The sequence below is a fragment of the Furipterus horrens genome, unplaced genomic scaffold (assembly GCF_987537825.1).
Source record: "Furipterus horrens unplaced genomic scaffold, mFurHor1.1.pri manual_scaffold_11, whole genome shotgun sequence".
In the NCBI taxonomy this organism is placed as follows: domain Eukaryota; kingdom Metazoa; phylum Chordata; class Mammalia; order Chiroptera; family Furipteridae; genus Furipterus; species Furipterus horrens.
The window spans coordinates 87,165,947-87,310,125 of NW_028327181.1; the positions used below are offsets into that span (position 1 = coordinate 87,165,947).

The 144,179-nt window shown below is 38.0% G+C and overlaps 1 protein-coding gene and 1 long non-coding RNA gene across 6 annotated transcripts in view; both read left to right on the forward strand.

Annotated features, from left to right (window-relative positions):
• Positions 1 to 29,951: 29,951 nt before the first annotated feature.
• LOC149998737 (microtubule-associated serine/threonine-protein kinase 4-like) lies at positions 29,952 to 114,860 on the forward strand. Of its 5 annotated transcripts, none has more exons than XR_016514195.1 (8): positions 29,971 to 30,085; positions 31,125 to 31,172; positions 93,827 to 93,928; positions 96,156 to 96,290; positions 97,293 to 97,383; positions 100,575 to 100,713; positions 102,309 to 102,492; positions 114,424 to 114,860. XR_016514195.1 is itself a non-coding variant. In XM_090292206.1 (3 exons), exons 2-3 carry the CDS (start codon positions 31,636 to 31,638, stop codon positions 35,153 to 35,155), a joined length of 621 nt encoding a protein of 206 aa, XP_090148332.1. In that variant the 5' UTR covers positions 29,952 to 30,085; positions 31,425 to 31,635; the 3' UTR covers positions 35,156 to 35,293. The 5 variants fall into 5 exon arrangements, 2 of the variants coding, with proteins under 2 accessions (XP_090148332.1, XP_090148333.1); XR_016514196.1 differs by lacking the exon at positions 31,125 to 31,172 and adding an exon at positions 89,610 to 89,677; XR_016514194.1 differs by lacking the exon at positions 31,125 to 31,172 and having other exon boundaries at positions 29,972 to 30,085.
• Positions 114,861 to 141,005: 26,145 nt separating this feature from the next.
• LOC149998738 (uncharacterized) overlaps positions 141,006 to 144,179 on the forward strand; it is an 8,577-nt gene continuing 5,403 nt past the window's right edge. The window contains exon 1 of the long non-coding RNA XR_016514376.1: positions 141,006 to 141,030. This is a non-coding gene — a long non-coding RNA (uncharacterized LOC149998738). The remainder of the gene's footprint in view (positions 141,031 to 144,179) is intronic.

Here is a 144,179-nt window from a genome sequence, read left to right on the forward strand (position 1 = left end):
AGGGAGCCTGAGGACTGACGGTGGCTGGGGAAACAGACGAGCTGACTCGGCGGCCACTCAGTGGTTGCCTGCGGTTCCCAAAGGGCAGTACTTTCAATGGGAGAAGGAAGTCTGGATGCTGCCTTTGCTTTTGGTCTGGCTGAGGTCTGCTGTATTTTCCTCTGGGTTTCCTGGAGTGAATGGGCTTTGAGAAAAGTCTACCATTCTCCCAGATCGTGCAACATTGACTAAAAACCTTGTTCCTTTCTCACCACCCTGTCCCTAGAATTTGTCTATTGGTGGTGGCAGGCAGCAGAACCCCCGCTTTGGTTCGGAAACAATAGCTGCAACTGGAACATAGTTATGTCTTGGGGCCTGCAGGCCTGCCAGTAAAGCGAGCTTCAAAAAGTATACCCTGCTTAAGATAACAGAAGAATATAGCCCGTTAAGCATGACATGTATAGCTCTGTTCTGTTGGCTGTCAAGACTATGTCACTGACTCACAATCCCAAGATGTCTTACAGACCTCTCTTTCTGTTCAAGACCACCTGGCCATAGTCACACATACCCAAGAGTGGATAAATCAGATTGCTAAAGCTTGCATAAAATATGATCAATCAACACAGCCCATGACCCTGAACACCTTACTCATAGTCAGGCACAATTTTTGCTCTGTGAAACCTCTTGTCTGTAAACCATTGGAGAACTCAAGCTTCTGAGCAGTAGCTTTCCATTCTCCTGGACGGCACCATTTATAATAAAATAGCTTGTCTTTCCCCACTGCAAAGCCAGGTATCAGTTCTCATTGACTCACTGGGCACACAGTTGGCCATGGGCTCTCCTCTGAGTTGCTTGGTTTCAAGAGCAAAAACTGTTTCTAAGTTGGGAGAGGCAAAACACATCTTTTCCATGTCCAGTGAAGTTTATAACTATGGAGCAGAATGCAGGATTAGTATATGATTAGAATTCAGATAAGTAACCAAAAGGAGTGTGTATGTTTGGATCAAAGTAATCAATGTCACATCAATTAAAAACTTCTCTTGTTTTCAGACTAACCCTGTTTACAGAGATTTGCATGTTTGGATACTGGAAGTAGGAGCGTTGTTATAAATTTTATATCAAAATATGATACATTACCATTGAAAATAATGTGACTCTGCAAGCAGCTAAGAACAAAAGAAATTATTGGCCATAGTTTTCTCTTGGAAGTTAAGTTCCTTTGCTCTCTATTTTCTTTTGCTTTCCACTAGTACAATATCTCACACTGCCTGGAGGGCAGCTTGCATTAGAACCCCGGGAACCTGAAACTGAATTTCCAGAAACCCTAGATCACAAAGACAAGGGACATTCTTTAGATAGGGTTCCCCACCGTGAACCTTTATTAACTCAGACATGATGCTGGCTTTGACTGGCTCCCTTTCACCAAAGGATCCCTGTAACTTGACTTCCAATGCATTTCGCTTACAAACCCTGCCCTTTCGGCTGCCCTGCTACTGACAAACGAAGCAGTTCAGGAAGTGCAGACATTCTCTGTGTCTTTGCCTGGATGCCTCTGAGCTGGCAGCAGATGTCAGCCGAGCAAACAAGTCTTGAGGATATCCTGGCCATTCCTAAATCTTTCCAAACGATGTGGAGGTCTGGTTCCTCTCCGGGAAATCAGGCTTCTATCATGAGCCAGGCAGGGTCTTAAGAACCTCAGAATTCAATGGATTCTGCATGGGAAGGCCATTTCTGTCTTAAAATATTCTGTAATATGTGTTACACAATTAACTTTTTAGAAATGATGGTGCTCTTGAAGTAAGACCATGCATAATTCTACCAAACTAACTCATCCACTTTTTCTTTTTCCCATTTACTTTCAATGTTCCATAAGTTTACTCCATTTTAAGGGACCATTATAATGTAGACACAGTGGTTTATCTAGCTCATTTTATCTCAACTTATATCTTAATTATATAGCATATACTTTACTAAAACAATCTTCCATGAAATGGAATTTAGGTTGTTTCTAATCTTTTATTACTAATAAAGAATTTTGCATATGAGTATCTTTCTGGCTATAAATCTCTACTTACTTCCTTAAATTAAATCTAAAGGACCACATAACCTTGATAAAATTGAGAAATTGCTTTCTAAAAAAATGTACCTGGTTGCTAGTAATATATGATCTTATCAATTTCAAGACAAAGACATATTTCTTATACCCTTCTCATAGATTCCTCCCAACAATATTATTTTCTGATAATTAACTATTCTGCTATCAAGTGACTATGTTATGTTATAGTTTATTAGGAAAGTATACAATATATCTGGTACACGGTAGGAACTCAACAATTTTTAAGTAAAATTAATTTGAGTCCCACTGGTAGTATATAAAATTCTGCCTAAAATAATAAGTTTATCAAAGTGTTTAACTTAAAAGAATAAAATAAATTACTTTTTATCGTTGGAGTTAATATTTATATATGTCAAACCCCCGGAACAAATGCTTCTGCTCTCTATCCCCTGGTCTAAGGAAAATAGTAACTATACTACAACCTTTGTTATTATTAAGGAAGACCTCTCATGTAGCAGTCGGGATAGACCTGGTCCTAGAAAGAGCACTCAGAAAATGGCAAGGGAACAATACTAGGTCCACCTGCTCATTATCAATAAACAGCATGGGCTATAGCAGAGGAAACTAAAATTAATCAAAGTTACAGAGAGATTCAGACCCATTTATAGAGGCAATATAGTTTACATAACTCTGTCCATCGAAACTTTCAAATTAACTGCAGCACAAGCTACTCAGGTATCAATATATGAAAGAAGTCCTTGTGTTTTCCAGGCAATATCTACAAAATAAAAACAGCAGAACAACTCCTGAGGCTGTGGGAGGGTGATGGAGGTGGAAACAAGCCCATCAAATCAGATCGTAGCTGGGTAAACAAACCTTTGGTTTAATGGTCAGCTCTGTGCCTTGTTTTTCACCTGTTTTGGCAACAGGTTAAGGTAGTCTGGGTTGTTTCACCTGCTTCTGATACTCTGCATACATGATCACCCTCTGAAGTCAAGCGGGTACGCTTTCAAATGCCATAATTAAAGGTCTAATTTATCAAGAAATGGCAAAGATAGAATTTGTTTCTGCTTACTTTTCATTATAGCATTCCTAAGTTACCTTTCTAACACCATTGCTTTTATTATGCACATATAAATATGAGTGTAGAGATAGATAGGTATTTAGATGTAGAGATGTAATATTTGTGGCTCTGGATTTTATTACCTGTTACTATTTCATTAGGTAACTCCACCCACCCCAACCACCAAGGGAAGTGGATGTGTTCTCCATTGACCAAGAGGCTGAAGGATTAATTTTCCAGCACCTGAAGGTCTTCAAAGCCAATAGGCAACATTTCCAGTCGGGTAGTTAATTGTAACCCGCTCTAACTAGACTCTCCTAACTGAAGGTTGCTGATTTTGCAGTGCAAAAAAATACTTTCAGCTGTGGACAATTAACAAGCTCAGTAGACCAAGCAAAAGTGCAGCCCTCTTCTGCACAATTCTGCTGCCAGCAGTACTTTGACAGCTATATAATTACATGGACCATAAATTATGCTCAGTAATCACCTTGTTTATAATTCCATTCCCTGTAAATTAGTAGTGTAATGAAATGAGATTTCATAACCACCAGATGCATAGTGAGCTGCTCACCAGAGACTCTGGCAATAGCTAGGAGGCAACCCCTTCCCAAGGAGTGAGATTTTGGTGGGCTGCTATTTGCTGGTCATGCCATTGGCAAGTGACCCAGTGCAACAGGCTTGGGGCTGCCGATGACATTCAGGCAGTTCCAGGATGGAACCTGTATGAAACACCAGTAAGTATCAGGTACATGGTACCCTGTCTGAAAGAAAACCTTTGCTTGCTTTTACCAGCTCCATTTACCCATGTTGCATGTTATGTAATATGTGCACGTAGAGATTCCTCAAGAGTCCATCTTAAAACTAATGATAATGGGCAAATGTTCCATAAAGAAACTATTTGTTTCACTGGGTAAATGAGTGGTCTGTTTTTATAACATGGGAATATGGTAAATGAGCAAGAAATATAACCACATTCCCCAAGGTTATTTTTCCCTCTATGTGGAAATTATTTTTTTCAAAATCCTTTGTATCATTCTCAGTTACTGTGAAAAAGAAATAAGAATGGAAGTAATAAAAATGCTGATTGTCTTTGTTCTAGGTTTTCACAAGTAACCCAACTTTTGAGACATGACTCCCTACTATTTCATAATAAAACAATGACAAATTATAATTTTTAGAGTCGATAGCATGCGACTGGGAATTATACATTTTTATAGAAAAGAAGAACAAATGAACACCTGATAATTTCTCTCTTATATTCCAAAGCCCAGACAAGTTATTTGCAAGAGATTTATTAGAATTTGAGCCATTACTGCTACAAGAATTGTGCTGCAAGGAAAAATACAAATTATCTGCCACTGCTTCTAACAGAACTGGGAGGGGAAAAGGCATGAATCTAGAAGCTTTAATTACTTGCAGAAATGTAAGTTGGTTATGCAGTACCTATTTTAATTACCATCTGATTAAAATTAATCCTAGGTAGAAAAGGAGAAAGTAGAATAAGGACACTGTAGTCTAAAGGTTAATGTTCCAAATGCAGACATGAAATGGACAAAATATCTGCTTGAAGGACATGTACTGCAAGTGACTATCTGAATTGTGAAATAGGTTTTTAGATATTTGTTGTTTTGACACATACTTTTGTATTTTCTGAATTTCTAGGAAAGTTGCATCCTTCATCCCTCTACCAGAGGTATCTAAACAAGGCAACATTTCCCCCAGGTAGAAGCATTTCAGGTGAAATAAAATTATTCCAATGTTATTAGAGACATGGCTGGGACTTCCACACCAGTTCTCAAAGGTTATTTCCTTGAATGACAAACCTAGGATGTAAGTCAACAGCAGCTAATTTATTTTATAACATTTCTATAGTGTGGCATGTGTAATGACTTTTTCAGAGATGGAGGACCCTACTGAGATCATTAGATATTATAGAAATTGACTATTAGTGACTTCTTAGAAAGTCATGTCCGAAAAAGCTGAGGTTTATGTGTAGGGGTGTGTGTGTGTGTGTGTGTGTGTGTGTGTGTGTGTGTGTGTGTGTGTGTGTGTGTGTGTGTGTGTGTGTGTGTGTGTGTGTGTGTGTGTTTTCACACACATCACCTGCCTTGATGGCAGGGATCAGGCAAACCTGGTAATATCATCAACACAACAGATTAAGTACTTCCTGGTCAACAAAGAGAGCTTAGAAACTATCTATCCTTTATGTAGACAGATAATTTATAATTGGTGTGCCATTATAAGATGTTGAACTTTGAGTTGGTTTTCCATTTGAAATAATGCATTTACTCTCAAACAATAGGGTATTAGCTAAGAAATAGAATAAATAAACTTGTTGATACATATTTTGAAATTGCATCTTTGGTTGCCATTGTTGCCATTAGACCTAAATGAGAGATATCTTAATATGATTTCTAACACTACCATAATAAGTAGCCTAAATCATAAGTTGTTAATTATATTTGGTGGCTGAAAAGATTGAATATTGAATAAAAATTCACAGAACCCACCTCAGCATACAGTTAAAGGAAATAAACACAAAAATTAAAATAGCAAATATAAACTAGCAGTATTCAATCTTGTGAAAGGGCTAAATTTTATATCACAAATAAAGGTACAGTATACTATAATAGCAAAAGAACAAGCAGATAAAAATTAAAAGCAGGCAGTAAGAATCCACAGAGACGTCTTCCTCCATCAGTCCAGCACCATGTACCCACCCCATGAACACCCCCACCAATCACCACTAGATATTGGCATTGTGGGGCAGAAGGAAAGTGAGGAATTAAGAGGAATTTTACTAACTTGGGACGTGCCTTTAATAAGTGATCTAAGAAGAAAGGGTGGTTAGGTGGTGGTGGGCCAGATGGGGAGTAAAGTTGGAAAAGAAGGGAAAAAAATCGAATGTACTCCTTTGTTAAAGTGACTTGCTAGAAACTAACATCATTAATAGAATGTGTCATTCAGTTCTCTTCTGACAGGAAGAAGGGTAACAATACTAATTATCCCCAACAATTAAATAATTAATAATTAAATAAATATTTAAAAATTTCAAAAAAATAATAAAATAATAAAATGAAAACCAATGTGAATCCCTAGAGGTATCTGTTGCTAAGGGGCAAGCTCAGTATCTCAAGTGAAGTCCATCTACTCAGTATGCAAAAGGAAAGATGTAGCAAGAGATGACATAGGTCATCTTTTATTCCCCATTGCACTGCTTGAAAAAAGGTAGGATTGGATGCTAGGTGAGCTCAAATATTAGAATTCTGTTAAACCAAGGAAATCATACAAACTGAAGCTCTTCCACTTGCAAAGCCCACAGTATTTTATATGACTCAAACAAGGTAATTTAAAATTTAAAAGATGAGAGAGCAGTATAAAACCCTTTACTGCCCCACCTCCACCATTAAGAGGTGATATAAAATCAGAACATAGAATACTAAACAGGATCTATAACCTTCAATCTTCTATCTGAAGCTCTGAAAGGAAAACACAAACAGACCATCTAATGTTTCAAGGGAGCCAAAAAATAATACTCTCAGGACATTCTGCCAAATGCAATGTCCAGATGAAACAGCCTGCTTACTTAGCAAATATTCTAGAAGGATATGATGGGACAACAATAAAAAATTACTAGAGCAAATAATAATAGGATGGAAATGGTAAAATGAAAAGAAGAGAAAGAGAAAAAAGGAGAATCCTTTCTGGGGAAAATTTATTCTAGAAAATAGAAGAAAAATTTCAACCATAACTTTATACTTTTCAAGGAATTAGGAAAACCACAAAATATGTGGAACTATATATAACAATAAATGTTAAGTTTTTAGTGTGATATTAGAATGCTAAGAAAACAATTTTTTCACAATAAAATATACCAGAGAAAATTGAAACATCAGAAACAGAAATCATGTGGTAGAAGGCCACATCAGTAACACAGGGTACAGGTATTAAAATATCGCTGCAGGTGAAGGTATAAGTCTGCGTTACCTACTAGGCCTCCATTGACACTTGATAGTCCTTGTTGGACAGAAGTGGGAGTTCTGATTCCTTTTATGGTCCCATGGATGCCATGGTGGTGATGCCTCCATGACACCAGCTTTCTGGGAAGGTGAGGGATTCTACATAATTATCAAGTGGAGTCTAGGCTCCCCAAGTGATTTCCACTGATACCAATTGATCAATGACTTGTTACTGGTCAGTAAGGTTGAAAGTGTCAGCTCCCTATGTGGTTTTCTGGAACCATCCTAGTGGGGATATGGAAGACTCTCATTATATCCCAGTACTGGTAAAGATCTAAGCTCCCCCACTTGGCCTTTGCTCACATGAGTGGGGTGGGTCCATAGTTTTTTTGAGGTGATTGCTTGGAGTGGAAAAGTTACTGTCGAAAGTTTTCTGGTTTTGCAAGGCTTCTCCTTTCCTGGTCCTCTTTTTGTCTCTACCTGTGCATGTTTCCAGCCATATGACTTCTTCAGCTGTAAGTCGGGGGTACAGGAGACAAAAATCACACTGTGTTGTTCCTTGGGCCCATGGTCCCTAGATAGTTTGCCTCCTCTCTCCAAATTTTGGAGTCTTCTTATGTTTGTTTTGTATATAATGTTGATAGTTTTTAGCTGGTTTTAGTACAAGGGATAAGAAAAAATAGATTTTCCCCATCTTTCTGGAAGAACTATGAACACATTTTTGAAAGATTGAAAGTGGATGGAAGAGTGGTAATTGACTTAGATTAGTAGGGAAAGCCAAAACTCAAGTGCTTGCAGAGGTTTCTAACAAAAAAATGAAATATCAAATCCTGGAAAGGGTGCAGACAAGAGCCCTTGTAAATCTCTTACATTGCAGGTGGGAATACAAAATGATGCAGGTGTTTGGACAAGCTTTGAAAGTTTCTTAAAAGTTAAACATGTACTTATGTCATATGACCCAACAATACTATTGCTACAGCATTTGCTCAAGAGTAATGGAAATACATTTTCATACAAAAAAACCTCTATTGAATGTGGAGGTCCCCTTACTGATTATAATAAAAGAAAACTCAAATATTCATCAAATAATAAATAGATTATAAAATTATAGTACATCCAGAAATAGCTGTTATTCACTGGTAAGAAGGGGTGAACATCTAATAAATTCAACAGCATGGGTGAATCTAAGAAGTATTATGCTATTGAAAAATGCAATACACAAAGATGGCCTACAAGTTGATTCTATTTGTGTAGCATTCTAGAAAAGGTAAAAATAAAGAAAGTAAAATCAGGTCAGTATGTGAGAATAAAAAGATTGACAAAAAAAGGGGGCACAAGAGAACTTCCTGCAATGATGGTAAAATACCCTATATTTTAATTGTGGTAGTAGAACTCCACATCTAAAAATGTAAATTTTAATGAATTTAATTTATAACTCAATGAATTTGACTTCAGTGAAGTTATAAATGGAGAATAAAATCCTTAATAAAAGATTTGACATAAAAAATAAATAAAAAGTTAACAAAAATTGATGTGATGGGCCTAGTAGAGAAAAAAATAATTAATGAGGTTCAAGCCACTACAATTAATTTCAGAAAGGTATAATAGGTTAAAGAAAAAGGAAGAAGAAATTAAGAAAGATAATAGAAGCATATTTTCAGAACGAAAGGAACTAACTTTTCATATTGAAAGATCTCACTGCAAAATGCATGCATACATACATACATACATACATACATGAAAAAAGAACCACAGGAAGGCAGACCATAGTAAAATTTTAGAACAAAAGAAATAAAGAGAATATCTAAGTTGTCTTGAAGAAAATTAAAATTTTAACATCTCCAATATATAACCTGTATCAAAACTGCACTGGTTTGCCAATATTTTGTTGAGGATTTTAGCATCTATGTTCATCAGCGATATTGGCCTGTAGTTTTCTTTCTTTGTTGTGTCCTGACCTTTTTTTGGAATTAGGATAATATTGGCCTCACAGAAAGAGTTTGGAAGTCTTCCTTCCTCTTGAATTTTTTGGAATAGTTTGAGAAGGATAAGAGTTAATTCTTCCCTAAATGTTTGGGAAAGTTCTCTCCTGTGAAGCCATCTGTCTGGGGCTTTTCTGTGCCATGAGTTTTTTGATTACTGCTTTAATTTCACTAGTTGTTATTGGTTTATTCAGGCTTCTTGATTCAGTTTTGGAAGATTATGTTTCCAGAAATTTGTCCATTTCATGCAGGTTGTCAAATTTCTTGTCATATAGTTGTTTGTAGTAATTTCTTACAACTCTGTATTTCCGTGGTATCGGTTGTGACTTCTCCTCTTCCATTTTTGATTTTATTTATTTGGGTATTCTCTTCTTTTTCTTGATGAGTCTGGTTAAAAGTTTATTGATTTTGTTTATTTTTCAGAGAATCAGCTCATGGTTTTATTGATTCTTTCAATTGTTCTTTTAGTCTCTATGTCATTTAATTCTTCTCTGATCTTGATTACTTCCTTCCTTCTACTCACTGGGTTTTGATACCTGGGACAAGGGTTTGATATCCAAGATATTTAAAGAACTTATATGACTGAATACCAAGAAGACAGACAATCGAATTACAATGCAGGCGAAGGACCTGAACAGACACTTCTCCAAGGAGGACATACAGAGGGCCCATAGGCATATGAAAGAATGCTCAGCATCACTATCCATCAGAGAGATGTAAATTAAAACCACAATGAGATACCACTTCACATGGGTCAGAATGGCCATCATCAACAAATCAACAAACAAGTGTTGGTGAGGATGCGGAGAAAAGGGAACACTAGTGCACTGTTGGTGGGAATGCAGACTGGTAAAGCCACTACAGAAAAGAGTATGGAATTTCCTCAAAATAACTAAAAGTGGAACTTCCTTTTGAACCAGCAATTCCACTGCTAGGATTATACCCAAAGAACCCCGAAACACCAATGTAAAAGAACCTATGCACCCCTATGTTCATAGCAGAATTATTTACAATAGCCAAGTGCTGGAAACAGTGTAAGTGCTCATCAGTGGGTGAGTGGATCAAAAAACTGGTACATTTACACAATGGAATACTACGCAGCAGAAAGAAAGAATGCCTACCTTTTGCAACAACATAAATGGAACTGGAGAGTATTTTGCTTAGTGAAATAATCCAGGCAGTGAAAGACAAAAACCATACGATCTCATCTAATGCAGAAACCTAATGAATAAAACAAACAAATGAGCAAAATAGAACCATAGGTATGGAAATAAGGAACAGACTGACAGTGACCAGAGGGGAGTGAGGAGGAGGAAAAGGAGGGGAAAGAAGGGAAATAGTCTAGTCAAGGAACTAATATAAATGATCTGTGGACACGGTCAACATTGTGGGGACTGACTGTGTGAGAGGGGGGAGGTGGGTGGGGCAGGGGAGAGCAATTGAGGAAAAATGGGACAACTATAATAGGACAACAATAAACAACAACAAGGAAAAATTTCACTGGTCCTCTAAGAATAGCAAGTGACCTCATGGAAATGAACAATGACTTGACAGTTTTGAGAAAATGCTTTTGCTAACTTATAATTCTATATCTAGCTATATCATCGATCTAGGCAGACATTTTCATGAACGTAAAACTTGAAAAGAAGTTTACCATTCATTAATAAGAAGCTAAAGCATACAAGAAACAAGAACTCTAATAACACAGTTAAAGAGAATTCCAAGGATGACGTTAAATAGTCTCATATTATATAACTCTATATCCCTAGAGAGCAACCATTTCAGTTTAAAGCAAGAAGATGCAGAATTCCAGAAGAGAAGTATACAGGTAGTCTCTGGGAAAATTACATTATCTGATATATGAGGTCTATGCAGAAGGTATCCAGCCATGTAATATGAAAAAAAAAAAAGAAAGAAAAGACATTCATTGAAGAAGATACAAAATACAAGAAACATTGTACATATGACAATGATTCCTCAGTCTCCTTCAAAGTCGGCATCTTGAGACCTCACAAAGTTCTCCCAGTTGCCATCAGCTGATCTTTCATATTGTCCTGAATCTCACCAATGGTCTAAAATCTCTTGCCTTTCAAAGGTGATTTTAGTTTCTGGGAAAAGCCAAAAATGGCAGGGCACCAAATCTGAGCTGTATGGGAGCTGAGTCACCTGGGTAACTTGATGTTTCTCCAAAACTCTCTGCACGAGATGTGATGAATGAGTGGGCACATTGTCATGATGAATCTGCTAATCACCAGTTGCCCACAATTGTGACCTTCTGAATCATATGAATAGTTTCCAAGGAAGAATGTTCAAGCTTAATGCAAAACTTGATGCAGATTCTTTGCTCTACTCACTCAGACATTTTGAATGTGACAGCCACACAGTACACAGGCTTACTAAACAGTGTCTACCACCCCACTGAAGTAGTACAGTGAAGTTGTCATTCTTCATGCAGGTACATTCCAGTCCTGGCTGCCAGGTTGCATTGATGTCATGCAAACTATTCTCATTATTATTAACAATGGCTGGACTTTTTCCAGACAAGCCTTGATTTCACCCTTTGGAAAATGGTATTGGCATTCTGTTAGAGAGGTTAGAAAGAATTACCGATAGGTACATAGAAAGATAAACAAATTAAAACTCAAACAAGCACTAACTTCAGAGGGTAAAGATTTTTATTACATGTAATTTAATCTTAGTCCTAACATAACTCAGGAAAACAATGAAAAATAGTTGCATAGTCAAAAGTAATATATAAACTACATTCTTGTTTAATACTGGAATGTATTTTAAGGATGTGGGAAACCACAGCATTTAATGCAATAGTGCTCCCTATTTCATAATAGGCATCAATAGGATATTAACAAAATCAGTATAGTAATAATGCCTACATAAATATATTAGCTAGAAACAACAGAGTTAAATTTAAATATAACAAGTAGTATTTAAAAGAATTGGAAGAGGTCGTTTTTAAAGAACAAAATAAGGCATGAAAAAGAAGGCAGCAAAATATTTTTTATTATATGCTTTATAATTCTGTTCACTAAAATGTGTGGGTTTCTAAAGTTTCTTCTACCGCACTTCTCAGATACCTAAAACCAAAGTGCAAATGATTTGGAACCAGAACCAATTTAAACTCTTTGGTTTGCTACTTCTTACTAGCTTTGGGATTTTGAGCAAGTTATTTGAGTCCCAGTTTCTACTATTTAAAGTAGAGATAATATTAACTAATTAAATCAATTAGAATGATAATTAAGTGAAGAAAGTAAGCCTTGGCCCTGGCTGCTGTGGCTCAGTGGATTGAGCATCGGCCTGCGAGCCAAGTGTCGCTGGTTCGATTCCCAGTCAGGGCACATGACTAGGTTGCACATCAGGTCCCCAGTTGGGGGTGCAAGTGAGAGGCAACCACACATTGATGTTTCTCTCCCTCTCTTTCTCCTTTCCCCTCTCTCTAAAAATATATAAACAAACAAACAAATAAATTATTAAAAAAGAAAAGAAAAGAAAGTAAGCCTTCACTAAAGGGAAAGGCATATTAGAGCTACTTGTACAAGCTACTTTTACTTTTGAAGATTCCCTTCTTCTGGTCCCAGCATAACCCACCTTTATGACTGTATTTCTCTGGGAGAGATCTGTAAACTCATTTTAATTTTAGAACTTTATGCAACTAAATTCTCAATGAAATCTTAATATAAGTAAGTTAAACTTAAATTTTTATGATTGAAATACAACAAAGACAATTAAAATTTTTATGATTGAGGTACACTATTAAAATACTATATAAAATGAATGAGATTACATAGAAACAACTATGGTATTGACTTTTGATGCAAGATATTATACATGCACACAAAAATGTACAAAGGAAAGCATCACTGAAACAATATGAAGATGGTATCCAAATGCATTTGTCCTTTAATTTGGGAGGTAAAATATAAAGTATTTTTTATCATTTTATATGCATGCAGTTCTGTAATAAACATTATTAGATTGATAATCAAAAGAAAGTAAGCTTTGTAAGGATGGTGAATGATGTATTAAAATTACTTTTTCCTAAAGCTGAATGGTATCAATGCTGATAACATTAAGTAAATATTGATTTAATAAAAAATAAAAATTAAATAAGTTACTAATAAATACTGATTTTAAAATGTTAAGTTGGTTTCTGTGCTTGTATCTTAATTTTTCTCATGCTTTCAACATTAGTTTCTGATATGCCCAGAAGAATCAAGAAAGAATGAACATTTTAAACTGGAAGGGGTTGAGCTGAGATAGTCAACTTATATACCAAGGAGGAGACTTTAGTTAGCAATTAAGCAATAATAATCAAGGCAGATTAATGGCTGTCTCAGAAAGTTCATTGCTGTGGGCCATTAACCCTAGTACAGCAATTAATTCCCAAGGAAACGTCCTATGCTCAGAGGTCATTTTTGCAGTTGGAAACTACCAGCAGTAAAACTACACCAAAATGTCCATTTTCAGAAAGTAAGCATGCCATTTCTATTCCTGTGATGGTTCATTTATGTGTCAGCTTGCCATGGGGTGCCCAGATATTTTGATCAAATGTTATTCTGGGTGTGTCTATGAGGTATTTCGGGATGAGACTGACATTTCAATCAGGAGATTGAGTAGATTGCCTTCCTTAATGTGGGTGGGCCTTATCCACTGGTGAAAGGTCTGAATAGAACAAAAAGGTGCACTCTCCCCTGAGTAAGGGGGAACTCCCCCTGACGGACTGCCTTAAGGTAGGACATTGGTCTCTTTCCTGTTTAGGACTAGAACTGAAACGTCGACTGTCCTCAGGTCCTGCCAGCGTTCAGAGTAGGATTTATACTGTTGGCTCTCCTGGTTCTCAGGCCTTCAGATTGGGACTGACTTTACATCATTGGCTCTTCTGAGTCTCTAGTTGGCTGAATGAAGATCTTGGGACTTCCCAGCCTCCTTAATTGCATAAGCCAATTCCTTATTATCTATCATCTATTGATCTATCATCTATTGATCAATCTATCTATCTATCTACATACCTACCTACCTACCTACCTATTTACCCTATTGGTACTATTTCTCTAGAGAACCCTGACTAATACATCCCCCCTTTTTTGTATATGTATAAAGGGAAATATTGAAAACATGCACACAAAATATTTAACAGTGAATAACTTCTTAAGCCCATGAGTTGCATGCATTATTTTCTTAAAGCTGTAATTCAAAACCCTTTTGAAAAAAATAAACTTATATTCAGTATTTATTATGTGACATGTGTCTTACATATATTACAAGTTAGTTCTCGAGACAAATGGTACAAATAAGGAGTATGAACCCCATTTTATTGATGAGAAAAAAATGAGATTCATAGTATTTAATCAACTTGCTCATAAGCACATATTAAGAGGAACCTAAAGAGCATTGATCCCAGGGTTTCATTGTTAAAAGTTCATAATCTTTCTACTGACTATACTGTAATCTTTCTAAAGATCCCCTCTTAGACTAACATTGGCAAAGAATTCTTGCCAGAATTATTTTTTTAAAGTTGCTTTTCTTGTTATGGGGTAAATGGATACCATGCTAATATATGGTATAGTAATTTAATATAGAAAAAGTAAATAATCAAAATACACAGTTAAGTTCAATATCAAGTAATGTGACAAGAGTATGACTAAGTATAATTTGAGGGGATATTGATATTACCACCTAAAATTTCATCTATTAAACTACATCAATCTTATAATAAAAATAAAAATGACTTTGGTATGCTTCTTAAGCTGTAAGTTCTAGTTATAGCAATACAGCATGAATATATATGAACATATATATATATATATAATTCAAAAGAAAGGAATTATAGATTCATTTTTTGTGTGTGCTTGAGCATTTTTATTTATTCCTCATTTTCACAAACAGCATACATTATTTTTATATTCTTAGAAAAAAAGTATTTAGAAAATGGTTTAAAATTAGGTATGTGTAAGGCTCATCCTATCCAAAGAATTTCATTTTATTTTATACTTTTTGATGCAATTGTAAATGGGATTGTTTTCTTAATTTAGTCTTCTGATTATTCCTTATTGGTATGTAGAAACACAAGAGATTTCTGTATATTGATTTTGTAATCCTGCAATTTTACTAAATTTACAAACAATTTTTTAAATCAAAAGTTTAGAGAAAATATAATATTTGTTAGAAGATCAACATATAGTGTATCTGTCTCTTAGGAAATGCAGTATTTAATTCGATATTTATTTACTTGTGGAAAGAGAAATGAGAGGTTAGAGGACATCACTACAGATCTGGGCTCAGTAACAGCTACGATTACCCTAGTGTGACCCTGTTAATTCTATATATTGGGCTAGGAACATCAGTAAGTAAGTAGTGTATATATTTTTATTTTTACTGCTGTGCAAGCTTTGTATTTATGTTTCAAAATTCATTTTAGAGGTCTTTTATGTCAACAAGTGTGCTTCTATCACAGTATTGTTAATGACTGTTTTCCATTGTTATCCCTATACCATGGTATATATAATCAATCCTCTTAATGGAGATTTTTTAAATATTTTATTTATTTATTTTTAGAGAAAGGGCATGGGGGAAGAAAGAGAGAGAGAGAGAGAAACACCATTGTGAGAGAGAAACATCGATCAGCTGCCTCTCATACACACCCCAACTGGGGACTGAACCCACAACCCAGGCTTGGAATCAAACTGGTGACCTTTCACTTTGTGGGAGACACCCAACCAATGGAGCCACAGTGGTCAGCACCTCTTATTGGACATTTTACAGAGTGCTGTGATAAATATCCTAATAGCTTACTTCTTACACTTTTAGATATATTGAAAACTGCTTGTCACATATTTTTAAATTTTTCTTTGCTTTTTCAGGCTCACTTCCTCTTTTAAACCATAAATGAAAAGCAGTATATTTTTGTATTTTGTAACTGAAGTCACTGGAGGGGTATTGGCGGAAATGGAAACAAAGGGAAAAAGCAATGTTCTTCATGGGGACAAGTGCTTGTCAACTGATTCTCATTTTACTGCTCAGACGTGTATGCCTCTCAAGAGAGATACTGTTTGAGAAATGAGAAATGCCTTAAGATAGGAATTTAATCCATTTAATATTTGTTTTATTTGCATATTTTCTATTTCTTTCCTTCATTCTTTAAGATATTGCAGTGTGAATGCTGAAGTTCTGTAAATTGTAGCTAGTGTCTAATAATAAGATGAATAGAAAAGAAATGGGCTTTTAAATTTACTCATCTCACATACCACATACAGATGATAACATTCATCTGCTTGTCTCAATTAGTGTAGCATCCCTTTTCCCTTGACATTGTACCATCAATACCTTAACCCACAGGCAGTCTTTAAAATGACCCACATTCTCTCCTTTTCATAATTTCATGCCTCCTAGCATCCCTCTGTCATGGACACTATCTGATCCTTATCATGATGGTTGGCGCTCCATCAAATGCCATGAAAATCTCTGAGCTGATGCACTGAGTTCTAGTTTTAATATTTATTGGGCATAAAGTTTATTCTCTCCCTTTTTCTTCTCTTTCTATTTTTTCTTTCTCTTATTTTTTGACAACATACCTTCTATTTATGAACCAATGCTTTCCCAATTTTATAATAACCCTATAAAACACCTTTATTTTGGAAGGGGCTAAAGTGATTCTTCATCTGCACCCTCCAGTACCAGCTTGGGTAATCAGGATCTTACTTCTGAAGAGAGTGACGGTTCAGGGATGGCCATAAATTAGCGTATCTCCTAGGACTTTTGTGAATAGTAGTGGAAAAATCGCTCCACTTTTGCTCAGAGTGTAAGCCATAGAAAGAATATAAACTGTAACCTACTGGCAGCACTGTTTCCCATTATTTATATAGGAAACACTCCCAGGGAATAAAGGCAAGGCAGAGAAGAGCAGAACACAGGGCTGAAATGGGACAGAGCATCGATTCTGTTTTGCCTGAAGAAAATCTGCCTCAGAACTTTGCAATCACTTCATCCAATGAAGTTCTATTTCACTAACTACGTTGAGTTAGATCTTTGTAAACTGAAATTTAATGACTCCTACTTTATTAAGTGATTACTACCTAGAAGTCATTCATTGCTTGTAATAGTTACAGAAACAAAACTGAAAACAAACAAACAAACAAAAAAAAGAACAAGCAAGAAAAGCAAACAAACAAAACTCATAGACACAGACAACAGCAGGATGGTTGGATGGTCACCAGAGGGCTGGGGTGTGTGGTGGGGGTAGGAAAGGGGGTGCACTATATAGTAATGAAAAAAGATCTGACCTTGGGTGGCAGGCACACAATGCAACATACAGCTCATGTATCATTTATTGTACACATGAAAACTATAGTCTTATTAACCAAGGTCACTTTAATAAATTTAATTTAAAAAGTGGCTAAACTGAGAAAGGGTGGTGCAGGGAGGAGTTCCCCGGACCAGATGAAGGATTTATTATTGTACTCAAGAAGCAGAGGTGAAAATGTTGCCTACTGTCTCTGTGAAAAAAAAGAGCATGTCCTCAACTAAAACAGGAGAGTTAACGGACTTAGTCAAATGTCTCAGAACACTGGCGTCTTTCTGTGATGTCCTTTTGTAAGTCCCATCAAAACAGGGAAACTTACAGTCTAAGATGAGCTGTTGGCAAGCCAAACGTAAACACACAGTGCATTGTTAGGAGAGGTCCTATGTTCCTTCAATCTGCATCAAGATCCAGTGAATCATAAAATCGTGCAGACTGCCAGAATGAAAAACAAACGAACAAAACAATAAGCTCTGCTTCTGAGCTAATGTAAATGAGAGGAAGATGTAGAAAACACAAAAAGATATTGTAACAGTGGGACCCAGGGGTTTTCAGCAACTCTCTTGCTAGGTACATCTTGCCATTTAAATTCAACCATTATCCAGACTTTAAAGAGCAATTCTGTTTGAGGCAGCCTGGGTTCAGGGAACATATGAGGCCTCCTATATTGAGTAATACATTTCAAAGGCTGAGGCCAAGATGGACCAGTTAGTTTAAAAGTCAGGAAAGCTGGGCTAAACACTGCAGCCCAATGCAAAGCAGCATAAATCATAATGGAGAAATCGATTCTCAAGATCTTTTGAAATTGGATTTGGGGCAATATTTTTCAACTTAGTTATTAGCCCACAATATTTTTAGGAGTTGGGTATAATTATGACCTATTTGCGCAACGCCTAAGATATTCTGCAGGGCCCTAAATTTATAGTAACAAGAAATAGGTTTCTGCCCTGGCCAGTGTGGCTCAGTTGGTTAGAGCATCATCCCGTGTACTGTCATAATTAAGGTCTTAGAAAAACTTGAGGAAAGACCCCAAGAAGGCATTAAGTGGCAGTTGCTCATCCTCAATTTGCTGACAATGTAACTTGTGACAAGCCTTTTTGTCCTTCTCTTAACAGATGAGGAAGTTGATGTTCAGAGAGTAGAGACTCATTGATTAATCTAACTACAACTGAAATGTGTTTTTTTTAAATCAATTTTACTCCCATGGTTGAATGAGAAAACATATATAGTGTCTGGTTCATAACAGGTGCCTACTAAATGAGAGGAGGGGATCAAGCAAAGTTAATGGAAAATTCTAGTGGTGGCAGCATGTTGTTCCAAACTAGCTGAAAATAGAACCCTACTATTGAGGTTGAATTTCAAAGGTGGACCTTAAGGTATGCGTGAGTGATTGATGTTGTAATAAAAAAGACTGATGTTGCATTAAATCCCAGGTAAGAGAGATAGATAAAAGTATGTGTGTGAATTTTTTGATGTGGACAAAGGAAAATAATGATCTCTTAGAGTCCCTAAAGTGAAGTTGTTTTACTATTCTCCCACTAAACCATTAGTTACAAATATTGTATGTTTTGGCATCATGATATTGATTCTTAGTCCAGGTATCTTCAAAATTTCAAATACAAGTAGCACACTAAAGATTTGCTTTTCCAAGTGGCATCAGTCCATCTCTTATTCATAGTTACTTTATTTATTCTTTGCCATTTTTCTGTAATAACTTTCTATATTTTTCTGTGTGTTCTGTAACTACTGTAAAGTGTTAGTAATAGAAAATACCTTGTGTAGCTACTCTCAATAAGTCTATTAATAAAAACAATAATTTATAGAAATTGCTGTTGAGAAACACCTTTCGAAAAACCTAATTTCACCTTCAGGGAAATAATATATCAGATAGAGCAGCTAACATAACATTCATACTATGATGATAGACAGGATGTCTATAAAAATGAAAACAGGTGATGGGTCTATATCAGGCATAATTTGAACATATAAAAACCAGAGAAGAAAATAAAATGTTTTAGCTCTATACTTAGTGGATAAACAACAGTAAGTTATAAGAATTTAACATCATGGAATGTTTAATGCTAAAAAAAATTAATTGAGGCAAAACACATAGCCCTGTTCCCTAGTTTTACAAATTAAAATTAAAACATTTGAAAAATTACTTGACTACTTATACTTGCTCAAATAGTTACACTCAGTGTCTGGACAATTACTCAGATCTCTTTTAATCTTAAATCATAGTTCATAAGTGATGATAACAAATATAAAAGTGTTTATATTTGTCATAAGACATAAAAGGTATTCTGGAGAAAAAAATCTTTACTATCTATGTATATTCAAAGAAAGTATTAATATAAAAGTTAACAGAAGGGCTTTTGTCTTTACACACATGGGCCAGAATTAATTATTAACTAGAGAGACCAAGGTGGTCCAGTTATTGTTTTGTCATATGTAAACTTAGGGGGATTAGATATTACTTTTAAAACTCAGAAAATTAATTTTTAAATTTGTACAATAGGAAAAACAATGCTGATTTTAATTTGTTGTGAAAAATAAACTAGATATTTTAAAGAAGTACTTCAAGGTAATATCAACATTTTACATGCAATATTTCTTTTTATTTTCTTGCTTTTATGTGGGCTAACATTAGAATGGTCTACCAATCAAATATTTAAAACTCACTTGCCAAATAGCTTTTAGGTACTTTACCTCCCTAAGATTTCTATAGGCCATTCAATGGGATGGTGACAGAGTTTTTACTTAGGTCTGAAGAAGATAAAAGCAAAGCGCCCTTTCGTGAAAAAGGTCATGCGGTGTATGGCATGTGGGATGCACCATGGGGGTGAAGCCTTTGGGGACAACTGCATCCCACCATGGCTCTTTGCCCAATGGTACAACACCAACTGCTCCACTGGGACACCTACCAGAGACTTTTAATTAAAAACCCAGACTGTTGTGCAGGAGATTGTTACAAAACTGAAGGAAGTTAAACATAAAACCCTGTAGAGAAAACACAATTAAAAAAAAAAAAATCAAACTCCTCAAGGGAGCATTTAGAGTTGTCTGGTGAATCTCACTAGGATTGCCTGTGCATTTTCATCCTATGACTTTCAGGGGTTTGAAAAGCTCTGGCACAGGGCAGCGGGGGAGGGGGCCAGTCGTTTTTTCATCTCTATCTCTGTGGCACTACATATCCTGAAGAAAAAAGCCCAAATCCAGCCAATCATGTATGTAATTTGTGTGTGCACATGTGTGTGTGTTTTCAGGGATGTACAAATATTTTCTTCTAATTTATTACTATCAAATTCCACATCATTTCCCATAGGCCTTCACTGCTAGTTTTGATGTTTGCATCAATCACTTGGTATCTTAATTAACATCCCAGAATATGCATATATATAACTGAAATCACCATTGAAAGTGAAGAGATTTCAGACAGTTGATTAGATTCAGGAAAATACAACGGGGCAGCTGATGGGGACTGGAAGAACAGTGTGAGGTCCCAAGGTGCCCACTTTGAAGGGAACTGAGGCGTCATTGTCCTGTGTACAATATGTCTTGTATCTTGTATCTTCTTCAATAAATGTCTCTATTTTTCATATTACATGACTGGATACCTTCTGGATGGAGATATACAGTTATATATACATATATATATATATATGTATATATAACTGTACTGTTTGTTCTGGAAAGATAAGTGAGAATGAACATGTGCTAAGCATATATACTCAAATACTCTGCTTGAATCTTTATGAGAATGTATCGAATCCCCTTGGCAACTCAATGACAGAGGTATTATCTTTCCTATTTTCTGGATGAGAAGGCAGAGTGAGGCTCAGTCTTTGGAGCACATATCCCAAGATAATAGAGGAAGTGTTTGACAGATCAGAGACCGTAACTCCAGTGTGTCTGGCTTCAAAGACTGTGCATTCCTTAAGTTTATTGTAGGATTGTAAGCCCCATATCTCAGCAGTGTTCAAGATCCTGTTTTCAGCCACAGAGTCTGGGAGATGGAAAGACTCATACCTAAGAAAAAAACAGGAAGGGCATTGCCCATCTTCAGGGTTCTTTCATCTGTGTATGAGATCTGCGTTTAATTTTTGTGGTTGCTGTAACACAGTACTACCAACTGTGTAGCTTAAAACAACAAAATTTGTTATCTTACGGTAGTCCTAGAGGTCAGAGGTCTGAAATAGGTCTCACCGATCAGTGTCAGCCCGGGTACATAGTTCTGAGGCTCTAGAAAAGAATCTGCATCCTTGCCTTATCCAGCTTCCAAATGCTCTCACACTCCTTGGCTTGAGGATCTGTCCCCCATCTTGAAAGCCAGCACTGGTGGCGGAGTCTTCCTCATGTCTCATTCATCCAACCTCCCGTTCTGTAGTCAGATCTTGCTCTGCCTCTCTCTTCTCCTTCCCTCTTCCACCTTGATTACCCTAAGCATGCCTGGGTAAATAATCCAGAATAATTCCAAGAGTTTTAAATTAATTAAATTTGCCAAATCTCTTTTGCTCTGTAAGATAACACATTCACAGGTTCTGGAAATTAGAGTGGATGTCTTTGGGGGAAAAGAGGAGTCTTATTCTGCCTGTCAAAAGATTTTTCTCAACCATAATTTGCCAATATATTTCCATATATTGAAAGTATCAAACATTCTTCACTAAAAAGAGAATGGAAACCCTATGCTACAAGTCTGCATGTCTCTTCTCATGCCTACCCTTTCAATTCCATTTTCTTCAATGTTTTCACTTCTCACAAAATGCCTCTATTTCAGCAAATCAATGCCTTTGACCTTTCCCCACTCTCATACTCTTTCATATACCTGTGCCTTGAAAGGCTGGTTCCACTGCCTCAATGTACTTTTGCTTCTTCTCTCTCACTGCAAAATGCCTATTTATTAGTCAATTCAGTTAGAATGGTTTTCTTTTTCATCTGCAAAGTAGCTCTAGACTCACCCAGATGAGGTCAATTCTCGGAGCAAACATATGTTAAGTATGTTCCATATCGTGTTATGATGATCAAGTTTAGTGGCTGCATTTCTTACCTCACTGTGAGCTCTAGGAAGACAGAGTCTTATTCACCTTTTTATTCCCAGTGGCAAAAATGGAAGTTTGCACTTAAAATTTTGCTTTAGAGGGACAGGAAAATGAGATAGTCCTAAACTTACTGAAATGAATTCTCTCAGACAGCAGGTTGATACAACTCACATAACATTCTTCTCCAATTGGTAAGAGTCCATTCATGAAGCCAACTTTCTGTACCATTTCATTTATCTCTGCCTGAGCTGGTATAAGCTTTCTCTGATCTTGGACTTGTTAGGGTGAAGGTACATACAAATAACCGGGTATTTAGAATAGTTAGGTTATTCAACTTTTGGTTGTCATTAATCTTTTTTTATCACTTGGAAGAAATCTTCCTGAGGACCAAAGTTATTTCATAACTTTTCATTTGCTTATTGACATTTGTATATCATTTTTTGGAAGCATCTGCTTTAAGTCTTTTGCCCTTTTTAAAAATTGAATTGGTCATCCTTTTATTTATTTTTTAAAATTTGTGTAAACTTCCTATAAGTCTTCTCCAGACATATGTGTTCAGAATATTGTTTCCCAGTCTATATCTTGCATATTCAAAATATGTATATATATATATATATATGTATATATAGAGAGATAGATAGATAGAAATACATATAAATGCAATATAACTACATCAAATTAAAATTACCAACAAAGGGATCATGTGAATATTTTACCCATGGAAAAGGAGAAAGAGATGGGATAGGCAGAGGCATGAACTATTTTTTAAAAAGAATTCTGATGTTATATTAGCAGCTAAATCAGTTTGAAGAATAGTGATTTTATAAATAACAACGAGTAGTGAGGCCTCAGTTCATTTGGTACTCGTCATCGTCGTCGGCAGCCGTCCGTCTCGAGAGACGATGGTGTAGCTTCTTAAGAGTCTATCTGCACCGCCGAGAATGGCTGTGCAGTCCGACTCGGGAATGACACGGTATCTGTCTCCTCCCATGTTGAATCGACATCTTGCGATGACACTGGAGTGTCCTCTCCAGTGAAGCTGAAGCTACAGAGCCTGGGCAGGGTGATATGGAGGGTCTGCTGTTGCCCATGCAAGGTACTTCCTTGAGCAAAAGTGGCTGCAGATGAAGGTGTTTAATATTGATATTTGGATGGAGGTGGGCAGCCTGTGTGTTCTTAATGCTCTGATGCTGCCTAGGAATTCTAAATCTAATCTTCCAAAGTCCATTCCTAGTTGTCTAGTAACACTACACATGCACTGTAATCAGGGAGAGCTCATGAAGTAAGCTGAAGTAAGCAAACAACCTAAACAAAGAACTTTGTGTCTGGTTTTCGGTGAGCATGGCCTGCTCTATACAGTAATAGAACACCGATGCCGCTGTCATATTATACAAATAATCAGAAGCAGCCATACAATTCTGTGAAAATGGCACTTGTCTCTCTTTCAGTGTCTTCTATAGGCCAAGTCTCTTAGAGGATCGCCTTCCAGTGATGTCTATGAAGAATTGTTTATGGGTTGCTAGTTTTTCTTCCCATAATACAGAAGACAATCTGCTTGTCTTTCACATAATCACCCCAAATTCTAAATAGCTCACACTTCCCTGAAGGTCTGTTTTTTATCACACTCTCCCGCATGTATTTATGTCTTAGTTAATGTTTGTTTAAAAGCACTCGAGTTTCTCTCTAGCTGAAGCAACAAAAAGGGGGAATGCATGGATATCAATGGGGCAAGACAACTGTGGTTTATCACAAGATCAAGGACAAAGAATAACAAGGGAAGGAACTAGCCCAGCTCTAAAGGTCTCAGCAGCAAGAACTAATATTCCTTCTTCCTTGAGCGTTTTCTTCTGACTTCATTCAGATCCAGTAGCTCCCAGGCTCTACGTCCTCACTTCTCTCAGTTACAGGTTTTTTAAGAGAGAGAATTTGACTCTCCCAGATCAAAGCCACAGGCCCGTCAGCTACCTCCAGGCACAATTTCAGATGGTACAGAGATGGGTGCTGGAAGATGACCTATGCGTCTTCTGAGCTGGTCTCACAGAAGAGAAATGGCTGGGGGAAGGGCCATTCAAAGAGCTGCCTGCCACTGCTCACTCCTGTTCCGAGAGCTTCCCTTATAACATTTCATCTGCACTATCAAATTATTGCACAACTTAAGAAACATGGCTACCAGCTTTACAACAACCTGTCCAGAAAGTGGCAGAGCCACCACTTAAACTTCACTCTCTTTGGCTCCAAAAGGGCTAAAGACAAGTTACAAAAACCGTTCTTAGTACACAGACATATTTTTTTAAATCACTAAAATAATATGGTTACTCAGGTGGACTGAATTACTATATATTCAGAATTGTGTAGAAAGAAAAATATTTTACCACCAGATATTTCTGAAACAGAAAACAGAAAATTTCCAAAACATAGGAAAGAGGAAATGATCAAATCAAACAATGTGTCCAAGAATTTAAAAATCTTGTTGTACTTCTAGGGAAAAAGTTGTATCATCAAAATTTTTAAAAGGGTTATTCTTGACAATCATAAATGACATAGTATTTGTTGAAATAAAAATAAAACTGTGTTTCCATGGATATCTTAGGGACAAGGGTCTCTGTGTTAGATTTGTGATTAAATATGTACTTACTGTTTCTAAAGATGCCTGAACCTTGGTATAATGTGGGGGCATTTTTGTCTTTTGCATATTTGTAATCATTTCATATTTCTGAAAGGTGAGGAATAGAGAGGCACAAGGAACAGACTGACAGTAACCAGGGAGGAGAGGGGAAGGGGGAGGGGATAAACAGGGGGGAGGGGAAGGGTCTAGTCAAGGAACTAGTATAAATGACCCATGGACGTGGACAACAGGGCGGGGACTGACTGTGGGATAAGGGGTGGGTGGGGTGTGGGGGAGTAATGGGGGAAAAAGTGGGATAACTGTAATAGAAAAACAACAAATAAATTTTTAAAAAGCATTAAAAAGAGATGCACAAGCTGATGACGGTACAAATAGTGAAAAAAGAAAGCGAAAGAGAGAGATTGAGAGAGAGAGAACAATTTTTCTTCATATTCCAATATTAGCTCTTGTTTGGTTTATTTTAAGAACTTGAATTTGGTCTCTCCTAAGTAGCTCAGCCTAACTGTTCCCAGGAGAGGACACTGAATTTCAGTTAACTTGACTCTCTCTCTCAAATTGGGATTACGGTGTGCTTGTAAGACATCTCTGAGGCCTAATTGGAATTCCATTTCTATGGAGATTAGATTGGAACCTGCAACAAGGAATAATAAAGCAAAATACTAATGCATTTCTCCTTCCAAGGACTGTTATAGGACATTTTCCTCCACTTGCTGTGAACTGTTATTTCGGGAACTTCCAAGTATATTGTGTTTTGCATGATAACACGTTGAGAACTAACTGCTTATTTGATTCACTGTCTTCATTAGTGCACCAGTAATTAAAAACTGATGTTATTTCTTCCCATTGAGTTTCTTTTTCCTTTTTTGGTGTTTCTACTATTTTTTTTTTTCTATTTCATGAATTGGTTTGGGCATTACTAGTGATTTGTGCAAATCTGAGCAAAAATCCAATTAAGAATATGAGAAGTAGACCCCAGCAATTGTAAACAATGTTTTTTGTTTGTTTGTTTTAATGACTGGCTCTCTGAGAGAAATTTCTTTTGCTGTCTATCCTCCCTTCCCTTTGAGTTTTAGAGTTAAATTGGAGTTTCAAGAAGTGGGGAAAAGATGAAGATGACATTGTTCTACAACTGTAATTATATTCTGATGTTTTGTATAGGGAGGCGGTTTTGAGTAAAGATACTTCTGGTCATTGTGATGTGGACCTTTAGAGAGAGAGTAGATAGAATTTTGCTAAATACTTTGGTTGTTGATGTTGCCCTCTGTGTCTTTCCTACCTCTCTCTTCCCAATTCCTTAATAGAAAAATTAACTTACAAATCTCCTGCATTTAGTAACTAAAGTTCCTCCCAACACTTGGAGGGGGTGTTAGTACCTTCATTTTACAGATTATGAAAATAAGCCTTAAAGAGAAAATGACTTGACCAGGATCACCTGTCTAAGGAGACAGAGAGAGAGAAAGACAACAAGCCACGTATCACCCTGAGAGGGATGGATTCTAGGGGCTATGTCCCAAATAAGGTGAAAACAAAAAAAGAAAAAGAAAAAATAAAACAATTACACATACCAGGAAATAAAACAGGTCCAGGATCCAAAAGATGAACTGGTTTAAAGTTGAAAAATAAGTCTTATTGCAGGACCAGAATGACTAAAGTCAAGCCACATTAGAAATTAGGGGAGGCTACGGATTTGCAAAATATATTGGAAATGCCTAGAAGCAACAGAATACCACTGATAGGAAGAAACAAGAGATCAGGTGCCAGAATATTTGCTCCAAATTTCCTTTTTGTTCATATTATTATGACTTTTACAATGTAAAGCACAAATTATTTATTCAAATACAAAATACCAATTAATTTATATATTCATGGCCTATATATTTTGAATTACTGAAGTGATGCATGATTGCTGTAGAAAATGCAAACAATGCAAAAAATGTAGAGTAAAATAAAGTCTCTATCAACTTTCTACATAATTGTATATATGGTTATAGAGCTAGAGCTATAATTATAGCTGAATACGCATAGACATAAATAAATACATTGTTCCATGCAAGATCACTTGACTTGTATTTAAGCATTAAAATAACTTATAAAGTCATTTGCTATTTTATGAAAATTATTAGAAGGGCTTGTTCGTCCATGTACCACATGTTCTGGCGTATTTTACTTGTATGAAAAACAAGTCATAGTCCCCCCCCAACCTTTAGCACGGTTTCACAACTACTTTCTCCTCAGAGGAAGTATTAGAGGTTCATAGCCATCATCTCTGAATTGAGAAATAAGCTAAGGTGTATGCATAGCTATTGAATGTAGGCAAATAAACATTAGCTAAAACGATCACATCTTAACTGAAAATTTTCTTTCTTTTCTCTATACTACTTCCTATATACCATGGCTCTGCATCTTCTCCTGCACTAGACACTATTAGTTTTTCACATATTAGTACTTTTCATGGATTTACAGTATAATTTCATTGGGGTTTTAATGTGGATTTTCTTGATGACTAACACTGATCATCTTTTCTACATATCTTTTACTCTTTGAGCATCTTCCTTCATGCATTGTTTATTTGATTCTTCTGCCCATTTTTATATTATGCCACCCTCTTATAAGTTGTGAGAATCTTTTATATATTCTGGTCACAAGTATTTTGTCAGATATGCATATCAAATATATGCTCCCAGTCTATGGTTTGACTTTACATTTTCTTAATTGTGTCTTTCAAAGAGAAAAGGTTGCATTTCTTATTTTTTTAATTTTTGTATTTTAATAACACATTACTTATCATGGTTTTTTTTTATGATTTGTGCTTTCTGTATCCTATTTTTTCTAGATATTTTACAGCATTAAGCTTTTACACTTTGACTTGATTTTTGTTCAGGTTCAGGATAAGAGCTGAGATTCAATCTTTGCCTATGGACATCCAACCAATGCTGCACCATTTGTTGAAAAGACTTTCATTCCTTCATTGAATTTCATTGGCAACTTTGTTGATCATCAATTGACCATGTATGTATGGAAATGGTTCTCAATTCCCAGTTCTGTTTCATCGAAAATTATTACACTCACCAAGGCCTTAGCTGCTGTAATTTTGTGGTAAATCTTAAAATCAGAAGGTGTTGCATTATCTAAGGTTACACATCTGGCTCTCTTTTCAGTCTCTACCTACATTGTCCAATATAGTGGCCATTAGACAAATGTAGTTATTTAAATTTAATTAAAATGAAATAAAAATTCAGTTCTTCAGTTGCACTTAGTCCCATTTCAAGTGCTCAATAGCTCAACGACTTAAAAGTGGCTAATGGTCGCTCTATCAGACAAAAATATAGAACATTTCCATGACCACAGAAAGTTCTATTGGGCAGTGCTGGCTTAAATACTCTCTTCCCATTCGATCAATGGTTCCTGAGGGCCTCTTGTGCACCAGGCCCTGTTCTGGACTCTGGAGCTGGAGCACTGAACAAAACAAATCCCACTCTTCATGGAACTGACATTCTAGTACAAGGAGGCGGACAATAAAGAGTTTGTCCGATGAACAGTCTCACTTCTTCCCAAATCATCACATCTGAGGATTCCTAATGCCTCTCTGGGGCTCCAGACTTCAAACCAGCTTCTGCTAGATTTCATCACTTAGAGAGATGTCTATGAAGTACTCTAAACCGGGTCCTAAATGGAACTCAGTTTTGTCCCTTTCCTCTCAGACTTCCTTTTTATGTATCATTGATTCCTGAGTAACCTTACACTTTTCCTCTTTTTGTCACCAAACTTGTTGAATTTATCTGTCTTAAACCATCTCCTTATCTCTGCTAGCAGTGCCCTAATTAACTTCACTGCCTCTAATCTTTCCACATTTGCTTCGCTAAGGCGCTCTACTCATTCCAGCCCATCTGCCATTATCATTATACTTCTATAACACAAATCTGATTCTCTCATTTCCCTGCTCAGAAATCACTGGATAAATGCCTAAAGAATAAAACATAAATCCCTTTGCACGAATTTACACAATCTGGTTACAATCTACTTCATCCTAGCCTACTCTCCTGCTACATACTGTGCCGTCCAGCCACAACAAATTAGTAGGTCCTTTCAAGCAGCCATCCTTCCCCGCAATTATTATTTTTATTTTCCTCCACTTAAACACACAACCACAAACAAGAACATCCTCTTCGCCGGCTCAGGCATAGTTCAAATGGCTGATTCTGAAATCTTGACCATCCCTGGCCTTAATTACTTATTCTTCAGAGCTGCCGTGGCACTTACACATAATCACTCTGGGTCAGAGTCTCAGGGTTTAGTACAGTGCCTGGCGTGCGGTAGTGAAGAATTTACTACTTCTCTAGGCATGACCTCGGGCAACAACTTGACACGCTGCGGGTATTCACAGTACCCGGCAGAGTGTGAGGCCTGCTCGGTGTTTTTTCACAATCGGGGCGAGCACATCGATGCTGCCTGAGCGGAGGCTTTGTCTGGGGACTGAAAACGCTGGGTCCTTGCACTCCCCAGCATCTCGGTCCCTTGTTCGAAAGGACGACTGGCAGAACAAGCAGTGGCCCCAGCGACCAGTGCGCGGAAGGCAATTTACAAAGACGAAGGGGTGGCAATGGGGGGTTTCGGAAAGAGGTGGGAAGAAACATTCCAAGTGCAGAGAGAATGGAGAACGACACCCTTCTCCGTCGCCCTGTGAGGGGCACTGGGCCTACTTACCTACAGCACCTCTCCCCACCGCACTCGCGTCTTTAGGGTCTTCACTTTCGAGGAGCGACCACGCTTCCAACGCGCTGGCTACCGCTTCCGTGGTCCCTTGACAAGTTCCGGATAAGGACTTACTAAGAGATCAGTCATTCTTCCTCTCGCCCCACCCACAGGTCCCTAGGCGAAATCCGGCGACCATCAGCGGAGGTTGCCGAAAAGAGGCGGGAACGTTTCTCTTTAGGAGGCAGGCTCCCGGGGGAACGCGGGCCGGAAGTGACGTAACGAGTTCCGGCTGGCTGGAGCCCAGAGGCGGGTGTGAGAGGCGGTCAGGTGCCGCTGCCAGGATCCGGAGATCCGGAGAAGCCGGAGTCAGAGCGGGTAGGTAAACGAGCGCGGGGGATTGCGGGCAGAAACCTGACACTGTCCTCCGAGCTTGGCTTCTTCTTGAGCTCGCCTGCTTAGACCGTGCAGATCTGGGGCACCACGATTTCGACTTCAAGCAGTGTTTTCGGGTGCTGCTGACTCTGGACGTCTCCGTCTGGCGGTAGCCAGGTTATTTGGGACACCTCGCCATGGTTGGCCACCAGGTTACTGAACACGTACACTAGACTCCCGACCTTTTGCTGTGAGCGCCACGCATATGGAACCTGTTCTGAGCTTCTGTGGAGTGCCTGTCTCCTCTTCCCTCCCGGGCGTCTAGGACTTGAGGGTAAATGGAGATCTCCCCTGCTGATGACCTAGCTGTTTCTCAGGAGCTGTCAGTTTGGGTTCTTGGCTTACCCAAGCAGTAGCGCGTGACGCTGAACACACCCGCTTCTGAACACAATTTAGATGTGTAGGTTCCTTCTAAAGCGTTGGTGTTAAAGGGAATGGGGCCTTCGCTGCGAGGATCGCTCGCAGAGGACCTTCACACATCGCCCACTACTTTCATGAAAAGTGGGGTCCTCTACCTTTTCCAAATCCCTTACCCCTCTGACCCCTGTATATTATCACAGTGGAGGTCGGCTTAATCTCTAAAATTCCAAGAAGCCATTTGTGGTCCTGTGTCACACTGCTAAGATAACTTATGACCTCTAGTAGGGTTTACCCTATTATCTTTTGTTTTCCTGCAAATTCATTGGGAAATCAAATGGTGTATAGGCTCTGGCACTGTTTATACCCATTTGGGCAACATAGATCCTTTAATCCTAACTTTAATCTACTGTACTTCAGTTCTCCTTTGGGGCTTGTCAGAAATTTTGCAGACAGAGTGCACTGATCTTTTGGAGAAGCTTGTACAAGTGTTTTTTAGTGTTGTAATGATAATTTAATGTTCTGACTGCTGTCTATTGTATCTTAGTTCTGATTTTGGTTGTATATTAACAGAAATGATGGTAGAGAAACTGTTATTTACTGTGCAACATTTTGTGCGTTCTAGATTGTTTTTATTGACCTTTGGAAGACGGGTGCTGGTATCCAGACAAATGTAGGTGTGAAATGACTCCACACTGGAAATCTTTTATGTCTTATTTGTTTTAAAACATGGGAACATTTTCTTTGAGGATATATCCTATCTGATTAATATGCTATTAATATCCTATTTGATACGTTAGTTTCTGTGGCACTCATTCCAGAAGAACCAAGTTTCTGAAGTCCTTAATAAATGCCTTTTAACAGTTAACCTATAGCTAGTTTAATCAGTGCCCAGTGCCTCAGCCCATTTTTCATTTGCACGCAGGACTGATGGACGCCGCTGGTCCCTGGCTTCCCTCCCCTCCTCTGGCTATGGGACAAACACGCCCAGCTCCACGGTGTCTTCATCCTGTTCCTCCCAGGAGAAGTTGCATCAGTTACCATACCAACCAACACCGGATGAATTACACTTCTTATCGAAACATTTTTGTACTACCGAGAGCATTGCCGCAGAGAACAGATGCAGGAACACGCCCATGCGCCCCCGTTCTCGAAGTCTGAGCCCCGGACGTGCTCCCGCCTGCTGTGACCGTGAAATAATTATGATGAACCACGTCTACAAAGAAAGGTTCCCGAAGGCTACAGCTCAGATGGAAGAACGCCTGAAGGAAATTATCACCAGCTACTCTCCTGACCACGTTCTTCCCCTCGCAGACGGAGTGCTGAGTTTCACTCACCATCAGATTATTGAACTGGCTCGAGATTGCTTGGATAAATCCCACCAGGGTCTTATCACCTCACGATACTTCCTTGAATTACAGCACAAATTAGATAAGTTGCTACAGGAGGCCCACGATCGTTCAGAAAGTGGCGAATTGGCTTTTATAAAACAGCTAGTCCGAAAGATCCTGATTGTTATTGCCCGCCCTGCTCGGTTACTAGAGTGCCTGGAATTTGATCCTGAAGAATTTTACTACCTATTAGAAGCAGCGGAGGGCCATGCAAAAGAAGGACAGGGTATTAAAACTGACATTCCCAGGTACATCATCAGCCAGCTGGGGCTCAATAAGGATCCTTTGGAAGAAATGGCTCAGTTGGGAAACTATAATAGCGGGACAGCAGAAACACCAGAACCAGATGAATCAGTGAGTTTAATCAGTTTGTTTAATTTACATATTTTTATTTAGAAAAAAATTTCACACTTGTCTGAGACGAGGTGACAAGAGTTTTGAGATGTGGAATTATATAAATTAGAGGTTATTATTATTTTTAACATCTGGTAAATTTGCTTATTGACTATAATTGCCGAACCTGACCTTATATTTTTGTTCAATTCAGTTATTCAGGAACCGATGATTCAAATTTTCTAACCACTTTTTAGGATTGCAAAAGATCATCAGACTTTAAATCAGAAAACCTAGATTGATGTACAGGTTCAGCATTTATTAAGTGAAGGCTGACAGGTTACCTGACTTTCTGAGCTGGTCTGGATTGTATTGATAAAAATACAGCTCACTTTACTTCATAGGATTGTCACAGTGATTGAGATAGTAAATGTGAAATCATGATATAAATGAAAATATTGTCATTTTACTCTGAAATATGGACATATGTAAGTGCAGAATACTGTTGCTTTGCATCGTTTCAGAATTTCATGTTTTATATTGTGTGCTCTTTATCTGAAAATATTATTATACACTTTACCGCGATGATCTTTGCCCTACTTTTGAATGCAATAAAAGCTAGCCAGGAATAGTTTGATACTGTAAAACATTGAGTTAGTCACCTTGATTGATAAGTAGATGACTGGAAAATGAGTATAGCTTTGCATTTGAGAGTTTAAGACTGGTCTTTTCTGGTCGTCATGTATTGTCACATAAGAATTTACAAGTGCAGAGGAAGCTGAAGCTTTCGGTGCTTACATATAGTTAAATAAAGGTTAGAAATAGCCTTATTTATATTAAGTAAGACACTTTATCATTTCACTGAAAACTACTGAACACAGTATTTAGAAGTAGAAGCAACCTCTCTGAACATATAGTTAGATTCTTATTTAACAGGAGAAAACTGAGGCCCAGAAACAATCAGTAATTGGCTTGCTTGAAGTCATACGGCTTAGGCAGTGCCGGTACCTGAACTGGAAATGAGATTCCCAAGTGTTCTTTCTGTTCTGCTAACTTGTCTTCAGGCATCTTTATACGGTTTGGTAATATTTACTGGTTTGCCTTAAAATGGTTTCTCTTATGTATTGCCCCGGCTGGTGTGTGGCTCAGTGGATTGAATTCCATCCAGTCTGCAAACCAAAAGGTTGCCTGTTCGATTCCCAGTCAGAGCACATGCCTGGGCTGCAGACCAGGTCCCTGGTTTGGGGTGTGCCAGAGGCACTGAACTATGTTTCTCCCCCTCTCTGCCTCCCTCCGCCCCCCCCTAAAAATAAATTAAATTTAAAAAATATTTCTCATATTTTAAAGAAATCTATATGTGTATATACATTCCTCCCCCCCCACCCCCCTTTTAGCTGATTGAGTTGTAAATTCTATGAAAACAAAAATACTGTGCTTGGCAAGATTTGCAGTGGAATGTTAGAAAGAAAGAAAATTAGTTCTATTCTTCAGAACAGTTATTCTGAGTTGATGCGTAGTTACTATCAGGTATCGAGATGTCTTCTTTCTGGCAAGTGGAAAAGACAGGATCTTTGTAACATGTCTCAGTGAGTGAAGGTTGTTGCTACTAAGCATGAGGAAGCTGTATTAATTACTTTGCTCCTGCTAAAAAAATTTCTCCAAGCTGTTTGTAATTTCATCATTGTTATATTAATTTTCTCTTAATCTGTGGAATCACTTCTGTAATTATTTCATTCTGGGTAAATAGACAATGTAGAAGAGTTAGTTCTCTGTCTTCTTGGGAACTCTTTTTGCTTCCATTGATTTTACAAAACCTGTTTAGTCTCTCTCCCCTTTCTTAGAGCCTGTAGTGCCAGGTACTTACTATCACTGCTGCTTTGCCCACACCCTCTTTGCAGCTCTCTCTCTCTCTCTCTCTCTCTCTCTCTCTGGTATGGAATAAACTCCAGATTAGAGAATCCAGACTAACCTCAGAAGCAAACTAGATGAATGGAAGTGATAATTTGTTGTTGTGTTGGTTAATACTGTGCTTTCACAAAGACTTGAAAATATTTGGTGGGGCGGGGGCTAAACTTTTAAGGAGTTCATTGCTTCAAGAAACTTAATTGTCTGGAAAGCACCTTTGTATAGAGTGAACTGATATTATGTATTGTGTAAACCCTTATTATGAAAAGCTCATTTTAAAATATGCTCTTCAAGGTTTTGGAAATTTGAATAGGTGATAATTTTCTGTATCAGATAAAAGATGTTCTTAAAGCTTAAGGCATTTTTAAATTAAGCAAGAGCAACCGATTGAGTAATCCTATCCCAGCTGATGTAACTAATTGCTGTGGAGTTTGTCAGGAGTCTTCCAAAAGTACATATATTTTTTAGTAATGCTTTGTGATGTTTTCTCTTGTTCTTGAGGTTCATTAGTAACAATAACCGGGGTCTTTACACATTTTTCTGAAAGGACTGGGTAGGTAGTGATAAGAGTCAAGAAGGCTATGAAGCAAAATTGCCTTGGTTCAAATTCCAGCTCTACTGCTGCGCAACTGTTGGGCTAATTACTTAGCCTCTTGCTGTCTCCATTTCCTCCTTGACAATGTAGTCAGTATTTTTGTTGTTAGGGTTAAGTGAATAGATTTACATAAAGCATTTAGAATAGTGCCTGGCATACAGCTAACCATGATTACCATCATTGTCGTCATCCTGTGGCCTGCTGAACAGTTGCTATGAACTCTTTCCCAACCCTGTTTTGAAAGCACATCTTTGTGTTGCTGCTTACTTGGTTATTGTTTGGTATTATTAATGAGATCTCGGTAAATAGATGTATTTATATACACAATTTTATTTTGTGGATTTTTACATGTGGGATTCTTAACAAAATGAGTCATTCTTATAGGTCATTTTCTTAACCTTTTTGTATTATTGTTAATAGTTCACATTATAGGGATCCAGAATGAGTCACCCCAAGGTGTGCCTTTGTGGTATGAAGGTTATTTTGAGCTGAAGTGAACTGAGACCCTGCAGGATAGAGAAACTCCTGCCTCTCCTCCCCCAACTACCTCTAGAAGAACTTGAATTAGAGGCCTTGCCCACAGTAAGAGATTATCAGACATAACCTCCTTTGACCTGTCTGTATGGCAGGGCAAACTACTGCTTACGGAACAACTGCTCTAATCGTCTGGCAGTGACACTCAAGCCTCAAGGTGCCCGTCTCATCCTAAGCTCACAATGACGTATATACGGCATTTTCCCTTTCTGTCTCTGGATCCCTCGTGTGCGCGGGAACTCTGTGATGTAGTTGGGCTTCCCGTGCCTGGGGAGTTAAATTTGATTTTCTCTCGTCAATCTGTCTCATTGATTTGATTCCTCAGCCAGCCAAAAGGAACCGGAGGAAGGAAGGATTTTTCCCTTTCCCCACAGCATTATCTGGGTAAGCCATAACACGGAATTTGAGAATTAAAATCGGGGGATTTGCTGTTTAGGGATGTCTTCTAGTGTTTACGTCTTTGCATGGAAAGATCCGATCCTTTTGCATTGACATCTGTTCATTCATCCAATCATTGAACAAAATACCTGTGTCCTAGGTTCTGGGGAAAACAGTGAAAACAAAGACAAACAGATACTTTTGTCGAAAGCCTGATAGAGAAAAACATAAACACAGAAGTGAAAGAATAAACACAGCATAACAAATGTTAAAAAGGAAACAACAAAGGGTCTGAGAGAGAATGAATGTGGATATCTGCCTGTTTGAGACTCTGGCATCGTCGTCGGCAGCCGTCCGTCTCGAGAGACGATGGCGTAGCTTCTTGAGAGTCTATCTGCACCGCCGAGAATGGCTGTGCAGTCCGATTCGGGAGTGACAATCCCTGCCGCACTTGGTACAGGTGAAGGCAGATGGCTGTTGTTGCTGCTGTTGACGCTGCTTCCGCCTCGATCTTTTCTGGACCGCCTCCTCGTTGCGCGCAGCCTCTGCACGTGACGTACCTTGCCTGACCGCGAGCCTCCAGGCTAGGCGGTCGTCTGCTTGAACTTCCCATGTGTTGAGATTGATGGAGCATTGTGTCATGTCCTCTTTGCAGATGTCTTTGAACCGCAGTTTTGGGCGCCCTGTCATCCTCTTGCCTTCTGCTAGCTCGCCGTAGAGGAGGTCTTTGGGGATACGGCCTGCATCCCCACTCCTACTCTAGGAGTAGTGTGATGTTTATGAGCCCCTGAAATAAGATTTAGACATCACATTTGTGGTGTTGGGAATGGTTAGTGAGTATCATGTCTCCAAGGGTTGTGAACTAATAGTTCCAAAACATGGAATTTGAAAAAGCATATTTAAAACTTATTTTAGTCCATATCATTTGTATTCTGGATTGAACAGAGGAAGATGACCAGTTGTTATAACATGTCCAGGTGGAAAGTCTTGAGTTACTTTCTTGCTTAGCTGTTGATATTATGTAAGTTTTGAATTAATCGATGTCTGTGTTTTAGTCTCAGTTATAAAAACCCAAGCTCCTTACTGAGAAATTTGACTGCCTTTATTTTAAAATCAAATTTTGCCTAGAGGAATAAAACTTCATCTCCCTGAGATGAAAATCATTGTTGGCCCATTGCCTAATGTAGAAAGAAAATATGTGGATGAGAAGGGGAGCAGAGTATATACAATTGAAATTAAGATATTCAGAGACAATATATTGAAACAGCCTGGTTATTGTTCAAAGTGGGTCAATAAAAACATGCCAATAGAAATGGCAGAATACATAGAAAAACCCTACAGACTCTTTGGTAGACTAGAAGAGTTGCCACATTACATCAAATAAGAATTTGGGAGAAGTTAAAAAACAAATGGAATAATTTTGACAGTGAAATCCAATAGGATTAAGGAAAGAGATGGAGGTGAATGCCTGTAAGAGGAATAGTGCTTTTCTTCAGAAATTCACAGAATAGATTCTCAAAAATATCTTAGAACAAAAGCTGAAGATAGAGAATAGAGGACTGTGAGCAATCAACCAGATAATCATCATCATATTTCATCAATTCTTGGCTTTAAATATTTTTATATGTTAAACTTTTATTTAATAAGTTTAAAGTATCTTACAATCATGCAATGCCATATATTAATTGGCAGCAGTTTTTCTTTGCAATTGTTCATGAAATAATGACATCCTTCACCTCTAATGATATTCTACAAAATACAGTATGTGAAGGCACTAAAGCCCAGCTCACTGGCTCTACAGCTCCGAGCAACAACTTCCAGTGTTTGCTTCCAGACTAAACACAGACATGCGGTGGTTTTTCTTGTTGTTTGATTTGTTTGTTTGTTTGTTTTTTGAACGTTAGGAAATCATGGAGATTGATTTCTAAATTGGCAATTGTGGGTGGATAACATGGTAGTGTTTGGAGGTAATTTATATCTGTAATAAAGCACAAAGAGTACTGAAAATGACAGAATATGTTGAAAAACCCTACTCCACCTGGAAAGGAACTTCTACTCTACTCTCCATTTTAGAACTACCATTTAAAAAAAAAAAGTAAAGATGTGTTTTGATATTAAAACCCTTTTAACTCTGAACAATTTATTGAAGATATTCTCTAGTGAAAACTAATTATAAAATTCTGGAAAAATTAACATGTAGATAAGAGTATAGAGTGTATTTATAGGTAAGTATAAATAATTACAATTATGATAGCTATGACATTATTGTACTTGTTAACAAAGGGTTTGTAGGAACAAGTAGGCAACTGTACAATAATTTAAAAAAAAAATTAAAGGAAGCTTTATCAAAATAAGATTTTAGAAGAAAAAATGAGCAAGTAAAAATATTTGAAGACATTTTGTTATTTGGGAAATCATTATCGATAACAATTACATATTGTTAATATGTTTTATTCTTTAATTTTTTACACTGATAAAAAATGTGTTTGTACAACACATTTTTAAAAATCTGTAAATATAACCACAAAAAGATTAGATATAGGATGCATAACCCTCACATGACTAGTAAATTCTTTGGCATATCTACCAAAAAAAGAAAAAAATATTTTAACCCAGCTTTAGGCAGAAAAGAGATACTGATAAGGCATTATAAAAGAAATAAAATGAAGTGTCCAGATAAAACAAAGTGTGTTCACAACATGAGTGTATGGACAGACAAAATGGTTCAGTGATCTGCTTTGTAGGTTCCTCACCTGTTACCAGAAAATTAATATGTTACTTTTACAATGAAAACAAGATTTTCCCAAAGAATTTCTTGGAGACCTACAGCTTCTTAATTCTCTTTCTTTCTTTCTTCACAGAACACTGTACAAATGAATTTTATTAAACTTGATATATTGTTTAGAATAATATATTTTTTGTCCATATAGTTGCCTATTAAATGTATATCCTAGTAGAAAAAGAGCACGCAGAAATCATGTGATTTCATTATCTTAACTACCCTCATTAATTAAATTAATAGGTTAGACTTTGTTGGGATTATAAAAGTCAAGGAAGGGTTAGAAGGTAAAGCATTGATGAGACTGAACATCAGCTTTAAGCAACTATTTTGTAAGTTGTGTAAGCTCTTGGAGAACTGGGGGATAGTTGACCAATGGCTCACAGCTTGTACTCCCTATATTTTTTAATTTATGAAGGGCGTAACAGAGTTTTGAGAAATCTTGTCTTCATTTCTTATACTGTGATTACTCCCAGACTAGACCATGAGCTCCTAGAAAGTGAGCATCCTATACTATCCAATAGAAATATATACATAGTAGAAATCTAGTATTCTCACTTATTGTGCCCTTAGCACGTTCATTATCACTTTGAGCTGTTTAAGTCTGTATTTCCCAAATGCCCCCATGGGGCAGCATTTTCCTATTATACTCTCTTATGCACCTCCTCCCACCCCGCCCCTGCCCCCCACAAAACCAGTTTCTGTGTCATTCTGTCCATTTGCACGTCCAGATTGCCTTGGTCAGGCACCTGTTCACAGGAGGCATGCGATCGATAGCTCTTCCAAGTGCCTAATACTTGCCAGTTTTTGTGATTGTTGTATTTCATCTTGGTTTAAATCCCATAATAGGTATATTTTCTTCTGGCTGAGACTTCAACAAAACATATGGCATGTGTTCTTACATTGATCTCTTTTGAAGTGGCGGACTGAAACATTTTGGTTGTAGAAAAAAAATTGTTTAGAAGCCTCTGGATTGACCCCTTTGTGTACCAAATCGACATTCTGTGCAGCTAGTTTTATCTTTGCTTAAACTAGTATTGATCAAAGCATCAAAAATTGTGTAATAGTTTAAACAGCTGTTCTTGAAGCACTACCAAAAATAAGGGTTTGCATTTAAATCTTTGAATCAATCCACATCTTGTTGGCGATCACAGAGTGTAGGTGGGAGGAACCATGATTAATATTTTTTTATCTTATTTACCACAAGAAAAGCAATAAAAGTATTTGAGCCCTCTACTTTTTTTTGTCATCCAGTGTTCAGTTTATTATACTTTCTGCCATTTATTTTTGCCCTTTGAACTCTTTCTTCACAGATACACAGTTTACTAAGAAGGATCAAAATTGAGTAAATGTTTTGTGAAATACTAAAAATCTCTGCTAGAATTTAAGAGTGTTTTAGCATGGTCTCAGAAAAAAATAGCATAGAAACAAAGAAAAATTCTGAGAGAACTTGTTTAATACTATGAAAGAGCTTAAAATGGACTTGATTACAAGAGGGGATTAAATTATCACATGAGAGAAATTAGAACTTGGATTTTTTTTGGAATTGGGAGAATCTTAAACCTCACTGATGAAAAATATGTAAGGTTTTAGCAAAGATTTGGAAAGCTTTTGTGCCTCTATTTTTTTAAGTAAGCCTAGGAAAGACTAGCTTTCAGCTGAAAATGGGTCATGGCAAGAGAGTATTATTAATTACAGCTAAGCCCTCCAGAGAACTCTACAGATATAAAGGTTAAAACAAATTCAACAGATCTGCAAAACTCTTCATTTATACTTACATAGACTCTTAAGTGCTCTCAGAATAAATCAAGCTTTGGAGTAAAACCTATAGCAGGCATTTAGTGTGTCTTTACTTGATGTTACATGATTACTATGGGATTATTATTTTTATTGTTTATTCTACAGATGTTTTTATTTACAAAAATTTGCCATCGAAACTCTTTTAGTCAGGATGAGGGGGGAAACGCTCAAACCCATTTCTGAGCCTGTACATCTTAAAGCTGTAAATAGACTTCGTTGTGCTCAGACCTTCCTTCATCTTAGCTATTTATTATAAAGTGCAGGGCAGAAAGAAGTCCCGTGCATTTCCCTTTGCCCCTTTATGCGGAGCTGCTCACCTCACGTGCTTTCTGCTGAGTTTGAAATTTCCAGACCAGACCAGTATGAATCAGCCATTACTTAGCATGGCTTAGTTTTTCAATGGTAGACAGAATGAACATGGAGGGAAAATACTATTTGAGATGGGGAAACGGAGTAAAGCAAGGGCAGGAGGTCAGGATGGGTTGGGGAGGGGCATGTAAGAATGTAGACAGAATTGATATTGCCAAGGGAAAAATCTGCACGTGGGGGAACATTTTGTAAATTTTGTTTCCCAGTGATTGTGGCTTGCTAAGATCATTTAATGCGTGGGATAGGGGTGCTAAATGTCATTGTATGAAGACTGTCAAACAGAACAAAGAACTGTCCAATTCCTTTTATGACTTTCAAATGCCTTCCTAAACAGGCAGAGAAAGCTTGCATGAGTCTACAATATAATTCTATTTTATATAAGCACAAATTGTTTCTCCATGGTTTTACTATACAATGACCTTTGCAGTAAAGCAATGAGAGCGTAAGGCAAATTGTCAATTTCAACCCTTTAACAAAATTTGTCCTCATACTTCAGAAATACTACCTGCCACTGGTGGTGATAATGACATTGGTTGTTTTGTTTTACAAATATAACACAGCACTATCAGTCTGCATTTCTAGATGCCACATTATTGGTGAGTATAGACTCACCAATAATAGATACACTTGTACCTCTACTTCATTGTGACTTCTAGCATAGCGGTCCTCAAGGTTTTATCTATTGAAATATAGTACATTTAATGAAATATTACTTTCCTTTTATTTGTCTTTTATAATTTTAATTAAGATATTAAGATTATATTTGAAATAATATGTGTAAATTATATTGTCTATCGATATAATTCAAGATAATAAAGATGGTTTTACTATAAATATGTGTTCTAAGAGAAAGACATCACACAGGATAAGGCTGACAATAATGACCTTGGTGTATATGAAGAGCCTGAGGAAGGTCATCAGGAAAGAGGCACACAGGACATCATTTACTTATTCACTGACAGCCAAGGCACCAAGTCAAGTGCAGATATAATATTCTGATAGAAGCAAGGGGCAAACCGATGCATAGATTACTTGATGAATTCATTTATTCGGGCATTTAACAAGTACTAGAGACTACAGAACTATAGTAGATGCTGAAGAAATGAGTCTTCAATTCCCAGTTTCAAGTAGTTCTGTTAGGAGATACAGGTACTTATATAAATGATTACAACAATATAATGAGCCACATTCAACTATGGAAGTGAGCACAGTGCAGGGGATCTAACCTAGTATAGAAGGCAGGCGACCTAGGGAGGGCTTCTCAGCAGAGATGGGCTGATCGGAACTTCATTCACTGGTAACATTTAGCAAGCCCTATGATGCCAGCGGGGGTGTTGAGAACAATGTACCAGTTATCCATCTCAGAAAAATAACACTGCACACCAGTTACCAATTCCAGAGAAAGACTCAAATTACATGAAAAACAGCAGGCCTCATCAATAGGCTGACAAGCAGGAGTCAAAGTCCACACACTTCTGCCCATGACAACTTGATATTGGAGTGACTGAAGAAAACAGTGCAGTGAAGCGCTGGAGGAAACAACACTTTACTTGCCTAGAGAAGAAATAGAGCGAGACCAGCTTCAATAGTGGGCACTGGTGCCTGTGGCCAGCAGGAATCCGTAGGCAGGCAGTGCAGGGCTCTGTGCCTACACGCACCTGTCTCCTGGTGCAGCAGAAGGTTCCCGACTCTCCCCCTTGGCATCTGAAATACTGAAGGCTGGGGACAAGCCTGGGGGCCATTGATATATAGGCTTAAAACAAAGGATTACGTATTCATTAAGTTTCTAACAGGGAAAGATTCTCCCATACAAGGTGTAAGCACAGCACAGGCTGTATGAGCTCTTCTTCTCTTGATAAGAAAGTGTTTCTGACTTAAAGCCCGTTATCATGTGGCCGAGTGGGAGTCATGTAAAGACTTCATGCTGGTGAGTGTTTTTCCCAATAGGAAGGCTTTAGCTCACTGGGAAGAAAAGTACAGAGAAGGAACAAGATAAGTAAAAGTATATGAATAAGATATACTGTGGAAAATCTTAAGTAACAGCTATGAGTCAGGAGAGAAAGTCAGGGTCTGGATCTTTGAGGATCTTAGTAATTATGTAAAAGAAGTATAATACTTTTATAGAATAAAATGGAAAATAGATATTTTTGAGAAATCTTTTAGCTGGGTCTCACTGGCAGCTCTGAGAAGGATAGTGTTGAGGCAGATGGGAGAGTAGACAAGGTATAGAGTGAGTGTACTATTGTAGTAACTGCGGGTGAGAACCTACCCTAGGACTATGGGTGAGGAAGAAACGTTGCTTCAGACATACATAAAGTGAGGTGGTTAAAATATACCATTATCCAGGTGCATCAACCCAAGCTCTGCGCTGGTTGGTTTTAATTAAGTACCAGGTATTAGTATTGTTCTAAGGTCCAAGGTAACTATAATACCTAATAAAGACTAAGAAGCACTGAATTAGATAACCACTTAGGAGAATAACTTAACAGAACTTAAGTAATTAGAGGATAGAATGAAAGACAAGGTAGAATTCTACAATTGAATATAGGGTCCTACTTTGGGAAAATCTGAAAATGGTGCTGTTATAACTTGAACTGGAGGGTGTTAAAAATTAAATAGCTCGAGATGAGAGAACAATGTGTTCCACATACGCATACTGACTTTGAGGTGCCTATGGTATATTAGAATGTTGATGGTCAGCAAGCAAGTGAATATAATGCTTCAAAACTTTGCAAGTTAATTTAAAATACTTTGAAAATACTTTAGAAAAAATATACAAGTTGAAGGTAGAAATTTTAGAGATTAGTGTCTTGACCTTTAGGGGGGAAAGTTAAAAATATGCCTATGCACATTATTCTTCAGACACAGTATAGAGAATGAGAGGAGCAGAGGACCAATGATGGAAATTTATACAATATCAGCATTTCATGGATGATGAGAGAAAAACTAGCCAATTGAAGTGGCCTGAAGAAATGCTGAAAATATTTAATAACAACTCTTTAATGTGGAGTCTTGGAAGCCAAGGAAGAATACATTTTTAAGAATATTTTATTGATCATTCTGTTACAGTTGTCCTAATATTTTTCCTTTTTCCTCCTCTGCCTGGTACCCCCCTTTCCTCCAGAAATCTACCCCTGCCCCAGTTCATGTCCATGGGTCATGCGTGAATGTTCTTTGGCTTCACCCTTTCCTATACTATTCTTAATATCCCCTTGTCTGTTTTGTTCCTACCAAGACTGCTTCTTAATCCCTGCACCATTTCCCCCTTCCCCCCTCTACCCCCACCCAGCTGATAACCCTCCAAATGATCCCCAGACCTATGATTCTGTTGCTGTTTTGGTTGTTTGCTTAGGTCTTTTGTTTTTGTTTTTTATTTTTTAGATTCAGTTGGTGATAGTTGTGAGTTTGTTGCCATTTTAATATGCATAGTTTTGATCTTCTTTTTCTTAACTAAGTCCCTTTAACATTTCATGTAATAATGGCTTGGTGATGATGAGTTCCTTTAGCTTTACCTTGTCTGGGAAGCACGTTATCTGCCCATCCATCTATTTTAAGTGATAGCTTTGCTGGGTAGATTAATCTTGGCTATAGGTTCATGCTTTTCATCACTTTGAATACATTTTCAAGACAATGTCAGATACAGCAAAAAAATGAACTAGGATCAGAGCAAAAAAAAAATCTATTGGTCTTGGAATAAGAGGTCATTAATAATGACCTCAGGAAGGGCACTTTTCAGTCCAGGCTGGTCTAATGGAGGCAGGCTGAAGAGTGAAAGAGTGATGAGCAGAAGGAAGAGTGATCAGCAACTTTTCCTTTGTAAAATCTGGATAAGAAAATCAATAAGGGTCTGATGGTGTTATTGTAGCTGGAGAAGGGCAATAAGACATGTTTGGAAAAGGAAACAGAAGTGGTTGTCTTCCTGAAAAGTGATGAAGGTGCAGAGAAGGGTGAGATTGATTCTTTAGATCAGAGGGACAATAATTTTAAAAAGCAAGTAGAGAGTTTGAGTTTACACAAAGAAATGCTGTAGACTGACGATAAGACAAAGGAACGAGACCACAAAGTGATGAAAAGGATAAACACATCATTTTGTGATGGGAAACCAAAATCATAGAAATTTTTCTGCACTAAAGGGCAAAGGTGGTTAAATAATTAGGGCAAGATTGGGTAGAAAGCTAATAAAAATTACACCTTAACTGGAAACTCAGCCTAAAAGTTTCCCCTTTCTTTAAAATATGGTTGTACATAAATATTACAATTACCAAATTTAGTATTTTAGAATTTGCACACAGCTGTCATTTAAAGACCTAAGGTTTAGTTACCATTCCTGTATGGCTAGAAAATCATATTCTTTCCACTCTTCTCTATCCATCTCAGTTTAAGAAGGTTTCATGGTGCTCTAATAAACGTTATTATGTAATACCAATCAGGAATAGGAAATATGTCAAAATTATAGAGTAACTAGAAAGCCTTCACATCTAAAAATAAAAGAATGTCCAGAAAAACCCATAGCACTGTGCTTGGAATTTCTTGGTTCCACTGCTTTGAAATCATTAATATTTTCCTATACATTTTCTCCTGATAGATACTATTGCCCATAAACCATTATGTCAATGTTGACAGAGTAATGGGCCTATTGATTTTGACTGGTAATCACTGTAAAACAGGCTTATCTGGGTACCTGCCACAACAGATCTAGGTTAACAGATTTTCAGTCCTACCTTTAGACATCAGACATCAATTGAGCACATCAGAATTGTTAATAATATATGTCTTACCCTCTAGCTGTTGAAACTTGGGCGAGAAATGCAACCTCTGTGAGACTCTAATTTTTAAAAACAAATGTGTTAGTCTTTAGTTGATCCCTTCAACTAAAAAATTCAGCAAATCTATAAATTATCACAAAGTTTTACAGTGAGAAATAGTGTCTGAGTGGGTAGTTTAAAACATAAAAGCTTTGGGTATTGAGTTAGCCAGTGTTTCTAATGGTCCTGGTCACTGTTCTCAGAGGTAGTTGAAAAGTCCCTGTCTTATCTGATATGCACAATATGTATTTGTTAGTTACCATTTAAGAATATAGTCCCAAAGAACCCATATTTGTTCAGTATGTCTTCTTTGGTTAGTTGATTGGTTGATTAGTTTACTTCTTCTTTGGTTTATACATCCATTCAGCAAAAATTATTCTATTTCTCAGATATTCTACCAGGTGCTTTGGGGGTAATGCAAATAGAGGATTATGTCTTTCATGCAGGAAAGCATTATTAAAAGAATTTCACATATACAAGAGATTTATATTTCGGTGTAGGACATAATAAATGTCTTAGGACTAGTGTAGGCACAGTGATACAGATGTTCTTCTAATTAACAGCAGTTTATTCCCCATTATTATGAATCAGGCATTGTTTCTAAACCCTTGCTATTCACAGTATTGTCCATACATCTGCAGCTCTGACTGTCCCTTTGAAATACAAAATCTCAGGCTCAACATTAGCCATATTAAATTAGAATCAGTATTTTAATATAATCCCAAGGTTACCAATATATACATTAAATCTTTAGAAGCCACTAGTACAGTTCAGATTTTTCTCAAAGTGGAAGATAAGGACCATCCACAACAATAATCCAGGTGCTGGATTAAAAATCCAGATCCTACTCCCCAGGATTTTGGTCTTCATAGGTTTGCAATGGGGCTCTGGCTCTTCACTGAAACAAAATTATTCTCAAGTGATTTTCTACAGCATTTAGTTTGAGAACCGCTGGTTTGGGTGTTGGGGGTGCAGAGATGAATAAGACACAATCCCTGTCTTTTAAAATCTCACCATCTCCTCTACAATTTCTGATTGGGTTCAAATAAATTTCCCTTCTTCTTTTTAGTGGTTTCTAGCAGCAATAACTTAAAAGCCTACACAGTGGGTCAGAATCACATGAACGTCAAATAGAGAGTCATTTCTCTTCTCAAAAAATTTCAGTGGACTGATAAATAAACCACCAAATATAGGCTAAATCACATTCAGTATAGCTTCAGAGAGAGTTTTATTTCATGGCAAAGCCATTCTTTAAAAGTTGGCAATCTCTATAAGATATATGTGTCAGCTCCATGAACCATGCTATAGATTAACTGGAACACCCAACTCTCCTGTCACACCAGATAGCAGAAGCTTATGTACTTTCATAAGGGCTCTATTTAGAATTAAATCATGATGCTTGTCTTTAAAGTATTTGGTAAATGTTATTATCTTTGTTATATCTTAAAATATTGCTTTTCAAAATGCATCTTTATTTGAAATATAATAACCTGTGCTTTACAGATTTGATTTGATAAATAGTAATCAATTATTACAGACCAAAGTCATTAAAGACGTGCCTTAGGTAAAAGTCACAATACTTTGAACATCATTAACCAACCATAGCCCATAGTATAAATGAATTTAATATTTTCACAAATAAAACTGGCAAAACTGATTAATATTAGGTGTTGTTTTGGATGGACATGAATCTTTTAGCTGAGTGGTGATAGGTATCTTGGTGAAAAATTGAATGCTTATTTCTGCAGACAAAATTTCTCCTGGGAAGTCTTGCTTATGGATTCTCTGTAAGGTCATTTTTCTCTTTGCCTCACTCAGCACTATTTATATAATATTACCAGTTCTCAAAACAGACACAGATCAATGGGTAGGTCAACTGGACAGTAGCCTAAAAGATCAATGTATAAAATCTGTTTTTTTAAAGCCTTCCTGGAATAGATAAATAGATCAGATAAACTAAGAAATTAATAACATAAAAGTAGCACCTGCTGTTTCAGGATTACCAGGATTCCCTAAAAAGAGAGAGAGAGAGAGAGAGAGAGAGAGAGAGAGAGAGAGAGGCACAGAGAGAAAATAGTCCAAAAATATTTAAAAAAACAATAAAACAATATTCTACCCCAAGAAATGTAGAAAAAAATTTAAATATGGATAAGAATTATACAATAATTAAATAATAAAAATAGAAATAATGCAAATTGAAGGGAATACCATTAAAAAATGTGACAAAAAAACTGTGGTTAATAAAATTAAAGTGGATTATTTATTAGTAGCTCAACTTCCTTCTTCTTGAATAACATCTCAGCATTTTGAAAAAGAGCCTTTCAGTTGTGTATAAAATTTTACAGGAAAAGCATCTTCATTTAGCAAATTAATGCTATTTACATAGTTTTCTGGCCTCCATATGAAAGAAGGACTTGGACACAAGAAGTAAAATTGAAGAATTAATTTTTAAATATGAACATAAGTTTAAAATGCATTAGATAAAAATAATGCTTATTTTGGAGGGTTTAAATCAGAATATAGTCTAATTTATATATAAGAACAACATAAAGATGAGTAATTTTTAGAGGGATGGTAATGATTTACTTTAGATTTTATGTCAAATATACACATTAAAAATTGACATGTCATTAAAAATTATTAAGTGATTAAAGAGATATAAATAAAACTCAATCAATTTTTAAAAGGTGAAGATTAAATATGGCAAAAGGAAGCGCAAAAAGAGATGATTGAAATATACAAAAATGTTTCACTTAACCACAACAAAATAAATAAGTTTAACTCATAAAATAAAATTATTTAAATGGATTTTAAAATACAGTTGTATATAGTGTACAAGTAACTTATCTGAAACAGCATGGCACAAAAAGGCAAATTAAAATGATATAAAAAGGTGGTGCTATAAATACACTCACAAAAATAATGCCATTGACCCATATTAATATTATTTTCAGAAAAAGATATTAAGACAAAACACAGGTTAGGAATGAAGGCAATCACTTTACAGTGATGAAAAGAATACAATTTCACAGAGATGATATAACTTTTAGAGACTGAAAACACCTAACATATACCCTATGAATAAATAAAGCAAAATCTGGCAGCATTAAAAGGAGAAACTAACATTTTAGTATATGCTATTGAGTAACTAATAGCAAAAACAGACATAAAATGTATGATTGAGATTTCTTCTTGTAAAGGAGGAGAAAGGTAGTGCACTTCTGCACAAACTCCCAGCAGATAGCAAGTATAAAAACTAGGTAAGGTTATTTTTTAAACAATTATTTAAAAAATAGGAATGGATCCAATTGTCAGCCGAATTCAGAGGAGAGTTCAGTCTCAAAAAACTGCAACCACAAAGTGTAAGGATTGTGAGTTTGCCACTTGCAGTCCCAATGGTCTGACCCAACCTTTGTGGCAATAGGAGTGAACAGCAGTGACCCTTTAGGTGGAGGTACTTGAGATCACAAGTTCAGAGCCAGATGACAACCAAAAATGTGAAGGAGGAGAAATACAGGCAGCACAATTATCCCAGAGGTGAGACCCAAATTTGAGCATAGATTACCAAAATAAATTCTTTCCTGGCAGGTAAGAATTTAACAAAATAAAACAACAAAATGCATGTGCAGGGAGACCCCAGGCACATGGCAAAAATGTAAGTAAAGACCAGAGATAAACCTACTCCTGATAGCTAGAGCTATGTGAGGCCAAATCTACGAGTTGGATGATCTTCTTATGTGAGTGTTTTCCCAGTGATGCTTGACTCAGGGAGCTGAACAATTGACATGAGAGCACAGAGCCCATAGGTGGCAGAGCAGACATAATTTTGTGAAATCCCAAGAAGCAAGGAAGCCACAGAAAGGGTGAGTCCATCTCTGGTCAAACCCTTGGAACAGAGAAGAACCATAGGCAGCCAGAATTAAAAAACACCATCTGGAGGGCATAAGAATATCAGTATCAGCAGCTGCATATCAAGAGAAAGACTGCTTGAATCTTGAACCCAGGTATGTTAACTGTTCACAGCACCAAGAATTTACAGAATAAGACAATCAAGGACCACTATGCTATATTAGCTACACTGTCAAATTTACAACAAAGTGCATTAGAATATCTGCATAAAAAGGCAAGGGTAACTCATTATGAGGCAAGATAATAATCAATAGTCCAGTGATGTTGGATACAGGAGACTAAGACTCCAATGCACACATCATAAATATGTTTACAAAGTGAAAGAAAACATGGCCTAAATGGATGGGAAATCTAAGTCAATCAATGGAAAATCTATAAATATGTGGTAATTCAAGAACTTAAGATTAGAGTAACACAAATATTTCTGGATGAGATCAATGTCAGATAGAAGGTAGAAGAAGGAACATGTGGGGTTGATGATAGATTATTAAAAATTACTGAATCTGAAGAGATAAAAATTTAGAAGAAAAATGAACAGACCCTCCATTAGTTTCTGGAAAAATTATGCATAACTTCAACCACAAAAAAACATGAGACAAAAAAATGAGTTAGAAACATCTATGAAGAAATAATGGCTGAAAAGTTGACCTCTAAAATGTTAACTTGAAGATCTGAAATGTTCAAAAAATGCTAAGACAAATTAAAGGAAAACAAATCATTCCTAGGCAGATTAAAAGCAAATTGATGAAAATTAAATATAAAAATCTTGAAATCTTACTGCTTTCTATTTCTCAATTTATGTGTTTAAATACAATATGGGAAAAAACCTTTCTTCTTTGCTTGCCTTTCCTCATCCTTAAAATATTAATTTTATTTGATAAAGTAGATCTCATTGGTATTTTTTCTATCTTTTTGCCTATGACACAGTAGTTTGGAAAATTTTAATTTTTTGACATATATGGATATCATTCTAGATGAGTTACATCCATTACACTCAAGGTTTTTCTTTATTTGATTTAATAACCTACTCTAGTATTCAACACATCCTTTCCAGCTTTTTATTACCAATCCTTTTTAGTAAAAGTCATGGATGTCTACTGATTGCTCACACTTGATCAATCCCTGAGGAAGTCCTGACTCTGGCACGAAGTAGGTATTCACTCTGAGTTTCATTATTTGTTGATGTCTCAAAACAGACTTTTAATCATTGGCCTGGTAGTCAGAGTGCCTAGAAGAAACCCTTGTAATTTTCATATCACATTCACATGCCATGTTTCTGCCGCCTAATCTCACTACATGCAGTTACTTTTAACACTTCCTACTTGGCACATTTTGAGACTCATACCGACAAAGTGACTTGATTTTAAAACAGTTAGACACCTACCTTCAAGTAGCAGTTTTCACCTGACTCTTGCTACTTTAGCTTTGTCCATAAGAATACGCTTCCGTCTTGAGAGCTCTGCCTAATACTACAGTGTCCTTCTTATCTTTCACCACCCGCAGGTTATTGAGAAATAATTGACATACATCACTCTATGGATTTAACGTGTACAGCACGGTGTTTTGGTTTACCTATATTATAAAATGATTTCCACATCAGTTTAGTTAACATCCATCATCTCATACAGCTACAATAAAAAACAAAAAACAAAAAACAAATTCTTGGGATCAGAACTCTTAGGATCTACTCTGGTTCCTTTTTTCAAATCTTTCATAATGATAAGCTGATTGCTTGGCCTTTCATGCTAAGCCTACTTGCCCAGCTTTTGGTGCTCACCCTGCACAGGCCCCCAGACAGACAAATCTGCAACGATGCCCAACCTCTGGCAGCAAAGCCATGCCTGGGCGCCTCCTGCTTATCCAATCAAATATGCTCCATCTTTCTTCTTCCACACAAGAGCTAACTGCAAGTGCGTGGGTTGTTTTCCTTATCTAATTAAAACTAATTCCTAAGACTCTATCCAGTACACTGCATGGATTTTAGTTGTTCTCATAACATTACAACCTTCAGTGTTCTCCATATACTGTATATGTTTGTCCATCTTCCTTCACTACCGAATGAGCCACATCAGAGCAACTCCTTTCTGTTGCCTCATTTTCTCTAAAATAATGGACAGGAAGAGAGCAGGCACTGAATGCGTATTTATTAAAGAGATTAAAGAAACCTTAGTACCACTGCAAAATAATTATTTGAATAAACAGAAAATTTCATTTTTCTGAGTCTCAGTTTCCTAAAATGCCAAATGGGAATGATAAAAATAACTGTTTATAGAGGGATTATGAATGAGAAATATAACATGTGAAGAGTAAACTTAAAATTAGAAAATTTCTAACATGCTTTTATTTTAAGTTACATTCCTAACCACATTCGAAGAACATATAAATTCAATTGTTACCCTGAAGTTACTATAAGGGAACTTAAAATAAGGAAATTTAAAAATAGTAATGGCATTTCATTATACTCAATAGGAGTAGGACTGAAATAAAACAGGCTTCCAAAATATGGAAGAGTCATACATACTTAGGTATTAATTATTTTAGGGCAACATAAAAATATAGAAACCTGATGAGTTTCTCCAAGATCTGGTTGTCAAGTTTCAGCTAAAAGCAGAGCCCAGAGCATGCCCAGCTTCCCCAGTTGGAGCCTGTGAGGCTGTGCCCAGGATAAATGATGTCCAGAGTGGACAAGCCAGGCCTTTGCTGTATAAGGGATGGGTGGCTGAGGTCAACAGGGGTGAGAAAGCAAAACAGGTATTCGAGATCATTAAACACCTTTAAATACAGAGGTTTCCAGTGACTAATACTGCTACTTCCTTTCACCTTACTCTTCTCCACAATCTGTGGCATTTTAAAGTACTTTCATGTTATTCTTTGCAGCACTCTACCCAATACTGACCTGGCTGCTAAAATAATACTCCGTCTGAAATACTGGATAGTATTTCTCTCATTACTCAGCAATCAGGAGGCACTCAAGGGAGAATAACCTAACATATTAATTACTATTCCGGTGCGATGACTAACAATTGCTATCTGTAGTTCCCTTCTCACTTGGGATGGGGGAAATGTACCTGTTAGCCCAAGTGAATTATACAATTTCAGGTGATAAAAGAGATAGATGTGAAGGAAACCTGTAGAAAAGGAAACTTACTGTTAGAACTTAACAATTTTAGAATACACTTAATCAATTTTTAATACAAATACTACAAGCAAACAACAACTGAAGCTGATTTAATGAGTATTATATATGTATAGTTATCTTTTTAAAATCCTCACCTGAGGATATGTTTATTAATCTTAGAGAGAGGGGAAGGGAGAGAGACAGAGAAACATTGATGCGAGAGAAACATTAATTGGCTGCTTCCCATATGCACCCTGACAGGGGATTAAACCGACAACTTAAGTGTGTGTCCTGACCAGAATCAAACCTGTGACATTTTGGTGTACAGGATGATGCTCCAACCAGCTGAGCCACCTGGCCAAGGCTATATATAGTTACCTTTTGACCTTTAATATCTGATCTGTGCAGCATGTATTCACTGTTGTGTCCATTTTATAGATAATTATATTGAAGTTTAGCGAGTCTAAGTCACAAACCAAAATTCTATATTCCATAAGCATGGAGTTGGGATTCAAACAGAGGTCCAGATTTTGCATTCTATTAAGGTGAAAATTTATTTGCTCACACAATTCCAAAAGTCGTGACATGGCTATCTGCATCTGGCTGATGCTGGGTTGGCCAAGAAGTTCATTTGTTTTTTTCTGTAAGATGGCTCTACTAGCGTTTAGTTGTCTTTAACGTCATTTGAAACAATTTTGTTAGATTGTATTGTGACAGGTGTCATATCAGCATGCTTTTAAAAAACCTTAGCAAAATTGGTAAATTTTTGTGTAGCCATTTTAATATTGAAGATGGAAGAAAATATGCAACATTTTGACATATTATGCTTTATTATTTTAAGAAAGGTAAAAACACAACTGAAACACACACACACAAAAAAACTTTGTGCAGTATATGGAGAAAGCGCTGTGACTGATAGAACGTGTCAAATGTAGTTTGTGAAGTTTCATGCTGGAGATTTCTCACTGGATGTTGTTCCACAGTTCAGTAGACCAATTGAAGTTGACAGCTATAAAATCAAGACATTAATTGAGAACAATCAACACAGAAGGTAGCTGACATACTCAAAATATCCAAATCATAAAGGTATTGTTAAAAATAAAAGCATGTTTTTTATTATGGAAAAACTAAATGGTCTATTTGGGCAACCCAATACAATATTAGTAAAAAATGTTAATATAAATATAAGACCTATGATCTGGATGAAGAGTAAGGCTTTGTTATAAATATAGGCATTCACCTCCCTAGACAAAATAGTTTGTACAGTAATTTAGGATGTCTAGGTATTTTGCCTTTGAATTGAATTCTTTATATTATATTGATCTAGGCATAAATCCTCCCAAAATTTGTACCCCAGTCAGGCTTCTGTTTTTTCTTGAAAAGTGGTATTTCTTAAAATAATTCTTCATTGATAGAGTATTTAATTAAAAAAAAATACTTTAGAAATTAGTTTAATAATGTTGGTCATTCTGCATCATAAAGTTCTTATAATCAGTTAAGCAAATAGAAGTTTTAATGAACTCAATTGCCTCAAAGGTAAAAACATGTTAAGGTATCTAAGATGATAAAGTATATATTGTGTAGCGCTAGTCATAATGGTTTAATGAGATGTTAATGTGGATTTTACGTTCATTATAATTTAATGGTAACTGAATATTTAAGTGTTCAGTTAGTCAGCATTTTCCAACATCATATATCTAGAACTCAGTGAGAGAATTAATGTCAGTGTAAATTATACCTGAAAGAGGAATTCCCACTTCTCAAGCCTACATTTTATGCCAAGTGATAGCAGGTGGTGAAGGCAGACAGAACATGAATAACACACCCTTTATTTATGACCAGTTCTATTTTTTATGGCCAGAAGATAGCATCTGCCATCTGGCATAATTCTTGGAGGTTGTTGAAAGGTCATGATGACCAAAATATTGATTTCATATTATTTTGTGATTTGGAGACAGACAGCACATATTGAACTGTAACTATATGTCAGGTGCCCTCTCAGGGATTTTCACCTATGCTATCTTCAAAAAAAAAATTCTAACACAAATCATACTTTTACCTCTGCTTATTAGACTGACAAACCCAAGCTCAGAGAAGATAAGAGGTTTATCCAAATAGTTGAAGACACATATTAGCTGATTGTGATCCATTCTTCTCTTTAGGTGTCAGTGTAGAAGAAACCAGTTAAAATGCAATGAAAAGCCCTATGAAGAGTGAGCATGTCACTGCACTTGGAATTAAGCAAGCGGATACTTAGCCACAACTGCTCTAATTCCAAGTGCAGTATCACTATCAGCTAACATGTTAGCTCTGAAAAGCCGAGTGTGAAACCACCCTAGCGCTCTATGTATAAAACCTAAAGCAAGGTATTGACAGAGCAGAACCTGATCAACGATGGAAGAACAGAATGATAAACAAACTCTAAACTATTAAAGAAGACTTTCAGAAGATCCATGTGTGTCTTCAACTATTTGGAAGAACTATAAGAAATGTTTTATATATTATAAGATGATTATTAGAATAATAATAGGAGAATATGTGGTTAGAGATGTCTGAAACCTAACGTACTTTCCTGGGAGGTAGAAAGTTCCCTAAAGATGCGCAGAGAAGGTTGAATGAATGCTCCTCAGCAATACAGAAGGATGCAAGAAGCAATGTACTGATTGAGTTATATAACTTTTAGGTTTACCTTTTACCCATGACACTCTATGATGATAAACAATCTATTAAATTTCTTAAAATAAAGTTTTATAAAGCTTACAACATGATGAAGTGCAAGAGATTTTAAAACTTGCACTGAAGATAGTTTAGGGGAACTTGAATGGCTCAGCTCACGTTGAGGTCACTCATTAAAGTTGGCGTGAAAGTCTAATTCAAGAGCCAAATAGAATTCTTTCTGACCGACAGAATTTCTCATTGTCTCTTTTCATGGAGTCTGAAATTCCAGCACTCGTGACACATGCATTTCATCTCTTAAAGGCTGGTTGATCCTCAGGAAGTTCTGTTAAAATGTGTATGCACCTCAGGGAGTGACACCAGAAGTTTTATCAGCTAGTATTTTGGAATAGTGTGACAGTTGGGTCAGATCTAGAGAAATATGGCAGAAGATTAGTACTGGAGTCTTTGTCTTCTCAAAAAAGGAAAAATATTGAAAACTAGAGATGGCAAGTTACAAAGTTTTAGAAAGAAAGACTCAGGGATTGGTGTTTCTGAATAACTTCTTATTTTAATGATCAATACATACAACGTTTCTTCTTATTGACTCTTACATGAACTTTATTAATAGATACATCTAAAACTAGGTGTTATGCACACACTCATATATATATATATATATACCACATGAAATAAAATGTATGTTTATTAGTTATCAAACAAACATTCCTTCATAAATTTAGAAGTGTATTCATTTCCATTTTAAAAAGAATTTTGAAATATTACCTATATACAGAAAAGAGTACATACCAGGGTTGTTATGAACAACACTGCAATCAAGGAATAAAATATTAACTGCATTTAAGAAGCCCATCTCTAATCTCCTCTAGTCACTAATTCCATTCCTTCCCAAAATGACTATTGTCCTGATTTGTAGCACCATATACAGCTGTGGCAAAAGTAGGTTTACAGTTATTCATAGAAATATAATATAATAATTAATAAATAAAAATACAAGAATAAACTCTGTGTTTTGCATACTCATAATTGTAAACCTACTTTTGTACCACCCTGTATGAGTTTGGCCAATTTCAAAGTTTCTTAAAATGGAATCATTTGTCTTTAATTTGGCTTCCTGTGTTCAACAATATGTTTGCAAGATTCATTCATGTTCTATCATTTTATTTCATTATGCAACATTCATACAAATGTACCATGATTTATTATTTCTAATCTTTATGATTAGGTCTGGTGCATTTCCATAAACAATCAGCAGAGCAGAGATTTAAAAACTCAAATGACCAAAATGGACAAAGCAATTTTTAAATAGAATAACAAAAATAAAGGCCAACACCTTCTGATTTTAAGATTTACCACAAAATTACAGCAGCTAAGGCCTTGGTGAGTGTAATAATTTTCGATGAAACAGAACTGGGAATTGAGAACCATTTCCATACATACATGGTCAATTGATGATCAACAAAGTTGCCAATGAAATTCAATGAAGGAATGAAAGTCTTTTCAACAAATGGTGCAGCATTGGTTGGATGTCCATAGGCAAAGATTGAATCTCAGCTCTTATCCTGAACCTGAACAAAAATCAAGTCAAAGTGTAAAAGCTTAATGCTGTAAAATATCTAGAAAAAATAGGATACAGAAAGCACAAATCATAAAAAAAAACCATGATAAGTAATGTGTTATTAAAATACAAAAATTAAAAAAATAAGAAATGCAACCTTTTCTCTTTGAAAGACACAATTAAGAAAATGTAAAGTCAAACCATAGACTGGGAGCATATATTTGATATGCATATCTGACAAAATACTTGTGACCAGAATATATAAAAGATTCTCACAACTTATAAGAGGGTGGCATAATATAAAAATGGGCAGAAGAATCAAATAAACAATGCATGAAGGAAGATGCTCAAAGAGTAAAAGATATGTAGAAAAGATGATCAGTGTTAGTCATCAAGAAAATCCACATTAAAACCCCAATGAAATTATACTGTAAATCCATGAAAAGTACTAATATGTGAAAAACTAATAGTGTCTAGTGCAGGAGAAGATGCAGAGCCATGGTATATAGGAAGTAGTATAGAGAAAAGAAAGAAAATTTTCAGTTAAGATGTGATCGTTTTATCTAATGTTTATTTGCCTACATTCAATAGCTATGCATACACCTTAGCTTATTTCTCAATTCAGAGATGATGGCTATGAACCTCTAATACTTCCTCTGAGGAGAAAGTAGTTGTGAAACCGTGCTAAAGGTTGGGGGGGGACTATGACTTGTTTTTCATACAAGTAAAATACGCCAGAACATGTGGTACATGGACGAACAAGCCCTTCTAATAATTTTCATAAAATAGCAAATGACTTTATAAGTTATTTTAATGCTTAAATACAAGTCAAGTGATCTTGCATGGAACAATGTATTTATTTATGTCTATGCGTATTCAGCTATAATTATAGCTCTAGCTCTATAACCATATATACAATTATGTAGAAAGTTGATAGAGACTTTATTTTACTCTACATTTTTTGCATTGTTTGCATTTTCTACAGCAATCATGCATCACTTCAGTAATTCAAAATATATAGGCCATGAATATATAAATTAATTGGTATTTTGTATTTGAATAAATAATTTGTGCTTTACATTGTAAAAGTCATAATAATATGAACAAAAAGGAAATTTGGAGCAAATATTCTGGCACCTGATCTCTTGTTTCTTCCTATCAGTGGTATTCTGTTGCTTCTAGGCATTTCCAATATATTTTGCAAATCCGTAGCCTCCCCTAATTTCTAATGTGGCTTGACTTTAGTCATTCTGGTCCTGCAATAAGACTTATTTTTCAACTTTAAACCAGTTCATCTTTTGGATCCTGGACCTGTTTTATTTCCTGGTATGTGTAATTGTTTTATTTTTTCTTTTTCTTTTTTTGTTTTCACCTTATTTGGGACATAGCCCCTAGAATCCATCCCTCTCAGGGTGATACGTGGCTTGTTGTCTTTCTCTCTCTCTGTCTCCTTAGACAGGTGATCCTGGTCAAGTCATTTTCTCTTTAAGGCTTATTTTCATAATCTGTAAAATGAAGGTACTAACACCCCCTCCAAGTGTTGGGAGGAACTTTAGTTACTAAATGCAGGAGATTTGTAAGTTAATTTTTCTATTAAGGAATTGGGAAGAGAGAGGTAGGAAAGACACAGAGGGCAACATCAACAACCAAAGTATTTAGCAAAATTCTATCTACTCTCTCTCTAAAGGTCCACATCACAATGACCAGAAGTATCTTTACTCAAAACCGCCTCCCTATACAAAACATCAGAATATAATTACAGTTGTAGAACAATGTCATCTTCATCTTTTCCCCACTTCTTGAAACTCCAATTTAACTCTAAAACTCAAAGGGAAGGGAGGATAGACAGCAAAAGAAATTTCTCTCAGAGAGCCAGTCATTAAAACAAACAAACAAAAAACATTGTTTACAATTGCTGGGGTCTACTTCTCATATTCTTAATTGGATTTTTGCTCAGATTTGCACAAATCACTAGTAATGCCCAAACCAATTCATGAAATAGAAAAAAAAAAAAATAGTAGAAACACCAAAAAAGGAAAAAGAAACTCAATGGGAAGAAATAACATCAGTTTTTAATTACTGGTGCACTAATGAAGACAGTGAATCAAATAAGCAGTTAGTTCTCAACGTGTTATCATGCAAAACACAATATACTTGGAAGTTCCCGAAATAACAGTTCACAGCAAGTGGAGGAAAATGTCCTATAACAGTCCTTGGAAGGAGAAATGCATTAGTATTTTGCTTTATTATTCCTTGTTGCAGGTTCCAATCTAATCTCCATAGAAATGGAATTCCAATTAGGCCTCAGAGATGTCTTACAAGCACACCGTAATCCCAATTTGAGAGAGAGAGTCAAGTTAACTGAAATTCAGTGTCCTCTCCTGGGAACAGTTAGGCTGAGCTACTTAGGAGAGACCAAATTCAAGTTCTTAAAATAAACCAAACAAGAGCTAATATTGGAATATGAAGAAAAATTGTTCTCTCTCTCTCAATCTCTCTCTTTCGCTTTCTTTTTTCACTATTTGTACCGTCATCAGCTTGTGCATCTCTTTTTAATGCTTTTTAAAAATTTATTTGTTGTTTTTCTATTACAGTTATCCCACTTTTTCCCCCATTACTCCCCCACACCCCACCCACCCCTTATCCCACAGTCAGTCCCCGCCCTGTTGTCCACGTCCATGGGTCATTTATACTAGTTCCTTGACTAGACCCTTCCCCTCCCCCCTGTTTATCCCCTCCCCCTTCCCCTCTCCTCCCTGGTTACTGTCAGTCTGTTCCTTGTGCCTCTCTATTCCTCACCTTTCAGAAATATGAAATGATTACAAATATGCAAAAGACAAAAATGCCCCCACATTATACCAAGGTTCAGGCATCTTTAGAAACAGTAAGTACATATTTAATCACAAATCTAACACAGAGACCCTTGTCCCTAAGATATCCATGGAAACACAGTTTTATTTTTATTTCAACAAATACTATGTCATTTATGATTGTCAAGAATAACCCTTTTAAAAATTTTGATGATACAACTTTTTCCCTAGAAGTACAACAAGATTTTTAAATTCTTGGACACATTGTTTGATTTGATCATTTCCTCTTTCCTATGTTTTGGAAATTTTCTGTTTTCTGTTTCAGAAATATCTGGTGGTAAAATATTTTTCTTTCTACACAATTCTGAATATATAGTAATTCAGTCCACCTGAGTAACCATATTATTTTAGTGATTTAAAAAAATATGTCTGTGTACTAAGAACGGTTTTTGTAACTTGTCTTTAGCCCTTTTGGAGCCAAAGAGAGTGAAGTTTAAGTGGTGGCTCTGCCACTTTCTGGACAGGTTGTTGTAAAGCTGGTAGCCATGTTTCTTAAGTTGTGCAATAATTTGATAGTGCAGATGAAATGTTATAAGGGAAGCTCTCGGAACAGGAGTGAGCAGTGGCAGGCAGCTCTTTGAATGGCCCTTCCCCCAGCCATTTCTCTTCTGTGAGACCAGCTCAGAAGACGCATAGGTCATCTTCCAGCGCCCATCTCTGTACCATCTGAAATTGTGCCTGGAGGTAGCTGACGGGCCTGTGGCTTTGATCTGGGAGAGTCAAATTCTCTCTCTTAAAAAACCTGTAACTGAGAGAAGTGAGGACGTAGAGCCTGGGAGCTACTGGATCTGAATGAAGTCAGAAGAAAACGCTCAAGGAAGAAGGAATATTAGTTCTTGCTGCTGAGACCTTTAGAGCTGGGCTAGTTCCTTCCCTTGTTATTCTTTGTCCTTGATCTTGTGATAAACCACAGTTGTCTTGCCCCATTGATATCCATGCATTCCCCCTTTTTGTTGCTTCAGCTAGAGAGAAACTCGAGTGCTTTTAAACAAACATTAACTAAGACATAAATACATGCGGGAGAGTGTGATAAAAAACAGACCTTCAGGGAAGTGTGAGCTATTTAGAATTTGGGGTGATTATGTGAAAGACAAGCAGATTGTCTTCTGTATTATGGGAAGAAAAACTAGCAACCCATAAACAATTCTTCATAGACATCACTGGAAGGCGATCCTCTAAGAGACTTGGCCTATAGAAGACACTGAAAGAGAGACAAGTGCCATTTTCACAGAATTGTATGGCTGCTTCTGATTATTTGTATAATATGACAGCGGCATCGGTGTTCTATTACTGTATAGAGCAGGCCATGCTCACCGAAAACCAGACACAAAGTTCTTTGTTTAGGTTGTTTGCTTACTTCAGCTTACTTCATGAGCTCTCCCTGATTACAGTGCATGTGTAGTGTTACTAGACAACTAGGAATGGACTTTGGAAGATTAGATTTAGAATTCCTAGGCAGCATCAGAGCATTAAGAACACACAGGCTGCCCACCTCCATCCAAATATCAATATTAAACACCTTCATCTGCAGCCACTTTTGCTCAAGGAAGTACCTTGCATGGGCAACAGCAGACCCTCCATATCACCCTGCCCAGGCTCTGTAGCTTCAGCTTCACTGGAGAGGACACTCCAGTGTCATCGCAAGATGTCGATTCAACATGGGAGGAGACAGATACCGTGTCATTCCCGAGTCGGACTGCACAGCCATTCTCGGCGGTGCAGATAGACTCTTAAGAAGCTACACCATCGTCTCTCGAGACGGACGGCTGCCGACGACGATGACGAGTACCAAATGAACTGAGGCCTCACTACTCGTTGTTATTTATAAAATCACTATTCTTCAAACTGATTTAGCTGCTAATATAACATCAGAATTCTTTTTAAAAAATAGTTCATGCCTCTGCCTATCCCATCTCTTTCTCCTTTTCCATGGGTAAAATATTCACATGATCCCTTTGTTGGTAATTTTAATTTGATGTAGTTATATTGCATTTATATGTATTTCTATCTATCTATCTCTCTATATATACATATATATATATATATATACATATTTTGAATATGCAAGATATAGACTGGGAAACAATATTCTGAACACATATGTCTGGAGAAGACTTATAGGAAGTTTACACAAATTTTAAAAAATAAATAAAAGGATGACCAATTCAATTTTTAAAAAGGGCAAAAGACTTAAAGCAGATGCTTCCAAAAAATGATATACAAATGTCAATAAGCAAATGAAAAGTTATGAAATAACTTTGGTCCTCAGGAAGATTTCTTCCAAGTGATAAAAAAAGATTAATGACAACCAAAAGTTGAATAACCTAACTATTCTAAATACCCGGTTATTTGTATGTACCTTCACCCTAACAAGTCCAAGATCAGAGAAAGCTTATACCAGCTCAGGCAGAGATAAATGAAATGGTACAGAAAGTTGGCTTCATGAATGGACTCTTACCAATTGGAGAAGAATGTTATGTGAGTTGTATCAACCTGCTGTCTGAGAGAATTCATTTCAGTAAGTTTAGGACTATCTCATTTTCCTGTCCCTCTAAAGCAAAATTTTAAGTGCAAACTTCCATTTTTGCCACTGGGAATAAAAAGGTGAATAAGACTCTGTCTTCCTAGAGCTCACAGTGAGGTAAGAAATGCAGCCACTAAACTTGATCATCATAACACGATATGGAACATACTTAACATATGTTTGCTCCGAGAATTGACCTCATCTGGGTGAGTCTAGAGCTACTTTGCAGATGAAAAAGAAAACCATTCTAACTGAATTGACTAATAAATAGGCATTTTGCAGTGAGAGAGAAGAAGCAAAAGTACATTGAGGCAGTGGAACCAGCCTTTCAAGGCACAGGTATATGAAAGAGTATGAGAGTGGGGAAAGGTCAAAGGCATTGATTTGCTGAAATAGAGGCATTTTGTGAGAAGTGAAAACATTGAAGAAAATGGAATTGAAAGGGTAGGCATGAGAAGAGACATGCAGACTTGTAGCATAGGGTTTCCATTCTCTTTTTAGTGAAGAATGTTTGATACTTTCAATATATGGAAATATATTGGCAAATTATGGTTGAGAAAAATCTTTTGACAGGCAGAATAAGACTCCTCTTTTCCCCCAAAGACATCCACTCTAATTTCCAGAACCTGTGAATGTGTTATCTTACAGAGCAAAAGAGATTTGGCAAATTTAATTAATTTAAAACTCTTGGAATTATTCTGGATTATTTACCCAGGCATGCTTAGGGTAATCAAGGTGGAAGAGGGAAGGAGAAGAGAGAGGCAGAGCAAGATCTGACTACAGAACGGGAGGTTGGATGAATGAGACATGAGGAAGACTCCGCCACCAGTGCTGGCTTTCAAGATGGGGGACAGATCCTCAAGCCAAGGAGTGTGAGAGCATTTGGAAGCTGGATAAGGCAAGGATGCAGATTCTTTTCTAGAGCCTCAGAACTATGTACCCGGGCTGACACTGATCGGTGAGACCTATTTCAGACCTCTGACCTCTAGGACTACCGTAAGATAACAAATTTTGTTGTTTTAAGCTACACAGTTGGTAGTACTGTGTTACAGCAACCACAAAAATTAAACGCAGATCTCATACACAGATGAAAGAACCCTGAAGATGGGCAATGCCCTTCCTGTTTTTTTCTTAGGTATGAGTCTTTCCATCTCCCAGACTCTGTGGCTGAAAACAGGATCTTGAACACTGCTGAGATATGGGGCTTACAATCCTACAATAAACTTAAGGAATGCACAGTCTTTGAAGCCAGACACACTGGAGTTACGGTCTCTGATCTGTCAAACACTTCCTCTATTATCTTGGGATATGTGCTCCAAAGACTGAGCCTCACTCTGCCTTCTCATCCAGAAAATAGGAAAGATAATACCTCTGTCATTGAGTTGCCAAGGGGATTCGATACATTCTCATAAAGATTCAAGCAGAGTATTTGAGTATATATGCTTAGCACATGTTCATTCTCACTTATCTTTCCAGAACAAACAGTACAGTTATATATACATATATATATATATATATATATATGTATATATAACTGTATATCTCCATCCAGAAGGTATCCAGTCATGTAATATGAAAAATAGAGACATTTATTGAAGAAGATACAAGATACAAGACATATTGTACACAGGACAATGACGCCTCAGTTCCCTTCAAAGTGGGCACCTTGGGACCTCACACTGTTCTTCCAGTCCCCATCAGCTGCCCCGTTGTATTTTCCTGAATCTAATCAACTGTCTGAAATCTCTTCACTTTCAATGGTGATTTCAGTTATATATATGCATATTCTGGGATGTTAATTAAGATACCAAGTGATTGATGCAAACATCAAAACTAGCAGTGAAGGCCTATGGGAAATGATGTGGAATTTGATAGTAATAAATTAGAAGAAAATATTTGTACATCCCTGAAAACACACACACATGTGCACACACAAATTACATACATGATTGGCTGGATTTGGGCTTTTTTCTTCAGGATATGTAGTGCCACAGAGATAGAGATGAAAAAACGACTGGCCCCCTCCCCCGCTGCCCTGTGCCAGAGCTTTTCAAACCCCTGAAAGTCATAGGATGAAAATGCACAGGCAATCCTAGTGAGATTCACCAGACAACTCTAAATGCTCCCTTGAGGAGTTTGATTTTTTTTTTTTTAATTGTGTTTTCTCTACAGGGTTTTATGTTTAACTTCCTTCAGTTTTGTAACAATCTCCTGCACAACAGTCTGGGTTTTTAATTAAAAGTCTCTGGTAGGTGTCCCAGTGGAGCAGTTGGTGTTGTACCATTGGGCAAAGAGCCATGGTGGGATGCAGTTGTCCCCAAAGGCTTCACCCCCATGGTGCATCCCACATGCCATACACCGCATGACCTTTTTCACGAAAGGGCGCTTTGCTTTTATCTTCTTCAGACCTAAGTAAAAACTCTGTCACCATCCCATTGAATGGCCTATAGAAATCTTAGGGAGGTAAAGTACCTAAAAGCTATTTGGCAAGTGAGTTTTAAATATTTGATTGGTAGACCATTCTAATGTTAGCCCACATAAAAGCAAGAAAATAAAAAGAAATATTGCATGTAAAATGTTGATATTACCTTGAAGTACTTCTTTAAAATATCTAGTTTATTTTTCACAACAAATTAAAATCAGCATTGTTTTTCCTATTGTACAAATTTAAAAATTAATTTTCTGAGTTTTAAAAGTAATATCTAATCCCCCTAAGTTTACATATGACAAAACAATAACTGGACCACCTTGGTCTCTCTAGTTAATAATTAATTCTGGCCCATGTGTGTAAAGACAAAAGCCCTTCTGTTAACTTTTATATTAATACTTTCTTTGAATATACATAGATAGTAAAGATTTTTTTCTCCAGAATACCTTTTATGTCTTATGACAAATATAAACACTTTTATATTTGTTATCATCACTTATGAACTATGATTTAAGATTAAAAGAGATCTGAGTAATTGTCCAGACACTGAGTGTAACTATTTGAGCAAGTATAAGTAGTCAAGTAATTTTTCAAATGTTTTAATTTTAATTTGTAAAACTAGGGAACAGGGCTATGTGTTTTGCCTCAATTAATTTTTTTTAGCATTAAACATTCCATGATGTTAAATTCTTATAACTTACTGTTGTTTATCCACTAAGTATAGAGCTAAAACATTTTATTTTCTTCTCTGGTTTTTATATGTTCAAATTATGCCTGATATAGACCCATCACCTGTTTTCATTTTTATAGACATCCTGTCTATCATCATAGTATGAATGTTATGTTAGCTGCTCTATCTGATATATTATTTCCCTGAAGGTGAAATTAGGTTTTTCGAAAGGTGTTTCTCAACAGCAATTTCTATAAATTATTGTTTTTATTAATAGACTTATTGAGAGTAGCTACACAAGGTATTTTCTATTACTAACACTTTACAGTAGTTACAGAACACACAGAAAGATATAGAAAGTTATTACAGAAAAATGGCAAAGAATAAATAAAGTAACTATGAATAAGAGATGGACTGATGCCACTTGGAAAAGCAAATCTTTAGTGTGCTACTTGTATTTGAAATTTTGAAGATACCTGGACTAAGAATCAATATCATGATGCCAAAACATACAATATTTGTAACTAATGGTTTAGTGGGAGAATAGTAAAACAACTTCACTTTAGGGACTCTAAGAGATCATTATTTTCCTTTGTCCACATCAAAAAATTCACACACATACTTTTATCTATCTCTCTTACCTGGGATTTAATGCAACATCAGTCTTTTTTATTACAACATCAATCACTCACGCATACCTTAAGGTCCACCTTTGAAATTCAACCTCACTAGTAGGGTTCTATTTTCAGCTAGTTTGGAACAACATGCTGCCACCACTAGAATTTTCCATTAACTTTGCTTGATCCCCTCCTCTCATTTAGTAGGCACCTGTTATGAACCAGACACTATATATGTTTTCTCATTCAACCATGGGAGTAAAATTGATTTAAAAAAAACACATTTCAGTTGTAGTTAGATTAATCAATGAGTCTCTACTCTCTGAACATCAACTTCCTCATCTGTTAAGAGAAGGACAAAAAGGCTTGTCACAAGTTACATTGTCAGCAAATTGAGGATGAGCAACTGCCACTTAATGCCTTCTTGGGGTCTTTCCTCAAGTTTTTCTAAGACCTTAATTATGACAGTACACGGGATGATGCTCTAACCAACTGAGCCACACTGGCCAGGGCAGAAACCTATTTCTTGTTACTATAAATTTAGGGCCCTGCAGAATATCTTAGGCGTTGCGCAAATAGGTCATAATTATACCCAACTCCTAAAAATATTGTGGGCTAATAACTAAGTTGAAAAATATTGCCCCAAATCCAATTTCAAAAGATCTTGAGAATCGATTTCTCCATTATGATTTATGCTGCTTTGCATTGGGCTGCAGTGTTTAGCCCAGCTTTCCTGACTTTTAAACTAACTGGTCCATCTTGGCCTCAGCCTTTGAAATGTATTACTCAATATAGGAGGCCTCATATGTTCCCTGAACCCAGGCTGCCTCAAACAGAATTGCTCTTTAAAGTCTGGATAATGGTTGAATTTAAATGGCAAGATGTACCTAGCAAGAGAGTTGCTGAAAACCCCTGGGTCCCACTGTTACAATATCTTTTTGTGTTTTCTACATCTTCCTCTCATTTACATTAGCTCAGAAGCAGAGCTTATTGTTTTGTTCGTTTGTTTTTCATTCTGGCAGTCTGCACGATTTTATGATTCACTGGATCTTGATGCAGATTGAAGGAACATAGGACCTCTCCTAACAATGCACTGTGTGTTTACGTTTGGCTTGCCAACAGCTCATCTTAGACTGTAAGTTTCTCTGTTTTGATGGGACTTACAAAAGGACATCACAGAAAGACGCCAGTGTTCTGAGACATTTGACTAAGTCCGTTAACTCTCCTGTTTTAGTTGAGGACATGCTCTTTTTTTTCACAGAGACAGTAGGCAACATTTTCACCTCTGCTTCTTGAGTACAATAATAAATCCTTCATCTGGTCCGGGGAACTCCTCCCTGCACCACCCTTTCTCAGTTTAGCCACTTTTTAAATTAAATTTATTAAAGTGACCTTGGTTAATAAGACTATAGTTTTCATGTGTACAATAAATGATACATGAGCTGTATGTTGCATTGTGTGCCTGCCACCCAAGGTCAGATCTTTTTTCATTACTATATAGTGCACCCCCTTTCCTACCCCCACCACACACCCCAGCCCTCTGGTGACCATCCAACCATCCTGCTGTTGTCTGTGTCTATGAGTTTTGTTTGTTTGCTTTTCTTGCTTGTTCTTTTTTTTGTTTGTTTGTTTGTTTTCAGTTTTGTTTCTGTAACTATTACAAGCAATGAATGACTTCTAGGTAGTAATCACTTAATAAAGTAGGAGTCATTAAATTTCAGTTTACAAAGATCTAACTCAACGTAGTTAGTGAAATAGAACTTCATTGGATGAAGTGATTGCAAAGTTCTGAGGCAGATTTTCTTCAGGCAAAACAGAATCGATGCTCTGTCCCATTTCAGCCCTGTGTTCTGCTCTTCTCTGCCTTGCCTTTATTCCCTGGGAGTGTTTCCTATATAAATAATGGGAAACAGTGCTGCCAGTAGGTTACAGTTTATATTCTTTCTATGGCTTACACTCTGAGCAAAAGTGGAGCGATTTTTCCACTACTATTCACAAAAGTCCTAGGAGATACGCTAATTTATGGCCATCCCTGAACCGTCACTCTCTTCAGAAGTAAGATCCTGATTACCCAAGCTGGTACTGGAGGGTGCAGATGAAGAATCACTTTAGCCCCTTCCAAAATAAAGGTGTTTTATAGGGTTATTATAAAATTGGGAAAGCATTGGTTCATAAATAGAAGGTATGTTGTCAAAAAATAAGAGAAAGAAAAAATAGAAAGAGAAGAAAAAGGGAGAGAATAAACTTTATGCCCAATAAATATTAAAACTAGAACTCAGTGCATCAGCTCAGAGATTTTCATGGCATTTGATGGAGCGCCAACCATCATGATAAGGATCAGATAGTGTCCATGACAGAGGGATGCTAGGAGGCATGAAATTATGAAAAGGAGAGAATGTGGGTCATTTTAAAGACTGCCTGTGGGTTAAGGTATTGATGGTACAATGTCAAGGGAAAAGGGATGCTACACTAATTGAGACAAGCAGATGAATGTTATCATCTGTATGTGGTATGTGAGATGAGTAAATTTAAAAGCCCATTTCTTTTCTATTCATCTTATTATTAGACACTAGCTACAATTTACAGAACTTCAGCATTCACACTGCAATATCTTAAAGAATGAAGGAAAGAAATAGAAAATATGCAAATAAAACAAATATTAAATGGATTAAATTCCTATCTTAAGGCATTTCTCATTTCTCAAACAGTATCTCTCTTGAGAGGCATACACGTCTGAGCAGTAAAATGAGAATCAGTTGACAAGCACTTGTCCCCATGAAGAACATTGCTTTTTCCCTTTGTTTCCATTTCCGCCAATACCCCTCCAGTGACTTCAGTTACAAAATACAAAAATATACTGCTTTTCATTTATGGTTTAAAAGAGGAAGTGAGCCTGAAAAAGCAAAGAAAAATTTAAAAATATGTGACAAGCAGTTTTCAATATATCTAAAAGTGTAAGAAGTAAGCTATTAGGATATTTATCACAGCACTCTGTAAAATGTCCAATAAGAGGTGCTGACCACTGTGGCTCCATTGGTTGGGTGTCTCCCACAAAGTGAAAGGTCACCAGTTTGATTCCAAGCCTGGGTTGTGGGTTCAGTCCCCAGTTGGGGTGTGTATGAGAGGCAGCTGATCGATGTTTCTCTCTCACAATGGTGTTTCTCTCTCTCTCTCTCTTTCTTCCCCCATGCCCTTTCTCTAAAAATAAATAAATAAAATATTTAAAAAATCTCCATTAAGAGGATTGATTATATATACCATGGTATAGGGATAACAATGGAAAACAGTCATTAACAATACTGTGATAGAAGCACACTTGTTGACATAAAAGACCTCTAAAATGAATTTTGAAACATAAATACAAAGCTTGCACAGCAGTAAAAATAAAAATATATACACTACTTACTTACTGATGTTCCTAGCCCAATATATAGAATTAACAGGGTCACACTAGGGTAATCGTAGCTGTTACTGAGCCCAGATCTGTAGTGATGTCCTCTAACCTCTCATTTCTCTTTCCACAAGTAAATAAATATCGAATTAAATACTGCATTTCCTAAGAGACAGATACACTATATGTTGATCTTCTAACAAATATTATATTTTCTCTAAACTTTTGATTTAAAAAATTGTTTGTAAATTTAGTAAAATTGCAGGATTACAAAATCAATATACAGAAATCTCTTGTGTTTCTACATACCAATAAGGAATAATCAGAAGACTAAATTAAGAAAACAATCCCATTTACAATTGCATCAAAAAGTATAAAATAAAATGAAATTCTTTGGATAGGATGAGCCTTACACATACCTAATTTTAAACCATTTTCTAAATACTTTTTTTCTAAGAATATAAAAATAATGTATGCTGTTTGTGAAAATGAGGAATAAATAAAAATGCTCAAGCACACACAAAAAATGAATCTATAATTCCTTTCTTTTGAATTATATATATATATATATGTTCATATATATTCATGCTGTATTGCTATAACTAGAACTTACAGCTTAAGAAGCATACCAAAGTCATTTTTATTTTTATTATAAGATTGATGTAGTTTAATAGATGAAATTTTAGGTGGTAATATCAATATCCCCTCAAATTATACTTAGTCATACTCTTGTCACATTACTTGATATTGAACTTAACTGTGTATTTTGATTATTTACTTTTTCTATATTAAATTACTATACCATATATTAGCATGGTATCCATTTACCCCATAACAAGAAAAGCAACTTTAAAAAAATAATTCTGGCAAGAATTCTTTGCCAATGTTAGTCTAAGAGGGGATCTTTAGAAAGATTACAGTATAGTCAGTAGAAAGATTATGAACTTTTAACAATGAAACCCTGGGATCAATGCTCTTTAGGTTCCTCTTAATATGTGCTTATGAGCAAGTTGATTAAATACTATGAATCTCATTTTTTTCTCATCAATAAAATGGGGTTCATACTCCTTATTTGTACCATTTGTCTCGAGAACTAACTTGTAATATATGTAAGACACATGTCACATAATAAATACTGAATATAAGTTTATTTTTTTCAAAAGGGTTTTGAATTACAGCTTTAAGAAAATAATGCATGCAACTCATGGGCTTAAGAAGTTATTCACTGTTAAATATTTTGTGTGCATGTTTTCAATATTTCCCTTTATACATATACAAAAAAGGGGGGATGTATTAGTCAGGGTTCTCTAGAGAAATAGTACCAATAGGGTAAATAGGTAGGTAGGTAGGTATGTAGATAGATAGATAGATTGATCAATAGATGATAGATCAATAGATGATAGATAATAAGGAATTGGCTTATGCAATTAAGGAGGCTGGGAAGTCCCAAGATCTTCATTCAGCCAACTAGAGACTCAGAAGAGCCAATGATGTAAAGTCAGTCCCAATCTGAAGGCCTGAGAACCAGGAGAGCCAACAGTATAAATCCTACTCTGAACGCTGGCAGGACCTGAGGACAGTCGACGTTTCAGTTCTAGTCCTAAACAGGAAAGAGACCAATGTCCTAGCTTAAGGCAGTCCGTCAGGGGGAGTTCCCCCTTACTCAGGGGAGAGTGCACCTTTTTGTTCTATTCAGACCTTTCACCAGTGGATAAGGCCCACCCACATTAAGGAAGGCAATCTACTCAATCTCCTGATTGAAATGTCAGTCTCATCCCGAAATACCTCATAGACACACCCAGAATAACATTTGATCAAAATATCTGGGCACCCCATGGCAAGCTGACACATAAATGAACCATCACAGGAATAGAAATGGCATGCTTACTTTCTGAAAATGGACATTTTGGTGTAGTTTTACTGCTGGTAGTTTCCAACTGCAAAAATGACCTCTGAGCATAGGACGTTTCCTTGGGAATTAATTGCTGTACTAGGGTTAATGGCCCACAGCAATGAACTTTCTGAGACAGCCATTAATCTGCCTTGATTATTATTGCTTAATTGCTAACTAAAGTCTCCTCCTTGGTATATAAGTTGACTATCTCAGCTCAACCCCTTCCAGTTTAAAATGTTCATTCTTTCTTGATTCTTCTGGGCATATCAGAAACTAATGTTGAAAGCATGAGAAAAATTAAGATACAAGCACAGAAACCAACTTAACATTTTAAAATCAGTATTTATTAGTAACTTATTTAATTTTTATTTTTTATTAAATCAATATTTACTTAATGTTATCAGCATTGATACCATTCAGCTTTAGGAAAAAGTAATTTTAATACATCATTCACCATCCTTACAAAGCTTACTTTCTTTTGATTATCAATCTAATAATGTTTATTACAGAACTGCATGCATATAAAATGATAAAAAATACTTTATATTTTACCTCCCAAATTAAAGGACAAATGCATTTGGATACCATCTTCATATTGTTTCAGTGATGCTTTCCTTTGTACATTTTTGTGTGCATGTATAATATCTTGCATCAAAAGTCAATACCATAGTTGTTTCTATGTAATCTCATTCATTTTATATAGTATTTTAATAGTGTACCTCAATCATAAAAATTTTAATTGTCTTTGTTGTATTTCAATCATAAAAATTTAAGTTTAACTTACTTATATTAAGATTTCATTGAGAATTTAGTTGCATAAAGTTCTAAAATTAAAATGAGTTTACAGATCTCTCCCAGAGAAATACAGTCATAAAGGTGGGTTATGCTGGGACCAGAAGAAGGGAATCTTCAAAAGTAAAAGTAGCTTGTACAAGTAGCTCTAATATGCCTTTCCCTTTAGTGAAGGCTTACTTTCTTTTCTTTTCTTTTTTAATAATTTATTTGTTTGTTTGTTTATATATTTTTAGAGAGAGGGGAAAGGAGAAAGAGAGGGAGAGAAACATCAATGTGTGGTTGCCTCTCACTTGCACCCCCAACTGGGGACCTGATGTGCAACCTAGTCATGTGCCCTGACTGGGAATCGAACCAGCGACACTTGGCTCGCAGGCCGATGCTCAATCCACTGAGCCACAGCAGCCAGGGCCAAGGCTTACTTTCTTCACTTAATTATCATTCTAATTGATTTAATTAGTTAATATTATCTCTACTTTAAATAGTAGAAACTGGGACTCAAATAACTTGCTCAAAATCCCAAAGCTAGTAAGAAGTAGCAAACCAAAGAGTTTAAATTGGTTCTGGTTCCAAATCATTTGCACTTTGGTTTTAGGTATCTGAGAAGTGCGGTAGAAGAAACTTTAGAAACCCACACATTTTAGTGAACAGAATTATAAAGCATATAATAAAAAATATTTTGCTGCCTTCTTTTTCATGCCTTATTTTGTTCTTTAAAAACGACCTCTTCCAATTCTTTTAAATACTACTTGTTATATTTAAATTTAACTCTGTTGTTTCTAGCTAATATATTTATGTAGGCATTATTACTATACTGATTTTGTTAATATCCTATTGATGCCTATTATGAAATAGGGAGCACTATTGCATTAAATGCTGTGGTTTCCCACATCCTTAAAATACATTCCAGTATTAAACAAGAATGTAGTTTATATATTACTTTTGACTATGCAACTATTTTTCATTGTTTTCCTGAGTTATGTTAGGACTAAGATTAAATTACATGTAATAAAAATCTTTACCCTCTGAAGTTAGTGCTTGTTTGAGTTTTAATTTGTTTATCTTTCTATGTACCTATCGGTAATTCTTTCTAACCTCTCTAACAGAATGCCAATACCATTTTCCAAAGGGTGAAATCAAGGCTTGTCTGGAAAAAGTCCAGCCATTGTTAATAATAATGAGAATAGTTTGCATGACATCAATGCAACCTGGCAGCCAGGACTGGAATGTACCTGCATGAAGAATGACAACTTCACTGTACTACTTCAGTGGGGTGGTAGACACTGTTTAGTAAGCCTGTGTACTGTGTGGCTGTCACATTCAAAATGTCTGAGTGAGTAGAGCAAAGAATCTGCATCAAGTTTTGCATTAAGCTTGAACATTCTTCCTTGGAAACTATTCATATGATTCAGAAGGTCACAATTGTGGGCAACTGGTGATTAGCAGATTCATCATGACAATGTGCCCACTCATTCATCACATCTCGTGCAGAGAGTTTTGGAGAAACATCAAGTTACCCAGGTGACTCAGCTCCCATACAGCTCAGATTTGGTGCCCTGCCATTTTTGGCTTTTCCCAGAAACTAAAATCACCTTTGAAAGGCAAGAGATTTTAGACCATTGGTGAGATTCAGGACAATATGAAAGATCAGCTGATGGCAACTGGGAGAACTTTGTGAGGTCTCAAGATGCCGACTTTGAAGGAGACTGAGGAATCATTGTCATATGTACAATGTTTCTTGTATTTTGTATCTTCTTCAATGAATGTCTTTTCTTTCTTTTTTTTTTTTCATATTACATGGCTGGATACCTTCTGCATAGACCTCATATATCAGATAATGTAATTTTCCCAGAGACTACCTGTATACTTCTCTTCTGGAATTCTGCATCTTCTTGCTTTAAACTGAAATGGTTGCTCTCTAGGGATATAGAGTTATATAATATGAGACTATTTAACGTCATCCTTGGAATTCTCTTTAACTGTGTTATTAGAGTTCTTGTTTCTTGTATGCTTTAGCTTCTTATTAATGAATGGTAAACTTCTTTTCAAGTTTTACGTTCATGAAAATGTCTGCCTAGATTGATGATATAGCTAGATATAGAATTATAAGTTAGCAAAAGCATTTTCTCAAAACTGTCAAGTCATTGTTCATTTCCATGAGGTCACTTGCTATTCTTAGAGGACCAGTGAAATTTTTCCTTGTTGTTGTTTATTGTTGTCCTATTATAGTTGTCCCATTTTTCCTCAATTGCTCTCCCCTGCCCCACCCACCTCCCCCCTCTCACACAGTCAGTCCCCACAATGTTGACCGTGTCCACAGATCATTTATATTAGTTCCTTGACTAGACTATTTCCCTTCTTTCCCCTCCTTTTCCTCCTCCTCACTCCCCTCTGGTCACTGTCAGTCTGTTCCTTATTTCCATACCTATGGTTCTATTTTGCTCATTTGTTTGTTTTATTCATTAGGTTTCTGCATTAGATGAGATCGTATGGTTTTTGTCTTTCACTGCCTGGATTATTTCACTAAGCAAAATACTCTCCAGTTCCATTTATGTTGTTGCAAAAGGTAGGCATTCTTTCTTTCTGCTGCGTAGTATTCCATTGTGTAAATGTACCAGTTTTTTGATCCACTCACCCACTGATGAGCACTTACACTGTTTCCAGCACTTGGCTATTGTAAATAATTCTGCTATGAACATAGGGGTGCATAGGTTCTTTTACATTGGTGTTTCGGGGTTCTTTGGGTATAATCCTAGCAGTGGAATTGCTGGTTCAAAAGGAAGTTCCACTTTTAGTTATTTTGAGGAAATTCCATACTCTTTTCTGTAGTGGCTTTACCAGTCTGCATTCCCACCAACAGTGCACTAGTGTTCCCTTTTCTCCGCATCCTCACCAACACTTGTTTGTTGATTTGTTGATGATGGCCATTCTGACCCATGTGAAGTGGTATCTCATTGTGGTTTTAATTTACATCTCTCTGATGGATAGTGATGCTGAGCATTCTTTCATATGCCTATGGGCCCTCTGTATGTCCTCCTTGGAGAAGTGTCTGTTCAGGTCCTTCGCCTGCATTGTAATTCGATTGTCTGTCTTCTTGGTATTCAGTCATATAAGTTCTTTAAATATCTTGGATATCAAACCCTTGTCCCAGGTATCAAAACCCAGTGAGTAGAAGGAAGGAAGTAATCAAGATCAGAGAAGAATTAAATGACATAGAGACTAAAAGAACAATTGAAAGAATCAATAAAACCATGAGCTGATTCTCTGAAAAATAAACAAAATCAATAAACTTTTAACCAGACTCATCAAGAAAAAGAAGAGAATACCCAAATAAATAAAATCAAAAATGGAAGAGGAGAAGTCACAACCGATACCACGGAAATACAGAGTTGTAAGAAATTACTACAAACAACTATATGACAAGAAATTTGACAACCTGCATGAAATGGACAAATTTCTGGAAACATAATCTTCCAAAACTGAATCAAGAAGCCTGAATAAACCAATAACAACTAGTGAAATTAAAGCAGTAATCAAAAAACTCATGGCACAGAAAAGCCCCAGACAGATGGCTTCACAGGAGAGAACTTTCCCAAACATTTAGGGAAGAATTAACTCTTATCCTTCTCAAACTATTCCAAAAAATTCAAGAGGAAGGAAGACTTCCAAACTCTTTCTGTGAGGCCAATATTATCCTAATTCCAAAAAAAGGTCAGGACACAACAAAGAAAGAAAACTACAGGCCAATATCGCTGATGAACATAGATGCTAAAATCCTCAACAAAATATTGGCAAACCAGTGCAGTTTTGATACAGGTTATATATTGGAGATGTTAAAATTTTAATTTTCTTCAAGACAACTTAGATATTCTCTTTATTTCTTTTGTTCTAAAATTTTACTATGGTCTGCCTTCCTGTGGTTCTTTTTTCATGTATGTATGTATGTATGCATGCATTTTGCAGTGAGATCTTTCAATATGAAAAGTTAGTTCCTTTCGTTCTGAAAATATGCTTCTATTATCTTTCTTAATTTCTTCTTCCTTTTTCTTTAACCTATTATACCTTTCTGAAATTAATTGTAGTGGCTTGAACCTCATTAATTATTTTTTTCTCTACTAGGCCCATCACATCAATTTTTGTTAACTTTTTATTTATTTTTTATGTCAAATCTTTTATTAAGGATTTTATTCTCCATTTATAACTTCACTGAAGTCAAATTCATTGAGTTATAAATTAAATTCATTAAAATTTACATTTTTAGATGTGGAGTTCTACTACCACAATTAAAATATAGGGTATTTTACCATCATTGCAGGAAGTTCTCTTGTGCCCCCTTTTTTTGTCAATCTTTTTATTCTCACATACTGACCTGATTTTACTTTCTTTATTTTTACCTTTTCTAGAATGCTACACAAATAGAATCAACTTGTAGGCCATCTTTGTGTATTGCATTTTTCAATAGCATAATACTTCTTAGATTCACCCATGCTGTTGAATTTATTAGATGTTCACCCCTTCTTACCAGTGAATAACAGCTATTTCTGGATGTACTATAATTTTATAATCTATTTATTATTTGATGAATATTTGAGTTTTCTTTTATTATAATCAGTAAGGGGACCTCCACATTCAATAGAGGTTTTTTTGTATGAAAATGTATTTCCATTACTCTTGAGCAAATGCTGTAGCAATAGTATTGTTGGGTCATATGACATAAGTACATGTTTAACTTTTAAGAAACTTTCAAAGCTTGTCCAAACACCTGCATCATTTTGTATTCCCACCTGCAATGTAAGAGATTTACAAGGGCTCTTGTCTGCACCCTTTCCAGGATTTGATATTTCATTTTTTTGTTAGAAACCTCTGCAAGCACTTGAGTTTTGGCTTTCCCTACTAATCTAAGTCAATTACCACTCTTCCATCCACTTTCAATCTTTCAAAAATGTGTTCATAGTTCTTCCAGAAAGATGGGGAAAATCTATTTTTTCTTATCCCTTGTACTAAAACCAGCTAAAAACTATCAACATTATATACAAAACAAACATAAGAAGACTCCAAAATTTGGAGAGAGGAGGCAAACTATCTAGGGACCATGGGCCCAAGGAACAACACAGTGTGATTTTTGTCTCCTGTACCCCCGACTTACAGCTGAAGAAGTCATATGGCTGGAAACATGCACAGGTAGAGACAAAAAGAGGACCAGGAAAGGAGAAGCCTTGCAAAACCAGAAAACTTTCGACAGTAACTTTTCCACTCCAAGCAATCACCTCAAAAAAACTATGGACCCACCCCACTCATGTGAGCAAAGGCCAAGTGGGGGAGCTTAGATCTTTACCAGTACTGGGATATAATGAGAGTCTTCCATATCCCCACTAGGATGGTTCCAGAAAACCACATAGGGAGCTGACACTTTCAACCTTACTGACCAGTAACAAGTCATTGATCAATTGGTATCAGTGGAAATCACTTGGGGAGCCTAGACTCCACTTGATAATTATGTAGAATCCCTCACCTTCCCAGAAAGCTGGTGTCATGGAGGCATCACCACCATGGCATCCATGGGACCATAAAAGGAATCAGAACTCCCACTTCTGTCCAACAAGGACTGTCAAGTGTCAATGGAGGCCTAGTAGGTAACGCAGACTTATACCTTCACCTGCAGCGATATTTTAATACCTGTACCCTGTGTTACTGATGTGGCCTTCTACCACATGATTTCTGTTTCTGATGTTTCAATTTTCTCTGGTATATTTTATTGTGAAAAAATTGTTTTCTTAGCATTCTAATATCACACTAAAAACTTAACATTTATTGTTATATATAGTTCCACATATTTTGTGGTTTTCCTAATTCCTTGAAAAGTATAAAGTTATGGTTGAAATTTTTCTTCTATTTTCTAGAATAAATTTTCCCCAGAAAGGATTCTCCTTTTTTCTCTTTCTCTTCTTTTCATTTTACCATTTCCATCCTATTATTATTTGCTCTAGTAATTTTTTATTGTTGTCCCATCATATCCTTCTAGAATATTTGCTAAGTAAGCAGGCTGTTTCATCTGGACATTGCATTTGGCAGAATGTCCTGAGAGTATTATTTTTTGGCTCCCTTGAAACATTAGATGGTCTGTTTGTGTTTTCCTTTCAGAGCTTCAGATAGAAGATTGAAGGTTATAGATCCTGTTTAGTATTCTATGTTCTGATTTTATATCACCTCTTAATGGTGGAGGTGGGGCAGTAAAGGGTTTTATACTGCTCTCTCATCTTTTAAATTTTAAATTACCTTGTTTGAGTCATATAAAATACTGTGGGCTTTGCAAGTGGAAGAGCTTCAGTTTGTATGATTTCCTTGGTTTAACAGAATTCTAATATTTGAGCTCACCTAGCATCCAATCCTACCTTTTTTCAAGCAGTGCAATGGGGAATAAAAGATGACCTATGTCATCTCTTGCTACATCTTTCCTTTTGCATACTGAGTAGATGGACTTCACTTGAGATACTGAGCTTGCCCCTTAGCAACAGATACCTCTAGGGATTCACATTGGTTTTCATTTTATTATTTTATTATTTTTTTGAAATTTTTAAATATTTATTTAATTATTAATTATTTAATTGTTGGGGATAATTAGTATTGTTACCCTTCTTCCTGTCAGAAGAGAACTGAATGACACATTCTATTAATGATGTTAGTTTCTAGCAAGTCACTTTAACAAAGGAGTACATTCGATTTTTTTCCCTTCTTTTCCAACTTTACTCCCCATCTGGCCCACCACCACCTAACCACCCTTTCTTCTTAGATCACTTATTAAAGGCACGTCCCAAGTTAGTAAAATTCCTCTTAATTCCTCACTTTCCTTCTGCCCCACAATGCCAATATCTAGTGGTGATTGGTGGGGGTGTTCATGGGGTGGGTACATGGTGCTGGACTGATGGAGGAAGACGTCTCTGTGGATTCTTACTGCCTGCTTTTAATTTTTATCTGCTTGTTCTTTTGCTATTATAGTATACTGTACCTTTATTTGTGATATAAAATTTAGCCCTTTCACAAGATTGAATACTGCTAGTTTATATTTGCTATTTTAATTTTTGTGTTTATTTCCTTTAACTGTATGCTGAGGTGGGTTCTGTGAATTTTTATTCAATATTCAATCTTTTCAGCCACCAAATATAATTAACAACTTATGATTTAGGCTACTTATTATGGTAGTGTTAGAAATCATATTAAGATATCTCTCATTTAGGTCTAATGGCAACAATGGCAACCAAAGATGCAATTTCAAAATATGTATCAACAAGTTTATTTATTCTATTTCTTAGCTAATACCCTATTGTTTGAGAGTAAATGCATTATTTCAAATGGAAAACCAACTCAAAGTTCAACATCTTATAATGGCACACCAATTATAAATTATCTGTCTACATAAAGGATAGATAGTTTCTAAGCTCTCTTTGTTGACCAGGAAGTACTTAATCTGTTGTGTTGATGATATTACCAGGTTTGCCTGATCCCTGCCATCAAGGCAGGTGATGTGTGTGAACACACACACACACACACACACACACACACACACACACACACACACACACACACACACACACACACACACACACACACACACACACACACACACACACACACACACACACACACACACACACACACACACACACACCCTACACATAAACCTCAGCTTTTTCGGACATGACTTTCTAAGAAGTCACTAATAGTCAATTTCTATAATATCTAATGATCTCAGTAGGGTCCTCCATCTCTGAAAAAGTCATTACACATGCCACACTATAGAAATGTTATAAAATAAATTAGCTGCTGTTGACTTACATCCTAGGTTTGTCATTCAAGGAAATAACCTTTGAGAACTGGTGTGGAAGTCCCAGCCATGTCTCTAATAACATTGGAATAATTTTATTTCACCTGAAATGCTTCTACCTGGGGGAAATGTTGCCTTGTTTAGATACCTCTGGTAGAGGGATGAAGGATGCAACTTTCCTAGAAATTCAGAAAATACAAAAGTATGTGTCAAAACAACAAATATCTAAAAACCTATTTCACAATTCAGATAGTCACTTGCAGTACATGTCCTTCAAGCAGATATTTTGTCCATTTCATGTCTGCATTTGGAACATTAACCTTTAGACTACAGTGTCCTTATTCTACTTTCTCCTTTTCTACCTAGGATTAATTTTAATCAGATGGTAATTAAAATAGGTACTGCATAACCAACTTACATTTCTGCAAGTAATTAAAGCTTCTAGATTCATGCCTTTTCCCCTCCCAGTTCTGTTAGAAGCAGTGGCAGATAATTTGTATTTTTCCTTGCAGCACAATTCTTGTAGCAGTAATGGCTCAAATTCTAATAAATCTCTTGCAAATAACTTGTCTGGGCTTTGGAATATAAGAGAGAAATTATCAGGTGTTCATTTGTTCTTCTTTTCTATAAAAATGTATAATTCCCAGTCGCATGCTATCGACTCTAAAAATTATAATTTGTCATTGTTTTATTATGAAATAGTAGGGAGTCATGTCTCAAAAGTTGGGTTACTTGTGAAAACCTAGAACAAAGACAATCAGCATTTTTATTACTTCCATTCTTATTTCTTTTTCACAGTAACTGAGAATGATACAAAGGATTTTGAAAAAAATAATTTCCACATAGAGGGAAAAATAACCTTGGGGAATGTGGTTATATTTCTTGCTCATTTACCATATTCCCATGTTATAAAAACAGACCACTCATTTACCCAGTGAAACAAATAGTTTCTTTATGGAACATTTGCCCATTATCATTAGTTTTAAGATGGACTCTTGAGGAATCTCTACGTGCACATATTACATAACATGCAACATGGGTAAATGGAGCTGGTAAAAGCAAGCAAAGGTTTTCTTTCAGACAGGGTACCATGTACCTGATACTTACTGGTGTTTCATACAGGTTCCATCCTGGAACTGCCTGAATGTCATCGGCAGCCCCAAGCCTGTTGCACTGGGTCACTTGCCAATGGCATGACCAGCAAATAGCAGCCCACCAAAATCTCACTCCTTGGGAAGGGGTTGCCTCCTAGCTATTGCCAGAGTCTCTGGTGAGCAGCTCACTATGCATCTGGTGGTTATGAAATCTCATTTCATTACACTACTAATTTACAGGGAATGGAATTATAAACAAGGTGATTACTGAGCATAATTTATGGTCCATGTAATTATATAGCTGTCAAAGTACTGCTGGCAGCAGAATTGTGCAGAAGAGGGCTGCACTTTTGCTTGGTCTACTGAGCTTGTTAATTGTCCACAGCTGAAAGTATTTTTTTGCACTGCAAAATCAGCAACCTTCAGTTAGGAGAGTCTAGTTAGAGCGGGTTACAATTAACTACCCGACTGGAAATGTTGCCTATTGGCTTTGAAGACCTTCAGGTGCTGGAAAATTAATCCTTCAGCCTCTTGGTCAATGGAGAACACATCCACTTCCCTTGGTGGTTGGGGTGGGTGGAGTTACCTAATGAAATAGTAACAGGTAATAAAATCCAGAGCCACAAATATTACATCTCTACATCTAAATACCTATCTATCTCTACACTCATATTTATATGTGCATAATAAAAGCAATGGTGTTAGAAAGGTAACTTAGGAATGCTATAATGAAAAGTAAGCAGAAACAAATTCTATCTTTGCCATTTCTTGATAAATTAGACCTTTAATTATGGCATTTGAAAGCGTACCCGCTTGACTTCAGAGGGTGATCATGTATGCAGAGTATCAGAAGCAGGTGAAACAACCCAGACTACCTTAACCTGTTGCCAAAACAGGTGAAAAACAAGGCACAGAGCTGACCATTAAACCAAAGGTTTGTTTACCCAGCTACGATCTGATTTGATGGGCTTGTTTCCACCTCCATCACCCTCCCACAGCCTCAGGAGTTGTTCTGCTGTTTTTATTTTGTAGATATTGCCTGGAAAACACAAGGACTTCTTTCATATATTGATACCTGAGTAGCTTGTGCTGCAGTTAATTTGAAAGTTTCGATGGACAGAGTTATGTAAACTATATTGCCTCTATAAATGGGTCTGAATCTCTCTGTAACTTTGATTAATTTTAGTTTCCTCTGCTATAGCCCATGCTGTTTATTGATAATGAGCAGGTGGACCTAGTATTGTTCCCTTGCCATTTTCTGAGTGCTCTTTCTAGGACCAGGTCTATCCCGACTGCTACATGAGAGGTCTTCCTTAATAATAACAAAGGTTGTAGTATAGTTACTATTTTCCTTAGACCAGGGGATAGAGAGCAGAAGCATTTGTTCCGGGGGTTTGACATATATAAATATTAACTCCAACGATAAAAAGTAATTTATTTTATTCTTTTAAGTTAAACACTTTGATAAACTTATTATTTTAGGCAGAATTTTATATACTACCAGTGGGACTCAAATTAATTTTACTTAAAAATTGTTGAGTTCCTACCGTGTACCAGATATATTGTATACTTTCCTAATAAACTATAACATAACATAGTCACTTGATAGCAGAATAGTTAATTATCAGAAAATAATATTGTTGGGAGGAATCTATGAGAAGGGTATAAGAAATATGTCTTTGTCTTGAAATTGATAAGATCATATATTACTAGCAACCAGGTACATTTTTTTAGAAAGCAATTTCTCAATTTTATCAAGGTTATGTGGTCCTTTAGATTTAATTTAAGGAAGTAAGTAGAGATTTATAGCCAGAAAGATACTCATATGCAAAATTCTTTATTAGTAATAAAAGATTAGAAACAACCTAAATTCCATTTCATGGAAGATTGTTTTAGTAAAGTATATGCTATATAATTAAGATATAAGTTGAGATAAAATGAGCTAGATAAACCACTGTGTCTACATTATAATGGTCCCTTAAAATGGAGTAAACTTATGGAACATTGAAAGTAAATGGGAAAAAGAAAAAGTGGATGAGTTAGTTTGGTAGAATTATGCATGGTCTTACTTCAAGAGCACCATCATTTCTAAAAAGTTAATTGTGTAACACATATTACAGAATATTTTAAGACAGAAATGGCCTTCCCATGCAGAATCCATTGAATTCTGAGGTTCTTAAGACCCTGCCTGGCTCATGATAGAAGCCTGATTTCCCGGAGAGGAACCAGACCTCCACATCGTTTGGAAAGATTTAGGAATGGCCAGGATATCCTCAAGACTTGTTTGCTCGGCTGACATCTGCTGCCAGCTCAGAGGCATCCAGGCAAAGACACAGAGAATGTCTGCACTTCCTGAACTGCTTCGTTTGTCAGTAGCAGGGCAGCCGAAAGGGCAGGGTTTGTAAGCGAAATGCATTGGAAGTCAAGTTACAGGGATCCTTTGGTGAAAGGGAGCCAGTCAAAGCCAGCATCATGTCTGAGTTAATAAAGGTTCACGGTGGGGAACCCTATCTAAAGAATGTCCCTTGTCTTTGTGATCTAGGGTTTCTGGAAATTCAGTTTCAGGTTCCCGGGGTTCTAATGCAAGCTGCCCTCCAGGCAGTGTGAGATATTGTACTAGTGGAAAGCAAAAGAAAATAGAGAGCAAAGGAACTTAACTTCCAAGAGAAAACTATGGCCAATAATTTCTTTTGTTCTTAGCTGCTTGCAGAGTCACATTATTTTCAATGGTAATGTATCATATTTTGATATAAAATTTATAACAACGCTCCTACTTCCAGTATCCAAACATGCAAATCTCTGTAAACAGGGTTAGTCTGAAAACAAGAGAAGTTTTTAATTGATGTGACATTGATTACTTTGATCCAAACATACACACTCCTTTTGGTTACTTATCTGAATTCTAATCATATACTAATCCTGCATTCTGCTCCATAGTTATAAACTTCACTGGACATGGAAAAGATGTGTTTTGCCTCTCCCAACTTAGAAACAGTTTTTGCTCTTGAAACCAAGCAACTCAGAGGAGAGCCCATGGCCAACTGTGTGCCCAGTGAGTCAATGAGAACTGATACCTGGCTTTGCAGTGGGGAAAGACAAGCTATTTTATTATAAATGGTGCCGTCCAGGAGAATGGAAAGCTACTGCTCAGAAGCTTGAGTTCTCCAATGGTTTACAGACAAGAGGTTTCACAGAGCAAAAATTGTGCCTGACTATGAGTAAGGTGTTCAGGGTCATGGGCTGTGTTGATTGATCATATTTTATGCAAGCTTTAGCAATCTGATTTATCCACTCTTGGGTATGTGTGACTATGGCCAGGTGGTCTTGAACAGAAAGAGAGGTCTGTAAGACATCTTGGGATTGTGAGTCAGTGACATAGTCTTGACAGCCAACAGAACAGAGCTATACATGTCATGCTTAACGGGCTATATTCTTCTGTTATCTTAAGCAGGGTATACTTTTTGAAGCTCGCTTTACTGGCAGGCCTGCAGGCCCCAAGACATAACTATGTTCCAGTTGCAGCTATTGTTTCCGAACCAAAGCGGGGGTTCTGCTGCCTGCCACCACCAATAGACAAATTCTAGGGACAGGGTGGTGAGAAAGGAACAAGGTTTTTAGTCAATGTTGCACGATCTGGGAGAATGGTAGACTTTTCTCAAAGCCCATTCACTCCAGGAAACCCAGAGGAAAATACAGCAGACCTCAGCCAGACCAAAAGCAAAGGCAGCATCCAGACTTCCTTCTCCCATTGAAAGTACTGCCCTTTGGGAACCGCAGGCAGCCACTGAGTGGCCGCCGAGTCAGCTCGTCTGTTTCCCCAGCCACCGTCAGTCCTCAGGCTCCCTCCTGGAGCCCATGTGTGGGGCCAATGCCACCACCAGCTATGCGGCTTCCAGAGCCAGACGGTCTCACGAACACACCAGTCAGTACATTCGCAAGGTGGGTCAGTGCATCCCTTCCTTCCCTTGCTGCCATTCTGACCTCTGTGGCACATGTGCCTGCCTTGCCCTGGTCCCATCCCCAGTCAGGTACTAGAAGGGGGTAGGAGGACTTTGTTGCCTATCCAAGGATCTTGCTAGCCTTCTGTGTGCTCACTGTAATACTTCCTCCTGTTCCACCTCGCCCAGGGGCAGGGATATGCCACCAGGTGCAAGCCACTATTCCCCAGCGGGTGGAGCATGCATGCGGCAGAGCTTGGTTATCTGGCCGCTGTGGGCAGTTTAGGATGTCCTCCAGCATCCCCTCAGTTCGCTGCCCTCCACCTGCTCCCAGCAGTCTGGCCAGGCTAACAGTAACACTATGACTCTTAAGAAAGGCTAATTTAATAATTTAAACTAAAAGTTAAATTCTAATATATCAAGCATGTTATGTTTGGCTCAGCTCCTCTCTCCTACCTTCTCTGCCACCTCATAGACACTTGCAAACACTTCTCCATTCTTGGCAAGATTGCAGATGCAACCTCCTTAGCGTTTTTTTCAGTGCCATAGGCTTTCCAAAAATGGAGGTTCTAACCGGCAGGGGTGGAGGGTGTTTCCTTTAACCTCTCATGCTGCAAACAGAAACATGCAAGCCAAAACATAATCAAATTACCCCACTTTTCCCACTTAGGCAGAAAAGAATTGAGAGCAAAAATAGCTGAAGTCACATCACCAGACTTGTCCTATGAAAAACAAAATCTTCATCTGTATCTCGTCTGCATGATATCTCTCTCTCCTTCCATGGCTCTCATGAGGAAAGATTGCTTTTAATTTCCTTTATGTGAGGGATACAAATATGTATTCACATAAGGCAAGTAAAGTTTATTTTGTTCGTTTTTCAGTTTTTTACATCTGCACCTTGTATCTGGGCTCAATCGTAGGCTTTGGGGGAAATAGCCACTCTTGCCTTCTCTTTTCCCCAAAACGTGGTTATTTATGGAACATTATGTCATTATACCTCATAGACCTCTTCCTCCCTCCAGTTTATGTGAATGACACATCAGGTAGTATTTCAAAATATGCTCCCATATTTTAGGTTGGAAAGGGTGATTTGCCTCTCAGCTCTGATTTTATCTTCCCCTAATGTGGTTGCTGTAAACCTTTTTGATTGCTTTCTTTCACATTTCCTGAGGGGGACTGGTAAAATCCTTTTTAACAAGGGGTATTCGTCTGAGTATGCAGAGAATTTTAATTGAGCAGTTTTTGCCACCCTATTCCAGTAAACAATGTGAAAGTCTCAGCTGCTAAGAAAGGGTATTTAATCCTAGGCATGCTTTTTATAGCAATCTAATGGAATGCATTCAATTCAGTAACCAAGTAAACGGTGAAATAAATGATTTGGGCAAAGCAAGGCCCCCAAAGGAAGAAAACCATTCACCAGGGACCCTGCTCAACAGGAAAGTGGGCTTTGCACATGCCTTTCTGATACATATTGATACTTTTAATCTCCCTTCACTCCAGGCTAATTGGCAGTGATTCCTGCATGTGTCTCATGTCATGGGAAGGAATATGAGTATTTATCACCTTATTTCTAAAAAAAAAAAAAAAAAATGCATAATTATTCTAATTTTTATTTTCATCCTTATTTCCCCTTTATTAAAAAAAAAAAGATTTCTTCCTCTGGTGTTTATCTTATTAAACACAATGTTGAATTATTTCCATCTGCCAGGTTGGGGAAATTGCCTAGTAGTGTGGAGACCAAGTCAGAAACCAACATGATGAGTTATTTATTAGCTCTGGCCCTCTGGTTCCTTTACCCTGGTGGAGGATGTGGAGATAGTTATTCATTGCTTATTTGTAATCTTTTTATTTAAAGAGAAAGGAAATGCTCATATTTCTGCATGGAAAAGAAATACCGAAATGCCACTAGGAATACCCATGCTCAGGTCCAAACCCTGAAACTGGTTGTAATGGATGGAGATATCCACTGCAGGGAGAACACAGAGTGGGGGATTTATAACTGAGCATCACCGCCGTTAGGCACGTCTGTGGAAATACTGCTCCTGGAAGAGGGAACTCAGATAAAGTGGCAATGAGCTGGAAACATGTGACCGATGACCAGTACTACACACAGTCTGTCAGCTTAGTCAGGAAGAGAAGATATAATGGCATGAACAACATCAACAACAATAACAAAAAGAGTGAGAAAAATTAAGGAATTACCACTATACAAGAAGAATGTGACTAAGAAGTAACTTTCTTCTGTCCTGGTATCCTTCAGGGAAGTCCTGATGTGACAGGATGGGATGAGGATATCATGATTTCCAAAGCACAAATAAAATGGTGATGAGTATGCCCTTTAATGCTTTGTAATAACTAAAATGAAGGCAAATAGCCAGGTATGCTTCATATTGCCTCAGCATTTAGGGTAATTCTTTAAAAAGGAAGTAAAATGATAGAATACTGCAAAAATTACAATATTACTCTGATATTTCTGTATTTTTCACTGTTGACTCTAGACAGACTTTGACACAGCCAGTTATTACATTTCATTATGTATTTTCAAAATGCCAGTTCGTACTTCAATTTACGTTGTCCCATCCCATTCTGTGGCTAATGGATTTTCTTCTGACTTATGAATATGTAGCAGCAATGCCACATCCAGTAAAATTTTTGGCAAAGCTGAATAATCTTTCTCCAGTATTTTCTTCATTTCTCATTATTAACCGAGACTCACTCTCGCCCATCACATCATCTCAGTGCTCTGTAAATAACCTCATACAACATCTCACTTCTGTGCCTTTATTACTGCCATCCTGTCAGCTGACTTGCCTCTTTCTCTTTCGGCATTTAACATTCTTGTTATGATGCTAAATCCTATTTAAATTCTTCCTTTAGTAACGTATTCCATCAAACTTCACAAACAAACATTGACATAGGGTCGCATATTTTAGCTGAATGTCTTATTCTTACTCAGGTTTCCCCACTCGACAACATTCTTCACAGTAAGAACTTTGACTTTTGTTTCATCGGTATTTCAGGAGATAAGACAATGAGAGTATAGTGGATGTAAGAAAAGGCTTTTAGTACAATATGAGAACATTGTGGAGTCAAAAATCCTTATTTCACTGATGAGCAAACCGAAGTTCAAAATTTGAAGAGACTTAATGATGTTATTTAAGGCAGATGTGAAAGCCGAGAGTCAATCGTGAACCTTGACTCCAAGTCCAATGTGCTTTGTGTTAGCCCTGCCTGCCTCAAAACTTCTGCTTAAGAGGTATACACATTTTGATCGAGAGACTTGATAATCTGGCTGTTGTGAAGAGCACAGCGCAACAGCATTGCTAAGTCAAGTCCTTTATATATGTTGCCTATTGCTGTGTACCAAATTACCCTGAAACATGGTGGCTTTAAAAAACAGTAAGCATGAATCACATATCTGGGCACAGCTTAACGGGTCACCTCCGTCTCAAAGTCTCTCAGACAGTCTCATGCTAAGCTCACAATGACGTATATACGGCATTTTCCCTTTCTGTCTCTGGATCCCTCGTGTGCGCGGGAACTCTGTGATGTAGTTGGGCTTCCCGTGCCTGGGGAGTTAAATTTGATTTTCTCTCGTCAATCTGTCTCATTGATTTGATTCCTCAGCCAGCCAAAAGGAACCGGAGGGAGGAAGGATTTTTCCCTTTCTCCACAGCATTATCTGGGTAAGCCATAACACGGAATTTGAGAATTAAAATCTGGGGGTTTGCTTTTTAGGGATGTCTTCTAGTGCTTACGTCTTTGTATGGAAAGATCATTTTGCATTGACATCTGTTCATTCATCCAATCATTGAACAAAATACCTGTGTCCTAGGTTCTGGGGAAAACAGTGGGAAACAAAGACAAACAGATACTCTTGTCAGAAGCCTGATAGAAACATAAACACAGAAGTGAAAGAATAAACACAGTATAATAAATCTTAAAAAGGAAACAACAAAGGGTCTGAGAGAGAATGAATGTGGCTGTCTGCCTGTTTGAGACTCTGGCACGGTACACCTGTAATACCGTGATACGAGGTTAGGTAGGAAACACATGTGTGGTTGAGGTTATGTAGTTTTCCAGGCTATGTAAATTAGTTTGAATTTTATCTGAGAGCAATAGGAAGTCATTCTCCAGTTTCAGGTAGGGAGTAATATGATTTATATGAAGTTCACTCTTGCTCATATGTGAAGGATGAATTGAAGGGGCAAGAATAGAAATGGAGACATGAAGATGGCCTGATCCAGATGGTAGCAAAAGTGGAGAGCCGTGAGTGGGTGGATGCTAAATATATTTGGAAGAGTACTGGGGCCTGAATTAGATGTGAGGAGTCAGGGATAGCTGTGCTTCTCTGTGTGGTAACTGGGTGGATGGTTGTGCCAAGCACCGGGAGAGGGAGGGTTTGGGGAGGACTGGATGTGTTACCAGAAGAGGAAGAGGGATGAGGCTGGGTTAAAAAGAACATGTTAAATTTGAGATGCTTGGGAATCGTCCAGGTGGTACTTTATTAGGAATACTAATCTAGAGCTCAGGACCGGAAGTACAAATCCATGCTAGTATTTTAAACTATGGAACCAGATAAGTCACTTGGAGAAACCTGGCAATGGGTCAGGTCAGGTAAATGAGAGCCAGCAAAGGACACTGATAAATGAGTGTTTGAAGAAAGAATGATCAGATAATCCAACACTAATAAAAAGTGGTTACAGCTACACAGATGAGGCAGAGGGGTGAGCGAGGTTTGTCATTTTTTTTAGGGGGCTGGGTATCAAGCATGTGATTTACTCAGAATTCTTTTAAGAAATGTTCAGCTCTGTCAGATGCTGCTCTGTGGTCTAGAAGACAGAATAAAGTCCAGTAAAGTTGAATTGGTGGATCTGACTGACCTCTTCTTTCCTCATTTTTGAGTCTGTTTCCTTCCAGAAACTTTGAAGTCTCCACATTGCAAAAGCTGTGTAATCAGGAGAGCATACAAGGTTCTCCTGCCCCTTGTAAGTTTTTAAGATCTAATTTTTAGGAGATTTTAGCGCTGCTTCTGTGGGTAGAGGAATTTCTTCAGTTTATACTAATTACAGATATCGCTAGAATCTCTGTACCTGCAAAACTCTATAATTTTTATAAATTTAAGTATCTGAATCAATCAGTAACCTTAGTAGCTGTTGGGAGGTGAAACATGCCCGCAGGCTCCCACCTCAAAGGCTTTGTACTTCTTTTCCTCTTTCCCTACAGTGCTCTTCCCCGTGTTTTTCCGTGGCTTTTCTCTAATGTTAAGTTCTCAGAGAAAGCTTCTTTTACCCACCTTGTGAAAAATTGTGCACGATCCACACGCATATACACACTCCCAAATTTCCTTACTTTTCACTGTAGCAGTTATCACTATTGAGTATTTTGCTGTGTAACAACTTAGCTCCAGAATTTCGATTTCGTGATTTAAAAATTCATTTGATATTTCTCGTGATTCTGTGAGTTAGGTTGGGCAGTCCTGGTCCGGGCTAGCGTGGCTCTTTAGCTAGGCCGGTCTTGGCTGGGATGCCTTTGCTCCACATGGTCCCCTCTGCCTCAGCAGGTTAGCCGGGGCCTTTTTCACACGGGCCGGGGGTTCCAAAGAGCAGTCAGAGAAAACAGACAGGTCCCAGGGCAAGTGCTTTTCAAGCCTGTGCGCACAGAGCTGACTTCAGCGGAAGCTGATCAGCCATCTGTGACCACCCCCCCCTCCCCCCACCGTGCGCACAGGAACTCTGTGCTGTGCTTCTGGCCCCGAAGCTCCGGGGTATGTCTCCTACCGGCTCAGGCGCCAGAGCCTCTCAGCACCTGGTGGTTCCCCTTCCCATAGGTTAGTGTACTTCATGCTTCACCAATATGGGGAACAGTTTAGGCTGGAAATGTATACCCTCATAACCTACTAAGCCATTTTTGGGAGATTTATTGAGATTTTGAACACTTAAATTCTATCCTAACTTGGAGTTTTAATTTGTTGAATTCCCCAAGACTTAGAAAGTTCAAAAAGATTCAGAGAATTTATCTCATATGTTCTCATTCAAATAATGCATCTTCTGAGAACACATTCTTGAACTGCCACAAGCATGTGTTAGATACTGTCTGACTCTGAGTCAGATGATCTGATAGTCACTCTGATATTGCGCGTGGTGTTTGAGTTTTCTTTGGCTTTATGCTGTATCAAAGCCTCACTAGTCAAGATATGTTACTCTTCACTTATTTATTAAGTTTCCAGGAATAAATTGCAATTTCTTAATCTTAATAATTTTAGGAAAATCTACAGCTATTTTGGAGTAGTCTATGACCGAATTTACTAAATAATCCAGTTAAGGATACACACTTCTGAAAGCAAGAAAGGTATACTAATCAAGTTGGCTGCCTTATATGCTTTATATGGGAAAATCTGTTTTATTAGTTTTTTTGTATGTGAGAAAGTGGGATCATTTGGATAGATTATTTTCTGAAGTGGAAGTGTGCTCATTTTATTTTGCAACACAGTGGCTAAGAAAATTAGAATCAGTGGTTTCACTCATCTTACTTGCTTTTCCTTTTCATCTTGTTAAATTCCCCAGTAGCTCTTCTATTACTCAGGGAGTTGCTGTTTTCATTTTCTCCTTAAATGTTTCTGTGTTTCTTTGAAGAACTCACAATAATTTAGTTTCACAGTGTTTTTGCATTACAAATGCAGCTAATGTTTAAAATGAATGGATTATTATAGTCTTAGCACCGATGTACAGCCTACAAAGAACCTTTGTGAGCTGATTTTAGCAGTATTTTCTAAGGACTTCTGCCAGAAACAAACAAAAAAACCCATATATCTTAAGGTCAACCTTTTATTTTGAATGCTTCAGCTGTGTTTAAAATCTGCAAGTTTACAGCCTTTTAAAGCATTTCTTGTATCTAGATATGTCTTCACAATGAAAATTATATTGGATGTCTGAATTATGCTTTCCTGTTTCTACCTTCTCATCTCATCCACAGACCTATAGAGTTTATTTCAACAACTTAATTCTCAATACATGCTGTTAAAATTGATATTACAACACTTCCACTGCACAGTAAGCTCCGTTGGATATCAGGAAGATATTCTAGGTTCCTGTTTGAGGAGAGTTCAGTCCTTTTGGATTTATTCCCACACACTATTCCATCATAGATTTCCAAAATTTATGCTTCTGCGTTCCACCGTGAAAAGTGGCTCTCCTTAAAAATTAGTACTTCCTCTTACCCTACCTAGCTGCATAGGTAGGCTAGAGCCCTTTACTCCATAATGATTTTTAACAAATTGTCCTTTTAGTACTTTTCAAAATGTTTAGATTGATGATAATTCATTTTTGTTATCCAACATAACAAAGTAAGATTTTTCTGATTCTTTGGCTGCTTCTCTGGAAACCAGTTTTGCAAGTTCATGTGTAGTATGTGGAAAACAAGTGTCTGTAAGTGACTACTCAGGGAAGAATTCACTATGATTATTTTGGGAAATTGTGACATTCGTGAAATGGGCTTGGAGAAACTAACATTAAGTGCCTGCTGTGTACCTGTCACTGTGCATGACAGTTATCTATAATTTCTCTTGAAGTAGAGAGACTAAATTACTGAGAATACTCCAAACCAACACACACACAAAAATTAAAGATGACATGAATATAGAAATGGGGATATTTTACAAATGAACTCAAATGCAAAGGCTTAAATTAGTTACTCAAGTCGTGCAGCTAATAAATACATGATGCTGGAAGGATTCTTTTAGCTCCAGTAAATAAAGCAACTTTCAGTTAAGGAGAATAGAATTAGAATAGGGTAGAATGCATTCGGCCTAGGGTGTGGAATACAGACAGGTGACATACCAAGTCCAAGGGCTGCTTGCTCTGATATGACCTGAAGTCCATCAAGATGTATTGGCAGCTTTGGGGAACCAAGTTTTTCTGTTCCCCTATAAAATTGGTCCTTTTATGATGTTGAAAATGATAATGAGTAAGATTAACAGGGTATGTTAATGCTAGCCTGAGTAGTCACTGTTGTGATTTGAAGACACGGGCTGCAAAATACTTAGGGTATATCTGGGATAAAAGACGGTCTGGCTTACGCAGTTTAGTCCACTCAGGGCATCTGGATCTTGGTATAGATGCCACATTTTAGTGTCTGCTTCTCAGCTTTTTAGCTTGTAAATTTGAAGTAGTAAGTGTATATCTGAATGGACACCAGAGGATGGAATTATTCTAACCAAGTTCACAAACCAGAATACCAATTTATTACTATTACCAAGAAAAATATTACTGTACTGTGATCTGGTTCCCCTTGTTTATACTAATCAGTGTTGGATTAGTCTGCTAGGGCTACCATAACAATGCCATAGACTAGTTGACTTAAACAACAGACATTTATTTTCTCCCCGTTTCAGAGTCTGGACATATGAAATTGGGGAGCTGACAGGGTTGGGTTCTGATGAGGCCTCTCTTTCTGGCTTGCAGACAGCTGCTTTCTTGTGTCCTCACATGGACTTTCCTCTATGTGCTTGCAGAGAGAGAGGTGTCTGGTGTCTCTTTTCATCTTCTGGTGACACTGGTTCTATTGGATTAGGGCCCCACCCTTACGATCTCATTTAACCTTAACTACTCCAACTACAAATAAAGTAAACACATTGTTCAGGTAAAGATATGGTAGTGCTGCCATGTTGTGTCTGTATGCAGTTTTATTTAGTCACGGGTGCAAAGCAGAATTATGTACAGTAGTCCCTCTCTATATGGCTGTTCACTTATCGTGGCCTCACTGTATTGCAGGATTTTTAAGAATATTATATTTATCGTGGATTTTTCACTGTATTGTGGGATTTTGCGGTACTGTATACATATGTTGTTAAAGTTATGTAGGTTTAAGAGTATAGAATGTGTTTAAGAACATAAGTAGTGTTTATAAAAGTGTGGAAAAGGTTAATAAGGGAGTGGGAAAGGTTAATAAGGGACTGGGAAAGCTTTATAGTGTGTGGGAAGGGTTTATAAAGCCTTAAAATATATATAAATACTAAAATAAGTGTAAGGTTCCTACTTCGTGGATTTTCACCTGTCACGGGGGGATCTAGAATGTAATGCCCGTGATAAGTGAGGGAATACTGTAATGTATCACTGGATTTTATTTTGCTTTATTAGCTCCTCAAGAGTTATTGATCTATGAAATGGCAGAGAATGGAAAAAATTGTGACCAGAGACGTGTAGCAATGAACAAGGAACAATATAATGGAAAATTCACAGGTAAAGTATGGCAGTTTGGAGGGAGAAGATCTATGGGTTTAAATTATATGCTTTTCACTGGAATAAAATAGAAATATATCTATTATTTGTTATTTTTATAGTAAAATAATATTCTATGTAATAATACAAGGTTCTTATATAAGATTAATTATATTTTGTTTACTCTTCAGAGTAAATTAAATTATGAGTCCGGGCCTGTAAGGTGATTTTTTTTCACAGTGATAGTCGAGGCAGCCTGGCCACCGTCACATTTAGTATTCTAGGTACAAGATGATTATTGTTAATTTTATTGTATGAAAAGTATTTGGTGCCCAATTTCATGATGCTATTTTGTAACTTTAGAGATAGATTATAAATTTACTTATTACAGGAACCCTAAATTATATAATTATCAAAAAAGTCAGAATATGATTATTGTGGATTTATTTCAAAATCTTGAGACAAATTTATATTTTAACCAAATTTGAAATTTGTGGGGTAAATTGCAGTATGTTTGACTCTTATTCATACATATACCCTGAAAATTACAGAATTTATTTATATAGATGATTTAACAAAAATCTTTCCTTTGCATATTAAAGGAAAATGAAAGGTTTTCCTTTTCTGTTCATTGTAATGGATTTCCTTTTAACTTCTAGATTGTTTAGCATCTCAAACACATCACAAATTATACTCCAGTATGGTAATATTATTATAGCAGATATTTTCTTCTATTGGAAGAGGTGTAAGCTATCTGAAACAGTTGCCATATGTTTGCTTTGATCACTGAATGGCCTTGCAGAACACATTTTGTAGCACTGATCTGACTTCTGGGTTACTTTGCCAATAAATTTTACATTGTTTCACTAGGCGTTTCAGGATTAAGAGATAGGCATCGTATATGTCACGGTCTCTCCCATTAGTAGCTTTTACATGTTTTTTTGTCTTTTCAACTAGCACATTTATATATGCTCCCCCTACTGCCTCACCCCCAGAAATTTAAAATTAATGTTTCTATGACATACTCTTCTTTACCACAGGTTTTATTTTTTACTAAATATTTGCCAGAGGTTGTGCTATAACTGTACATGAAGACCTTGTTCTTTATTCAGGATGCTTAGTACTCCATTGTATGAGTATACCATACTAGAATCATCCCTCTGTCCTCTGTTGATAACATTTCAGTTGTTTATAATCTTTTGCTAGGACAAATAATGCCTCATTGAATAAGCTTGTACAAAACTTATTTCTCCTTACACCTAATCATTCTTAAAAATAGAATTATTGGATTACAGGGTACAGTAGGTCCCCTTATTTATGGGGGAAACATTCCAAGAGGATGCCTGAAACCATGGGTAGTACCAAACCCTAAATATGCTGTTTTTCTTTCATGCATTCATATGCTTTATGGCTTCTCTTTGGCGTATCCGAATTATCAGCATCACTAGTCTTGTGCTTTGAAGCTATTATCAAGTTAAATAAGAATTACTTGAACACCAGCACTGTGGTAACTGCAGTAGTCCATCTGGTGACCGAGACAGCTACGAAGTGACTAGTGAGCAGGTAGCAGAGACAGCACGGTCAGCGCCAGATTTCATCGCATTACTCACAACAGTGCGCAATTTAAAACCTATGAATTGCTGATCTCTGGAATCAGACCAAGGCTGACCATGGGTACTGAAAGTGGAACCATGTATAAGGTGGGGCTACTCTATGTGTATTGCAATTTTGATAGATGATGACAATAATAACTAACCTTAATTGTGCCCTTAACTAAGGGTCAAACTTCTGAGAGCTTTACTATATGAATTAATTTAATCTTTATCATGACCCTATAAAGTAAGTACTATTTTCGTCTTCATTTCAGAGAGAGATAACTGAGGCATAGACAGGTTAACCAACTTGCCCAAGGTCACAGGACTAGTTAAGCGCCAAGACCAGGATTTGGAACGAAGTAATTTGCCTTCACATTTTGAGCTCTAAATCACTTTGCTCTACGATATAAGCTAAATTGCACTCCGTAGAGGTGGGATAATGTAGTATTCCAGTAATGTACAAAAGAGAAACTTGTGTCCTAACAGTAAGATAATTGCATAAAAAATGTTAAGAGTTGTCCTAGTGTGAACCACATTGTTTTTTTGAGGTTCATATGCCGTCATTCAAATGTGGGATGGGAAAGTAGACGAATTATGAAAGTGATTGGAAAAAGCGAGCATTTTGTTTTAATTTCCGCACTAATGTTTTTCAGATCCCTCTTCAATGAATGAAAAGAAGAAGAGGGATCGGGAAGAAAGGCAGAATATTGTCCTGTGGAGACAGCCACTCATTACCTTGCAGTATTTTTCTCTGGAAATCCTAGTAATCTTGAAGGATGGACCTCAAAGTAAAGAGTCTTCCATAATCTTTTATATAACTCTTATTTACTAATTTTAGAAATCTTCAGCAAGCTCCTACTCCCTGCCACCTGCTTTATGAAATGGATTGAATTTAGAATGTTATGGGAATATATTTATTTTCCTTTCCTATAGTTTGCAGAAAAATAGGTTAAGGGAACATACTATTGACAGTTGACCGCTATCTCATGTTGAATCTTTTATGCAAAACAGAATACTGAAAACGAGATTTTTTTTTCTGGCTTTGCTTTAAGGAGGAAGACCTGTGTATATTGAATACACTGATTCTTTAGTAGGACAAGGTTCAGGATACGTGGCACTGTTACTGACAGTTTGAGCCAATGAGAAAAGACTGCCAAGAAAATGTGTTCTATCTTGAATTTAGTACTTGTAAGCCCTATTTCAGACATCATAAAGAGGAAGTGGAACTTTTACTTGCCTTATCATTTTTGGCTTGCCTTTCCAAGTTATTACCTATAATATCTTGCATTTTTATTATACTTACAATTAATAAAACATTTTGTAACATTTTTCAGTTCATTTGATCTTTAAAGCAACTCCATAAAGAAGCTAAAACAAGTATATGATTATCATGATTTTTAAAACAAGAAACAGAATCAGACTGGTTAAGTGTCTTACTCCAAGTGCAGTATTTAAGGAACTTGGGATTCTGACCCAAGTCTTCTGACTTGAAGGCCAGTGCTCTCCAGTGTATTACAGTGCTTCTCCTAATTAGAAGTTTGGTGTAAATAAGATTAGTCTTTGGATAAGGGAATAAAATTGAGTTCTGTACCCATGTATCTTCCCTGGACCCCTTCTATACCCCAAGAGACCATAGTGATTAAGGACAAAAGAGCTCATCCCAGAAAGAACTGATCCTGTAGCTGAGCTAAAAAAACCGAACTGCTTTGACAGGATATTGTTTTTGAGAATGATGAATCCTGAAAATGAAACTGAGCTATTTCATTAATTTTTTAAAATATGTTTTTAAGATTATGGCATCGTCAAAACACTGTGGTGTCTTGTTTACTGCTGCTCGCTGTGCTTATAGCTACGTATTATGTCGAAGGAGCACATCAGCAGGTAAGAGGTTCGGTAACTGCGTTTCTGTTCTTTTACCTTTCCGCATCCCAGCTTCAAAATGGGACTCCTGCGGATGTCATAGGGTTTCTACTCTTAATGTTTTTAGGCTTGATTTTGCTTTTTAAATTTATCTGAAAGTATTATTCCATAGATGTATTGAACGTTCCACATTGGCACACAACCTGCCAAGTCTCTTAACCCACCTGCATTCCAGGTGCCTGCCTAAATTTAAGCACAGAGCAAGAATTATTTTTCTGTATAGGGCCTTTTGTTCTGGGGGCGGGGATGTGTGGAAGCAGTGACCAAGCTAATGCTTTGGTGGGTAAGTGGAGAAGGGCATGTCCCGATGAAGACCTGTTAGCCGTGGGTTTTAATCACGCTCACCTGTGATGGTAGCAAGACCACGAGCACACAAAGAGGTAGAGAGGGGGACTTCCGGCCAAGATGGAGGCTTAGACGGACATGCTCGGCCTCCCTCTACAACTAGAGAGGAATACAACTACTTTAAAACAAAAGATAACTAGAAATTCCAGAAAATAAAACTACACGGAAGCCCAACGTATGAAGTTATAAACCAGCGGCGCTCTTTGGGCAGGTAAGAGCAAAAGTGGGCGGTGCTGTTTGCGGCCGCACCAGGGACAGCGGCAGGGAGAGCAATCCCAGCGGCAGGGAGGACAATCCCGGCTGCAGTCAAACCCCGGCGGCTCGCGACCCCAACGCTGGAAGAAGCAGCCACCACATCGCCTCGAACAGTGAGGCCCAGGGGGCAGGAGGACAGATCCCCCGTCTCCTAGCGGAATAACTGTGTGAATCCATCTTGGACCCCCGCCCCCACACAAACCGCCACAGGGCTGCGAAATAGGTTGCGGATCGCCAGTGGACGCTGGGCAGTGACGACAAAGCGCCGGCGAGAAAGGTTGCGGATCGGCGCAGGTCGCTGGGTTGTGACGAGTACGCAGGCACTGCCCCCTATAGCCGGCCCAAGAAAACAAAACGCATCTGTCAAAATGAGGCAGACAACTATAGAAATCCCGGTGGCGCAGCTCACCAGGCAACAGATGAGGAATCTGACAGATGAACAAATAAGAAACCTGTCAGCGGCTCAGTTCAGGGCCATTGTTATCAGGTGGCTTACAGAATTCACAAAAGATCTGGAAAAAGATGAGAAAGAATCGAAAAACACGCATACTGAAAGGAACAAAACCACATACGAGACAGATGGTGAGGAAATAAAATCCAGAGTTCAAATCAACAAACCAGAACACAAAGAAGGAACAAACAGTCAACCAGTGCAGAGAGAAAAAACGGGAAGCAAGGAAAGTGATGAGAGGATCAGAAACCTCTGGGACAGCTATAAAAGGCCCAACATAAGAATCATTGGTTTGCCAGAGGGCGAAGAAGATGAACTAGAAATTGAAAAATTAAGTGAAAATATAATAAAGCAGAACTTCCCTAACTTGGGGAAGGAAACAGACTTACAGGTCCAGGAAGCACAGAGAGTTCCAAAACAACTGGACCCAGGGAGAACCACTCCAAGACACATTATAATCAAAATGTCAAAAGTTAAAGAGAGAATCTTAAAAGCAGCAAGAGAGAAGAAAAGAATCATGTACAAAGGGGTCCCAATTAGACTACCAGCTGACTTCTCAAGGGAGACCCTGCAGGCAAGAAGGGACTGGCAAGAAATATTCAAAGTAATGAAAATCCAAAACCTACAACCACGAATACTCTATCCAGCGAAATTGTCATTCAGAATAGAAGGGCAGAGAAGGTGTTTCCAGGGCAAAATAAAACTGAAAGAGCTCATTAGATCCAAACCACTGTTATATGAGATGTTAAAGGGACTGGTTTAGAAAAAGGAGGATCAAAACTATGAATACTAAAATGAAAACTGCATCACAAGAAACAACAACAGAAGCTAGGGAATTGAAACAAAGGCAAACTAAACAGGCAACAAGAGTGGATAAAGAACTATAGGTATGGGGAGCATATTGGGGGGAGGTCAGCAGGGAGGGGGAAGGGGGAGAGGGAGGGAGATGATATAGGAATTAAGGAGCATGGTAGGAGGGAATGGAATAGACAGAGGTTGAGAAGAACTATATGCACAACTAATGGACATGGTCTAAAAGGGGGGGACAACTGGAGGGAGGGGGGCCACCGGGTGGAGGGGAGAAGAGGGAAGGGAAATTGGGACAAATGTAACATTATAATCAAAAAAACACATTAAAAAAAAAATAGAGAGGGGAAGCCTCGTGCTCCCTCTGCATCTGAGCAGGACATGGTGGGGACCATGAACGTGAGGAATCGCAGTAGATCTGCAGCGAGTGTAACTGAGTGGGGTCTTCCAGCCTTGGTTTTTCTTCAGTACCTGGCAACTGGCCCTTGGGGATCAAGGGAATCATCCTAAATATAGTTACTCTATTTCACGCTGTGGAATGTCCTGAGTCAATAACGCCCTTTAAAAACATACCTTTTCTCCTTTTGTTGTGTTGCCAATCGGGTTTAAGTTGGGGTTTATTTTTCTCCTCTCTGAACAACATTCCGATATTTGCTGGTTCCCAACTTATTTGACTGGCATGTAGGGCTTTGGACTGACAAAAAGCTGTCCCATGAGTCCTTCATAATCAAAAATGGTCTCTTCTTTTTTGACAGATGTAGTATATTTAACAAATGCAGACGGCTCTTTCATGAGAGCATTACAAGAGCATTTAAAGAGTGAACCCAAAGGGGAGAAAATTGGAACTGTTGTAACAATATAATCAATAAAAAACATTTAAAAAATAAAATAAAAAAGGAGAGAAAAAAAAAAAAGGAGAGAAAAGAGAAAATAAAATAAAATAAAGAGTGAACCCTAAGGGATTAGTAAATGAGAACTGTTAAAAAATACAGTTCCAGAAATTTCATATTAAGATTTTTATAATGTAGTTTTTGTTGAACTAAAATGAATATAATGAAGTGTAAGGTCACCATAACGATAAAATTTATTTAGGAAGCCTAATGTATTGTCACTTGTTTCTCTTATGTGTATTTAGTCAAGGTTCGGTGTTTGGGTTTTTGTTTGTTTGTTTTGTTTTTCCTTCTTATTTCCAAAATATTATTTAGAGAAATTTGGGGGTTAGAAGCTTAAGAATGCAAAATAAATTTGACTCTCCATTGTGTGTGTGAAATTATTAGTGACTTACATTTTCCAGGAGAAAACCAGAGGCTGAAAGAAATCCTCCTGTGCTATATCACAACAGCCACGCTCGACCCACTGGTGCCTGTAACTGTGGAAGGAAACAAGCACCTCGAGATGATCCCTCTGATATCAAGGCAGCTAACTTTTATCAGGTGGACTGGATTTTTTTCTTGTTTCTTTTTTTTTCCTTTTTTTCCTGTTAACTACCAATTGAGTAAAATCATATTTTCAGAAGTAAAATATCTAGAAAAATAAATGTGACTGCTGTGTGGTATGTAAACAAGGGAAAGTTATTGACATGTACTTATTTGCTTACTCATTAATTGTTGATCTTTTCTGAATGAAGACTTTTTTTGTGTTATATTAAATGAAAAACTCTATAGCCCCCACCCAACCCCGCCCCGCTCACTTCTTCCTTTATAGCTTCTGGAAGAAAAAGGTTATGGAAAATTGGATTGTATCAATTTCCCAATATTTGCACTAATGCTAGTGTGGCATCAAGATGTTTAATAGACCCTGAAACAGACTGGTCACTGTGCCCTGTGTACTGGTACTTGTAATCTGTTATTGTCAACTGTAATCCGAGTGCCTAAAAGCTATCGATGATTCATAAATTTTGACCTTGTATCTCCCATGCATACCCTTCTCAATGAAAAACATGAAGGACAGAGGTCTTGTGCTATTCTCCACCAGAGGGAACAGCCGCCTCCCTTATCCCCCAGACAAAATACAGTGTCCTGGATAGATTTGTTCCGCCGTGGTTGTGAGACCTCTGCTGGACAGAATAGTTTCCATCCAAGCCTAGGGCGTTGGAGGCAACTCTGCCTTATGCACCAAATAAAGCTATTCCTGGAAAGAGAAGTGCAGTTATAATGGGAAGAGAAGGACGGGGAGATGACACAGCTCAAGCATCTGTTGGCTTTGAATATGAAGACTCTTGAGGTCAGAGGTTTATGTGCTCAGGGCCTGACAAAGTAGTGAAAGTACTAGGAAGTGGACCAAAGGAATCAGCTGTAAAAGCCCTGAATAGTGATATGCCCTTATATATGCTGTCATTGTCTCAGGGCGGAGGGCTAAAACCACATTATGCTCAACTTATGGGGCTTTTTGTTGTGGTTCCTGATGCTCCTTTGCAGATATTACTAATGCCTCAGGTGAGAAATTGGCCCTTTCCGTATTCAGAAACAAAAATGCTGTTGCCAGTGTTTGGGTTACTTTTTTTCCTTAATTTTATTTATTGATTTTAGAGGAGGAGGAATGTTGATTTGTTGTTCCACTTATTTGTGTATTAATTGATTATTTGCCTCTTGTGTGTCCTGACCGGAGATCAAACCTGCAACCTTGGCACATTGGGACAACACTAACTGAGCCACCTGGCCAGGGCCTGATGCTTGTTTTGATTGTTTTTAAGAAGTACAGGATAATAGCAAAGTAATTATTTAATTGAGCAGGCCTTAATTTTAAATACTTTTTATACCTAATATTCTTTTTCTTGAAAAATAAATTATGTGTTAATCAGTTCATGCCATCAATTCACATCAATTGACTGAGGCAGAACTTGAAGTTAAAATTTGTAGAAAAGCAGGGTAATATTTGAGCCTAAATAATGACGTATTAGATATGATTAAAATTAGGAGTGTACCCATTACCTACAAATCTATTGTTTGTTTAGGCGTTTACCTTTCAGGTGTTTCTTATTGAAAAATGAAAAAAATAATTCTATTATCTGTTTTTCGGGTATAACCAGGCCCACCACCATGTCCAGTATTCTACCCAGGAAAACAAGAAATCACTTTCCCACCAGATGGCCTCTGGGTTTTGAGATTTCCTTAAACATATGTGACAGAGAGAGAGCCATGTTTGCCCCCGAAGGAAAACGTGCAGTTAATGAGTTACAAGGTGCTCCGTGGGATTCTTAAAGCAGTAGCACAGTAAGTGCGTTCCAGCCAGTTCATTTCTAGACTTGAGCTGGTTTTTGTTTCTGGTGTATACGGAGTTATTGATTTGGTATGTGTATACAGTGTTTTCTTGAACCCACAGCGGGTTTTGGTTACAGAAGCTCAGTATTCGGACAATAATTGTTCTACTGTTCCGTGATAACATTGATATTTATTGTCAGTGGGGCTACAACTCTCTAATAAACATCGGTCATTCTAGAAAAGGACTTAAAATATATGGTTGATACCTCTGTTTTCTCTTGTGTCTGTGTCACTGTCCATAATAAAACATGTTTCTATCAAAACTAAATGTTGCATAATCATGTTGAGCCAAAACTTTGTTACTGCTAAAATTATGTTTTATCTGGGATTTTCCTTAAGATGCTGCTCCTGAAATTATCTTTTTTATTTATTTATTTATTTACTTATTTATTATTTTGGTTTTTCAATTACAGTTGTCCCCTTTCCCCCTAATTTCTCTCCCCCACCCAACCCACCCCCTCTCCCGCAAACATATCCCTCCCCGTTGTCCATGTCCATGAGTCTTTTATACGGGTTCTTTGACTAATCCCTTCCCTTACTTCTTCCCCTTCTCTCCCTCTCCCCTCCCCACTATTGACTGCTATTCTGCTCTTTGTTCTATTTAGTTCCTTTGTTTGTGTTGTTCTTCAGTTTCCTGTATTAGGTGATATCATATGGTATTTTTCTTTCTTTGCCTGGCTTATTTCACTAAGCATAATTCTCTCTAGTTCCATCCATGTTGTTGCAAATGGCAGGAGTTCCTTCTTTCTTTCTGCTGCATAGTATTCCATTGTGTAAATGTACAACAGTTTTTTGATCCACTCATCTACAGATGGGCACTTAGGTTGTTTCCAGCACTTAGCTATTGTAAACAGTGCTGCAATGAATATAGGAGTGCATAAGTTCTTTTGAATTGGTGTTTCAAGATTCTTCGGGTATAATCCTAGCAGTGGAGTCGCTGGTTCAAAAGGCAGTTCCATTTTTAACCTTTTGAGGTAATTCCATACTGTTCTCCATAGTGGCTGCACCAGTCTGCATTCCCACCAACAGTGCAGTAGGGTTCCCGTTTCTCCACATCCTCGCCAGCACTTGTTGCTTGTTGATTTGTTGATGATGGCCATTCTGACTGGTGTAAAATGGTATCTCATTGTGGTTTTTATTTGCATCTCCCTGATGGCTAATGATGTTGAGCATTTTTTCATGTGTCTATGGACCTTCTGTATGTCCTCTTCGGAGAAGTGTTTGTTCAGGTCCCTTGCCCATTTTTTAATTGGGTTGTTTGTTTTCTTGATGTTGAGTCGTATCAGCTCTTTATATATTTTGGAAATCAGTCCCCTGTCTGTGATGTCATTGGCAAATATGTTTTCCCATATGGTTGGTTTCCTTTTCATCTTGCTGATGTTGAAATTATCTTGAAACAAGCCCTGTTGTTTGGTTTACAATTTTGTTACCTGAGTTAGATTCTTTATTCTTTTTACCATTTTATTCTTGGACTGCTGAAATACCTTATTTTAAATGAGTGCTATCTGAGTTAAATCTTTTCAATCCAAAATATTACACACTTTATTCTTTAAAAATTTCAATACCGTGAAACAATTTTTAAGTGATACAGATCTTATTAATCTATGATGACTCACGAGCATCAACCTGGTAACACTGGTATATCACCAGTTAGATAAATGTGCAAAATGAGTTAACATACCAAAGTTTTAGTGTAATTGTTTATATTTTCCTAAACACATTGATTCTGAAATGCTGGGCAAATAAAATTAGAGATTTTAGTCTTAAAATATATGAAATATAACATTCGCATAATGTCTTACTAATAGTTTAAGGCAGTTATGTAAGTTTTGATTAATAAGTGCAAATTAGCCCTGGCTGGTGTGGCTCAGTGGATTGAGTGCCAGCCTGTGAACCAAAGGGTTGTCAGTTCGATTTGCAGTCAGGGCATATGCCTGGGTTGCAGGCCAGGTGCACAGTTGTGGGTGTACGAGAGGCAACCACACTTTGATGTTTCTCTCTCTTTCTTCCTCTCTTCCTCTCTCCCTAAAAATCAATCAATCAATTAATAAATAAATAATCGTTTAAAAAGTGCAAATTGGCAGTTATAAAAATAGTCATGATGTTATAAAGTACAGTATAGGGAATATAGTTTTTTGGGGGGGTCCCCCTCCTCTGTTCTTGTCTCACTCTCAAGAATTCAGGCGAGAGACAACGTGTGTAGTGGAAATAGCAAGTTTATTTATGAAATACACTTGAGCACAAAGCTGCAAGTGGGCACCCAGCTAGTCTGAGTGTACTGCCTATTGGGGTTTTAGGGGTTTTCTGCTCGTAGCCAGTTTCTAGGTTTCCCCTCCTCCCATCTTCAGACCTTGGGATTAATATACAGTTTAAAAGCCTTTTCCAGATAGTGGAAATGATACTGAAAGATTTTCAAGGGCTCCCCTCCTGCGCTCTCATGTTTTTTTCCTTGTGATTTCTGGAACACCTGGCAATCTTACTGCACCAGACTCAGAACTGCTGAGTTAATGGGTGAGACATGTCTCCCTCCCACTCCCTGCCTTGATTGGCTATCCTGCCAAACAGATCCCTAGAAAATAATTGATTTGATTAATTGCATCATTTTTGCATTTGTGGTATATGATATGTAATAAATTTTATTTATGTTTTAAAATTAACTGACCTCATCCGGGGCTCTTCAAATTCCTCCTCTCTGGTGGTTTGTGGATCATCTACCGATAGCACAACTCCCTGGGGGCATGGTTCAAAATATGCAGATTCTGTTCTGCCAGCTCCAAACTGTGAGTTAATTGTGGGCTCTGGCTGAGAAATTTTTATTTGTAAAGGTAGTAAGTAATCCTTTCATCTGCTAAAGATTAAGAAAAGTTCCAAAGTATATACCATTTTCAGTTAACTTTCTTTTAAGTTGCTCAGTCGTTTATTATTATTTCAAAGCAATTTTAATTATGCTATTAGAGTTGTCCCAATTTTTTCCCTTTGCCCCCCTCCACCTGGTACACCCCTTCCCTCAAGCAATCACCCCGCTTAGTGCATGTCCATAGGTCATGCACTTATGTTCTTCAGCCTCTCCATTTCTTTAATATTCTTAACATCCCACTGTCTATTTTGTATCTACCAATTATGCTTCTTAATCCCTGCGCCTTTTCCCCCATTCTCCCTCTTCCCCTTCCCTGCTGATAACCCTCCATATGAACCACTTATCTATGATTCTATTCATGTTCTAGTTGCTTGCTTAGTTTGTTTTTGTTTTTCTCTTTTTAGATTCAGTTGTTGATAGTTGTGAGTTTGTTGTCATTTTACTGTTCATAGTTTTGATCTTTTTCTTAAATAAGTCCCTTTAACATTTTATATAATAAGGGCTTGGTGATGATGAACTCCTTTGACTTTACCTTCTCTGGGGAGCACTTCATCTGCCCTTCCATTCTAAATGATAGCTTTGCTGGATATAGGAATCTTGGTTGTAGGCCCTTGCTTTTCATCACTTTGAATACTTCTTACCAGTCTCTTCTTGCCTGCAAAGTTTCTTTTGAGAAGGCAGCTGATAGTCTTATGGGAACTACTTTGTAGGGAACTCTCATCTTCTCCTTTGCTGCTTTTAAGATTCTTTATCTTTCACTGTTGGCATTTTAATTATGATGTGTCTTGGTGTTGTCCTCTTTGGGTCCAACTTGTTTGGGACTCTATTGGCTGTTTATTTCTTCCTTATGTTCCAAATCATTGATTTGAACCCTGGCTTCCTTCCCTTCACTGTTGGTCCCCTGTAGGTTTTTCTTTATTTCACTTAGTGTAGCCTTCATTTATTTTCTTATTTATTTGCCATGCTCAATGAATTCTCTGAGCATCCTTATCACCAGTGTTTTGAATTCTGCATCTGATAGGTTGGCTATCTTTGTTTCACTTTGTTCTTTTCGTGGAGTTTTGTTCTGTTTTTTCATTTGGGCCATATTTCTTTGTTTACTCAACTTGGCAGCCTCCCTGTGTTTTTTTCTGTGTATTAGGTAGAGCTGCTTTAATTCCCTGTCTTGGAGCACCTGTTACATTGTAAGGGGCAGAGTGTTAGGTACTGACCAGGGCGGGGCAACCTGTTCCACTGCTTTGTGGCGTTGTATGTTGGGCAGGGGTCTGAGATGGAACAATGCTACTTGCTCAGCACTCGCCCTGTTTCCAGTCACTTCACTCACTTTCCATATATGACTGGTGCCCCTCTAGCTGTTGCCCTGGTGATGGTTCCCTGAGCAGGTGGGTTTGAGTGCTTTCTAGGACTGTGGTGGCCCTCTGAACAGACAGACATGGGTGCTTTCTTCTCCCTCACACCCCCAAACTCACTGGTTTCCACAGCCAGAAGCTATGAGGCTTTATTTTCCCAGCACTGGGAACCTGCACTTCAGGGTCTGGCCTGGGGCTGGGATCACTCCCCAGGTGTCCCTCCCAGCTTCTATCCACCACATGTGAGTGTGGGACCACCCGTTCCACCAGCCGTCACCACTGCCTTGCTGCTCCCTTGCCACTGCCACACCGTGTCCTCTTCACCCCACCTTCCCATTTCTGCCACTCCTACCGAGCTGGATGAATATTTACTCTTTAAATTCTTAGTTGTTAGACTTCCATACAGTCTGATTTTCTGGCAGTTCTGGTTGTTCTTTGTTTTGAGGTTAGTTGTGATCCTTCTTATGGTTGTGCAAGGAGGTGAAGCGTGTCTACCTATGCCTCCATTTTGGCCAGACATGTGAGCTAACTTTTTATCAATCGAGAGATGAGAGAAGATTTCTCATGTGCACTCATCACTGGAGTTCAAAACCATTCCTGAGGGGTAGTTGGAGTCTATTAATTTCCTCAAACTGCTGTAACAAAGTACCATAAACTTGGCTTAAACAACAGAAATTTATCCTCTCACAGTTTTGGTGTATAGAAGTCCAAAATTGAAATGTTGCAGTCCAATGTTTGTGTCCCTCTCCCTCAAATTCATATGTTGAAACCTGACCACCCAACGCAATAGTATTATTTCTTTTGGCAAGTAATTAGGGTTAGACGAGATCATGAGTGTGAAGCTAACATTTACTTCCCTTTGAAGGTCTAGCAAATAATATTTAGGACTGTTAGCTGTGCATATACTGAGATTGCAATTTGTGGTTGGGTTTACTTTAAAAAGCACACATGACATTTTATTTTTCTTAACGACATTCAGTCTACCTTGTATATACCTTGTCCTATCTTTACATGAAATTAAGGATTCTACATCCTTATGTTAATTTATGTCCCCTACATTTTTAGCAAAATGTTTTGCATGTAGCAGTAGCAGGTGCTCATCAAAGACTGGTTGGATAAATGATTGTTAGTAGGTGATAACTTGTAATAGATGAAGTTTTGATCATTCTTCTGTGAGTGCCATAATTCTAAATATTTTGGATTTGAGAAACTAAAACTTTATCTAATTAGATTTTATAGGCAATTCGACCAGTGAATGTTTTGAGTAGCAGACTTAATATACTTTGAGTTGCTATTTCATGTTGCTTGCCAGGCATTTTTGTTCATTGGATGTGGTGTTAACTTGTTGGATGTCTACCTTTGTGAGACATAGTATTCCTCAAGATTAAAATAAAGGGATAATACACTTCGTGTTCTCAACTTTTAGAATATGTCCACTTGCCAAATTGAGTAACAGTGCATGACAGTGAGTTGTCTAGGCTAAACAGCAGTTTCATTAGTTTTTTGTTTTTGTTTTTTTGTGACGTGTATTTCCAGACAATAAAGGCTGGGAAGAAGGCTGTCAGGCAAATGTGCATATGTGTGTATGCTTTGTAAGTAAAAACATTCTAGGGCTGGTTTAAGATACTCCAAAAGCACATAAACAAATGTGGTTGGTGGGCGAGATCCAAGATGGCGGAGGAGTAAATGGAAGCTACACTAACCTCCTCCCAGGACCAGTCTGGATTTACAACTTAATTTTGGAGAAATCATCTGGAATAACCAATGGAACACTAGCTGGAAAGAAGTCTTATAACCACGGAGAGACAGAAAAGGCCGCTACATCACAACGTGACCGGTAGGGAGTGCGGAGACGTGGAAGGGCTGGCTGGGCTCACACGGGTGGCTGCTGAAGGGACTGAGAAACAGCTCAGCAGCCAGGGATTCCCCCTGAGAAGGGCAGGGTCTAAACCCCCAGCTGGGCTTCCCAGCCTACAGCGACAGAGTGGAAAGTAAAATAGTATCAGCTGTGAAAAGCGAAAAGCCACAGGCTTTCTTGCTAGCCGGAGAGAAACAGCAGGAGAAAAAGAGCTCTTAAGTGGATCACATACGAAAATATTTTGGCCACCACTTACCCTGGGCTCAAGCAGAGGGAAGGCAGAGAGGACTGGAGACACTTGGGGAGAATTTGGCACGGTGGCTTTGAGGGGAGAACTGGAGGAGCAGCTGACTGGGTCCCAGTGCTGACTCATCCCCAGTACTGCGGGTAGACCATTCCCCTCCAAGTGGCGTCAGCCTGAGGGGAAGCAAAAGCCCTGCCTACAGGAATTAAGCTGCCACACCCACAGTTCTTAAGCCTGACAGCTAATCACAGATTGAATAGATTAACAATCAAAGAAGACAGACAACAGCAGTAGATCCCTGGAAGTCTCCAACAGGCTGCCTAGGGCCAGACTGGTACATGATCTGACGCCACCAGAGGCAGATCCAGGAAGTGCAGATCATTCCAAGAAGCACCAACAAACAATAGGAGTCAAAAAAATGGGGAGACAGAGAAACAACCTCCCATCAAAAGGAAAGGTAGAATCCCCAGAAAGAGTGCTAAATGAAATAGAGGGGAGCCAACTATCAGATATGGAATTCAAAACATGGATTATGGAGAAGCTGAATGAGCTCAGCGGAAACTTCAAAGAACTCCAGAAAAACTACAAGGAACTCACAGAAAATTACGTGAGCATGAAAAAGGACATAGAAGCTATCAATAAGAGCCAGGAGGAAATGAAAAATACGATCTCTGAATTGAAGAACACAGTAGAAGGAATTAAAAGCAGGCTAGAGGAAGCAGAAGATCGGATCAGCGAGCTGGAGGACAACCTACACAAAAACTCCCAGACAATGCAACAAAATGAAAAAAGACTGAACAAGACTGAAGAGGTTCTAAGACAGCTGCAGGACAACATGAAACGTAATAATATCCGTATCATAGGAATTCCAGAAGGAGAAGAAGAAGAGCAAGGGATAGAAAACCTCTTTGAAAAACTAATGACAGAAAACTTTCCTAACATGACGAGAGAAAGAGTCACGCAAGTCCAGGAAGCACAGAGGGTCCCAATGAAGATGAACCCCAACAGGCCCACCTCAAGACACATCATAATTAAAATGGCAACATTCAAAGACAAAGAGAGGATCCTAAAAGCAGCAAGAGAAAAACAACTAATAACATACAAGGGTACTCCAATAAGGCTATCATCAGATTTCTCAGCAGAAACACTACAAGCCAGAAGGGAATGGCAAAAAGTATTCCAAGCAATGAAAAACAAAGGCCTACAACCTAGAATACTATACCCAGCAAAGCTCTCATTCAAAATGGAGGGTGAAATAAGGAGCTTCCAAGACAAAAGAAGGCTAAAAGAATACATCTCCACCAAACCAGCAATGCAAGAGATGCTAAAAGGTCTGCTCTAAGAAGATAAAGAAATAGAGAGAGACAGAGAAGAACACGAGTACAAAGGGGAAAAATGACAATGAATAAGTACTTATCGGTAATAACCTTAAATGTAAATGGATTAAATGCTCCAATTAAAAGACATAGGGTAGCTGAATGGATTAGAAAGAATGACCCACATATATGCTGTCTACGATACCATAAAAGTCCTAGAGGAAAAAATAGGCAGGAAAATTTCAGATATCCCACGTAGCAACATTTTCACTGATATATCTCCTAAGGCAAGGGAAATAAAGGAAAGAATAAACAAATGGGACTACATCAAACTAAAAAGTTTCTGCTCAGCTAAAGAAAACATCAGCAAGATGAAAAGGAAACCAACCATATGGGAAAATATAATCGCCAATGACATCTCAGACAAGGGATTGATCTCCAAAATATATAAAGAACTCATACGACTCAACACCAAGAAGACAGACAACCCAATTAAAAAATGGGCAAAGGACCTGAACAAACACTTCTCCAAAGAAGACATACAGAGGGCCCATAGACATATGAAAATATGCTCAACATCACTAGCCATCAGAGAGATGCAAATAAAAACCACAATGAGATACCACCTCACACCAGTCAGAATAGCCATAATCAACAAATCAACAAACAACTTGTGCTGGAGAGGATGCGGAGAAACGGGAACCCTGGTGCATTGCTGGTGGGAATGCAGACTGGTGCAGCCACTATGGAAAACAGTTTGGAATTTCCTCAAAAAACTAAAAATGGAACTGCCTTTTGAACCAGCAATTCCATTACTGGGATTATATCCGAAAAATCCTGAAACACCAATTCAAAAGAACCTATGCACTCCAATGTTCATAGCAGCACTATTTACAATAGCCAAGTGCTGGAAACAACCTAAATGCCCATCTGTAGATGAGTGGATCAAAAAACTGTGGTACATTTACACAATGGAGTTCTATGTAGCAGAAAGAAAGAAGGAACTTCTACCATTTGCAACAACATGGATGGAACTAGAGAGAATTATGCTTAGCGAAATAAGCCAGGCAACGAAAGAAAAATACGTTATGCTGTCACCTATTACAGGAAACTAATGAACAACACAAACAAATGAGCAAAATTGAACCAGAGGTATGTAAACAAGGAGTAGACTAACAGTAACAAGGGGGGAGGGGGGAGGGATAAAAGGGGGTAAGAAGGGGAAGTGTAAAATCAAAGAACATGTATAAATGACCCACAGACATGGGCAACTGAGTGGGGACTGAATGTGGGGGAAGGGAGGGGCAGGATACAGGGAAGCAAGAGGGGAAGAAAAAAAAAAAAAAGAGAGACAACTGTAATGGAAAAACAAACAAAAAAAATTTTTTTTAGTGGGGGAAAATGAAAATATGAAGAATGGAAATGCCAGTTCAGTGAATATTAGGACAAAGATTTTCCTTCACATTGTATATTTTTCTCCCTATTTGATCTCTCCAGAGTTTGGCATTCTAAACAAGTAAGTAATGACTTAAGTTTCTTTGCATAGACCTAATAAGACCAGTTGTTAATAGAGGTTCCTTTTTCTGAACAAGCCTTTGACTGGAATGTCAAGCCTAAAGGAGACATGCTTGGGCTCATGTTGTTACCAAAAAGCCCTAAGGAACTGGGAATGACTTTCAAAGGTAATAAAAGCCCGCGAAATAAAAGGCCTGCTGCCATGGTTGGTTGTGCGGTCCACAGCAATCTCTCCAGGGAAGGAACGAAGGTTGTTTTCCTGAAAGATGGCTAGAAGGGACCTTAAGGCACAATGGAAAACCAGAAAGACTTGGAAAGGACAGGTGTGTACAGGCAAGGATGAATGCCAGGTATGTGGCCCAGCTTCTGTGCACTGAAGAGCAGACTGAGGGCCACCCTAAATGTTCCTTGGGTAAGTTCCAGCAAAACAGAACTAAAGATCATAAGTGATCATTTGCTGCTCTTGTTATGCTTATGCAAATGAACAGGATAAATTAAAAATGGACTTAATGTAGTCCCTTTAAAGACAAGGAGAGTAATCTTAGGGAGAAAAATCAGTATTCAAGGAAAATCACAATGATCAGTGGCAGACTGTAAAGTAGGGCAGCTAACCGTCTTAAAAGTTTCTTCTCATTTAAAAAATGGTTTCACTTGAAAATTAAACCATATCTGTGATATCACCAAAGGGATTCAAGTTGCAGGCAAGTAGAATGTCAAGTGCCTTGCAACTGTATGTCTTCCCAATAAGACAGTCTTACAGATTTAGAGACTTTTTTGTTGGTTATGTTACATAAATTAACATGTGTTTTCTGTTTTCAAAGGGCATAAGCCTATGACCGCATTACCTGAGTGATTGTCTGTACGCATAAGCCTCACTTAATCCTCTCTGCAGCGCTGCCTCCGGAGACTCAACAGTTTGGCTGAACTAAATGGCTGAGTTGGTGAAGAATGGGGTGGTCTGTGGGCTTCACTTTAAAACTGAATTCTCTTTTCTATCCTAATGGCTTGGACAGAAAGGGCCCAGAGGTCTGAGAGGGGGGAAACAGAAACTATTTCCCTCAGCCCAAACTAAATAAAATGGGCAAAAGGGTTTTGGACAGGAGAGATGTGCCTGGCACACCTTCCTCCAAAGAAGCCCTTTTTTTTTTTTTTTTTTCTCCTAATGTGGAACATTGAGGAATTGATCCCTGCCTTTTGCCACCTAGTAGTTATGGATTGAATGATGCTTTTTAACCCTTTTTGCCAAATCTGTTGCCCCCAGAACACAACAAGGATGCCAGCCTGCTAAACCAAGCACGCCGTTGTCCGGAGACAGCCAACTGACCTGGAGTCTGCACGATCCTTCCCCATGTGGGAAGGCCACCCTCCCCTCCACACCCCCACTCTTATTAGGGATTTCTGGACCCAAGGCTAGGTAGGACGACGACCATGTCCAGCTTGAAGCAGCTAGAGGAGCTTGAGACCTTCGCCCATTGTCCTTTACAAGATTACAAAGGGTCTTAATATCTGAGAGGGAGGGATAGTTATTTTTTACGAACCATGGGTATGGACTTGGGGGGGGATGCTGGGGGAGGGAGATACTGGGTGGAGGGGAGTAAAGGGGAAAAAATTGGAACTACTGTAACAGCATAATCAATAAAATATATTTAAAAAAAAATGTGGTTGGTGGATTGGAATCCTGCTATGGTGTCAAGGCTAAAAGACTAATATCCTTTATTGGTACTTTATATTCATTCTATAGACTAGAATGATGGTTTAAGTACTAACATACTAAATTCCTAGTATAAGAAATAACTCATTCCTCTAGTCATCTATTGAGTACTTTGTAGCTAATATAGCTGTTGATGGTGCAAAGACATTGGCTGATGTCACTAGCTTAATTTTCTAAAATTATATATTTAAAAAGGCTTATTCACTGGAGATTAAGTGTTTTCCTTTTTTGGAGAAAACTTTAAATGGGTATGTAAAGTACTCCGATGACATTACTGTATGGCTGCCACCTTGTTAATACAAAATCAGAGTCATCTTGCTTTGCATAAGCTAGAGGTACTTGACTGAATAAGGCTTTTATTTATTTTTCTTGTTAAAATTCAAAGTTATTTCAGCCTATAGGTTTTATGACCTATTTTTCCAGTACCTTGAGAAGGCTGGTCTAGAAAACCTATTTAGAATAGCTATTTAGTCTGAAATCAAGCATTTGCTAATTAAAGAAAAATTAACTCATAGTTGAAATAGAATAGTTCTTGCATTTCACTTGTGTGAGCCTGCTGAGAATACTTATGTGGACTTTTGAATTTGGAACCTCTGATGGCTACAGAAACAAAAGCTCTGTTGTCGTCCTGTCCTGGGCTTGAAGAAGCCTGTCTTCCTTTGAATTATGTGAGGAAGGGATTCCATACTGATGCTAAATTTTCAGAAACCTAATTCTAGCAAGAGAGTCATCGCTGCATGAGGCCAATCCTGGAATCAGTTTCCTTTAGAAACCAGTACTATGTGCTAGACACTGGGAATAAGATGCAGCTCTTCTCTCTTGGAGTTTATGGGCCAGACGTTGTGCCAGACAGTAATTTATAAAATAAAATATAAAAAGGCTGTGAGGGAAACTGGGAAAATTGGTTTTTGGAATCTGGATGTGTCGCTCCTCGCACAAAGCCTGGGTTCTGTTAGTGAGGAAGAAGGAGAGCTGTGCAGGCTACAGGAACATAGTCCACATTATAACTGAGACCCCTCTTTTTTGTTCATAGCTGGCTCACCCTAGAAGCCCAACTCAAATTCTGCCCCTTTCTACAAGCAGCTTTGATGAACAAAACTGATGCCAACGCTGTCCGACTCCCTGTGATCATCCGTAAAATATGCTGATAAAATCACCTCACTCCTTTTTAAGAAATGTAGTACGTGTAATTATTCTAATATATAATTCCATTTAAAGAATTACAGTATGTATGGAGCCCATGTATACTGTGGTATAAAGTGGGTGTTTGGATATTTTCTAGTTTGCATGATCAGGAAGAGAACAGAATGGAAAATACAATCTCCAAAGCAGTGTTTATCCTGGAACTACTCAATTGAGGCTAGAGAGGTTGTTCAAATTTAACTATAATTCTAATTTGTATTCTGTAGGTGCAGTTATAACCTTCAGATAATAAGCTAGTTCTCATTCATCTTGGGTATTTTTACCCTGTAAAGCTCATGCATTCATTAAGTACTATGAACTTGATCAATTAAAAAGACCTGCTGGATTTGATTTCTGTTCATTATAAACAGTTAAGAGGTGAGACCATCCTCCATCGAAACCCAACTATTTTCCAGGAGATTTGGAAGCAAAAGATCTAATGTGACCTTAAAAATTAGAATGTGTAACTTTTAGTATATTAGATAGGTAGTGATATCTGACTCACTGAATTCTGAGATATTTGTTATTTTGATGTCTGCTGTCCACATTCATACAGCTAAATATAAATTTCATGATGACTCAACACGAACCTTGTATTTTCCACAGTACCCCGTGAAGGATTCTTCAAGTCCTATAGAAGGTTCACTATAAGGCCTGATACCCTGTCCTCAATACCCTGTTGTTTCAATAACAGTAGTAATGCATACCTAACTGTATTTGTTTTCTTTCCTGCCAGTCCAGGGTTGCCAGATTTAGTAAACACAAAAATGTAACACCCAATCAAATTTGAAATTTAGATAAATAACAATGAATTTTGAATATAATATGTTCCATTAAACAATGAACAAACCTCTTTTTTTGTATAATTGTGTCCCAAATATTACATGGGACATGTAACAAAATGTATTGTTTCCTGAAATTCAAATTTGACTGGAAATTCTACATTTTATTTGGCGACCCTGTCGGTCAGTCCCCTGCAAAGTTGCCAAGTATTTCTGGGAGCCCTCAGCGTGTCAGACTCACCTGCTTAGCAGTGGGCGTCATTGTAGCTTCAACCAGGCCCAGCACCGATGCTCTCAGTGCCTTGGAGGGAGGGGAGCGCTCGTTAGCGTGAATGTGCCTGGATGGGCCGGACCAGCTTTAATGCTGTAACCCCCACTGCAGTTCCGGGAATAAGGCCAACAGTTTTTCATGGATAGTCACCAAGGGATTTCACATATTCACTGCACTTTTTAGCCTGCGAGGAAGCAGCTACATACATGATATCCATGAAATATCTCTGGTTAGCTGAGGCTAAAAAGTTATTTTAGCAATTTCCCAGATGAATGTTGCTTTGAGGTGCCAAGTAGTGTTATAAATGTTACCAGACTGGGAAGCAGACCTGGGGACACTTTTGTTTTTATGACACCCACATTTATGTCTACAACACACTTATAGATAAAAATTCAACAGATAATAAAGTTAAGAAACATGTGCTTCCAGTAAGTTTTTTAAAACCTGCTAGCTGCATTTATATTACATGTGAGTAAAAAGAATGATTACCGAGAATAAAGCAGTTGAATATTTGTACAAACTATTTTATGAGGCATTCATAGTGTTTCTAATGTTAGTAAACCACTGTGTATTATATCAATTTAATTTAAATGATTTGATCATTCTTGTGGAATAAAGGTTCATTAAAAATGTTATAGAAATACTGTAGATAAATATTTGTAAAGCTGCTATTGCCATTGTGCCAGTATTAAAATGTATTCTACCTTGGATCACTTAATAATTTTTATGACATATTTTATATTGTACCTATTTGAGAATCCTGTAAATGCTATGGCTTCATTAAACTGTTGCTGATCATATGCTCCCATTGTTTATCCTGAGACTAAATGACAACCAGAGAACATAAACTACCAAGGTGTATCTGGTTATGTTTTTAGATAAAGAGCAATAATAAAAAACCTTTGATTTTTTTCTTTTTTAATGTTTTCACTAGAACTATAGCACATCCAGAAAGGTATATAATACAAATATATAAATTAATGAAGCATAAAGCAAACACCCATTTAACCATCAAGAAAGAGGCATTATAAATGTCTTTAGAAGCCCTGTTTCCCTCCCCTATTATAACCTTTCCTCTAAACTAATTATTGATATACTTGTTACAATACATAGTTCTTGCTTTTGCCCTCTAAGAATGCATCCCTAAATGCTATGGTTTGTTTTGTTTGCTTCTGAACTCTACATTAATAAAACCATACATTATATATTCTTCTGTCTTCTTTCAATCAACATTTATTTTTTAAGATTCAACCATGTCATTGTTCAGTACTATTGGGTTGGTCAAAAAGTCTGTTTAGATTTTTCCATAAAATAAAAGACACATTTTTAACTTTCACCAGTAATTTTGTCGACTTGGATATTTGAGTATGTGAACTACCTCCTGCTATTGACTTCTATAGGGTAGAGGCCAGGGGTGCTGCTAAACTTCTTTCAATGCATAAGATAACCCCACAGCCAAGAATTCTTTGGCTCAAATGTCAACAGTACCAAGAAACTTTGCAAACCACTTTTGACATGTTCGATCAGTCACAGCCCCTTCTCCACACACTACGCAATTTAAAAAATATTTCAGTTGCATTTTTTTACCTATTTTGCAGTAATAAAGTATATGCGCTCAAAATGTGTATTTTCTATCTTTAGTATTAAAATGACTGCACAAAAGTTCACTGATTTTGCAGGGCTGCCAACTTGTTAATACAAAATCAAAATCATCTAGCCTTGCTTAAGCTAGAGGTACTTGGCTGAATAAGGCTTTTATTTATTTTTCTTGTTAAAATTCAAAGTTATTTCAGCCTATAGGTTTTATGATATACTTTGCCAATATCTTGAGAAGGCTGGTCTAGAAAACCTATTTAGAATAGGTATTTAGTAAAGTACTGTCAGCACCTTGAAATCAAGCATTTGCTAATTAAAGAAAAATTAACTTGTAGTTGAAATAGAGTAGTTCTTGCATTTAACTTGTGTGAGCCTGATGGGAATACTTATGTGGAATTTTGAATTTGGAACCTCTGATGGCTACAGAAACAAAAGCTCTGTTGTCGTCCTGTCCTGGGCTTGAAGAAGCCTGTCTTCCTTTGAATTATGTGAGGAAGGGATTCCATACTGATGCTAAATTTTCAGAAACCTGATTCTAGCATGAGAGCCATTGCTATATGAGGGCAATCCTGGAATCAGTTCCACTTTGAAACCAGTACTATGTGCTAGACACTGGGAATAAGATGCTGCTCCTTCTCTCTTGAATTTATGTGCCAGAGGTTGTGCCAGGCAGTAAACAAGGAGTGAAGTAAAATAGAATATAAAAGGGCTGTGAGGGAAGCAAACTGGGTGCTAGTTACAGTGTCTGAAGAAAATGACTTAACGTGCCGGCTTTCACACCGGAGTGTCTTCTCCACGTGTGCGCACAGGGCAGACCTCTGAAAGGGCCGTCCTTACTTTGCTAGATCAATGGCTGTGTTGAGCCAAGTGGGAGGGGCACCTTTCCCCAACCATTGTAAAGCATTGTTTACTGGGTTTCAGACCCTGTTTCCCAGAGTGCATTGCTCACTGTCAAACCCCATCTGCAGAAATTTTGGAGTCATCCCTGACTCAGTGGTAGCCCCCACCTAACAGAGTGGCAAGTGAAGAACCAGACGTGGATTCTGAGAATTTCCAGGAAGTGACAACATTTTAGAGCTATAAAGTGTGTCCCCTTCCCAGCCACCCACACTGGTGTTTATTCTGTAGGCCAGCTACTTTTCTGAGAGCAGTGTAGCCAAAGGGAGGACGAATGTCACTCAGATTTCAGCTTTAAGGGGGAGTTCAGGTTGCAGGAGCCTGACCAGCACCTGGGAATTTCCTGGGATGCCAGGCCCTGTGGCTTCCTTGGGAAGCTCTGCATGCAGCACGCACGCCTGCCCCGCAACTTCCCACCCTCTTTACCGCCCGCGTCCCACCACCCCTGGCTGCTGGCGTCCGTGGCCACCCAGCTGTGCAGCCCAATCCCGCCTCACTGTGAGGGGCAAGGGGAGGCCCGTCAGGAGGGAGCTGTCCCCTCTGCAGGGAAAAGGACCCTGATTCTGGAGAAAAAGGCTCGCTCTCCTGTAGTACTCTCACCCCAGACTAATATAACTGCCTAAGTGAAGGTTGGAACCTGAGGCGGGGGAGGGGTGCTTTGTGCTAAGGGGCACGTGCATGATATGGCTGCCAACTGTGACACAGCTGCCAACTGTGACACGGCTGCCAACTGTGACACGGCTGCAAATTGTAGGCTCCTGCTCAGTGCGTGTGCCTGCACCTCATTTGTCTGGGTCTCATTGCGTTGCCCCAGACCCCCTGACCCCCACTCCAGATCGCTCACTGTGCCCTGGGCCCCCAGGTCACTCACTGTGCCCCAGCCCCTCCGGGTCACTCCTTGTGCCCCAGCTTTCCTGGGTTGCTCATTGTGTCTCCCGGACCTCTGTTAGCATGTCCGGGCTGCACCTCTGGGCCCCATTGATTTTTTGGCAGCTATTGTGGCTGCTGGCCGAACCATCGCCAACGGAGATCCGAGCTCAGGAGCCAGAAGCCCCTGAGACGAGAGACCCTCCTGAGGTGGAGCAAGAGAGCTCAGCTCTGCTCCAATGGCCTCTTTACCCAGGAGACAATGCAGAACCTTCCACAGGCCTGCAGAAGTCTCCATCTCAGCCTCCCAAGCCAAATACCTATTTTAGAGTGACAGGTCGGCCTTTGGACCTGGAGCTAACTGTGCAGCCAGAGGCTACTGTGGAGGCTGAACGTCCGACACCGACACCGCTGCAGCAGACCACCGCTCCTCCGAAACACCCTGAGGCGATGCTTCCAGGTCCAGAGACTGTTCAGCCCCAGCAGCCACCCTGGTCTGAGCAGTTTCTCAGGGCCCATCAAGCAGTGTCATCTGAGGTCGGTCCTCCAATGCCTGAACAGAAGGCCGTCATCCATATATGTGAGATCTGTTCCTGCCGAAATGAGACGCTGTCTTGTTCTGGTCTCGGCCCAACGCAGGCGCTCCACAGAGTGCCTGTGCCAGACTCCGACACGTACAAGGACATCTTCACCACCTTGTAAGAACTGCCTTTCTTCCTTTGTTCTCCGCAACCTGCCTGACCTGCCAGCCTTCTCCTCCTGGTCTCCCTGGGCCTTCCTCAGCTTCTCAAACCCACACTGACTACTTCCTGCTTTTATATTTTGTTTGTCATCTAGTCCTTATCTTCATTCTCCTTCTCACCATTGTTTCCTCCTCCGCATGTTTCCTTACTGGTTTTTCTTTAGCCCCATCACTTCATTCCTTAACCCTCTACTCTCCTCCCACTTCTATGTCATCCTCTTTACAGCTTCATGGCCCTCTCCGAATCTCATTGGTGGTGATACAACAAATTGGTTAAGAGAAGAGACTCTAGAGCCAGAGTGCCCGAGTTTGAATGTAGTTATGCCATATATTAGTGTTTGGGTTCAATTTCATCATCTGTAAAGTCAAGATTATGATAGTTACCATCTCTTAGGATTGTTGTGAGATTTAGATGAGTTCACCTATGTCAGTGCCTATCATATATCCAGTTATACCCAGAACTCACATTTGCCACCTGGCTTTCTAAATATATCACCCATTCTGTGTCCAGCCAGGGCTAAGTACTATGGGAGCCACAGAAGTATGACATTGTCTATGAAACATGACAATGACAGGTGGGAAGAAAGGGAATATGACTAAAAAGGGAGATGATATATAGTTAAGTACTAAAAAAGATACAGACCAGAGGTGGTATAATTCAGCAGAATCGGTAGTCACTGGCCTATGGAAGTCGGAAGACTGCATGGTTAAGCTATAACTTTAACTGGGACTAAAAGGTGCCTGTGGTTTGTTACATAGAGGAAAAATAATGCGTACAGTCTTGGCAACAGCATGGCTGCAGGAACGACCAGGACTTATTAGGCTAGTCTTGCTGTCAAGAATTGGTTTAGGAAGCGGTGAAAAATATGATTATGAAAAACTTTGGCTCTAGGAGTTTGGAAGTTGCACTGAGACTGGGAGAGCCCCTGAATGTTTTCAAGTGAGAGAGACAGGTGGTTAAAATAAGAGGGTTATTTTAAATTCCATATGTAGAGTGATCTCAAGAGGAAAGCTTGATTCAGGGAGACCAGTAGAATACTTGAGCAAAATCTAGCAGTAAAGCAAGAAGAGTGGTTGTGATAGGAGGAGAAAGAACATCCTGGGAACAGTGTAAAGAAAAACTGACAGGCTGTAGTAACTGGCTGGAGTTGGGGAATGGGGTGTACAGGAAAGATAAAAATCAAATACGACCCTGTAAAGTTTCTGTCCTGGGTGATGAGGAGAACCACAGTGGTGTACGAGGTGGACAAAGAGCATTTGGAGAGGAGAAGCCAGATTGAAGGCGATGAGTTCAGACTGGGCAGTTTTTATTGGGGAGCCGAAAGCAACCAAAGGATTCTGGTTGGGTGGAAGTGTCCACTGTGCAGAGGGACAGACAGGGACCTGTTTGACTTTTCTCACCTTCCTGGGAAACGCGCATATAAACTGGACAGGTAAGTTGTCGCTGAGGGATGAGGACAAAGCTAAAGGTGAAGATTCAAAGTTACCCACTGAGTTAGTGATTGAGACTGAACCTCGGGAATTTCACAGATTCTTTTAAACGCTTGTAATTCATGGGAACAGCCTCCCTGTGTTGTTGGTGTTGGTGTTAAAGTCACAGAAACACACAGGATAAATGTGAAAATCCCACGCAGCACTTCCCGCCACTCCTGTTACCACTTTGGCATGTGTCTGTTCTTGCAATCTCTCTCTCTTTTTCTTCTTTTCCTTTTCTTTTGCAGTTTCCCCCCTAAAGAGGTAATACTTTACTCCTTGCTCAGTGATTTGTGCTTTCCCTTGTCACATATGTCTGTCAGATCTTTCCATATCAGTCCTTCTCATTTCTAATTGCCCTTATCTTTCTAACACCTGGAAAGATTCCCACAGAGGGCACTGACCCAAAGTTTTGCTGTGGCCTGGCTGACGCAAGGTTTCTTTGTGTTAATTTGCTGATAATGATACATTTTTGGTATTTTTCTGTGGAATTATTATTTTTGTATTCGTTTGTACAAGGAGTCATTTTAGACACAGGTGGTTTTGGAGAAAATGCATTCAAAGTAATCAACTGGCAACACCTAGCCAAATAAGAAATTGAGGTTCTGAGGAGATGCCTCATGGTTTGTGCCAGGGGCCCCACATTATGTCTTTATTAATTTGTGCAGACTGGGAAAGCTGATAGCTGTGGAAATTAGAAAGCTGGTATTTTCTTCATTTGATTAATCCCCACAAGGTTGCCATGACTGTTTTAATTACTCTGTTTGTTCTTTTCCTGCCTATTTAAAGATACTAACTGTGTTTCTTTGCAGCGATTTAAAAGGCAACTCTATTTCTCACCTTGATAAGGACTCATGGAAGTTCTTCCATGTAACTGAGAAACTGTGAGTATATTCTCTCCAAAAATGTATACAAACAAACAAACAAACAAACAAGCAAACCTGACTGCATTGTAAGGTCCTTCTTGGTCCCCAATTTTGAGGTCATTAGCTCTGAGAAAAGGTATTCACCTCCATATCATAAATCAACCTCTATTGATTCCAAGTCTGTGTTTATTTAAAAAATTAAATTGGCAGGCTCTCTTTAAAATGAGTCAATTTAACCTTATTCTTCACTGTAACAAGTAATACATGTTTATATTCTCAGTATATAAAAATGAAATACAGGCATAGTGAAACCTTCGCTTCTGCCCTCGTCCCCCACCCTTAAGGTGAGGCTGTTCTGAGCTGTTTACTGTGTGCCCTTGCAGACCTTTCCCCGGGCCTTTGCCTACATACTGATAGCACAATAGGCATGTTGTGTGATTTTCTTTTTCTTTTTTTTTTTTTTTTACATAAATGGTAACAACTCGGTCCTTCCACCTCTTGCTATGTCTTAGATTTGTTTCCTTCCTGGTTAACCAATTCATTTAAACTCCTGCATAATATTCTACAGGATGGGTGTGTTACAGTTAAAAATCCCCCTATTGGTGGATGTTTAGATTATGTCTAGTTTTCCTGTTGCATGTATTGCTGCAACGAACATTCTTGTACATGCATCTTTGTGAACATGGACAGGCTTTCTGCAGAATAGACATTTAGGAATGGAGTTGTTGGGGCGAAGAGTATACTGATATAACATTTTGACTGCCCTCAAAGAAGTTGTGCCAACTTATGCTCCAGGCAGTAGTAGGCCACGACAACATTCATTTCCAGCACTGATAGTCTCCATTTTTTGGCTGATGTAATGAGTGAATAAAAGGGGTCCCATCTGAATTTGAATTTTTCTGGTTACTTGTAAATTTAACTGGAGAGTATCATGCTTTGTGAAATAAACCAGGTGGTGAAAGAAGAATACCATATTATCTCACTTCATACAGGAATCTAATGAGAAAACAAACCAATGAGCAAAGTAGGACCAGAGACATGGAAACAAGGAACAGGCTGACAGTGACCAGAGGAGAGGGGAGAGGGGAAAAGGGGGGAAAGAAGGGGAAGGGTCTAGTGACGAAACTAGTGTAAATGACCCATGGACATGGACAAGAGGGAGGGGGTTGTCTGTGGGAGAGGGCTGGGGGTGGGCAGGGCAGGGGAGAGCAATGAGGGGAAAAATGGGGACAATTGTAAGAGAACAACAATTTTAAGAAATCTTTAAATATTGAACATTTATATTTCTTCTCTGACTTTGCCCTGTCCTTTTTTGCCTATTTCTCTTTTATCTTTTTTAAATCAATTTGTAGAAAAGTCAGTTTGGCTACACAGGTAGTTTGGGAAAAAATATTTACATTCAAAGTAATTAACTGGCATTTTTTATGACAAGTTTGTGTGTCATATTATTAGGTCAACTCGAACAGATGTCATAAACAACCTCTGAGTTAATAATAAGAGACCAAATAGCCATAGTAATCTAAAAACAGGGTTTACGATCACCCTCTAAGATATCTTATTGGTAACGAAAAATGCTAGAACCAAGCAGGTGTTTTTCTTTTTTTTAACTTACGAATTTCTTTGAAATTATATATAGTTTATATTTTCCATGATAGAGTCTGAATTGGAAATTTTATTTCCCAAACTTGTAAGAAAAATGAAAGTCATTTAGCACAAGAAATAAATAAGATTAGTTTTCTTTAAGGAGTAGAGAGAACGGAGTAGTCTGAAAGATGGTGTAGGAGAAAAAACTTTGGATTGTGTAACTATATACCTATGTATGGAATTTTGAGCCATAAGAAATATACATTGCACATTTTTTAAGTTAAAAATTAAACATTCGTTTTTTTAAATAACATGTGTTTGGGATCTGATAGACAATAGCATGAATCTGGGAAGTGTTGAAGATTTCTAAGTCAGCTTGAGATCTCTACCTTATGAGGGAGAGGTCTCTAACTTAGGGTCAATAGACCCCCCAGAGCAGGATTTCTTTGCCTTCTTGTTTTTTCCTTTAGTCTCTTTGGTGATTGGCAGAAGCCTCTGTTCTTGGGGACTATGTTTTTAAATGAAATAGAAAAACAATAAAAAATAAATTTAAAAAATATATAAGAAAATAAAGGAAAACTATTACTGAAAAAAGTTTTCAAATATTTTTTAAAGCTATCGATATAGTCATAGATCTGCTTCTCTTAACATACTAAGAAACGAGCTATAGTGGTAGATCTAATAACTGGTTATAGTTTCTAAGTAGTGATGTGAATGACATCTGCAACAAATGTGTGATTTGAAAATACGCATACAGTTTTAAGTGATTTAGGGAGGTACCATTTTTTCCAATGTTTTATATTTATGAAAAGGTTTACTATAAACATTGTTGGACATGGCAGCTTTTTTGCTTTTTCTTTTTGGACCATTTCTATGGAAATATGAAAGCGTTACCTAAGGGAGGTGAGAAAACAGTGAATCAGAGCACCACCCCTGACCATTCCCCCTGCATACACATTCTGACCATCACTGCTGTTCCTTATAATGTGGTGAATTTCAAGTTGAGGCCAAGGTCTTTGATGCCTTTTTAGGACTCCAAGACTTGTTTGTTGGAATTAAAGTCTTTGTGTTTTTATTTTCATGTTTTTTTTAAAAATGTAACTATATCTGTGTCATCTGAACTACCTTATAACTGAGAACAGTCCCTGATCTTAGTTGTTGAGTTTCTGGGCCATAATATTTTGCCATATGCTATGAGTAAAGAATTAAGCTTTGGGGTAGAATGATGCTACAAGATGCGGTTATAAAAATATGTAGCCAACAGACACTGAGGGAAAGCAGAATGTTTCAAACGCTGAACTTGATGGAAATAGCTTCACAAGGCGACACAGCATGTTCTCCAGTCTCCAAGGCTCCTGAAGAGGGCACCACCTAATGTCATGTGCAAGGAGCGCGGAGTCTCCTGCAAGAGACACCCACGTTGACGTTCGGCAGAGCTGCTTCTGAACTGGCTCTCTACCACTCCCTCGCTCCGTTCTTGGAGGCACTGGCCCTGTGCCTTTCTGCTCCTCACATGTAGGAAATGAGTGAAACTCCCCTCACTCCCACCCCTACCCCCAAGCATGTCCCTCGTCGGTACTGAGAGACTAGATAAAGCAAAGGCCTTCACATTCCTTGGGCAGACCAGGTGTCAGGCTTGTCTGTGGATCGTTCCCGTTCCCTTCCTCTTTCATTATGGAGAATTCTGGCCAGATCGCTCAGTTTTCTAATTTATTCAACTGTCATTTCTGCTGCGCATACACTGAACATTGTTTTTATGAATGACAACACTCCATTTGTATAAGGCTGAGTTCATTCTTTTCAGTGGATGTGCTGACTGCTTACAGCTCTCTGAGGATATTAATTGTGCTATCCTGAAATCCTCTTGTGCTTCCTCCGTTAACTCCGTTTCATTGGCTGTAAACTCTTATGTTTGTTTTTGTTTTCCGTCCAGGTTTCTCCATATATATTTCTGTATAGTAAATAATTGTAGTTATTTTGCCTTTTGATCCAGAAATAACCTTTTTATTTTTCAGAATCCTGAGTAACAACAAGTTAAAAGAAATTGATAAGGACTCATTTCGACGTCTTTTATTCCTCAAGTCTTTGTAAGTTAATTGTTTTTATTTATAATTTTTTAGTTATATTATCTATAAGATACATAGGGGTTCAAATGAGATAATCTTTACAATTTCTTCCAGCAATAAAATGCTACAATTCTGTAAGTGTGGATAGGGCTCCCCGCCTATCTTGAGCATTTATTATCTTCAATGCATTTTCAATTTTTTAATCATATAGACAAGATATAGGTAGGGAATTGTCTCCAGCTATAGAGGAAAAGTGGTAATAATGTCTTAGTACTTATACACACCCATATGAACCTTGTTATATAAGTGTTCATATATCATCTGCCTGTATTTACATTTAATTTAGGGCCCATGGATCAAATAGAGCCTAAGGTATGTTTCCATACAGCCCATAAGTTAAGAATACTTTTTACACTTTTAAAGGGCTGTAAACAAAAAAAAACAAAAAAAAAGGAAAGAAAAGAAAGAAGCGAAGAAGAATATGCGAGACAGACTGTCTGTGGCCTGCAAGGCCTAAAATATTTACTGTCTGCCTTTACAGAAAAGGTTTTAAAATGTTAATTTAGTAAAATGAGAAGCATTCAGGTTAACGTCAAATTGTCTCCTAAAGGACAAGAAAATATAGAACACTTACATTAATTTGAATGCTATTAACCCAGAAATTTTCAATAATTTAATCTAAATTAGATTAACATTTACATATCAAATGTTTAACTAAGTAGATGAACTATGTAAACAGTATTGTTATGAACATGTTAAGTTACCAGGAGAGCAGATTTGGTGTTCAGGATTTCAATGTTTAAAATGATGGTTAAGTGGTATACTTAGAAATGTCTACACCAAATAAGCATATCAGAAATGCCCCTAACTTCATTAATTACAAAATAAAGATCTCTCCAGCCTCCTTGCCAAGGGAGAAACGCTTGCCTAGTGATTCCATTTACTTAGAGATAAGGAGATGTCCTTTGCTATAAGAACTCAATTCTTATTTTTTGTCCATGGCATTCAGAGATGTGTATGTCATTAATTTTTTGAAGGTAATTAATGATGCTTTTTAGCAAATAGATGACTTTTGCAAATATAGAAGGCTTAAGGGAAGTGGGTAGAAAGAGCCTCATGAGGCACTAAAAACAGTCCTTTGAATTATGAAACTTTTCAAGCCTCAGGGCATAAGCACTTTTGAATTGGTCTTCTGGGGTATCTCGCCATCTGGGTTCCAAACCTTACAAACAGGAGGAAGACAAATGAGGTAACTAACCGCTCAATAGATTAGGTCATTCATCCCCTCTGCTGTGAAATACTTTGTAAGCTAATTATTCCATGCCGGCCTAAGTATTCCCATTCATTAAAAAAGGCCAACCAACAAACAAGCTAAGAAAGAGCATGCCAAGCACTGTCGCTAGTATTGTAGGCGCAAATATGGGTAAGACATGGCTTCTGCCCTCTGGTAACTCATGATCTCACAGGGAAAATGAACGTGCAAGCTCCTACCACAATGCACTAGTAGTAAACAGAAGACAGTGCTGCAGAGGCGCATAGAGGGAGCCATAAAATAATAAAACCACATTTCCTTTACAACACTTATTTTTCTCCCTCTACTCCCCAGCTATTTGTTTATTTTATAAATATTTGAGTTTACATATGTTCATGTGCCACTTTTAAACATGGTAGACAGTGCAGGTGAGCAAGACCTCATCCATCCTTTCAAGGAGTTTATGCTCAGAGGAAATAGGATGCAAGAATAACTGTATCAAAAAGAAGAAATGGAGATGGGCAATGAGAAATATGAATTGGTTTTGGAACACAGCAGAGGGAAAAGACACTTCAAGTTGGATCAGCAAAGATGTTACTAGAGCAATGCTGTTTGAAGACGACCTTGAAGGGCCCTTAGGGATAATCACACAGACATCTCAGATGGAGTAATCTTGCAAAAGGAGCATGGGGAAAGGCAAAATACAGGAAAAATACCTTGAGTACCTGTAGAGTACAAGTAAAAATACCTTGAGTGCCTGTGGAGTACAGCTAGGAAGAACAGAATATTAGAGCCAGATCTTCTAGGGCTTTGAAGGCCAAGCCAAGGATAACATGCCAGGCTACCATGTTATCACACCTGTGCTGTAGGGCAAACTTTCGCCTGCAACAGAATCACTTGAAGAGCCCGTTAAAGCTCAAGCTCCACCCCCACAGTTACTGATTCAGTCGGTTCAGAGTAGGGCTTGGATTTTGCATCTTCAATAAGTTCCCAAGTGATGCTGGCCGGTACTGGAGAACCACTTCCAGAGTGTTAATCTGGTGACTGTGTGCAGGATGGATTAGAAAGGGAGAGACTAGAAATGGAAACACCAGTGAGAAGACAGTTATACTCATCTAGGTGAACACTGAGGGACTAAGCTGGAATCAATGGAAATAAGAGTAACTATAGACCAGAATGGGTGTTTTCAAATAAAAATCCAGTACCATTTTGGTTTTTTGTTTTCCCACCACCGTACAGCTGAAGCAATTAAATTCATGGGTTATTAAAGCAACGTAAAATAAAAAATGAATTTCTGCTAAAACAATAGGAAGTATCGTTCTGAATTAGTTCAAAGTTCTGAATTTTAAAAAGTAGCAACTTTCTTTCAGTTATGTGAAAAGAGATCTTTTATTTCTTCTGGTATTGAATTGGCCGAGAAAAACAGAACTAAGCCAGGAAGGTGTGTAAGTGTGAGGCTATTTCTTTTTCATACTAGAAATTTGTAATTAAATATAAAGATAAAAGCTTTCAGCTCATAATTTAAATTTGATGAGGCCACGAAATGTCATCTAATCAATTCTTCTCTCAGAAAAGATTATCTTCAAAATTTATCAAGATCTATAGTTGTATATTTTCTTTATAAAGATCATGAGGGTGAGATTGTTCAGGGAGGTGAGGGCAGGTTTACGAGCTCTGGAAGTTCAAATCCCAATTCCTAAGGTTTAGAGTTTAGACTAAAGCTACGTATTCAATATTATCATTCCAACCTCTACCAATTATTTCTACTATTTAGGTATCTAATAGCTAATTCAGGGAATATTTCTCCTTTCCTTTTTTCTAGAGATTTATCTGGCAATAATATAAAATCTATTGGTAAGAAATCTTTTCAAGAGGTGCCTTTCCTGGAAACTCTGTAAGTTATAACTATAACTTCATTATGTCTAGAATTTTTATAAAACTTAATTGTAAATCTCTTTGTTATTTCTTTTGAAGTAAGATTAAAATTGTATTAGTAGAAAGCTACTAAAGTTATGTAGCAAGTCGTTTTTGTCTCTAGCCCAGACTAGTGTGAGAATTATCTCACAGATCGGAATGACGCATTCTACAGCAGTGATTCTCAGCCAAGGTGGTTTTGCACCCAGGTGACACTTGGCAATATCCAAAGACATTCTTAGTTGCCACGATTGTAGATATGCTACTGGCATGTAGTGGGCAGAGGCCGGAGTTGTTCAACATCCTACAGCGCACAGGACAGCCCCTGTAACAAAGAATTATCTAGCCCAAAATGCTAAGTTATGTAACCCTGTGCTAGAGAAATAAAGACCACTTAATGCAAGTTTTTTTCAAGTACTTACTGTTTTGTATCTAATGCACTGCATGTGTACGCATGAAAGCCTAGCTCATATGAGATATCTCCCACAGTGAGATTTATTTAATGCATAGAGGGAGTATTGAGGTTGTTTTATCATATATAAATTAGAATCACTGCCAAAAGATCTGAATTGTTTTTATTTTTTTATTTTTTGCTTGTGTCTTCTTTTGAAGAAATCTTGGTGGCAATTCAATCAGAGAACTGAGCCCCGGGACATTTCAAACCTGGCATGGAATGAGGTTTTTACACACCTTGTAAGTGAAATAGAAGATAAATACATGTAAAAAGCTATGGGTAAACACATGATCCAGTGATTGGTGAGCTGGGTGTAAGCCCAGTTTGAACTCTGGGAAGTATGGCTTAAGAGCCATTCATTCTTCTCAAATGAGGAAACTAAGGTACAAAGAGGCCAAGGACTTGTCGGACTCATACGCAGGCTCCGCTTTCCCCAGCACTGACCTTCGGCGGGGGCGATAAAAGGCAGCAAGCAAGTATCATTCAAAGTAGCATCGTCCTGGCTATCCCAGCGGTGCTGCTGCTCTGACTTGTGAATGGTCCTTGAAATTCCACTTCTGAATTGAACTTAGATTCCTGCTCATGTGCAAAGTTTCTGACTGCGTAAATGTATGGAACATAGGACTGAAAGAGTTTCAGCTTAGCTCAGAGTTCTCCTCAACCATGGGTCTCTTAAACAATAAAGCAGGAAGTCTTCCTAAAAACCTGCCACAGGGCACATCTCTCCTCAATAACCCAGAATGTTATCTTTTTGAGAAAGTATGTAACTCTGAAGCGAATTGTCTGTGGCAATGGGAACCTTTGAGGTATGGGAAAATATGCTATTTATGTTAAGGTGTGCTGTGAAAAAATAGTCATAAAGAAAATACATCGCTGTAGCCTAATTCCAATTTCTTTCCTGACCACTCGTCAGTGGGAAGTGTGGGTTTTATCCCCTCGCAGCTCAAAAATTCTGTGATTTCTCAGTGATACGAGCAAAGCAGAATGCATATGTTCAGGGTCCTGAACAGGATTTTGAACTTATGGTGAAGATTGTCCCCTCCACCTGCCTTTGAAAAGACTGTCTTACCGTCTTATGGTTCAGAAATCCAATTTCCCACAGTTTCGGGTTAGATGCAGGTGTTCAGGGTGTGTCTGGCGCTGGACTGACAGTTCCTGCAGGTGTCTCATCTGTAGCAGCCTTCCTTTTCCCTGTTTAGTTTGCTGATCCCTAACTTGGGGAAAGAAGACTGAGGGTCAGTTTTCCTTTGGCGCGCGCATCAGAGCAGCAGGCTTCTGGGGTCCTCCCACCCAGAGGTCTCGGTAGTATGAGTACGATGTCATAAAGTCACCAGCTTTGCCAAGCATTGTGTAACACGGAGAGTTTCTTATAAGAACCTGAGTTTCACTATAGTTAGGAAGGCAGCACAGGAAGAAAAAAGGTTTCCTGGGCGCCATGCCCACTGTGTATCAGCACTGTCCTAAGTGCTGGGGGTACAAGGAAGAATTGGGCAGGGACTTTATCCCCAAGAAACTTTGATACTGGAAGGAGGAAGACGGATGTTGTTGGGAAGAACATAGGAGACCCACGCCAGCATCTCTGCAGCAGGGTAACGGGAGAGGAGGGAGACTAAGTGGGAAGTGGGGGGTGGGTTAGAAGAGATTCGTCATCCAGGAGGCACCAGCCTGCAGTTCTTCAGTTTCTGGGTTCATCTTAAACGACAAGAAAAGGTGTTAGAAATAAAAATACTCCTGTGATTTGCATAGAGCTGTACTGCTAGAACTAATTCACAGTTATTTTCAAAAGCTTGTCGCAATGCCATTAGTGTGTTCTGGAGGCTGGGCTCCTTTGTTTGGGGCCAAATCTTTGTTAGGGACAAGGCTAATTTGCTTCAGGAAACATCTGCCACAATAAGGTGTAAACTAAATTGCATCTTTTTCCAAAGGCAACTTGCCCAGGGAAGATGCCACCCCTCAAGTTGAGTCATTTGATCGTCTATACAATGTATTACTGGTGTTTTTATACGTTGAAACGATACTTTTCTCTGCATTAAACAAGTTTGTGACAAGTTTGAGGTAGACTTATCATGAACTGAATGGAACTTAAGCTTCAGAGCTCTTCACTTGCACGGGTGCCTTTCAAAGTTTTAGGAGGCGCACTAACAATTTTCATATTTCTAGTTTGGCATGTTTGTATTTGGATTTCCCAGAACAAATGATGCTCAAGCTCCACAAAATCTTGATTCACCCCTGGGGTTCAGGTAATTATAATTCAGTAAGTTTCTTGAATGAAGTCTTTTTTATTTTTAAGTATGTTTTATTGATTATGTTGTTACCGTAGTCCCAATTTTTTTCCCTTTTGCTCCCCTCTGCCCGGTACCTCGCTTGCCCCAGTAATCCCACCCCCTTAGTTCATGTCCATGGATCTTGCATATAAGATCTTTGGTTTCACCATTTCCTATATTATTCTAAACTTTGCCCTGTCTATTTTGTACCAACCAATTATACTTCTTAATCCCTGCACCATTTCCCCATTTCTACTTCTTCCCCATCCCAGCTGATAACCCTCCAAATTATCCCCGTACCTATGATTCTGTTCCTCTTCTGGTTTGCTTAGTTGAATTTTGTTTTTATTGTTTAGATTCAGTTGTTGATAGTTGTGAGTTTGTTGTCATTTTAATGTTCATAGTTTTGATCTTCTTTTTCTTAAATAAGTCCCTTTAACATTTCATATCATAATGGCTTGGTGATGATGAACTCCTTTAGCTTTATCTTTTCTGGGGAGCACTTTATCTGCCCTTCCATTCTAAGTGATAGCTTCGCTGGATAGAGGAATCTAGGTTGTAGGTCCTTGCCTTTCATCACATTGAATACTTCTTGCCAGTCCCTTCCTGCCTGCAAAGTTTCTTTTGAGAAATCAACAGATAGTCTTATAGGCACCCCTTTGTAGATAACTACTTTTCTCTTGCTGCTCTTTAGTTTCTCTCTTTATCTTTCACCTTTGGCATTTTGATTATGATGTGTCTCGGTGTGGTCCTCTTTGGGTCTAGCTTGTTTGGGACTGTTTGTGCTTCCTGGACTTGTATGTCTATTTCCTTTGCCAAACTTGGGAAGTTTTCCTTCATTATATTTTCACATAAGCTTTCAATTTCTTGCTCTTGCTCTCCTGGCACCCCTATGGTTCAGATGTTGGCACGTTTAAAGTTGTCCCAGAGGTTCCTCAGCCTCTCCTCATTTTTTTCAATTCTTGTTTCCTCATTCTGTACTGGTTGACTGATGTTTCTTCCCTGTGTTCCAAATCATTGATTTGAACCCCGATTTCCTTCCCTTCAGCATTGGTTTTGTGTGGATTTTCCTTCATTTCACTTAGCATCGCCTTCACTTCTTCCCTTATGCGTTTGCCGTACACAAGAATGTCTGTCAAGCCTGTGAGCATCTTTATCACCAGCGTTTTGAACTCTGCATCTGCTAGGTTGGCTATCTCCTCATCTCTTAGGCTGGCTATCTCCTCATCGCTTATTTCTTCCACTGGAGCCTTGATCCGTTCCCCCTTTTGAGCCATACTTCTCTGTCTCCTCATCTTGACAGGCTCCTGTGTTTGTTTGCCTCTGTGTCTTAGATAGAGCTGTTGCTCCTGTTTGTTGCAAGGGGTGGAGCCTGAGGTATTCATCAGTACAGGGAGACCCGTTTCACCACGTTGTGATGCTGTATGTGGGGGAGGGGACAGAGAGGGAACAATGCCGCTTGCTCAGCACCTGCCCCTTTTCCAGGCACTTCTCCCACTTCTGTATGGGACTGGCGCCTCTCTAGCTGTTGCCCTGCCCATTGTGCCCTCAGTGAGTGGGCCTGCAGTCATTCTAGGACAGTGGGGGCCCTTTAAACAAGCAGGCTCTGCTGAGAGACCAGCAGTTTCTTCCTCCACTCCAACCCCCACCGGTTTGCACAGTCAGAAGCAATGAGGTTTGATTTTCCCTGGTGCCGGGACCCTGAGCTGTGCAGTCTGGCCGGGAGCGCTCCCCAGGTGTCCCTCCCTGCTTTTTGAAATGTGTGACTGCGCTTTCTGCCGGCCTGCTGCTGCCACTGCTGTTGCTGCTGCTGCTGCCACCACCACACTGCGTCCTCTCCGCCCCAGCTCCACCCCTCCTACCTGTCTGGATGAGTATTTCTTCTTTATATCTTTGTTTGTTGGACTTCCATGCAGCTTGATTTTCTGCAACTTCTGGTTGTCTCTAGTTTTGAGGTAGTTGTAGTCCTTCTTAGTTGTGGAGAGAGATGCAGGGTGTCTGTCTAGGACTCCATCTTGGCCGCAAGTCGTTGAATGAAGTCATAATATTACTGTTAAACACTCAATGCACTGAGCCACACCAGCCATGGCTGATGGCTTGTTTTAAAAAATTCTTTTAGCCCTGGCTGGTGTGGCTCAGTGCACTGAGCGCCGGCTTGTGAACCAAAGTGTTGCCGGTTCGAATCCCTGTCAGGGCACAAACTTGGGTTGCAGGCCAAGTCCCCAGTAAGGGGCACACAAGAAGCAACCACACAGTGATGTTTCTCTCCCCCTCATTCTCCCTCCCTTCCCCTCTCTTTAAAAGTAAAATAAAATACTTTTAAAAATGCTTTTATCTCACTTCAGTGATTCTAACGATACAAGCTCCATGATTTTAGAAAACAAAGGACTCTATAATGCAGAAAGGCTGTACCTCATCCAGGTAGAGCGCATTCACATTCTGGCTTGTCCGTGGTACCTCCATATTGTGCCAAGATCATAGGCACTGAGAGGATCTGAGAGGAAAATCCAAGCCTTATCCCTGTTGAATTATTGACCCCACTCTTGAGAATATCAGTGAGGTAAGTCAGGCCACACGCTGAAGGCAAATTGAGCATTGATCACAGAGACACCCTAATGCTCCCCTTGTCTACTAACCTTGATTGGGTTCCTTTAGATAGCTGTGGGCAACTAAAGGATGCCCTTTTTGGTATGGACTGGAATCTTGGCAGCTTATTCTTGGGTTCTGAAAGGCATAAACAAGACACTAAAAATAGCAGTGAGGAATCTGTCCTTTAGGATCATCCAGGGGGGGTCGTTTTATTTGTAATAGTACAAAGGTTTTGAGATTGTCAAACCCAGCAGCTTACGATGATACTTCTCTTTTTCCAACTGCATCTTAGTCTTCTCATTTATAAGAAGATATTTTCTTTCTCTCAAAAGCATAGTAATTCATCCTCTGCCCCATGTTTCTTTAACACTTACATTTATTAGGTGCTTATTATGTTTCAGGCAGTATACTTGGTACTTTTAATTATGATACAAGTAAGATATCGTGACTAAAGTTCTTAGAATAGTGCTTTCCACACAGTAAATGCTCATCACGTGTTACCTCAGGCTGTATCTCATTTTCCCAACAGCTCTTGTGATGCAGGTATCATTATTCCCATTGGAACTCAGAGATGTTAAACAACTTACCTAGGCTTACACTGTTAATAAGTGGTAGAGCCACTTATGAGCTTTGCAAGGAATTTGCTATTCCTTTTGGCCATTATGAATAATGCTACTATGACAGTCCCATACCTAGGAATGTGTTTCTGTGGACATGTTTTTAATTCTCTTGGGTGCATACCTGGGAGTGAATTGCTGAGTCATATAGCAATTATACGTTTACCTTTTTTGAGGAAGTGCCAAACTGTTGTACACAGTGTCTTCACCATTTTGTATTCCCACCAACAGTGTGTGAGGATTTCAACTTCTCCACATCCTTGCCAGCGTTTGTTACTGTCCTGTCTGTCTGGTTATAGCCATCTGAGTGAATGTAAGGTAGTATCTCACGGTATTTTTGATTTGTATTTGCCTGCTGACTTCAGACATTAAGCATCTTTTCATGTGCTTATTGGCCATTTGTATATCGTTTTTGGAGAAATGTCTCTTTAAATCTTTTGTCCATCTTAAAATTTGGTTATTATCTTTTTAATGAGTTGTAAGAGATCTTTACATATTCTGGATATTCTAAATATGAGCCTTTATCAAAGATACGAGTTGCAAATATTTTCTCCCATTCTTTGAGTGGTGTTTTCAGTTTTTTTAATATGTTTTATTGATTTTACTGTTACAGTTCTCCCAATTACTTTTCCTCTGCTTCCCACCACCCTGTGACCCCCCTCCCTCCAGTTGTACCCCCCACTTAGTCCATGCCCATTAGTTGGGAATATAGTTCTTCTCAACATCTTCCTGTCTACTCCACTCCCTCCTACTATGCGTCTTAATTCCTGCATCATCTCCCTCCCTTTCCCTCCTTCCCCCCCTTCCCCCTTTCCGCTGACCTCCCCCCATAATGTTCCCCATACCTATCATTCTTTTCCCGCTCTCATTGCCTACTTAGTTTGCCTTTGTTTTGATTCCCTAGCTTCTGTTGTTGGTTGTTGTGATACAATTTTCATTTTAATGTTCATAGTTTTGATCCTCCTTCTCCTAAACAAGTCCCTTTAGCATCTCATATAACAGTGGTTTGGATCTCATGAACTCCTTCAGTTTTACTTTGTCCTGGAAGCACTTTCTCTGCCCTTTCATTCTGAATGAGAGCTTCACTGGATAGAGTAATCTTGGTTGTAGGATTTTGCTTTTCATTTCTTTGAATATTTCTTGCCAGTCTCTTCTCGCCCTCAGAGTTCCTTTTGAGAAATCAGCTGATAGTCTAATTGGGACCCCTTTGTACATAATTCTCTTCTTCTCTCTTGCTGCTTTTAAGACTCTCTCTTTATCTTTAATTTTTGACATTTTGATTATAATGTGTCTTGGTGTGGTTCTTCCAGAGTCCAGTTTTTTTGGAACTCTCTGTGCTTCCTGGACCTGTAAGTCTGTTTCCTTCCCCAAGTTAGGGAAGTTCTGCTTCATTATTTTTTCACATAATTTTTCAATTTCTAGTTTTTCTTCACCTTCTGGCAATCCTATAATTCAGATGTTTGCTCTCTTATAGCTGTCCCAGAGGTTTCTGAGCTCCTCCTCATTTTCCTCACTTTTTGTTTCCTCTTTCTGCATTTGTTGACTGTTTGTTCTGATTTGTTGATTTGATCCCTGGTTTTCCTTCCCTCGCCACTTGTTTCATATGTGTCTTCATTCATTTCAGCAGGACTAGCCTTCATTCCTTCCCCATCTTGATTAAGTCCCGCTGTTATTTCTGTAAGCTGTCTTATAACTATAGCTCTGAACTGAGCCTCAGAAATGTTATCTATCAGTTCGTCTGTTAATTCATGTATTTGCTTTCTAGTCAGCTGCATGATTGAGATCTCTATCATTAACCCTGCCATCTTGGCAGGTTTTTGCTCCCTGGGCGGGGCTGTCACACCTTCTATGCTATAGGGGGTGGAGCCCCGTGCATTTGTCACTACCAGGCAACCTTTCTCACCACACTGCGGTGCTTTGCATGGGGGCAGGGGTGCAAGATGGATTCCTGCCGTTCTCTCTCCACTGAGAGACCGGGAGCCTCCTCCTCCGTCCCCACGCCCTCTGGGCCTCACAGTCCGAGGCAATGGGGTCTGCCTTCCCTGGCGTTGGAATCATGAGCTGACGGGTTTGGTCTGCAGCCAGGGGTGCTCCCAGGTGCTTCTTGCCTCCCCTTAAATACGGGTGTCTGTGCTTACTGCAGTCCCTCCGCCCATCGCTGTAGCTGCTGCCACCAGCACAGCTTGACCTCTCCGCCCATGCTTCGCCTCTCCTACCTCTTCCGTCGAGCACCATTTGTTTATAACTTCATACCTTGGACTTTCATGTAGCTTTATTTTCTGGAACTTCTGGTTATTTCTGGTTTTGTGGTAGTTATAGTCCTTCTTAGTTGTGGAGGGAGACGGAGCATATCAGTCTAGGCCTCCATCTTGGCGGGAAGTCTGTGTTTTCATTTTCTTGATAGTGTCCTTTGAGGCACAAAATTTTTTTCATTTTTATAAAGTCTAATTTATCTATTTTTCCTTTGGTTGTGCTTTTAGTATCATATCTAAGAAACTGTTGGTCTAATCAAGGTCATAGACATTTATCCCTTGTTTTCTCCTAAGGATGTTACAACTTTAGCTCTTACATTAAGGTATTTGATTTATTTTGAGTTAATTTGTACATATGGTGTGTGAAGTGTAGGCAGAGTCCAACTTCATTATTTTGCATGGGGATACACAGTTGTCCCAGCACCATTTGAAAAGACGGTTCTTTCCACATTGAATAGCTTTGGCACCCTTGTGGGAACTCAATAGACAACACATGTGAGGGTTCATTTCCGGACTGTCAACCCTGTTCCATTGATTGCTATGTCTAGCCTTATGCCAGTCCCACACTGTGATTGCTGTGGCTCTGAATTAGGTTTTGAAACCAGGATGTGTGTGTCCTTCCACATTGTTCCTCTTTATCAAGATCGTTTTAGCTATTCTTGGTCCCTTGAATTGTCATATGATTTTAAAAATCGCTTGTCAATTTCTGGAAAGAAGTCAGTTGAAATTTTAATAGAGATTGCATTGAAACCATAAATTGATTTGGGGAGGAGGGTCATTTTAACAGTATCATCTTCCAATGCCAAACACATCATGTCTTTCCATTTGTTTACATCTTTTAAAAGTTTCTCTACACAATGTTTTGTAGTTTTTAGTATGTGAGTCATACACTTCTTTGGGTATTTCATTCTTTTTGATGCTGTTATAGCTGGAGTTTTTTTCTTTATTTCATTTCTGGATTATTCAATCCTAGTGTATAGAAATACAGTTAATTTTTGCATATTGGTCTTGTATCCTGCAACCTTGTTGAACTCACTTATTAGCTCTAATAGTTCTTTCCTAGATTCTCAGGAATGTGTCCCATGGTCTTCCAATTTCCTGAGCATATTTTGAAGCCCTTCAGAGTTTTTATGGATATCTCATTTCTCAGCTTTGATTTTTAAGCTTTTTTGTTAGGCTCTCTCTTTTTTTTTTTTTTTTTTTAAATTTGCACCAACTGTTATCTGTTGCCTCAGCGGCTGCCCTCTTAAAACATTTACCTGCAATTGTTTTCACAAAATTGCCCCTGAGGAGAGAGGCTTTTGATGCTACCCAGCTCTCAGTCACGTCAAAGACAAACCTTTTAAGTGAGTCTTCAGGGAACTACCAGACAGTTCTTTGGGAATGAGATTGTATTCCATTCTGTTCCCTGTGGTACTGGGCATGTGGGCTGTTTTTCAATGTTACCCATGGGATGGAGAGCAAAGCTCTAAGAAGAATTAAAGCAACACAGATCATTGATCTTACAGAAACCAATCACTTTTCTTGAATAAGTGTTCCCTGGATTCCTGCAAGCGTGCTGGTTAAATTTTCAGTTTAAAAACAATTGAGTGTTTTTTTTTCCAGTTGTATTTTTTGTTGCTTTTGTAGAAATGAATTTTCAGGTGTCCTTACTTCATAATTTTTACTAATTTGCCTACAACATGGTTTTAAACTTGACTATACGTTAGTTAAATATTTAATCGTGGGGGATGATTAGGAAACAGAAATAAAAACAGAAAATGTAATTTATCATTGAGGGTCTCCCAGATGGGTACATGAAATTTGAAAATCTATTTCTTTATTTAGTGGTCTCACAAGTAAGGTTAAATTACAAGTTATTTTAAACCCCTTTTCTTCATAGAAGTTAAACAGGCTTTGGAGTCAGAACTGGGTTCAATGCCACCTCTGCTTCTTACTAGCTTGATGACCTAGGACAAGCAATACAACCTCTCTGTGCTTCAGTTTTCTCATTTGTAAAATGGGGTAATAATAATATTTATCAGTAAGATTATTGTGAGGGTTACACTAACGATTCTTGAGAAGAGTTAACCTAAAAACAGACTTTCTTTTCTTTCTTATTTTTGTCTGTTTTGCTTGTTTTAAAGAGTCAAGAATAAAATTTATTTCAGCATTTGAAATACAAAATTTTGTCAAAAAACACATTTGTTCATTTTATTGAGATGTAGTTAAAATGTTATTTATTTATTAAACAAGCATTTATTAAATACCTAGAAAATTTTAGGCACTAACAGTCCAAGAAATTGACAAGTAAACAGGTGATTACATGAAATGTAAGGAAGCTTGTGATATAAGAATACACATGGGAGTATGTGATGAGAGTGTGGTTTTCACCAGTTCCTCTTAAGATTTATCCCTTCTTTGGCTCTAAAACCAAGGAGTTGGTCCTATTTTTATTTTTAACTGGGTGGTTTAAACCGGAATTTAAAAAACTTTCTGTAGATGAAGAAAAGCAACTTGAATTATGGAGGATGCCACAATAAGTATTTTCTGTAGAGCAAGAGTTTCCTGTCAGCATAGTCACCTCTAGGGTTTTCCATCTGAAAGTTCTTTGGCATACTTTTTTCTTTGCTATCCGCTTATTTCCTCTTCTTCTTCTTCTTCTTCTTCTTCTTCTTCTTCTTCTTCTTCTTCTCCTTCTCCTTCTCCTTCTCCTTCTCCTTCTCCTTCTCCTTCTCCTTCTCCTTCTCCTTCTCCTTCTTCTTCTTCTTCTTCTTCTTCTTCTTCTTCTTCTTCTTCTTCTTCTTCCACGTTCTCTTCCCCACTTTATCATTTAGAGACCTGGGTAGCTCCCCAACAAAGAGTGTTTTACAGATTCTCTGGGTGATCTATTAGTAAAGACAGAAAATAATATTTTTTTAACCTTCTAGTTTTGTACCAATAAAATGAATATAAACTTTCGGGGCAATTATTGAAAATGCAGATAATTTTTATTCTATTGCATTTTTTTCAGAATCCTCAGCCATAACCCTTTGAGAAGTCTTGATGATCCCTATCTTTTTAATTTGCCAGCATTAAAATATGTGTAAGTATTGCGACAATCTCTTGGTTCGTGAGATGATTTCTGCTCCTTTCTACTTTCGTCAAAGAGTTAGCATTTTGCATTTTGACTAAAAAGTCATAATTTAAATTATAACTGGTTTATTGCATAAAAGTTATTGGCACAGTAGCCCTGGCTGGTGTGGCTCAGTGGATTGAGCGCTGGCCTGCGAACCAAAGTGCAGCCAGCTCTCTTCCCAGTCAGGGCACGTGCCTGGGTTGAGGGCCAGGTCCCCTGTTGGGGAAGCATGAGAGGCAGCCACACATTGATGTTTCTCTCCCTTTCTTCCCCTCTCTCTAAAAATAAATTTAAAAGTATTTTTAAAAATAAAAAATAAATAAAATATCTTTCCCTATTGAAAAAAAACAAAGTTATTGGCACAGAAAAATGATTAAGAGAGAAAGCAGGTGGACAAGGCAGCCAGCAAAGAAAGGGAGCGGTGTTAAAGAACACACACTGATATGTAACTTGAGAAGCATGTAGAAACACCATTGATCTCAGAAAGGAAAAAGGAATAACTTGTACATTATGTATTTTTTAAAGAGTAATGAAGTGGTGGATGCTACTGAGAATTAGAAGTAGAATAATGGCTAAAAAAAAGTAGATTGTACTGTTCACCGACATCATTAATTTGATGATGCAAATAAATTTAAATTTCTTCAAGAAGAGCTCTCTGAAATTATTATCCACAGCAAGTAAACTTTCGAGCTGGCTTGACAGAGAAGCCAAAACTGAAGTAAGCAGATATTAAGTGCCCTTTCAAGTACAGAATTTTGTCTTTGGGTTCATTTGATGCATGTTTGGACTTTCTCCTTCAGAGACCTGGGGAAAACAGATGTGTCACTCACCACAGTTGAGCGCATCCTCGCGCTAAACACTAATTTGGAAAAACTGTAAGTTGATTTTTCTTATATTTATTTTCACTTAGTTGTTCTTTTAGGAGGTTTGCCTTATTATTTTCTTAAGTCAGATTCTTATTTAATAAAATTCACTATTTTAAAGTATACAGTTCAGTGAGTTTTGAGAAATGTGTATTTATGTGCCACCATGCTATTTGAGATACAGAATACTTTCATCATACCTAAAAGGCTCCTCATGATTTTTTGCACTCAGTTCCTCCTCCCACCATTAGTCCCTGGCAAGTACCAATTTGATTTTTGTCACGATAGTCTTGCCTTTTCCAGAGTCTCTTATCAATGAAATCATGTAAAGTGTAGCCTTTTGTGTTGGCTTCTTTCAGTTAGCATAATCCTTTTGGAATTCATTCATGTTATTGCATCTATGAGTAGTTCATTGCTTTTTATTGCCGTGTAATTTTCCAGTTGTGTGAAGATACCAGTCTGTTTAAGCGGTCATCAGTTAATGGATGTTTGCGTTGTTTCTACTTTTTTTTGGCCCTTCCGTTCTAAATGATAGCTTTGCTGGATAGAGTAATCTTGGTTTCGGTCCTTGTTTCTCATCACTTTGAATACTTCTTGCCAGTCCCTTCTTGCCTGCAAAGTATCTTCTGAGAAATCAGCTGATAGGCTTAAAGGAACTCCTCTGTAGGTAACTCTCTGCTTTTTTCTTGCAGCTTTTAAGATTCTCTCTCTACCTTTACCATTTAGCATTTTAATGATGGCGTATCTTGGTGTGGTCCTCTTTGGGTCCGACTTATTTGGGACTCTCTGTGCTTCCCGGACTTGTATGTCTATTTCCTTTGCCAGATTAGGGAAGTTTACTTTCATTATTTTTTCAAATAGACTTCCTTGCTCTTCCTCTTCTGCTTCTGGCATCCCTATGATTCGGATGTTGGTACTTTTGGAGGTGTCCCAGAGTTTTCTTATTCTCTCCTCATTTTTTTAACTTCCATATTTCTTCATTCTCTTCTGGATGACTGTTGATTTCTTCCTTATGTTCCAAATCATTGATTTGCACCCTGGCTTCCTTCCCTTCACTGTTGATTCCCTGTGGATTTTTCTTTATTCCACTTAGTGTAGCCTTCCTTTCTTCCCTTATGCTTTTGCAGTACTCAGTGAGTTCTCTGAGCATCCTTATCAGCAGTGTTTTTGAAATCTGCATCAGATAGGTTGGCTATCTCCATTTTGTTTAGTTCTTTTCCTGGAGTTTTGTTCTGTTCTTTCATTTGGGCCATATTCCTTTGTTTCCTCAACCAGGCAGCCTCCCTGTGTTTGTTTCTGTGTACGAGGTAGAGCTGCTTTGACTCCCTGTCTTAGCACATCTGTTAAGTTGTATGGGGTGGAGCTTTGGGTATTTGCCAGGGCGGGGCAACCCGTTTCACCACTCTGTGGCTCTGTTTGTGGAGGAGGGGTCAGAGAGAGGACAATGCCACTGCCTGGCTTCTGGAGGCTTGCTCGGCACTCACCCTGCTTCCAGTCACTTCACCCACTGGCACCCCTCTAGCTGTTGCACTGGTGGTGGTTCCCAGAGTGGGTGGGTTTGAGTGCATTCTAGAACTGTGGGGGCCCTCTAAGCAGACTCGCTTGAGTGACAAGTGGTTTCTTCCGCCACCCCAACCCACACTGGTTTTTATAGCCAGAAGGTATTATGCTTTATTTTTCTGGTGTTGGCGCCCTGGGCTGTGTGGTCTGGCCTTGGATTGGGATCACTCGATCTTTATGCACCACACATGAATGTAGGACTGCCTGTTCTGCCAGCCATTGGTGCTTCCTCACCAGCACCACACAGTGTCCTTTCCGCCCCGGCTCCATCCCTCATACCTGTCTGGACGAATATGGCTCCTTTAAATCATTGGTTGCCGGACTTCCATGCAGTTCGATTTTCTGACCGTTCTGGGTGTTTTTTGTTTTGAGGATAGTTGTGATATTTCTTATGCTCGTGCAAGGGGCTGCTGAAGCATGTCTGCCTATACCTGCAACTTGACTGAAGTCCTTTCTCTGGTTTCTTAAGATGGAAGCTGCAGAAGCTGAGTATTGCTTTAGCAACATCCCACGTGTTGACATCTCATGTTTTCTGTTTCAGTCAGTTCAAAATAGTTTCTAATCTCCCTTATGAATTTTTTCTTTGACCCATAGGGTTATTCAGAAGCATGTTTTTTAGTTGTCAAAACTGTGGACTTTTTTTTTATAGATCTGTTAATTTCTGATTTACTTTCACTGTTGTTAGAGAACGTATATTGAATAACTAAAATCCTTTTTAAATTATTGAAACTGACTTTATAGCCAGTAAATTCTGGTAATAGGCCAGAATATGGTCTATTTTGGCAAATCTTATGCATCCACTTGAAAAAAGTGTACATCCTGCTGACTTGGGGAGGAGTGTCTTACACACATCATGTAGGTGGATAGTGTTCTTCTAGTCTTCTATATCCTTGTTGATTTTCTATCTACTTGCTCTATCAATCACTGAAAGAAAAATGTTAAAGTATCCAATTATAAGTGTGGATTTGTTCGTTTCTCCTGGTCATTCTCACTTTCCTTCATCTATGTTTAAGCTCTGTTATCAGGTATATAAGTTTCTAGGTAATGTCTTCATTATTTGACATATTTATTTTGATGAAATATAGTCTCCCTCATCCCTGGTAATATGCTTTGACATTGACTTTGTCTTATGGAAATATCTCCACTCCAGCTTTCTTTTGGTTAGTGTTAGCATAGTATATTTTCTATCCTTTTAACCTATGTGTATCTTTCTATTGAAGTTGGTTCTTGTAGACACATAAAGATGGCTTTTCCTTTTTTTATCTAGTGTGATAACTGTGTTAGACCATTTCCAATTAATGTAATGATTGATGCAATTACATTGAAATCTACTGTCTTGCTATTTGTTTTTTATTTGTCCCATCTGTTTGCCTGTTGTTGTTTTCTTTTCATTTGTGCTTTTGGATTGAATACATTTGAGTATTTTGTTTTCTTTGTGGGCTAAAAAGCTATAGCTCAGATTTTGTTATTTCAGTGATTGCTTTATGGTTTATAGTATGCATCTTTACCTTCTCACAATCTCTCTTCCAATGATATTTTATGGTTTCATCAATGGTATAAGAACCTTGCAATAGTGTACTTCCATTTGTCCCTCCTGGCCT

Bases quoted from the DNA above. Each gene is read 5' to 3' on its own strand.
- LOC149998737 (XM_090292206.1), top strand. From the start codon at position 31,636: ATGCGCCCCCGTTCTCGAAGTCTGAGCCCCGGACGTGCTCCCGCCTGC.